This window comes from Leptodactylus fuscus, chromosome 7, assembly GCF_031893055.1.
Source record: "Leptodactylus fuscus isolate aLepFus1 chromosome 7, aLepFus1.hap2, whole genome shotgun sequence".
NCBI lineage: Eukaryota > Metazoa > Chordata > Amphibia > Anura > Leptodactylidae > Leptodactylus > Leptodactylus fuscus.
This window is the reverse complement of record NC_134271.1, coordinates 20,432,114-20,550,954: the sequence shown is the minus strand read 5'-3', so window position 1 is coordinate 20,550,954 and position 118,841 is coordinate 20,432,114. Positions and strand designations below refer to the sequence as shown.

The 118,841-nt window shown below is 44.6% G+C and overlaps 2 protein-coding genes and 1 non-coding gene across 4 annotated transcripts; 1 reads left to right on the top strand and 2 right to left on the bottom strand.

The window, feature by feature from the left end:
- Window positions 1–2,668: 2,668 nt before the first annotated feature.
- Window positions 2,669–19,127, bottom strand: TALDO1 (transaldolase 1). The gene is made up of 8 exons (XM_075281317.1): window positions 18,895–19,127; window positions 12,085–12,208; window positions 10,411–10,518; window positions 8,967–9,098; window positions 8,709–8,884; window positions 5,231–5,428; window positions 3,476–3,621; window positions 2,669–2,857 (listed from the first exon to the last, which is right to left on the bottom strand). The coding sequence occupies exons 1-8, from the start codon at window positions 18,992–18,994 to the stop codon at window positions 2,843–2,845; spliced, it is 999 nt and encodes a 332-aa protein (XP_075137418.1). The 5' UTR covers window positions 18,995–19,127; the 3' UTR covers window positions 2,669–2,842.
- A 15,029-nt stretch (window positions 19,128–34,156) lies between these two features.
- Window positions 34,157–99,813, bottom strand: EPS8L2 (EPS8 signaling adaptor L2). Of its 2 annotated transcripts, XM_075281238.1 has the most exons (22): window positions 99,639–99,813; window positions 61,057–61,111; window positions 60,590–60,627; window positions 57,566–57,630; window positions 47,703–47,864; window positions 46,801–46,947; window positions 44,348–44,427; window positions 43,675–43,790; window positions 42,966–43,045; window positions 42,545–42,671; window positions 41,548–41,636; window positions 41,006–41,080; window positions 39,900–40,048; window positions 39,611–39,761; window positions 38,831–38,872; window positions 38,635–38,738; window positions 38,418–38,526; window positions 38,201–38,323; window positions 37,083–37,212; window positions 36,451–36,628; window positions 35,626–35,758; window positions 34,157–35,041 (listed from the first exon to the last, which is right to left on the bottom strand). In XM_075281238.1, exons 2-22 carry the CDS (start codon window positions 61,098–61,100, stop codon window positions 34,970–34,972), a joined length of 2,214 nt encoding a protein of 737 aa, XP_075137339.1. In that variant the 5' UTR covers window positions 61,101–61,111; window positions 99,639–99,813; the 3' UTR covers window positions 34,157–34,969. The 2 variants fall into 2 exon arrangements, with proteins under 2 accessions (XP_075137339.1, XP_075137340.1); XM_075281239.1 differs by lacking the exons at window positions 60,590–60,627; window positions 61,057–61,111; window positions 99,639–99,813 and adding an exon at window positions 57,718–57,821.
- A 687-nt stretch (window positions 99,814–100,500) lies between these two features.
- Window positions 100,501–100,603, top strand: LOC142214750 (U6 spliceosomal RNA). Its single transcript, XR_012717314.1, has one exon. It is a non-coding gene; the product is annotated as a U6 spliceosomal RNA (small nuclear RNA).
- The last annotated feature ends 18,238 nt before the right edge of the window (window positions 100,604–118,841 follow it).

The following is a 118,841-nucleotide window of genomic DNA, read 5'->3' as shown; positions in this document are numbered from 1 at the left end:
AACCAGACTCCTAGCAAGCATCATAAACAAGTCCTCATCCTTAAGACAAAACGCAGGTGTGTTAATATATAAAGACTTCATATGGCATCAAAGCGGGCGCCGCGTCACGTCATTCATTCTACAGCAAACTTTAAACAGCAGCCTGGTAGAATATATAGCAATGTGTATGAGGAGTCCTGGAGAATACGATCCATCTAATATGCTAGATCTACCGGCAGCAGGCTACGCGTCTCCTCCGATGATACGATATACCGAAGGAGGAGACGCATTGTCATTGTGGTTTTATACATTCTGCAATATTTCTTTGCTTTAATGAACTCCGTTTTGCAGGGACAAGTATTGTATGGACAGAAATGGGTTAAGACACAGGGCTATTTTAGGAGCAGGCCTTTATCCATGTGAGTTTCGATCACCTTTTATGACTCTGTCTGGGGCTCTGTTTATAAATCTGCCATGTTCCCATTCCTTGTTATTGTATCTGTGCATTTCACTATATAATACCTGGGAGAAGGACTGCGCACAATAGTCACCGCACCATTTCTTTACATGTGGGTATCTGACAATAGCGGTGCCCTATAGTCACACGATGGTGAAAAATTGCCCTTTTTAATGGCTGTCAAACCACCAAAAGCCAAGCCGGTTAGATTTTAGTCACAAGTGATTTACCATAGATTTCAATGGAAGTCATGTGACGATTTTTTTTTTTTTTGAGAATCATGCAACCTCTATTCCTCATATTAGTGTGTCCTTATCTTTAAGGCAGGGGTGCTCACACTTTCAGCATGTGAGCTACTTTATAAACTGACCAAGGGATAAGAGCTACTACCCACTTCTTGTGGGCAGGGCAGAGCGTGAGAGCAAGAGACAGCTCTCCAGTGTCTGCTTGTTCACAGCGCAGGCTGAGAATCATCTCTGGACACTGGCAGGCCGGGGCCTTGCACTCGTTCGCAGTCAGGGCTGCGGCGGCCCTGCCTGCAAGTGTCCGGAGATGACTCTCAGCCTGCGCTGTGAACAAGCAGCACCCCGACTCCCTTCATCCCTAAGAGCAGGGAGCGCGTCATCCCCCAGAGCTGCTGCTGCCCGGCCTGCAAGTGTCCGGAGTGCTTGTTCACAGCACAGCCCAGACTGCCAGTGTCCAGAGAGGATTCTCAGCCTGCGCTGTGAACAAGCAGACACCGGGGATCCCTGGCTGCATCTGCAATAGACCCATACGTCCTTCGCAATCGACCGGTAGATCGTGATTGACATATTGGGCACCCCTGCTTTAAGGCATTTTATTTTCATTAATTCTCACATTTAGATGAGCAAAGTGTGCCAAATCTGACACCACTCCAATGAGCACATCACACTGCCAGGATGTTAACTAGTGTGGTTTATTCCTATGTACAAGTGTATATTCAGCACCCTCATACTCTTCAGCACTGTCCCATATAGGGCTTTATCCAAATCCCCCCTCAGGATGTCTGGAGTGTAGGAAGAGACACCCACAGACACCAGGAGAACATACAAACCCCTTGCAAATGTTGTCTTCAACCCTAAGGCTGCATTCACACAGAGTAATGTGCCGCGTGATGTGGCATGTATACGGCATGTGAGATACTGTGCGCTGTAAAAGCTCCAATTGATTTCAATGGGAGCCTGGATTGTATACGCAAAATCACAGCTGCAAAATAACGTGGCATATATGATCCAGGCTCCCATTGAAATCAATGGGAGCTTTTACAGCGCGCAAAGTCTCACACGCCATATACGTGCCACATCACACGGCATGTTACTCTGTGTGAATGCACCCCAAGACTCCCGAGCACCTGAGGCCCTGTCCGGCCCAATAGACAGGGGCATATTGAACATGTAGACTTCAGATTCACTTTCTCGCTCAAAATTGGTGAAGTCAAGTAGTTACCAGTTTAAGAAGAGCCCAGCGTCTTCCAAGGCAGTATAAATATAGCCTTATGGAAGCATGCCCCATTTTGTCTGTTGGACCCTTCAAGATCCTAGTATGATCTCTTATACAGAAAACAAAGTATAAGAAAGTTACCTTGATCACATTGAAGCCAGCACTACAAGTGCTATATGGACTGTCATTTCCCTATAGGGATGCAAATGAGTATACGGTCTAAAATTTAGCAGCAGACAAAAGCTGTAGTGTTGTGTTGGATGTCACAGGAGCGCATCTTACCTCAATCCAGGATGTATTTTTATCCACTAGACGTGTGCTGTAACTTACCAAGCAGATTGTGTAAACAGATACAAAAATTCTTTTTAATGAAGACCGCTCATTAAAGGGGTCATCCAGTTTCTTATATTGATGGCCCTCCTTAGGATAGGCTATCCAATATTAGATCTGGAAAGGTCTGACCCCTGCAGATGTGCTACCCTGACAGCATGGTTCCCTGTGTTTACATGCTGCCAGGCTCTTCGCTCCATACAAGTTGTAGCCGTGTGATTCGGTAATGCAGCACTGCCCCATAGACTTCAGTGCTGCAGTACCAAAACTTACTGCTAAGAGTCATGAGTGAGCTGTGCAGCTGCTGGCATGTCAGTACCAGGAGCGCTGATCTGTGGGGTGCTGGGTGTATGGCCCTTGCAGATCCAATATGGAGGCTGGGTTTCTCCTTAAACCAAATGCAGCGTTTGCAGCGCAATGAAATCCATTATGCAAGTGATGAGACTGAGACAAGTACTGGGTTTAATCAGTGCATTAGAAGAATTTGTACAAAACAATGTAAATGGTACAATGCGGATAAAAACAGGAGATGGAGGATACGAATTGCAGGGGGGCGATTACAGGCGAGGAATGATCTTGACATCACGGCTGGATTTATAAAAGCAACCATTAAAGTTACTTGAGGCGCTCCTGAGGACAAAAGAACACAAGAGTCATACAGCAACATGTGGAATCGCTATATATTCATTCACTTGATCAGTGTAAAGGGTCACAGCAAGGTCCAGTGTCTCCACCCCCAAATGATACTACAAGCCTGACTTCAGAGTCTAAGACCAGCACCCTTGTGTTCATTCACAAGGAAGAGTCTAGATCCATAAGTAGCAGGGTTTATTCACAGAATACTTTGCTACATTAGATGAATGGGCACTCCCATCACATAAGCTATGGCCTGCTTGCTGACAGTTTCCTTGCATAGAAGATTTAAGCTATTAAAACCAGAAGATTTACAATACGTGGCTTACAGGATGAGCAACACCAACACTGAGCTCATACAGAGTCTAAGGCAAGCCAAATCAGATTGACAGCGGTGGGGTTAATAAATTAAGAACCCAGGAAACTATTGGTGCAAATTGTAAATCCTCAGTAAGTCAATCTATGTTGCAAATTTACAATGTCACCTCTAGCAATACATATGGGGAGCAAGCAAGCCTCCATATGCTGCAAATAGCTACCCGTGTGCATGTCCAGCAGGTATGGATAGGCTATAGCATTGTGAGTTTAGAGAACCTCCAGTGCTGACAACTATACCTTTAACATCTTTTCTAGCTTGCCGGCATCAGCAGCAAACTTCCTGATCCCGTCCGATAGCTTTTCCACTGCCATTTGGTCTTCGTTGTGTTCCCAACGAAACGTTTTCTCATCCATGTGAACCTTCTCCAGTTTGCAGGCCTGGGCTGTATGACAAAGGGAATTTGCATTGGTTATGACAGTCTCCTCTTTACTGTAAGGAATTCTCTTGTACTATATGCTATGAGGACGGATTAGAAGCATCTTGTCCAAGTTCCCATAATTCAGCCATAGAAAATGCTATATGCTACAGAACATTAACTTGCCAAGTGCACAAATGTGGAAAAACGGTCACCCAAATCATTTTATAGCTAGTACCGCGGTAAGTGCCACAGCCTTCAAGCCTAGGAAGCATGAAGGATAACCACAAGATGGCGCTGCTGGAACAGATTTGTCTTATGGCCACGCTGCTGGTTGCTGAACTCTGGCATCATATCCTGGACCGCAGCTTTAAGTTATTTGTCTAGAATATTTGTTTGCTATGGCCCTTGTGCAAATCTAAATCAGCAGCTGTGCTTATGGCAATCTGCAATACTTTCAGTAAGCTTCTTTGTCAACATGTGTACTAAAACTGCAACGTAAGGTAGGTACTCCAGCTTCTATGAATCTGCAGCTTCCAACACGCTCCATCCACTTCCAAGAACAGCAAGTATGCATGCTTGGAGTTGTAGTTTTACAACAGCAGGAGTGCCAAAACTTGCCTACCCTTGGACTAAGGTATAAGCTTTGTGTAGTTTGCCATTTAGTGAACAGAGAATCCCTATGCCAAGACTAGGAAAGAAGACTGGACAGGGGGAGTGACAACTTGTGTCCACCAGTGCTCAGTAAGTGGACAGGCAAGTTGCTTTACACATTAGCCAGCAGGTGGTGCAAAACAAGGTGCAGCTAATCAAACTCTTCATTTGATGTATTTTCAATGCACGCAAGTGGCAGACATCTTCAATCAGTACAGCAAATATATTTACTAGTGGGACACCCCTCTAAACCACTGAAGGTGCGGATCGTGACAATGAACACCTTTCTGGCATCAAAGTGCAAACTTTCTGCCAAGAAAATCAGCTTATTCCATGTGCAAGCACCTTGGGCAGGACCATTTTATTTTGTGGATGCTGCAAGACTGTCGATGGGACATTTCTATTTTAGGGTGGAGGCCACAGACATTTTCCCACCCAGAGTGGTCCAAACAGCAAAAATGTATAGAGAAAGTTAAATTTCTCAGCAGTAGAGATGAGCGAACACTGTTCGGATCAGCACGCTCCCATAGAAATGAATGGAAGCACCTGGCACGCACACTTTGCCGGCAGACGGCCGCCGTGCCAGGTCCTTCCATTCATGTCTATGGGAGCGTGCTGATCCAAACAGAGTTCGCTCATGTCTACTCAGCAGTAAGAATGACCAAGGTGTGTTCACCAGCCCTACAACAGTATTAACCTTAAAGTGATTTTGGTCATTGGAGATTCCCTTTAAGATGGCTGAAGTTTTAGGACTGCCAGTCTCTATATATGGAGTCTGGCTTACTATATATAGTCCTATGAATGTTATTCTCTCACCATATCAGTTGCCGACAGTGCGATTCTCTAATACCAGAATATCATGAGAATTTTTAAGTTTTAAGCCAGTAGTGTAGTCCATACGGAGATTGTTGTGGCTACAGGATAGAGTTCATAGTATCTATATAGAGGCTGAACAGGAATGTGCAGAGCGAGACCACTTTACCTTCTTTCACAGACAGCGCAGTACTTAGTTTAGTATAGTCTTTGCTGAGTTCTCCAAGCAGTTTGGGAGAGATAGTCAGATAATCGCAGCCGGTCAGTGCCTTGATCTCCCCCGTGTTACGGAATGACGCCCCCATCACTATGGTTTTGTAGCCAAACTTCTTGTAGTAATTGTAGATCTTTGTGACACTCTTCACACCTATGGAACAGAGATAATGTTCATATGACATTAAAGCGAAATTTCCATTCCTAACTATAATATACTCCAATATCATAGACTTCCAGGATATACCTGTATATTGTACACCTGCTTAGAGACCTAGCCATTAAAGGGAGTGTCACTAGTACCCAGCATAGGAGTCTAGCCTCATAGATCGGTTAGGGACACCAGAAGCAAGTTGCACTTTTCCCTGTGAATCTGTGCAGAGATCGCTCTATGGCAATATCCAAGACCGTTCTTTGGCATAGCAAGGATGTTGTTGCTTATAGAGATGAGCGAGTACTGTTTGGATCAGCTGATCTGAACAGCGCGCTCGCATAGAAATGAATGGACGTAGCCAGCACGCGGGGAGTTAAGCGGCCGGCTGCCGTCAAAGCGGAAGTACCAGGTGCATCCATTCATTTCTATGGAGCGTGCTGTTTGGATCGGCTGATCCGAACAGTACTCACTCATCTCTATTGCTTACCTCTAGATCAAAAGGCAACAACCTAGTTGCTCCAAAATGCTAGTTTGCACCCAATTACTGAACTAATAGGTTGTGCACCCAAGTATCCATCACATGACCATGGACTGAGTTATCCAGAAGCAGAATCACAGCAAGTAGATCTAGAAAGAAGAATTGTAGAACTTCTCCTATAAACCTCTGTTTTAGTATGTCTGGAACAGGACAATCCCTTTAACAATGGTAGTGTGAATGTAGCCTTAGAACAGTCTACATGACCATCTACAATGCTGTATTTATGGATGCTCCGTTTTGAAACCTTTTCAGCATTTGCTTCTGTCCCTCAATTTTTCAGATTAAAGGTTTAGGATCAAAAATATATACTATATATTACTAAAACTATGATCTTTGTTAAACATGCCACATCACTGAGGGCAGGTTCACACCAGCGCCCGGTCGCCGCTTTGCGGGTTTCTGTCTTCTGTCCGAGAAACTGGACAGGAGACGAAAACTGACAGTTTTCAAACCCATTCATTTAAATGGGTTTGAAAAGTGTTTGCCCCGTGATTATCACTAAAATACTATTGAATTCACTGGGAAGGTTTGCAGTCCCCCACTAGTCCTCTGTCTACACGGCTCTGACCCAAATTTTTAAGAGATCAGGGATGAGCACCCTACCATGGCATCCTAATATAGTTGCCAACTGTGGAAAATGGTAGAATACAAGTTCGTTAGAAGTGGATGTTTTTATTGCACATCAACACTTCTGTAGACTGTATGGTCCACAGCACCGGCTTTGACTTCAGATGGCCATGTTTTTAAAGAGGACCTTTCACCACTTTTGGGCACATGCAGTGTTATATACTGCCGGAAAGCTGACAGTGCGCTGAATTCAGCGCAGTCGGCTTTCCTGATCTGTGCCCGGTGTAAAGAGCTTACGGCCCGGTACCGTAGCTCTTCTATGGTCAGAAGGGCGTTTCTGACCATTAGCCAGAGACGTCCTTCTGCCTCGCGGCGCCAATCGCGCTGTGCTGTGGAGCCGGGAGGAACGCCCCCTCCCTCTGCTCACAGCGCTCGTCCATAGACGAGCATTATCAGGAGGGGAGGGGGCGTTCCTCCCGGCTCCACAGCACAGCGTGATTGGCGCCGCGAGGCAGAAGGACGTCTCTGGCTAATGGTCAGAAACGCCCTTCTGACCATAGAAGAGCTACGGTACCAGCACCGTAAGCTCTTTACACCGGGCACAGATCGGGAAAGCCGACAGTGCGCTGAATTCAGCGCACTGTCAGCTTTCCGGCAGTATATAACACTGCATGTGCCCAAAAGTGGTGAAAGGTCCTCTTTAAGTTTACTGGTACTTGCAATAAGCTGAACATCCACCATTTTTTGGAGTTGCTAAGAATCAATGAAACTTCTTGCAAGATGGAAGAAAAGGATCTCCAGATGACTTCTCTAATCTCCATGAGGTGATGTTTATGTCTTAGTAATGGCTCATGTGTGGCAGACTGCTTCAGCGCTACCCACTAATGTACCGGTGTAAAACAGGATGCCATTAGTGCATTAATGGAAGACTTTGCACAAGATGAGGGTTTCTACACTTACAAGCGTTTCACTTACTGTAGGTCTTTGACCTTTTAGAGCTCATGGACATTATACTGAGTGGAGTCTCCGCAAAAGCCTATGGTGCAACAACAAGTCCAAAAGTTCCCTTGAGAATGCAACATATTCAGTAATGGAAGATTTACCGTATTTTTCGGACTATAAGACGCACTTTTTTCCACCAAATTTGGGGGAAAAAGAAGGGTGTGTCTTATAGTCCGAATGTGGCGCCAGGCATCCGCTGTACTAGAGAGACTGATGCCGGCAAGGGATAGATGCAGGTGCCGGGGCCTGACACATTGCTGCGTTCCTCTGCCCTGCTTGAAGCCAGCAGCAGCAGGGGCGATGCTATTCTGCTCCTCCGTCCCCCGCCGCTGGCTTCATGCCGGGCAGAGGAGCGCAGCGATGTCTCAGGCCCCGGCACCTGTGATGGCGTCTATCCCTCGCCGGCATCCGCCTCTCTAGTACAGCGGATGCCGGGTCAGTATCGGCGGCCCCTTCTCCCCCGGGGCCGGTCCCCACCGGCCCCGTACCTGTAAAGTTGCAGGCCGGCTCCTGCGCGGCGATATCGCAGGAGCCGACCTGTTCGGGTGAGAGCCGGGAGCCTAATGAAGGCTCCCAGGCCTGTCACTGCTATATTAGTATTGCGGCCGGGTCTATGACCAGCCGTAATACTAATATACAGAATGTCCCATAGACGGCAATACAGTTGTATTGCCGTCTATGGGACTTGCAACCAAGTGACCGCAGGTTCAAGCCCCCGGGGAAGAATAAAATAGTTTAAAAAAAAAAAAAAGCTTTAAAAATATATAATAAAAATATGAAATAAATAAAAGTTCTAAATCACCTCCTGTCCCTAGAATATATATATATATATATATATATGTAGAAAATCATATATCATAAACCACCGGGCTTTTTTTCAATACAAGGTGATCTAAGCAATAGATATTCCCCAAAATGGTATAACTAAAAAGTAATTCTGGCCCCGCAAAAAAAAAACCAAAAAAAAACTATGCGTCCCCGTACAGCTGCAGGGTCTCCTGTCAATGTGGCCTTACAGCTGTTGCAAAACTACAACTCCCATATATTAAATATTTTACCATTTTTTGCTTCAAAATTTTTTTTCCCTATTTTCCTCCTCTAAAACCTAGGTGCGTCTTATAGTCCGAAAAATACGGTATATGCCTAGTAAGTCCAATATGCCTAAGCTCATACCTGGGTCCTCTGATGGCTCGTAACTCTTCTTGTCAGAGTTTGCAACGTGCCAGTCCAATATTCTTCCAACAAAGGGAGAAATGAGTGTGACACCAGCCTCAGCACAGGCCACAGCTTGGGCAAAGGAGAAGAGTAACGTCATATTGCAGTGAATGCCATATTGTTCCTCCAGGACCCTGTACAATTACAAAGCAAGAACCTTCATTGTTTCTAGTCCATCAGGGCAAAACATTCAAGACGTTATCAGTTCAGCCTTACTTTCCAGCTTGTATTCCTTCCCATGTTGAGGACAGCTTGATCAAGATTCTCTCCTTGTCAATGCCGGCCTCTTTGTAAAGAGCTATAAGACGTCTTGCGCGTTCTATCATTCCATCCTTATCAAAAGACAATCTATGGAAAGAATGGACTCATAAGATACTTGCATTTAAAAACCCATAACCAGTTTTAGTGAGGTTAGAAGTATTTCTGGGACCAAAAATGTTCTTAGGATAGGTCAATGTCAGATTGATAGTGTACAGCATCTCAAGGCTATGTGCCATATAATAAGTCTGCTAGATGTATATATGCTCATATGGTGGCAAGATGACATCTAGGAACAGAGCTGAGCAGGATATTGCCTACGTGGGCCCTAATCTAAGGCAATGGCCATTTAGAACTATATTGAAAGTGACAGGCAGTTGCATCCATCTGTATTGCGGGCCCCTGAATGGATTACACTGGTGGGCCCTAGGTAGCCCAGTTTGACACAGCTGATAGCCATGTCATTCAGAGATAGCAAAGCTTGTAGTTCATCAGAAGAGCTATGACTGAATTCCTATGAGTGTGAATATGTAACAATGTATTAGTGGTACAATATTCATTGCATTATGATTAAAGTCATTGTTTTGATAGCTTTATGACTCCACAGCCTTGACTTATTGTATAGTCACCGCCATGTACTCCATAAAGCTTGATTCACATCTGTGCATGGGTTTCCATTACAGGGGTCCACTGGGTACCCCCTGAATGGAAACCTAATCTGCATTAAAAAAAAAAAAAAAGCGCAGTTACTTAAACCCACAGACCCCATAAACAGGGTTCTGTGGTTTCTGTACAAAAAACAGAGGTGTGGAATCCTCAAATGACAATGTGAAGTTGGGCCTTAGCTGCAGATTCTTTAAAAAGGACCTTTCATTGATTTGGGCGCAGGCAGTTCTATATACTGCTGGAAAGCAGACTGTGCGCTGAATTCAGCACACTGTCAGCTTTCCTGATCTGTGCGCCGGGCAAAGAGCTTTCGGTCCCGGGACCGTAGGGCTTTACAGTCAGAAGGGCGTTTCGGACAGTCAGGTACGTCCTTCTCCACAACAGCACCTATAGCGCTGTACAGTGTGAGCAGGGAGGAACGCTCCCTCCCCTCCTAATACTGCTCTATGGACAAGCACTGTGAGCAGAGGGAGGGGGCGTTCCTCCCCACTCACAATGTACAGTGCTATAGGTGCTGTTGTGGAGAAGGACGTTCCTGACTGTCAGAAACGCCCTTCGGACTGTAAAGAGCTATGGTACCAGGACAGATAGCCCTTTACCCGGGGCACAGATCGGGAAAGCCAACAGTGTGCTGAATCCAGTGCACTGTCAGCTTTCCAGCAGTATATAGAACTGCCTGCGCCCAAATTGGTGAAAGGTCCTCTTTAAGGCCGTGACAATAGTACATATAACACACCTGGCATCCACTTCTGTAGAAACTCGACCTGGAATCTTCTTCAGGATTTCACATCCAAACAAGACGAACAGTTTGTCCATGATATTATTGATCTGTTCCTCTTCAGACCTGAAAATAAGACAGTAAACAATGAATAACAGAACATTGTAGGTAACCAGATTGCAAGTAATGCCATTGTATCCAGTACTAAGACTACACGATTTCCACAGTTTGGATCCATTTCTATCCCCCTGTAATAACATACTTCTAATAGCCAAGTCTGAAATCAGAGGCAATTACATCTGATTCACTTCCAGAGCCGCACAATACACGACAGATATAGCACCAGTCATTTTAGAAAGGAACCAAATTCTCTTAGCAACAGTTTGACGTCTGCCATTTATTTTTATACAGTTTATAGATGCAAACTTAAAGCAGCAGTCTAGTCAGGGGTTTAAAGATACCATGTCAAGCCGTCCCTATAGGGGAAGACCCAGAGGAACAAAGCACAGCGGCACCACCATCTTAATCTCAATTGTCCATGCATGAATATATGAATGACGTCCAAGTATTTCAGCAATGGTTCCACTGGTGCTTCGCCTGAACAGTCCAGGGTAACATCGCATGGGACTCACTAGTAAAAAATTCTCTCACTTCTTCAGGCATAAAGCAGAGCTCGGAGCCGACTTCTAGATACTTTTAGACTGTGCACTCTTGTAATATTGGGATATCGGCTTTTAGGACACCAATAGGCTCCATTAGACCACAGCCGAGACGGTTCATCTACGGTGAGAGCAATCAGATTCTGGCCGCACACAGGCACAGCTGCAATGTAGAGTTAAAGGGGTGCCCAGACTTTAGAACCCCTCAGCAGTGGTATTAAACTAGTCCTCACCTGTACCCAGGCCTCAGTTTACAGCAGCAGGTCAGTCTTGTTCTCCATTTACAATTCCCCAGGCTGTTTGTGTCAGGAGACTGCTGCACCAACCACAGGCATCAGCTGTGACCTCTGCACAGACAAAATGGCAAAGCGGTCACAGGCTAACTGAAGAGGTCACCGCTGAAGACAGGCTGGCTGCAGCAGTCCCCTCATACAAACAGGAGGTGAGACGTCAGCCTGGGGATCTCTATATAGAAGAGTGGACCTGCCGATTCTGGAAACAAGGGCCTGGGAGAGGAGAGTACTGGTGTGTTGCATTTGTGGACCCCTCAGCAGCACCAAAAAATCCAAGGACAGGGATCATTTAAACCTCACAGGTTGACGAAAACTAGCCGAATGCACTACTAGAGGAAGCCTAGGTCTAAAACAGATTCAGTGCTGCATGCAGAGTACAGACTGTACACAGAAGGCATTCAGTAGTAGGTTTAAAAGGGCCGACGACTAAGGAAACGAATTGCTTTCCTCCATAGGCTGCGTCTAGTGCTGCAGCTCAGTCCCATTCACTAGAGTCTAAGGTAATATATCAACCCATGGACAGGCGGTACACCATTTAGAAGTCAGCCCTGACTTGTCAATTCAAGACAAGTCCTTTAAGTGTCAAAGAAAGGATTCATCTAAAACTAAGGCGACCACAGAATGGGGCAGCCAGAAGCGACCACAATTGTTCCAACAATGTCACCAGATCTGTCATCTCCTGCCGTCCAGTCTCTACATCTCATGATAGGATGAAAGATATTTTCCGTGTAACTACTCACCCGCCAAGCTTTTTGCCATACTGAATGGCATCAGTCACGAGCTGTTTGTATTCTGGCATTTGTGCTGCTGCCAGTATCAGCGATGGGTTGGTGGTGGCATCTTGTGGCTTGTATTCCTCAATAGCTGTGGGAAAGCAACAAGTTATGAGAATGGAGTGAAGCGAGATCAAAACGGATTGAGAAAAAGGTCAGGAATCCATGAAATTATATAATCCTTGTCCTTTGTCACATTCTGAGCAGAAACCCTTACATCAGCATTTCGGAGGCAACTTCAGGTACAGCAAATCCTTCTGACCAGTCCTATAATACGGCGTGTCTGAACCTTTCATGCCAAGTATCCACCTTATGAAAGTGCCAACTAAGACCCCCCTGACAGACACTGGTGCCCAGTGCACCAAGCAGGTCCTTGCTTGTGGGGGCATCTGTGGAAGGCCATGCTAAAAGTCTGAGGGTCTTCACTTCAGACCAGATACAACAGAAGCCATTTGACTATTCAGCCCAGACTACCCGCTGTAAAGGAGACCCAACTTCTGAAGACCACTGTACCTCAGTATTTAACGATGGTGGCATTTCCAGAGCAGTGTTTCCCAGCCATGGCATGTCCCCCAAGCCAATGCACCCATGAGGTACATGGCACAGGTGAGGACCACTATAGCGGACAGATCTGATCCAGTAGCTGATAAATGTCTCCTCATGGGGGTCCTCTTGGAACCCTACAGTCACTTGATCCAAGTTCTCTGGTCTGAACAGACTAGTGGTCATGAAGGCATCTTGCCACTCCGATGTCTATGGGGTGACACCACTTGGCAATGCATGAAGTAGATGGCATGCTCATCGAGAGGTCTCCTTACTACACTTATGAGGGTTTGGTACTAGTTCTGAGTTGTCGGATGGATTCGTTGTGGCCCCGGACGGTCTATAGATAGCCCATTGCACAGGCCTAGTGTTGAGGACATTAGGACATAGTACGTGGATGCCAAGCTTCCCCGCCAAACCTAATGTACAGACATTTCCAACAATTTTACTCCTAAGCTTGGGACTATGACAAGAGGTAGCCATCATATGGACAGGGAATCTACTATAAGAGCAATGAGACTATGGAACCCAATGTTGTGATGTTGATTCGCTGAGTATGGGATATTCTTGGAAAGATACATTACACGTTATCTGTACGTGATGGCATATGACAAGGGATTTATTCTCATGTTGAGCCTGGAAGGAAAGTTCCCAACTAATAAGGGACAACTGATATAAACTGATCAGTCAACGCTTAAAGGGATATTCCCACAAAACCATATTTAGGTTTATGGACAATAGTTAAAGCTTAGAAAATATCGTCTGTTGTGCAAGATGCAGAATTTTTTGGAAGTCCTAATGTTGCACTAATAACAGGCGCAGTTTTTACGGCTGGCTGCCTGGGGTAACATAGGTGTGTTCTCTATAATATCTGAGATAATAAGTCAATAAGCGATGTCTTACTCACAGTGACTAGGCAGAATGAGCCGCTCGGCTGCCAGAGGAGGAAGGAACTCTCTTATTTAAGAAATGCAGGAAACCATAAGCGTTTCTTAATGCTCAATTATATGCCGAAATCCCACATTATTATATAACATTGATGGCGCTCAATACTGTCAGCTTATTGCAACACAAGCTTGGTTATAGGAGTCTAGTGTCAGATACAAGGAGTCTATACAGATCATACAGGACATTGGACTGTACAAGTTACACCAAGTGAGATTTGAGAACCACCTAAAGATACACATAAGTGGTCTTAAGAAGTCCATAACAGATATAAGAAACTGAGGATCTGTCATAGGAAATCTGGTACGGATAAGGGGGAAGTTATCAAAGATTGCGGTTTGAAGATGTTTTATTGTATTTGCAGCTGAGAATGAAGAAGAGCAACTTTTATTAACCATGTGTCCCAAAAGCACCCATATACATGAGCCCTCTTTACAACAGGGACCCCGTGAACGGCAACAAGTACTAAGCCCTTATGGGCACCACATACGGAGGTACAGGTTGTTGGTATGAGCAGTGCAAGCCATAAAAATCAGCATAAAAGGTTAAAGTGTATAACTACTTTATAGTAAGTCATCTTTAATAGAGATGAGTGAGTACTGTACGGATCAGCCGATCCAAACTGCACGCTCCATAGAAATGAATGGATGCACCTGGTACTTCCGCTTTGACGGTGGCCAGCCGCTTAACCCCCCGCGTGCCAGCTACGTCCATTCATTTCTATGCGCGCGCGCTGTTCGGATCGGCTGATCCGAACAGTAGTCGCTCATCTCTAATCTTTAACTGAAAGTATAGACCACAGAGGAACCCCCTTTAAGGCCCAGTTCACATTTGTGATCAGAGAGTCCGCTTGGGGACCCCCCCCAAATGGAAACCTATACACAAAAAAAAAGTGGTGACCTAAGGAAACCTGCATACCCCATAGACTATAGGGGGTCAGTGTGGTTTCTGCATGAAACATGTGGAGAGAGTTGCTGCTTGCAGGACTTCTCTGTTTTGTACAGAACAGAGCTGGAGATTGCACAGACCCCATTACAGTCTATGGGGTCCACAGGTTTCCAGGTAACTGCTTTTTATGCACGTTGTTTCCATTCAGGGGTCCCCAAGCAGACTCCCCAAATGGAAACCCGAACGCAGGTGTGATCCAAGCCTAAGGGCCCAAAATGGAAGCTCAGCAATAGTTGCAATTTTGGAAAACTTGAGCCAGTTATATACTCTGTACATTGCAGTCTCCACATAATGTTGTAGTGAGGGGGTGCCAGACTGCCCACACAAAGGGGCAAAGTCAGATGTTTCCCTGGCATGGGGTCTGGTGTGCCCTTCTGAAAGTGCCAGTCTTTGGTGCATGGTCAACAAGAGCTCCGATATACTAAGGCTGATGCACAGTCAGTAGCTTCATGTACAGAGTCAGCTACTAGTGACATCCTCCGTTACAGAATTGCTGATCTTGTGCTGGCACAGAATCCCGCCGCTCATTCCAGTCCATTATACACAGTCTATGCAGTGACCGACCGGTGTCATCTGCCAGGACACCTGGATTGTCAGCTACAAACACCTAAAAACCCAGCCTTGTAGGTCAGCCCATCATATTTACATACAAAGGTTACCAAACTCTCCTTGCAAAACATTGCCCCATAAAGCGGTGCTGCAAACCTGTTTGGCAACTACATATTACACTTCCCATATAATCGGGAACTTGTGCAACGGTGATGAAAAACTGAACAAGAATTTATGTATTTTCCGCCTTTGCAACCCAGAGTTGGAATCAGGTTACAAAAGATGAATATATAGAAAATCTAAGTTCCAAATTTTTTGGGTAGGGAGATCCCAGATACCACTATCCACAGCCAAATTCATGTGTACCACATGACTGGGGTTGCATCTATACACCCATCTGTCTTCCATACCGATACATCGGCGTGTACAGAGCCCAGTAGTGACTACGTAGGGGCATCTTCTGGAATCTCCTCTCGGTCTCACATTTGCCAGGTCACGCTGGCACTGCTTTCATTTGCTTTACATTGAATTCTCAGACAAAGCCCGGGCACCATCTGCACCTTTATTTACTAAGCGTTTGTGCCACTCCTTACCAGGCCACTTAAAGGGATTCTACCACTAAAACACATTTTTTTCTAGTTACCACGTCGGAATAGCCTTTAAAAAGGCTATTCGTCTCTTACCTGTGGAAGTGCTCTCCGCCGCGCCGTTTGTTCCAAATACCGGTTTGTACCGGTATGCTAATTAGTTCTCTCGCAGCGATGGGGGCGTCCCCATTGCAGCTCGAAAACCGACCGCAGCGCCGCCTCTCTGGTCTTCGGTATCCTCCCCTTGCTTCTTCAGCGTACTGTCGGACGCCTGCGCAGTACGCTCTGTTCGGCGAAGATTGGCGAACGTACTGCGCATGCGCGAAATTGCGGTCCCAGCCATAGTGCGGGCACCGCAATTTCGCGCATGCGCAGTACGTTCAGCAATCTTCGCCGAACAGAGCATACTGCGCAGGCGTCCGACAGACGCTGAATAAGCAAGGGGAGGATACAGAAGACCAGAGAGGCGGCGCTGCGGTCGGTTTTCGAGCTGCAATGGGGACGCCCCCATCGCTGCGAGAGAACTACTTAGTATACCGGTACAAACCGGTATTTTGAACGAACGGCGCGGCGGAGATCACTTCCACAGGTAAGAGACGAATAGCCTTTTTAAAGGCTATTCCGACGTGGTAACTAGAAAAAAAATGTGTTTTAGTGGTAGAATCCCTTTAAGGTAATGTGGGTACAAGGCATCTCACCCTCCAATTTACCACAGCCCATAGGGGCATGCGATTTATTGTCACACTCTGCATAAACGGATATAAAATGTAGTAATATGTCTTATGAACCAGTGACTGACTTTCCTGTCCCTTATACCCAACTCTTTCACTGTGGAACCTGTGCAGAATCAGTCTTGGTTTCCCAAGACGATCAGCTCAGAGATCTTAGATGACAGCCCTCACCATAGAAGTCTATGGAGTGTTTGTGTAATATGACTTCAGCTCAAAATTTGGGATGTCAGAAAATTGATAGAAGGTTTGGTATGTGTTACTATTGTAGAAACCATTGTAAAGTTGTATCATACATTTGTTGTGGTCTGGGGGGGGGGGGGGGGGAGCGTTTGGGTACCAATATTTTAGGGGTCTGTCTATCCATTCTGGTCTCCTGACGGACCAGGACAGAGCCAGCACTGAAGTGATTAGAGAAGACTTCCTATGAGTGCTTTGTCATTCATATGTCAGTCCTATAGATGGGGGGAGGAGCAGTAGCCACACCAGGATGTGACAGCTGGAGGGTCAGTCTGTAGGGACCCCCCACTCACTTATACCCATCCTGTGGATTGTGACAGGTTACATATAATATACTGCATACCCGATTCATCTGCTGCCTCCCAAATAACATCACTATGTTTTACTTAGGCCTCATTCACATCTGCGCCCGGTCTCCGTTCCCTTCATCCCTTTTTTCCCCCTTTTGGGTGGAAACTGAACAGAAACCACGCAGTCCATATTTAGTTCATTGGGTCTGCCGGCTTCCATAAGGTAACCAGATTATGTTTTCATTCATGGTTTCCCAAGCGGACTTTACAAACGCAGATGCAAACCAGGCCTTAGGCAGTCACAGAAGACGCGTGTATCTGGTCAGCCATAATAGACCAGCGCAGTAACACATGGCTGACGTCTCATGACAGAAGCAGGCAACACAGGGCAACAGGAAATGGGCACCATCCACAAACAGAGGCAGGAAGCCCAGCAGTGCCTGGTCACAGGGGTAACACAAGCATAGACCTCATAGCAGCAAAGGCAAGCAGCAATGGAGGCACTGGACATATCAGTAGGGCACCTCGTACAAGCAGGGGCAGGCAGCACCGGGCACACCATACAAGCAGGGGCAGGCAGCACCGGGCACACCATACAAGCAGAGACAAGCAACACCGGGCACACCAGACAAGCAGGGGCAGGCAACACCGGGCACACCAGACAAGCAGGGGCAGGCAGCACCGGGCACACCAGACAAGCAGGGGCAGGCAGCACCGGGCACACCAGACAAGCAGGGGCAGGCAGCACCGGGCACACCAGACAAGCAGGGGCAGGCAGCACCGGGCACACCAGACAAGCAGGGGCAGGCAGCACCGGGCACACCATACAGGCAGGGGCAGGCAGCACCGGGCACACCATACAGGCAGGGGCAGGCAGCACCGGGCACACCATACAGGCAGGGGCAGGCAGCACCGGGCACACCATACAGGCAGGGGCAGGCAGCACCGGGCACACCATACAGGCAGGGGCAGGCAGCACCGGGCACACCATACAGGCAGGGGCAGGCAGCACCGGGCACACCATACAGGCAGGGGCAGGCAGCACCGGGCACACCATACAGGCAGGGGCAGGCAGCACCGGGCACACCATACAGGCAGGGGCAGGCAGCACCGGGCACACCATACAGGCAGGGGCAGGCAGCACCGGGCACACCATACAGGCAGGGGCAGGCAGCACCGGGCACACCATACAGGCAGGGGCAGGCAGCACCGGGCACACCATACAGGCAGGGGCAGGCAGCACCGGGCACACCATACAGGCAGGGGCAGGCAGCACCGGGCACACCATACAGGCAGGGGCAGGCAGCACCGGGCACACCATACAGGCAGGGGCAGGCAGCACCGGGCACACCATACAGGCAGGGGCAGGCAGCACCGGGCACACCATACAGGCAGGGGCAGGCAGCACCGGGCACACCATACAGGCAGGGGCAGGCAGCACCGGGCACACCATACAGGCAGGGGCAGGCAGCACCGGGCACACCATACAGGCAGGGGCAGGCAGCACCGGGCACACCATACAAGCAGGGGCAGGCAGCACCGGGCACACCATACAAGCAGGGGCAGGCAGCACCGGGCACACCATACAGGCAGGGGCAGGCAGCACTGGGCACACCATACAGGCAGGGGCAGGCAGCACTGGGCACACCATACAAGCAGGGGCAGGCAGCACTGCAGGCCCTGGGCACCTCATACAAGCAGCACTGGGCAGACAGAGGCAGCACATGTGTAGGGACACCCCATGCCAAGAGCAATGCCAGTCCCCACAGCAGCACATGTGCACTTGAGCAGGTCTCAGCCAAAGTAAACCGATGCAGATAAGCGGCAGTGCAGAGACCAGGCAGCCACATGTCGCTCTATATAAGGGACTGCTGGGACTTGTAGTCCTCCAGCACCAGGCAGACATGGAAGCTCAGCTATATTACAGTAGGCCCTGTCATTTCTCACCAAGGAAGTCCCCGGTGTCGGCCACGACCACTGTGTGGCTCTTGAGCTGCTCCAGCGCGGACTCCTCCATCCTCTGCTTCTTCACTGTGCAGTTGGACATCACAGGGGCTTGAGAGGGGCCGGTGGGGTGTATATATAGTTGAAACCAGCGAAGGGGCGCGAGGGGCTCAGCCAATGAGAGCGGAGGGCTGAAGGCGGCGACAGTGTACACACCACAGCACGGGAGAACGGGAGCGAGCGACAGGGCACCGCCCACCAATCACAGCACGCCAAGGGGAACACGTGCTCCGGGCCCGCCCCTCACCTGCTGAGACGTGAAGGGACAGGGGCGGGAGAGTGACAGCTGCGCGGACCAATGAGAGCACAGAAGCTCTGTGACAAGACGTCTGCGGGTTCTGGTCCAAGCCGAAAATCTAAGAAGTGGCCAAAATGTCATCAGAACTTCTAACACTGTATTAGGCCAAATTCATCGCTGCCATGTGCAAATAAAACCTCCAGAACTTCTGAACCTGAATAGACTATACACACTGTGACACACTGTAGCTAAGCCTTGGGCTGCATTCACACCAGCAGTTTTTGATGCAGTTTATTTTTTCGCCAACTATAGAGGAGGAGGAACATACAAGTAGTTCTTCTTATTCACCCCTGTGTTTAGTTCAGGGAACATAACCTGCATGTGTGAACCTAGTTTCAGATTACTCCAACGTTTAGGCCTCATGCACATGACAGAGTGTGCGGGACGATAATGGAAGGCGTTCGGATGAGACCTAATGCCCAGTTCACATCTACGTTTAGGGAGACTCCCCCGAACGGAAACCTATTTGCATAAAAAAGCGGTTACCTAAGGAAACCCGTGGACTCCATAGTCTATAATGGGGTCCACGTGGTTTCCGCACAAAAAACGCAGAGAGAAAAGTGCTGCTTGCAGATAAGGGAACAGAATGACCCGAAAACAGATGTGAACTGGGCCTAAGTGCCTTCTGTATTCCATTGATTTCAGCATTGGTTCGGTTCCAATTCTTTTTCATGGAGCTGGATAGGACATACTCCATAATCCTCAGAATGGAAGGAACCATCGGAACCCTTTTGGTCGTGTGTATGAGGCCTTAGGCTAAGGGCAAAGAAATACGGCCTACCGTCCTATGAAAAAGTTTGGGCACCCCTATTAATCCTAATAATTTTTAGTTGTAAATATTTTGGTGTTTGCAGCAGCCATTTCAGTTTGATATATCTAATAACTGATGGACACAGTAATATTCCAGGATTGAAATGAGGTTTATTGTACTAACAGAAAATGTGCAATATGCATTAAACCAAAATTTGACCGATGCAAAAGTCTGGGCACCTCAACAGAAAAGTGACATTAAAGGGGTATTCCCACCTCACATACTCAGCAGTCTTCACTCTTGTAAAATCTTCTTTCTTCCTGGTTGCTTGCATCATTTGGTGGGCGGGGTTTCACAGGCAACCTGCCGTTTAGCCCCGCCCCCAAATTCACGTGTAGCTCCGCCCACCCATATTGGACTATGACGTACAGGCAGCAGCAACTCCATTCTGTGTTACATACAGAGACTGCCTGTCTCTGCCATAATGAACACAATTGAATTAGCTAGCCTGATAACTGGGAGAACAGAAGACATGAAAGCAGCTCCTCTCCCCTATCTGAGTGCAGGGACCTAGGTCACATGGTGTAGACACAGGATTAGCTAGATACACAGGCTCGCTCCCTGCACTTAGCCCCTCCTCCCTCCCCCCTGAGAGCAGCAGATACATCATTTGACTCAGGAGCAGCTAGGTCAGGGCTGTGGCCACAAAAAATTGAATAAAGTAATATAGTGGACAAACAAAGCAGCTTTACTGAAGCAATGTATTTAGGAAAAGTCTTACATCCACATTAACAAGCAGTATAGATAGGATCCTTGTGACGGGACAACCCCTTTAATATTTAGTAGCTCCTCCTTTTGCCTCTAGTCGCTTCCTGTAGCTTTTACTCAGTTCCTGGATCCTGGATGAAGGTATTTTGGACCATTCCTCTTCACAAAACAATTCAAGTTCAGTTCAGTTTGATGGTCGCCGAGCATGGACAGCCCGCTTCCAATCATCCCACAGATATTCAATGATATTCAGGTCTGGGGACTGGGATGGCCATTCCAGAACATTGTAATTGTTTCTCTGCATGAATGCCTGAGTCGATTTGGAGCAGTGTTTTGGATCATTGTCTTGCTGAAATATCCATCCCCGGCGTAACTTCAACTTTGTCACTGATTCTTGAACATTATTCTCAAGAATCTGCTATACTGAGTGGAATCCATGCGACCCTCAACTTTAACAAGATTCCCGGTGCCGGCATTGGCCGCACAGCCCAAAGCATGATGGAACCTCCACCAAATTTTACAGTGGGTAGCAAGTGTTTTTCTTGGAATGCTGTTTTTTTGGACGCCATGCATAACGCCTTTTTGTATGACCAAACAAGTCAGTCTTTATTTCATCAGTCCACAGGATCTTCTTCCAAAATGAAGCTGGCTTGTCCAAATGTGCTTTTGCGTACCTCAGGCGACTCTGTTTGTGGCGTGCTTGCAGAAACGGCTAAATTCTATATCTATACTTGCCATTGGAATACTGTCAAGGCGGAAAGCTGAGAACGGACTCCGGGCGCTAGTGTGAACCTAGAGTCAAGAATACACTGTAATCCATACATGTGACCGCAGCCCAGAAGATCTCAGAGTCTATAATTCTGCAGATTCTTCTAATTCTGGGATTCCACATGTTACTGACTGATCACATCCAGATCCTGACACATAACATGTCATTCCATGACACCAGCACCAGAGATCCTCTATAGAGCGGGATCTCCTCACCATTTCTTATAGATCCACTAGATTACTACACATGGTAATAAGATTACATGACACGGAAAACTAACCATTACCTGATCTATTGCAGCCGATCTACGTGAATCCGGACGACGGCCTGAGGATCCCGGAGGACTATGTAAGTGATGTCACCACATAGTCATTAAATCATAGAGATCCATATCTTATCCTTACATTCATCTGAAATAAAAGGATTTATATTCATTTGTGACTTCATCTTATTTATAGGAACCAGAGACATCAGAAGAAGAAGAAACCTCAGAGTCAACGGAATATACAGAGGAAGAAGAGGCCTCAGAGGAGGAGGAGGAGGAGACGACATCTTGCTGCTCCTGGTCCTGCATCCCAATAAGACAGCTCCTCCGCAGAGTCAGGGCCAGGATCTCCTCCTTCATGCACAGAATTTAGGTAAATATAGGTAAGTATAGTCACAATAAAAAAAAAAAAAAAAAGGTCAGATAGAACATAATTATAATATAGGGTGATAGTGGTTATACATGATATAAGCTATACAAGATAGGAATAATTATAAATATAAAGTTATAGTAAAAAAAAAAGTCTGAAAAAAAAACACAATTATAATATAAAATATTATTTCAAAATGTAAGTTAAAGGGGTTGTCTAGGAATTGGGGCAATGTGTATGGAGGCCAGAGGAGGTGTAACATAAAATACTCATCCCCCCTATGCCCAGCGCTCTGTTATCCACCGCCCGTGTCTGTTCAGTCTTGTGCTGGTACCTGGATGCTGTAAGTCCTGCGTCCTACGTGACTGGTGACATCACTCACACCATCAGCGGGACCAGCGACTGCTGCGGCTACTGACTGATCTCAGCGGTCACGTGGGACGCAGGACTTACAGCATCCAGGTACCAGCAAAGACTAAACAGACACGGGCGGCGGGTGACAGTGCGCAAGGGATAGGTGCGGGGGCTTTTATTTTTCATTTCCCCCGGGCCTTTACAACCCCTTTAAGATAACAGTAAAATAATAAAAATAGTAATAAAAACCTAACATAGAAATAGACATAAAATATCATAAGTATGATATAAGTATACAAGCTATAAATTATAGGCTAAGACATAAATAAGATAAAAAAATATTATAGGTAGGCTAATAGTAGAAAATAGTAAAAAATATATATATAAAGAAGAAAATAAATAAATATAAAATATATAGATTAGAATAACAGAGATTATATATTAGATAAGATATATACTATAGGAATAAGATTAGTATAAGTATAATAATACAATATAGTATTAAAAAAATATATATAAAAAAACAAAAAAAAATCTATGTGTATTATAAGATGGTATATAGAATGATAGTTTAATGTAAGTGTAGTATAATAAGATAAGTGTAATAATACAATATAGTATAAAAATAAAAAAAATATATAAAAAAAAGCAAAAAAAACTAAGTGTATAAAATAATCTATAGAATGATAGTTTAGTGTAAGGGTAGTTTGAAAAAATAATTGAAAAAAAAATAAAACTCGAGGTGTATAATATAAAATGTTAGACTTTATATATAGGAATAGTAATAGTAAAAATAGTATAAAAATTGAAAAAAAACAATAGAATGCTAGAGATTATACAGAATAGGATTATATACCTCAGGAATAGGATGAGCATAGGTAGAATAAGGACAAATAGTATTTAAATAAAAATGCAAAAAAATGTGTAAGCTTCGTATAATATAGATTTCTATAGAGGGCATAGGTATAGGTACACAGTATAGTATAAGTCAGGGCCCCATCCAGTGTCATCACTGCAGTGAACCAGGGAGTCAGGGCCGCCATCAGGAATTTTGGGGCCCCATACAGCCTACGTGTCTGCCCCCCCCCTGACAAATTTAGCCCCGCCCACTTTTCTGCTGACTCCGCCCATTCATTTTTCATGTGCTCCCACACAGTATAATCCTCCTACATTCACCTGTAAATTATATACCCCCCTCCATCTCTCCCCCAGTTTCATATACACCCTTCCTCTGCCCCCAGTTTCATGTCCCCCCTCCATCTCTGTCCCCAGTTTCATGCTGTTCTCCCCCTTTCAACTGCCCACAGTTTCATGTCCCCCCGTCTGCCCCATTGTCATGCCGTTCCCCCCTCATCTGCCCGTGTCATGCCATTCTCCCCCCCCTTCATCTGCCCCAGTGTCATGCCATTCTCCCCCCACTTCATCTGCCCCATTGTCATGCCGTTCTCCCCCCCACTTCATCTGCCCCAGTGTCATGCCGTTCTCTACCCACCCCCTTCATCTGCACCAGTGTTATGCCATTCTCTCCCCACCCCCTTCATCTGCCCCAGTGTCATGCCATTCTCTCCCCACCCCCTTCATCTGCCCCAGTGTCATGCCATTCTCTCCCCCTTCATCTGCCCCAGTGTCATGCCATTCTCCCCCCTTTATCTGCCCCAGTGTCATGCCATTCTCCCTCCCTTCATCTGCCCCAGTGTCATGCCATTCCCCCCCCTTCATCTGCCCCAGTGTCATGCCATTCCCCCCCCCTTCATCCCAGTGTCATGCCATTCTCTCCCCACCCCCTTCATCTGCCCCAGTGTCATGCCATTCCCCCCCCTTCATCCCAGTGTCATGCCATTCCCCCCGTCTCTGCCCCAGTGTCATGCCATTCTCTCCCCACCCCCTTCATCTGCCCCAGTGTCATGCCATTCCCCCCCCTTCATCCCAGTGTCATGCCATTCTCTCCCCAACCCCTTCATCTGCCCCAGTATCATGCCATTCCCCCCCCCCTTCATATGCCCCAGTATCATGCCATGCTCTCCCCACCCCCTTCATCTTCCACAGTGCCATGCCGTTCCCCCCCTCCCCTCCATTTGCCCCCCTGTTTCATGGGCCCCTTCACTTACCTCTTCCATCGCTTCGTGTCACCCGCCGCTCCGCTCTCACGCCACTGAAATAATTTAGGCACGATGTGATGACGTCATCACATCGCGCCTATAGACGCCGAAGCCGGACAGCAGCGTTTAAACCAGGAGCTGAACTGTCACAGCTCCTGCTTTAATCGCGTAAGTATTCAGCTCATCGGCATCCGTCGGACGCCGATCAGCTGAAATCGGGACCGGCAAGTGCTGGGGCGGGCAAGTGCCGGGGGCCCCAAGAGGCTCTGTGGGCCCCGGCACTTGCCCGACTATGCCCTGTGCTGACGCCGGCCCTGAATGACTGGTACAGGCGCCAGGGGGCCGGCACATGGTGGCGGGCCAAAGCCGGGCCCCCACCAGTTTTCAATTTGGCCGGGCCCCTGACGCCAGTACCAGTAATACTGGCCTATCGGCGGCCCTGCAGGGAGTAGCCGATCGCCAGGACTTGGGGTCAGGAAGGAATTTTCTCCCCCTTATATGGGGGTTATTTTCGCCTTCCTCTGGTTCACATTATTTTATGCAGTAAATCCTATAAATTATACTGGATGGTTTCTAATTATTTTAGATTTATTATAGTAATAAAACTTAGATTAATTTAATTTATTCATTGTCTCTGTGGCTTCTTTATTGTGTGGTGTCACCTTTTATAAACTCTCTGATGGTTGGGATCCAGAAAAGGGGGGAGGGGGTGGCAAGAAAAAGGGGTCAGGTATCACGCTGTGGTAATAAAAAGGGGTTGTATATTGTGTGGGGGACAGATATAGGAGGTGTTATACTACGTGGGGGCCATATCAGGAGATTTGACGATCTGCCAGTGTGTGTGTGTGTGTGTGTGTGGGGGGGTCCTAGGGGGGCTCCATCACAATACTAAAGATACCCGGGTGGCTATTTCTTTTTCATATTTTGGGGGGATGTCTTTCTATGGTTCGCCTCAGACAGCAGAGAGGATAGGGTCACCCCTCTCTTTGGATCATGCCATTTGGGGCAGGGTCACAATATGACTGTTATACTGGAGAGGTATCGGTGGGTATCGAGGCAGAGGAGGTACAGACAAGTCATCTGTAATAGGCGTCCAGGAGGGAACAACAACGGGATCAAGCCCAAGAATATCCCAAGCACTTTCCAAATCTGCCAGATGGTCAATGGAGATTCTTTGACCATTTTTCATTATTGAGAGGCCAAAGGGGAAGAGCCAGGTGCAGGGTAAGTTGTGGGTGTATAGTCCCTCCAATACAGGGCGCATCATGTGACATTTTGCAAAGAGAATGGTGTTGTGTCCTTGTACAACGAGAATGGCGCATCACTATAGGAGACTGTAGTTCTCCCCAGTTCTGCCATTGTTGAAATTACAACCAGAACAAAGATCCGGGGAGAACTGATGCCATGATCTGGTTCTGGTGGTGCATGGTGTAGTGTGGGTAGAGATGTGGATGTCAAATACTGTGACTGGTGAGGACCTGGACGGTCTGGGGTAGGGGATAGAGCCAAGTCACTGTGAGCTGGCTAAATACTACTTCAGTTCAGGACCTGACCACTAGGAGGCAAAAAGACCCTTACCAGTAATGGGAAATAGACAACTCACACTGAGTCGGCGTAATACTATAAATGATAAGGAGCAGGTCCTTATGGAGTATAGTATTTACTCACAACTGTCTATGGACCCCCTGACATATGGCCATAGACTGCCCTCAGTCCATAGTCTCCCCTGCACTGAGCACTGCAAGCAGCAGCCGGAGCCCTGGTATCCAGCAAGTGTCATCATCTGCGTCCATGAAGCAATAAGACAAAGGTGTCCAAAGGTGAGCAATGAGACGGAGCCTTAGGGTATGTTCACATGGAGTTTTTTTGCAGACGCCTGCAAAAAAGACCCCCATTCACTTCAACGGGAGCCGCTCATGGGAAGCGACATAACCTATCTTGCCGCAGATTCCACGGGTGAGTCAGCCGAGGCGTCCGAGGCTCGAGACACGCTCCTGTTTAGGCTCATTCATTTGGGCCTAATCAGGAGCGGGTTGCTGCATCATACCAACCTGTGGCTCTCCAGCTTGTGGGACTACAACTCCCAGCGCATGTCAGGACATGCTGAGGTTTGTAGTGACACATTAGCTGCTGAGCACTTCTATATACAGATCTGTGGCTGATGTCTTGTTCTTTCTCCTCCAGGGAGAAGATGTGGAGTTGTATCCTTATAGATCTCACGTCATCTAGTGTGGAACTACAAGTCTCAGCATGTCTTAAGCCAGTGTTTATACCTCTAGTGAAAGGAGAGGCGCACAATGCCAGATAGAAAGCGCCTGACCAATAAGTCATCAGACTGGATCTCCGTAGTGGTGAGGTCAGGTAGTCGCCCCCTGTATTGTAGGAGGTCAGAGGACGGTCCTGCCCTGAGAATACTACATGGATCAGAAAGTTACAGAACCTTTCCAGAGAACTAACGGCCCCCTTAACCTCTTCAGTACCGGGCGATTTTCCCTGGTTTAGCAACACACACATTTTTGGGGTGTTTTCGTACATGTGGTTTTGAGGGTCATAAAAATTATGTTTGCTTGGGTTAAACAAATAATTTTGCGTCTCTTTTAGGTGATCAATAGGTTAGAGGTGGACCACCTGGACGTATATAGTCTATGGGAGGTCCAGAACTGGTTAAAGGAGTTTGGCTACAAACACATCTTTTTAGCTATCCACAGGGCAGAGGACAAGTGTCTGATGGCCGAGGGTCCTAGTGATCACATGAACAAGGGTCCCATTTACCTCTGTTTGAATGGACCAGTAGTCATGCATGTCGCCACTTTGATCATCTCTACAGGAATGCTGGAGATAGATAAGATGTATTTGGACAGCTTCTCCCCATCTCAATACCCTTCGGACAGTCGCAATACAGACAATACCCCCATATCAACCACAATGTCAAACATAATAACTACAGTGCTGCCAATAGTGCAACAGTGCAAGCCCCAATACCCCATGACAGCTACAATGCCCCATGATAGGTACCACCTATGTCAGCCACAATGCCCCATAAACCAACCCTCATGTTCCCATTAAAACTATAATGACCCCCAGAAACCCAAGTTTAAAAGCCAATGGACCCCATTATAGTCTGTCAGACTCTGTGTGTTACTGCTGTTTTACAGGTCTGCCGCTCTATTCCCTGACGGATCCAAACAACAGAGAGGCGACATTAGTGTGAACCCATATTTTCCAACTTTTGAAGAACAGAAAGAGGGACAAAATGTGCGGCGCGCAAAGCGCGTTGCAGCAAATTTAGCCCTGCCCACTTTTATGTTGGCTCCGCCCATTCTCATTAATTTTTCATGTGCCTCCACACAGTATAATCCTCCAACAGTTTAAAGGGGGATATGAAACTGGAGCAGCTGGAGGGGACATTAAACTCGGTCAGCTAGAAGCAGACATTAAACCGTAGTGGTAGCTGGAGGGTGACATTAAACTGGGGGCAACTAGAGGCAGACAGGTCCCCCTCCAGCTACCTTCACAGTTTAATGACCCCTCCAGTTGTCCCCAGTTTAATATCACCCTGTTTAAGTGCCCCCTTTCATCTACTGCCAGTTTCATGTCCTCCCTCCATCTTCCCCCAGTTTCATGCTCCCCCTCATCTCTGCCCCCATTTTCATGTCCTCCCTTCATCTCTGCCCCCAGTATAATGTCCCCCCTCCATCTCTGCCCCTAGTTTCATGTCACCTCTCCACCTCTGCCCCCAGTATAACATTTCCCTTCCATCTCTGCCCCTAGGTTACTGTTGCTCCTCAATTGCTCCACACCACACACACATACACACACTCTCCATCCTGCATCTCACATTCCCCCTCCCCTTCAGTACTTTACACCACATATCTCCATCTCTTCCAGGACTGCACAGGCTATAAAGACACGCCCACCTAGTCATGTGACATCTGACGTCACGCAAGTCCTTCAGTAGTACAAGCTTTCCTCCGCTCTTATCGCAGTTACAACATTTTATCTGTTATAAGAACGGGAGAAAGTTTTTTAATAAGTAAAACACCTCAGGGCAGAGAGGGACATGTAGGGAGCTGCGCGGGACCGCGGCATAGGAGTATAAAAACGGGAAAGTCCCGCTAAATGTCTTTTCAGAACCCCGAGTACAATGATCGGAGGCCCGAGAGAGGTAAGCGAACATAAAAAACTATGTTACTTACCTTTCCACGCTCCTGGCAGGCTTCGGGCCTACTACTGTGAGGTCCCTTACGTCACATGACCCGGGGCCTGCGTCCCAGGTCATGTGATGTCCGAATGTCTAGGAAGACGGCTGACACCACCAAGGACTGCAGCGGAGCCGGGGACAAGTAAGTAACTGTTTTTTTGTGTTTGTATTCCCCCCTTGGGTCATCGATTATTATACTCTGGGGTCTGAAAAGACCGCAGAGTATAATAATTGTTCATGGGTGTTCACTATGGGACATAATACTGTGTGCAGGGGCCACTATGGGGCATAATACTGTGTGCAGGGGCCACTATGGGGCATAATACTGTGTGCAGGGGCCACTATGGGGGATAATACTGTGTGCAGGGGCCACTATGGGGGATAATACTGTGTGCAGGGGCCACTATAGGGTATAATGCTGTGTGCAGGGGTCACTATGGGGCATAATACTGTGTGCAGGGGCCACTATGGGACATAATACTGTGTGCAGGGGCCACTATAGGGTATAATGCTGTGTGCAGGGGCCACTATTGGGGATAATACTATGTGCAGGGGCCACTATGGGACATAATACTGTGTGCAAGGGCCACTATAGGGTATAATACTGTGTGCAGGGGCCACTATGGGGCATAATACTGTGTGCAGGGGTCACTATGGGGCATAATACTGTGTGCAGGGGCCACTATGGGGGATAATACTGTGTGCAGGGGCCACTATGGGGTATAATGCTGTGTGCAGGGGCCACTATGGGGCATAATACTGTGTGCAAGGGCCACTATAGGGTATAATACTGTGTGCAGGGGCCACTATAGGGCATAATACTGTGTGCAGGGGCCACTATGGGGGATAATACTGTGTGCAGGGGCCACTATGGGGCATAATACTGTGTGCAGGGGCCACTATGAGGCATAATAGTGCGCGGAGGAATGCGGGGGGTGGGGTGGTTTGTCGGGGTCTTTGGCGTCGGTAGGGGGTGGGGGGGGCCACGTCAAAGGTTCACCACGGGGCCTCACCATTCCTAGTTACGCCACTGATGGGACCCCTACCTAACTTTTCCCATTTAGGTTTTTGGTATATTTTATGTGAAAGAGGTTCTTTTGGAACCAGGGTCTCAGGGTCTAGTGCCTAGTAGCGAATGCTAGTGTCACTTCCCCTGTGCAGTACTACATGCAACTTAAGGGACCAATGTACTTGGGTATTTCCGTCAGTCCCATACTCTTGGAGACTGTCACTCTATTCAAGCTCTTCCTCAATGTGTTGGTGCAGTGAGAAGGAAAAGTAGCCCCGAAATCATTATTAACTGGGCTCCCACCAGTGTGGCCCTCAGTGGTCAAAAAGTTGCCACCTATCCTATGTATATAGGTAATAATATTGACTGCGCTTAAACCCTTGGTGTTTGGCCGCTTACACACATTCCTATGGGAGCGAGGTATTGCATCGAATACTACTGTACTCGCTCTTCTCTATTCAGCACCTATATAAATCCATTCTCACTGAAATGTCCAAACACGGTACATACACCACACATATGTGTCATTTACATGTTTATTAATTTTTGCATTTTACATTGTACAGGTGGTATATAATGGAATAATTACAGTATATATTGTTATAACAAATGACACATCTAGAGACAGACTGGAGAAGGCCTCTGTGACCCCGCAGAGTTTATCATAGATGTCTGACAGCTTTCTGACTGCCAGGCAGGAGTGTAGAGAAGATGGCCGCCAGTCTCAGAGCTTGCCAACACCGCCACCGATTCCTGTGATAACTCGTTTCTGCACGCTTTGTATAAACGTATATTTGCTCTACCAGGGTGTGACCAGCGGGACAAAACTTAGTGCTGCACCTTAAAAGTTCTGTGTAATATATTGCCGCAGGGAAAATGTAATATCCGTAATACTGCACCCAATATATCCATAGCTTTCAAGGGGGTTGTACCATGAACACAATCCATCTGAAGGTTGGGCTATAAGTGTCAGATTGGTGGGGGTCTGAATGGAGGTCATACATGTGTGCTGCCACCCCAGGGACCACAGTAGAGAAGCCATGTATAACACTAGGCCATCTCCGGCACTCCCATAGAATAGGATTGCAACATTCATACTGGTGGACTCCTAGTTAGTGGGGATCCTAGTGGTCGGATCCCTACCAATCCCCTATCCTGTGGATAGTAGAGAGGTTGTGTCCATAGTACAATTCCTTTAATGGGTCCAATGAAAGGAGGGTCTTTATGGCATATGTTCGAGCAGTATCCACATATCTTTTGATCACAAGTGGCAGATATGTTGCCGAAATTCCTGTGATTGAAAATTGGATCCCTACATCGTAATGGGGATGACTCTGCTGCATGTGCATGGATTTCCGAAGGCCCCATTAAGATGAACCCTGCAACATGCGAATATAAGCCTAGCCTATCCTCATAGTCATCCATCGTAGAGGTCACTATGACCCAATTGGTCCACTAACGTCCATACACTGCTCTGTACTGCTTCCTTCATTTGTCTCTGTCTATGTCTGTCAATCGTGTAGAAGTGCTTTGTATAGTCACACCTTTGTGCTTAGAAGGTAGAGTTATACTGATAGAAATATCCATACGCATAGAGATAACTAACAAACTGTCCTCTAAAGCTGGCTGTACAGACTAGATTTTGGACAACTGTAATGTGGGCATCTATTTGTATGAATGATCCCACCATTAATTTGTCAAGACCAGCCGATCATGTCAAATGGTGATATTTTTGGCCATCCACTAGTCCCAGATATCCAGTATGTCCGATCTTCTCTTGACCGACATCGGACGGTATTTTCATGGCTGAAGATCCATTGTCTATAGCCAGCTTTAGTTAACATATATTGCAATGCAAGTCACAAATTGGAGAAAAAAATCTGAGGCCAAGGTCAAACTTCTCGAAAATTTGCATTTTTTTGTTGCAGATTTTTTGAATCAAAGCCAAAAGTGGATGCAAAAGGAATAGGAAATATAAAGGAAGCTATTATAGTAGGTTCACACTAATCGTTCTGATTTATGTTCTTCGGATCCACTTGGGGGCCCAAAAAAACGGAAACCCAATGTGCTTATTAAGACTATAATGGGGCTGCCCAAAATTGGAGAAAAGAGAAATGTCCTCCTCGAACAGTCACCCAATGCAGATGTAACCGAAGCCTAAGGGTTAGTCCACATGGCGGAAAATGAAGAGGAAATTCCTCTTCATCTTCCACTGCCAGGTTTTTTGCGCTGCTAGCTGTGACAGGATGCCAATTCAAGGCATCATCATTCCGACATGGCATGCCGATCCTGATTAGGCCCAGAGGAGGGAGTCTCCAGCCGCGGGCCCCGTGGGCGGAATCCGCAGCAAGATCGAGCAGGAAGCTTCTTTTTTTCCACATCCTGCTGTGATCTCTGCCTCCCATTGGAAACAATTGGATGCGGATTTGGGATTCCGCCCCCAAATCCGCGGCAACTTCCTCCTTCCACTCCTGGCTTTGGCTCAAAAAACTCAGCAAAATTTGCAACAAAAAATTCTGTTTTCGGCAATGTGGGGCCTCAGCCGTGACCCTTGTCTTGAGTGCTAAAACAATAGCTGGAAATGCCTTCAGTTTGTGAACTTGTTTCTTTAATATTTCCAGATTTGTTATATTTATCACATAAAACGTCATCAATATATCGTTTCCCATACTTTTTTCTTGAAAGGAATATCCATCTGGAAATTGGAATGACAGGAGGCGAGTAGATACTTAAATACGACGAAAACATCAAACAGACAAAGGGAATTATTGCTATCAATCCTGATCCCGTTCCAATAGGTAATATACAACTTATCGATACCATATACATTATATACCTGGGGCACACACTCACACGCACACACATAAACTATTCAAGTTACAGGCAAGTAGTGTTTATGATCAGTCAGAGGCTATTCATTGATCGTACAGCTCTAAGTCACTTAGAATGGAATATTTTTGGAAATTGTGTTTTTAGTCTTCAGCCACTATGTACATCATTTCGCATTTATTTTTTTTACAATTTTTTTTCTTGTATTATTATTATTTTTTTTTTATTTTGAATTTTAATTAAACTAGATATATCCCCTCCGCTGGAGAAAAAGAAGAGCCATGTGATCGTGTACAGCAGGGGTGCTCACACTTTTTCAGCATGTGAGCTACTTCCTAAACTGACCAAGGCAAAAGATCTACTACCCGCTTCTTGTGGGCGGGGCTGTGGGCGGGGCCTGGCTTGTGGGTGGGGTTGTCGCGGAGTGTGAGAGCAGGAGACAGCGGCGTTCTATGGCCGCCCAGGGATCCCCGGTATCTGCTTTTTCACAGCGCAGGCTGAGAGTTATCTCTGGACACTGGCAGGCTGGGGCTGCCAGTGTCTGGAGATGACTCTCAGCCTGCGCTGTGAACAAGCAGCACCCCGGCTCCCTCCATCCCTAAGAACGGGGAGCGCATCATCCCCCGGAGCTGCTGCTGCCCGGCCTGCAAGTGTCCGGAGTGCTTGTTCACAGCGCAGGCTGAGAGTCGACTCTCAGCCTGCACTGTGAACAAGCAGACACCGGGGATCCCTGGCTGCGTCCTGCGATCGACCCATACGTCCTTTGCGATCGACCGGTAGATCGCAATTGATGTATTGGGCACCCCTGGTGTACATTAAAAGGAAAATAGAGGAAACAAAAATGTAAGACTTTTATCAAAGGTTTTACATGAGAAAAGTGGTATACAAACGTGGCGACTCTGGGTTGTTTTTCCACTACTCTTGGAAATCAAATCTGATGGCCTATGTAGTGGAGGATTCGACATAGTTGTGAACAGAGCCCTAATCGTAATACATCGCTATTCTAATTTTTTTTTAAAAAAATTTTCTTTCCTTCTTTAATATAGGACCACCTGGTTTTTCATATGGGGCAATGCATCACCTAATAGTAATCTTTTTTTTGGTGTATAAAGCAAAAAAATTCCCATGACCAAAATCCTAATGTTTGGTTCAATTATTTCAATTTTAATAGGATTGTCTTATCCTTTATTAGAGGATAAGGTTTTTATGGTCCATTATTACCGGCCATACATATAGGTTCCCAAAGTGTAACAGAATTAGAATGTTTATGTCATATTGGGTAGGTTTATGATGTCTAATAGAGTACTTTTATGTCGCTTCTTTTCTCTTTAGACAACCCCTTTAAAGAAGATTCTGACTACCTGCAGCCACCACTAGAGGGAGCTCTAGAGCTTACAGCATACAATATATGCAAACTAAATGAAATATAGAATAAAACCAGAAGGAATTCATTATTTGGGGGGGGGGGGATCACCATCGGATTTCATGGGTTGGTTAGGTCAGCAGGAGGTATCGTTAAAATAATTTTATGAAAAATAGACACAATTTTTATACTTCTCGTTGCATTATCTTAGCATCAGATATTCCATTTTTATCTCATTCAGTAGATTTCATTGGTTCCGCTTAGTCCAAGCAGAACCGTCATCTTTAGCAGCATTGTATACATTTATGTGCATGGTATACTACAAGATGGGCACGATAGGGGATATTTAATATGTATACTAAATGAATTGACCGACTGTATGGATATTTTATTGCATGCCTTGCAAAGACTTTTGCCTGACTCGAACGCCTCTGCAAAAAAAAGGTTTATAAAATAAAAGTACATACATATAAAAATAATACTTTCATGCAATACTTATAGCTTTCCTCCCCGTTTCACCCTTTAACTACTAGCAGGACAGCTGGCCTCATAGGCAGCGAAGAACAGAAGGTAAAGTGTATAGGGTTGAGCTATATCCATGAGATATACGAACATAAATATATGAATATTATATATATATATCTATACATATATGCAGATAGCCTCTAGTAGGTTCTGCTATGGACAAGCGCTCGGGGGCAATGGTGTTGGTAAAAACTCTACAACGTACCACTTTTTCCACTAGAGGGCATGATAAAACTTGCTGCAATTCTATGTATACATTTATATATAGTTCCTGCTGAGGTCCATGTCTTATGTCCCTTGCTTTAACAAGTTATGGGTCTCGAGCCATAAAACGTATGCAGCCAAAGGCATAAATATCCCCAGCGAGTAATTTTACAAGGCCACGTGGGTAGAGGAATGGAAAGCGGTGACGTTCTGTTAGTTGGTACTATCGATCCTCTCTTGACGTCGTTTCATGATTTCCTCAAGTTCGGATTCACCCTGACTTCTCTGCAACAGAAAAGGGTATACGTCAGGTGGCTGTATAGGTTATATCCCTATGATGTGACATCATTATTAGTCTCTGTCTTTTATGACAAGGCTTTGTGCGTGGTCCCTGTAACCATTTCTCTAGTGAAAGCATATGCAAATCTATTCTCCAGGATGTAATTAGGAGAACAGTGCCTCTGTATGCCGCCCTCTAGAGGGCAGCCTCCTTAACATCATGCATGACTCAGTTAATAAGCCTACTATCATGATGCAGATTTAATTGCCAAATTAGTATTTCTATTCCAAAAGGAACAGATTCCCAGCTATGGACAGCGCTGTTTCGGTCTTTTGGACCTCCTCAGCATAGCGCAGGGATACTGATTTGGCAGAGTGAGAGACTATAGACCAGGGTCAGGGGATAATCATACACATTAGGGAGAGTGTGTCTACATAGGCAGTACGGAGACTTACAAGGAATGACTTGTAAGTCTCCGTACTGCCTATGTAAGCACACACTCTCTCTACTGAAAGCGTAAGATATACAAGGTATGGCCACAAATGGTTGCGTGACCATCACTGCAATAGACGCAGAAAACAGTACTTACCTCTAACTGAGACTTCTGTACAGTCAGCTGGCTGTATACCCTTGCGCCCTCTTCTCCACACACTTTCTTTAGCTCCTCCTTATTGAGCGAGAAAAGTTGTGCCCCATTTAATATGCCCAGCTGTCCAGCGGTTCTGCAAGCAAGGGACAATAACCATTAAAGTATAAAATGACCATGACTGCCGCTGAGACAGGTATCAAGCAATGGCACACATACCATTATGAGAGTTCCTTCCCATAATGATCAGACAGAAAGCCCCTGAATAGCTCATCACTGCAAGGAGGAGATGGAGAGTACTGTGCAGCTGTGACTGTATATTGTATGGCTGCACAGTTCTCTCTTATCTCTGTGATCTACTAGGTTTGTTATTTTACACAATTGCAAGATTATGTTTATATCCGCATTGAATTCTGTCTGGCTGAAATCACAGAGGAAAAAGTCCTGCAAGGTACAATGGACAGCCGAGGGGCCTCATTATAATCAACTGGGTCCCTTGGGTTTCATTGTTGTCTGCCAGAAAAATGGATTACACAGTGCAGAAGTGTATGTACCCTAGGCACTATTTAAAGGAGCTGGATATCCCTTTAAAGCTAGACCCCAGACCTTACATATACTATAACAATCCACTTACCACCTGCAGAGAAAGTATCGAGGCAGAGTGCCTTGGCAGATAGATGCCTATCCCTGGTCCACCCACTGTCCTGACCCTAACCACCAGTTTTCTAGGGTGAGGGCCATGCCAAGGGAAGAAGAGATGTCCCTATTTACAGTTATACAACACTGGCATGTACATTGAGCACCATAAGTATACTTTTTGTCACTTACGATTTACTAAAGCCCTTGGCCTCGAGCCAAGCTTTGACTTCCTCTGGCTCGGATTGGAAAGTTAATGGTACATGCACTTGCTGAGTTTTTGGTGCAGCAAAGTTTCTTTTAGGTCCCTGCTGTGTTGTCAACTTCTTGAGGAGTTCATCATTCAGTTCGTCCATATTGTGAATGATCTCTGCAAGAATAATAACCTGTTATCCACTAACTCTACCATGATGGAACATTAGTAAATGATAAAGTAATGGCATATACCACATGTGGGACATTCACTCATACTAAGAATGAAGGAGCTGGAGCACTGTTTCAGGGTTTTACTTGCATAGGGGTGTCCTGGCCATACCACTGTGCAAGGTAACTTCTATACAACTCATTTCAGTTGACTAGGACGAGGCCAGCTGAAGTTTACAGCACAACTGGGCGGCTTGGGACCAGAAACCATGAAAAAACAGTGACGGCACTACAACCTTTAATTCTCAGGAAGGGTGTGGTCCCGGAAGTTGGACCTGAACTAACCATTAAGTGGTATTTTAGGAATATGTCATCACTTTATAAGATGGGGATACCCCTTTTAAAGACTATATCGACCATAATAATTAGATATATAAAAAATGAATCTGAGAGTAACTTACGCTCCTTCTTGTTGTTTGACCATCCCGTCGTTTCACTCCCCCACTTATCTCCAGCATAACTACCAGGAATCTTATAAGCCGGGCTAATGGGACCTCTGGGGCTCACATCTCCTTTGTATTTCGATCCCGTCTGGAACATTAAATGGATACATATAAAATGGTGCACTTAAAGGGGCATTCTGCTCACAAGAAGTTACCACCACTGATCCCAAGAACTGGGTTTTTTTTGTGCTCCCAAGTTTAAAAAGAGTGGTAGATTTTCATAGAATGGGAACCTCCGGAGGTAGCTGAAGTACAGGCTCCGCTGAAACGAATGGAGTGGCAATGGACATTGGTTCCGCGTCAAAATCCTGACCGAAAAAAGGTCTCCCATTGAAATCAATGGGTGCTGGTTCAACTGCGGACATCCACCTGAAGACACTCCCTCCCAACTAGGCCCATTCATTTGGGCCTAATCTGGAGCGGAGTGCAGTGACTGGATGTCGGTGCACTGGGCTACCATTTTCTTGTTCCGGAATCTGAGGCGGCCTCCGCGTGAAATTCCTGTCCAAAAACCCCGTCTGAACTCAGCCTAAGAGCATTCCACGATGTGTATCTCCTATGTATACCGCCGTATAGCCATACAAATAACAAACACCGGCCATTGGACACAAAACAAAAAATGCTGTAAAACTGAGCACTGTGCGGTTTTTTACGGTGCCCTGTATAGGAAAGAGCAGTCCAATGAATTTAAGATTTGTGCTCGCTCCTTGATATATATAGTCTCTTGCTCACGATGATAAGGATCTCTGTACCGAATATCAATTTCTGATGAGTATTCTAAAGATATTACCAAAATTCATGGTGGGGCTGGAGGAATCAAAGGTTTAATTTGAGCAAACTACATGGCTTTTGAGTAGCTCGTGGCAGTACTGCTTGGCTATCATGCTGTGGGGGGTTAACATCTGATAGGCTTCAACAGCGGCCTAGTGGTGGATCTTCATTATAACGGCATTCAGGTAAGACTGTTCACATTTGATGTGAAGATTAGTGCAGTAAGCCATCTGAGCCTCTAATGTAGATTTGAACAAAGCCCTAAACATTTCGTAAATGTTCCAAATCATGGTGGGTACACTTACCACGTGACCATCTAACTGGTCCATTTCCTCACTGGATATGACATCAAGGATATTATATGGGACATATCCCTCCTGCCCAATCCTGTTTCTTAATTTCCACCATTGCTTATTGTCCTCCAGAATCTGTAAAATAAGAGTTGTTCTTACAGATCGAGATTCCTCAGATAGGTAACATGGATCTATTTTCTTTGTTATATAGAAATTTGGGCAAGCTTACCTCCAGGACTTCATCCTTCAGCACCGACAGCTCGGTGGCATTTCGGGCGGTGAAGTCATAACGAATTTTGGCGCATTTCTGTGGCTGTGCCGGCACTGGGGCATCATAACTGTTTACAAAGAGGTTTGTAGGTAGATTTATTTTGTCCATTTGGGACCATTTTTGACCATTTTTTATATTGATGTACTTGACCTATTAGATTTAGGTCACTACCCACCTGATATTTTTGGGACTTGACTTATACTCTGGCTTCATCTCTGGGGAGAGGGTCTGTTGTTTGAATGACGGTGTCCTGTAAGGGTTTCCGTTAGGTGGAGAAAGCTGCAACACATGAGAATGGCTTTTAGAGATCACCAACTCTGGGTAGACATTTTTGAGGACAAGACGATAAAGTAGAAAAAAATCTATCTTACATTCTGGGTTCGGGGTCCATGACTGTCCTTTGACTTTGGTGGCTACAAAAAAAGAGAAGGATTCATTAATTAGGACTGCAAAACTATGGTGAGATAAAGGGAACCGGACTCATTGTAGATGTTCTCCAGATGTCATTAGACCAGTCGGGTCCTTTCACCACCAACACCAATTCCTTCCATCCTTCCATAAGTGTCACTCCACTTATTCCAGTGTGGTTGCAATTTTTCTGTAGTCCCCACCATTCCTGAATGGATTTTAAAACTGACTGCAGTTTCTCTGGGGCTTTGGATGGAAACCCCATGGGCGGACATGAGCGCAAGTGTGAACTTCCCTAAGGAACCATGTATTATCTAACCCAACCAGTGGTGTAACTAAAGTCTTGTGGGCCCCAGTGCAATCTTTGGTCCTCATCCCTACAGTGAATTTTTGATAGTGATGGTTACGAGTGCTAAGGAGTTTCATCCCCCTTAGTGTGGTTAGGGGAATCTGTGGGTCTCCTTGGCTTATGGGCCAGATGGAAGCTTCAATCTCAATACTGATGCCAGTGCTTATGGGCCCCAGTGCGACTGCACCCTCTTCACCCCTCAAGGTACGCCCCTGAACCCAAGTGAACTGAACTTGTTTACCGAGCTGAAAATGGACGTGTGAATTCATCCTTATATTAAGGTTTGAGTGCCAGCAGTATTGGTAGCTGAAATGCTGATGTCAGTGGACTGAGTGGACTTTGGGATGGAGTAACCTGAAGGAAAAGAATTTACACCAGTAAATGATTAACATACCTCATCTAGGACGAGGGGTTTAATAACCTCCGGTGGGTGACCCATATCTAGCTCCCAGGGTGCTCCTTGGAAGATTTCTATCGGAGGTATCCATCCGCTATTAAACTTTGGAATGTATTGTGGAATGATAGGCTCTCTTGGCCATTCCGCCCTGAAATATTAATAAGACAAATTTTGACTTGGATTCCTAAAATTGTCAAAAAATCATTGAAGACTGTATGTATAGAGCTGGTATAACAAATGTCATCTTGTGTACTTAATATATTATTATAATGTTCTTTCCATTTACCTAGATTTCGTCCATCTGTCTCCCAATGTCTCCCAGAGTTGCATTTCCTTTGGAGTTAGATGACCCTTCAGGAAGTCCGTGGCGTCCTTGGACAAGAGCGGGCAGGTGATTGATCTTCCTAAATCTGGTCCTCCTGAGCTCTTTACTATCTACAAGGAAGCAGGTGCAGGATACACATGTTAAGGAGGATTTCTTAGCTCTCCTGACTTGAGCATAGAGGAAAAACATAACATAGCGTTATAACAAAAGATCCATCAGATTCAAGCTTGGGACCCCAGTGCAAGAAATTTGGGTGACTTCTGAATGAAAGGGATCCTATCATTAAAACTCAATTTTTGTCCCTACCACGTAGGAATAGCCTTAAGAAAGGCTATTCTTCTCTGACCTTTAGATGTCTTCTGTGCGCCGCCGTTCGGTATAAATCCCGGTTTTCGTCGGGATGCATTGAAACTTCTAGGCCTAGGGCAAAGCCAAATGCGCATGCCCGCCGGCCACAAGAAAATGGCCGCTTACACAGTATTGTAAGTGGCCATTTTCTTGTGGCTGGCAGGCTTGTGCAGTCGGCTGCCTGAGGCCTAGAAATTTGAAGCCAGCGCTGGAAGAAGACGCCCATTCTTGAAGAAGATAGAGGCGGCGATGGAGAGTTCTCTCGCAGCATTGGGTCCGCCCCCAGTGCTGCGAGAGAAGTCATTCTCATAAAACTGGGATTTATACCGAACGGCGGCCCAGAGAAGACATCTAAAGGAAGGAGAAGAATAGCCTTTCTTAAGACTATTCCTACGTGTTAGGGACAAAAAATTGAGTTTTAATGATAGCATCCCTTTAAAGGGATTTTGTTGGAGTTAAATATTGGTGACCTATCATTAGGATAATATTCTATTAACACAATAATGATTCTGATTGCAAGATGCAATGTTCTGATATTTAATTCAATAACTCACAAGATGCAATATCCTGAGTCCATTCCATAACTACCAAGAAAGTATCTAATATGGTTGTTCCCTATGATAACGATATGCACAATGCCCATAGAAATCATCGCTATATGGCTAAAAAATGTGCCGCCATAGCGTTAACTATTATATATCAGTAGTAATAGTGCTTACCAAATCCAGTGGTCCGAATAGAAAGTGGATCAATTCAGCTGAACTGGGATTCTGAATGTGTTTTCTCAACTTGGCCTGAGAAGTAACAGTGCAGTTAACATATGGATTACACCAAGGACCCATCGCCTATGACCGTAAAAAGGAGAAGCTCGGGCAAGATGGCAACCCCCATAATCATACATACATTCCCTTTAAGCCATTAATCTGTGCATTCACTCTTCTTACATCCCAGGACTCGCTCCCTTGATCACCTTCCATATAGCTCCTCTATAAGAACCAGAACACATTGCTTCTGCATCTAAAGAATATCTTTATCCTTCCAGATCATGGAAGTGAAATAAACTGAAGATTTAGCCAATCACCCTGACAACTTTGACTCCCACTATTGTTAGCAATGCGTTTGTGGTCAGAAGAGTTGCGTTGCTCTCTCTAGGCCTTCATGTAATACAACTTTGAGGCACTGAGGTGTCTGGACCAAAGACGTAGATTTCAAATGAAGAAATGACAATGGATCCCCTACATTGTGCAAAGTGGTTTCTTACCAGCAGGTTGATGGCCAGCTTGATCTTCTGATAGCAGTCTATGAACTCTAACTCATTGGGTGGTCTGGATCGTAATGTCAGCACTCCCTCTGTGATGTGGAAAATCAGAATGAAACAAGAAGTTTGTTCATAAGTAGTTCAGTATATTATTATACCTAAATGAGCCCTCTGATAGTTGGAATACAATGTAGAAAGTTTTGACATTGACCATCAAGTATTTGCTATTCTGAGTCCAGAGGGACAGTCCTGGATTTCAGGCAATGTCCCACTTCTCTGGAAAGTCTGTTCTGATTTCAACTGTATATGTGTCCCCGGATGCAGATACAGTGTATACATAGGTGGATCAGGGAGCCTACTGTAAGTGGTTTGGTGTAAGTACACATGGCATAGTGACATGATGATGTCTCATTCACTACAAGTATGTATAGCAAATATCATGTACAATGTGCCCAGATCTGACGGGCACATTACTGTGATATTATCATGTCTGCTGCACCCCAATCTGCAGTAATCCTATAACAATAACCCATAGCACGGAGTAATTTGCTCCATTCATTGTGGGAACTGGGCTAGGCCAGAATTCATTTTGATAAGATAAGATAATTCCCCACTGTGGGATTATTTTATCTTATCAGGAGGCATCTGTGTGGGTAAGGATACTATTTCCATGCGAAGGGCTTTAAGAAGATATAAAGGGCAACACTACTGTAAGGAGGCACATAGGAGGCATCACTATGTGAAGGGGCATTGAGGGGTCTTGACTTGAGAAGAGGGTCCTAAGAGGAGATTCTTACTGTGTGGGGCACTAATGAGACAGCCTTACTGTTTTGGGAGGCATTAGGAGGCCATCTTTACTGTAAGAGGGATACTATGAGGGTATTTTGGGCATAAAATGGACAGATATGGGGGTGTTATAGGCTTGAATGAATGTTAAAAATTTGCCCTCCTTCTATTTTGTGTAAGATGAAGGAAGGTCTGCAGAACCCATTAGGATTACCCGCTGGTCCTTTCTTTTTGCTCTTTTTCCCCTTCTTTCTCTGGTTCAGTTGTTTGAAAGCTTCTGCTGCTTTTTGTAGCTTGGCCACAAATAGTTCTATGTCATCCAGCGTGCAGTTTAGGCATTGCTAAAATGATGATAGACAGAAAAAATATCATTACTATCATGCATACATCTTAAGAACACATCATTGCTTGTATAGCCTGGCCGAAAATTACGTTTTGGCACAAAATGTGACCCAACCAACACCCCCTTGCAGCCTGGGTGCTCATACACATCAAAGAAGACTCTCTGAACCTGACAATTTTGGTGTGATGGCCACCCATTTAAGGGACCATTGCTGGAATCATGTGGTCCCTGTAGATATAGCAGTGGTCCAGTATGAGCCGAATTTTGCCCAATATAATCCACATTAACTTACTGTTTCCCTCTCGATCTTCTTTGCCAATGCCTCCCGTGATTCTTCGGGTTCCTGGGACATGTTACTTCTCCGATCAAACTCTGAAAAATATTATTGGGTAGAGGTTTTAGAAGGAAAGAAGCAACTAAGAGCGAGACACATACATAAAGCAATGGGGTAGATATATCCATTGTGACGTAAATTGCACCAATTTAGGGCTAGTTCACGTTTTTCTGTGTGTGCATATTCCGTTGCGGCTGCTATGACAGGATGCTGGTGCAGTGCATGGCATCCCATTGTGGCTTTCCGCTCCGGATTAGGCTCAAATGAATGGGCCTATTCCAGAGGGTGCTGTCGCGAGGCGGATGCCGTGGCTGATTTAGCCGCGCAGCCCGCCTAAAGAAAGGGCAGCTCGCTAGTGGTCTACATAGAACACCATTGTGAGGGGACGGATTATGACGTGGATTCCGCGCCAAAATCCGCCCCCTCTTGCCCCGTGTGAATGGGGCCTTAGTAAAATTGGCAATAAATTTGGTGTAATTTGCTATGATTACCAGATACTTTCCATTATGCCACATCATGACTGGCATACTATAGATCAACAATATATGGTGCAAATCCTTAGAAGACTTGAGAACAAGTTTGGACGTTCACAATACTTAGGAATAATACAAGATTTGGCGCAGTGTGATGTCCATAGAAAATATACACCCTGAGCATGGGACCTTACCAATCTCATTTGCTGAAGATGGGGAGATGACGCGGTTCTTGTTATCTTTGGCTGGTTTGGGGGCAGTAGCGGGAGGGAGGATGGACTCTCTTTGTTTGATCCTCTCCTGGTTAACCCTATAGAATAAGTCAACGAAGACGGTTTTATCAGTACAGCGCATATAGTAAACCCACGAAAACAAGTCTATTGGACATTGGCTTGCTCTTATTTAATAGTTAGGCTACTTACAGTATCCCTGTACCTATGCAACACACATACAGTTGACCAGAACCCAAACAAAAATCTAGAAATCCATCCGTTTTTTTGTGATTTTTCTATTACTGTGTTATTCCTATGACTGTGTGTAATAAACCTTGAGCTTGTACAATATGTCACATATTTGCCGGAACGTTACAGCTTTCTTCTGTGCTAAAGTCCTTATGTGCAGGTTATACAGAACCAGGGGTAGGTATGATCTGTATTTCTGAGCTCGTCCGTTTTTGGATTTTGCATATTTATTTCCACTTTTTAATTTTATATTTTATTATAGAGTGAGCAATCCTGAAAACAAAATGTAAAATCTTGACATGTAATATAAGATAAGATAAGATAAGATAATGCTTTAATAGTCCCACCAATATGAGGAACAGGTGGGAGACTCACGGGATTTGGTAACATTTGATCCAATGCTTACTTGAGGGTCTGCAGCCGCATTTTTTTCCCATGTTTAATGTCTGCAAGCGCACTTTCTATATCTGCGTGCACCAATTCAGCCTGTGAAAATAAAGGTAGATATTATTTAGACCCTTTTCCCACCATTTCGACAAAAAAGGGAATTCTAGTGCACATGACTGTAATGGTTTTTATTATCTGCAAACAATGATCCACAAAAAACCACTTCCATATGTCATCCGAAATCACCGATCCGCACAAAGACTTATATGCTTGTATGATCCCCTGAACTAGAAGGTGCCACAAATGCAGACAAAGATAGGACAGGATTCATAATTTGCAGTACATGGCTACAGTCAGTGACATAACTAAAGTCTTGTGGGCCCGGGTGCAATCTTTTGTCCGGGGTCCCCTACCTTGATAGTGATGGGTATGGGGGCTAAGGAGTTTAATCCACCTTCGTGTGGTTAGGGGAATCTGTGAGTCTCCTTGGTTTATGGACCAGATGGAAGTTGCAAACTCAATACTGATACCAGTGCTTATGGGCCCCCTAAGGCTCCTGGGCCTGCACCTTCTGCAACTCCTAAAGTTACACCCTGGCAATGGTATGGACACAGCCACAAAAACTGCAGTTGTACGTCTGGGCCCATAGAAATGCATTTGTCCATACTTTGTTCTGTTGATCCACATACATTACAGTGTATAAAGGGATCTGTTAAAACGAATGAAAATAAAACATGACCTATATGAATGGATATTGTGGATCGAACTGCGCTACCACTGGTGAACAGTAGATGGCATTATACAGATAGGATTTTGCAGGTTTCAGGGACCTGCTATCTGAACACCAATAAATAGGAGTTTAAAGGGGAGTCAGAACAACAGAGCTTTAAAGTTTTTGCCTGGCCTAAAGGATAAAGTCACAATAATACAGGTCACGGATAGGGACCTTTGGCTCAGGAAGACCAGTGCCTAAAAAGTAACATGTATGACAAGTGTTCGCAAACTATTGTGTTCGCCGTAATATAATAATTCTGAAGAATCTTTAGATGTCTGTGTTAGGCACGGTTCACATCACATTTGACATATGGCGCCACATAAATGCTGCATTTAGGCTGTGGCAGAAACACGACGGGCAAAAACCGCGGCGCTTTATAGTCCCTACAAAGTGGATGGGTTTGCAGAAAAATACATGCAATGGAAAAGTTGTGATTTCCAAAACCATTGCATTTTTGGAAATCACAGCATGTCCATTATACCTACAGAATCGCCGGCGGTTTCCCTATAGATATAGTTGAAAAACCGCCATGCATTGCCGGTGTCCACTTCTCATATCCGTACTCATATAATGTTTGCAGCGGATTCCACCACTAGAGTACAGACTATTTTGGGATTTGTTGCCCATAGGGTTCTCTATGACTATATGACCTATGCCTTTATTGCTTGCTGAATCTGAAATGGCGCCATATAACTGCTAGAAGTAAATACCGTACCATGTGAACAGTCAGGGCACACTTCTCTTTTTGTAGATATTTTTATACCTCTGGGCATTCATTTACATACTGACTGCTCGTGAGAAAGAACAAAGGACTACCTGTTGTATCTGTCGCCAGAGAATAGGCTCCATATTGAAACGAAGGTGTGAACAGAGCCCTAAGGAGAACGCTATCGATTTCCTATTTTTTGGATAAATTAATAGAATAATAATAAGAACGCCTGACTGCTCTTTATTGCCTGCTGCTATCATGTGGATGTATATTGTATGTGATTTCTCCACATACCCAGGAAGGCCTGTATCTCTTATCTGGCAAACATGTACCTTGTACCTATTACACCTGTTCTTATACCTAATATTTAGCTGCGTACACTGTGAAGTACACTAAAGAGTTAAAGTCAAAGCCATATTGTTTAGGTGACCAAGTACTAAAATCACTGGGGTGATCCTAATCTTCACCGATCCCCCGGCGACTCCTGTTCTGACAATTACAAGGCCCTAGGTCTAGAAGTTTGAACTCAGCGCTGGAAGAAGACGCGTGAAGAAGCCATTCCTGAAGAAGATGGAGACGGCGCTGGTTCTCTCGCAGCATTGGGGACGCCCCCAGTGCTGTTTGAGTGCTGGGGCCCACCCCCAGTGCTGCGAGAGAACGGTGAAAACTGGGATTTCTACTGAACAGCGGCGTGGAGAAGACATCTAAAGGTAGGCCTAAGCCTAAGGCTATTTCTACGACAAAAAAAATTGATTTTAATGGTTGAATCCCTTTAAAGGTGATAACTTTATTAAAAAAAGTGGTCTCTACTTTATTGTTTCTCGCAGCACAAGGGAAATGACTGCTCCGTCAATCATTGGTCGCAGTGATCGACCTGAACAGAATTTCCTATGTGCCCAGAACCAAAATGAGACCTGGGAAACGGTAAGTATTGTGTATTATGGAGCATATATTTTGTGGAAACCATTATTCTCATTTGTCCACTTACCTCCATCTCACAGTTGAAGAAATGTATATCAGGTTTGCTTTGGTCAGGCTCCTGACATACTAGAAGAAGGAGATGAGGATATCGATGAGGACCTGGAAGGCTGCGGCATTGGAGGACGATGGAGAGGGGAAAATGTTCCAGTTCTTCCTGTGATACAAACAACACAATAGTGTTTGTCATTGTATATCTTGTTATACGGTCAACATCTTCTTCTGAACAGGGACTATCCTCATGCTCCTGGACTCCTGTCTATATGTATACTGGTAGTGTCAGTGGTTACATTTGGCTGAACGCACCATAAACTAAGAAATTGTCTGACCCAGAATGTGGGACAAAAAAACCCACTGTTACTCACCTCTTCTGGCTTCGGAAGGCTTCAGGCCTACTTGGTGACTCCTCAGACGTCACATGGGCCGGAGCTTGCATCCATATGCGTCGCGATGCAAGTTCCTGCTCATGTGACGTCCCGTACATCATTAAAGATGGCCGACATCTGCAGGGAGTGCACTGGAGCCAGGGAGAGGTAAGTAACTGTGTTTTTTTATGTTTGTATCCTCCCCTGGGTCTCCGATTATTATATTCTGGGGTCTGAAAAGTATAATAATTGTTCATGGGTTGTCCATAATGGGGCATAATAGTATGTGTGTGCAGGGGCCACTATGGGGCATAATACTGTGTGCAGGGGCCACTATGGGGCATAATACTGTGTGCAGGGGTCACTATGCGGCATAATACTGTGTGCAGGGGCCACTATGGGGCATAATACTGTGTGCAGGGGACACTATGGGGGATAATACTGTGTGCAGGGGCCACTATGGGGCATAAATTATTAGAGCATTCCCCCTAAAAAATGTTTCCCATTGTAAGCCCTGGGTCGTGTACAGTATCTAGAAGCATTATACCTGAGTGACACAGTCTAGAAGACTGATTGTTGTGTTCATTACTTGAAGAACCATCTCCTGGGCCCAGATCTTGTCCTTTGATTCCAATTGAAATAACTGCTTTATGGCGTCTTCCACCGTGCCGAGGGAATCATTCTTATCCATCAAAAATGTTGCCAGATGCTAAGAAGACGAGGAGAAATAAATATGAAGTTTTGCACAATTTGTGAAGAACATTGCAGGGAAATCAATAGAAATAGACACTATTGTGGTACATTACAATGACTGAAATCCAAATGGTGAAAGATTACATTAAAACACAACTTTTAGTCAAAGTCTAAAAAATGCAGGTGTCAGAAAGCTAAACAAGGGGTCATTCATGAGCATCGGCAAGTTAGTTGGTGGTCAAGACATTTACGTTGAAAACAAGGACCAACAAAACCGTAGTCAAGTAACTCCAATACTGCATCCAACAATTCTCCTTCAAGATGTAATGGCGGATTCATTGTACAAGTTCAAGAGGGGCCTGGACACCTTCTTGGAAGTGAAAATATTACAGGTCATGAGTATAAGTTGATCCAGGATTTTATACTGATTTTCATATTTGGAGTTGGGAAGGATTTTTTTTCCCTTGACATGGGACAATGGGCATCATCTCATGGGATTTTTTGCCTTCCCCTGGATCAACACATAGGGTTATAGGCAGGGGTGAACCTTTCCTAACTTCTGCCTGAGGCGAACTATAGAAAAGTGCTCCCCCCCAAAAAAAAACCATACCCAACATGGCTATCTTTGATTGCGAAATGGGGCCCCCTTAATATTGTAGAATATGCTCCCCCATTTGTAGATCAAAAATCCTCTTTTTTGGCCCCCACACAGTGCACGCATCCGAACATTGTTTAGCGTTGCGATATAAGAGCAGCGCCTCCTATAGGTGGCAGCAGAGGCCGGCCTGGACAGGAATGTGGATGGGTGAGTAAATTATCGGCTGCAACCTATTGCAATAATACAATAAGTAGCACCCAATTAGAAAAATAATACCACCCGCCAGTTTTTGCCATGAGATGCCGCCTGAGGTCGCCTTATGGAAGGTGAGTCCTGGTTATAGATTGGATTTGATAGACCTGTGTCCTCTTCCAACCTCATCTACTATGTTAGGGGGCCTTCAAACTTGACCTGCTGGGTCTCCGTCCTATTCCCTAGGTCAGTGATGGCGAACCTTTTTGAGACCGAGTGCCTAAACTGCAACCCAAAACCAAATAAATTATCACGGAGTGCCAACACGGCAATTTAACCTTAAAACTCTGTGGGTCCACAATTGCGGACCCACAAATTACAGTCATGTGACTGGGGCTTTACAGATCTTGTACTGAAAGGTAAAGGTCTCTGCATTCTGTACTTTTAAACAATTAATTTTCACTATTTACATCGCACAGGATCTGTTTTATAGTTACCGTGCAATGTTATTACATCCTGTACTAATTTCACGTCTGCTATAAAACAAATACTGTGTGATATACATAGTGAGGGGACCCCACACAGTACAATCTGCCCCTCAGTGGCCCCCCCACACAGTACAATCTGCCCCTCAGTGGCCCCCCACACAGTACAATCTGCCCCTCAGTGGCCCCCCACACAGTACAATCTGGCCCACAGTGGCCCCCACACAGGATTATACCTGTATACTCCACAGTAGCCCCCTCCCACACAGCATGAACTGGTCCACAGTAGCCCCCTCCCACACAGTATGAACTGGTCCACAGTAGCTCCCTCCCACACAGCATGAACTGGTCCACAGTAGCCCCCTCCCACACAACATGAACTGGTCCACAGTAGCCCCCTCCCACACAGCATGAACTGGTCCACAGTAGCCCCCTCCCACACAGCATGAACTGGTCCACAGTAGCCCCCTCCCACACAACATGAAATGGTCCACAGTAGCCCCCTCCCACACAACATGAAATGGTCCACAGTAGCCCCCTCCCACACAACATGAAATGGTCCACAGTAGCCCCCTCCCACACAACATGAAATGGTCCACAGTAGCCCCCTCCCACACAGCATGAAATGGTCCAGAGTAGCCCCCTCCCACACAACATGAACTGGTCCACAGTAGCCCCCTCCCACAGAGCATGAAAGATCCACAGTAGCAGCATAAAATGGTCCACAGTAGCCCCCTACCCGCACAGCATGAAAGTCTACAGTAGCCCCCTCCCATACAGCATAAAATGGTCCACAGTAGCCCCCTACCCGCACAGCATGAAAGTCTACAGTAGCCCCCTCCCACACAACATGAAAGATCCACAGTAGCCCCCTCCCATACAGCATAAAATGGTCCACAGTAGCCCCCTACCCACACAGCATGAAAGTCTACAGTAGCCCCCTCCTACACAACATGAAATGTCTACCGTTGCCCCCCTCCCCTGACAGTGCAAACAAACACAATATAGTTACCTGAAGAGCTGCCGGGTGTTCTCTCTTCTGTTCACTGCGCGTGCTGATGACTTACGTCATCACGCCCGCGCTTGTTCAGAGGTCACACTCTGTAGTCAGTGTAGGCCGCGTAGTACGCGTGGCCTACACTGAGCTACACTGACAGCTTTCAGCTGGATGCGCATTTGCACAACCAGCTGAAGGCAGCGATCGCTCACTAACGGGGAATCCTGCATCGGATTCGCCGTTAGTGAGCGATCAGGGCGACAGCACGCGTGCCAGCAGAGGGGGCTCTGCGTGCCCTCTCTGGCACGCGTGCCATAGGTTCGCCATCACTGCCCTAGGGAAACTGGATAGGGGATGGCTTCCTGGAGGTCAGTTTTAAAAAATATTCACTTGAATGAGAAACCGTCTGTGTCCATATCCGGCCTCTCCACGGGGAAACCATTTTTTTGGTGTCTCTCCTATAGGGGACCAAAATCTGAAGTAAAAGACTGAAAACTGTTTTTTTTTTAGTGCCAAGGATTTCTTTTAACTCAGAGGGTTGCTATTTCCGTAGCCTTACATGACAAGGATTGTGTCACTACGTATTTGGCTTCCGGACCATCGCGGATGGATTAGGCCATCTGTTATTGGACAACTTTATGACCCTTAGACCGCAGTCCTTATAATCTTATCTAAGGTTGATGATTTATATGAACTTGGTAAGCCTCAAAACGTATTATTATTACATTGCAATTAAAATTTTTATGATGTTCACAAAGTGTACCCTTGTGTATTTCTGATCCAGATCATAAGGTAAGAACAAACCCATTGACATGAGACAAGTCTTGGTGTTCAAAAAACTCTGTCAACAGGGTCTAAGACCCTAAATTTCTTGCTGACCTGCTCAATTTTTGGTTTAAGACTGACTTAGAGGTGGTACTTAGCCAAGGGGGTGGGGCTTACTATGTTTTCCTTCTAATCATGGAGGCTTTGGCTCCAGCCACTTATCTGACAGAGAGGTTGAGGGCCATCTACTTCCAAAGACTCTCTGCCCACATCCCAGACTTCATATCTGCAGACGAGAAGAGGAAACTCTACATCCTACTGGGAGAAGAAGAGGCCACTGTGGAGATCGCTGTCCAATACGTGTCCAGCTGTCACCAAACAAGAGGAAGATGAGACCCCACGGACTGTTATACCCCAAACCACCCGCCCAATACCCCACCCCACCTCACCTCCCCATATAGCGGCCACCAACTAAGAGGAAGATGAGACTCCACGGACTGTTATACCCCAAATCAACCCCCTAAGGCTACTAGGCCCAGATGCGACTGCCCCTTAAGTTATACAACTATATATCAGCCCATCTGCAATACATATGATATAAGTACCTTGGTGGCCTTGTTTTAGGATGTGCCGCAGCTGGTGCCTAGCTGATGGTGACAGCTCAGGAAGACCGAAGGAATAACAAAATTGAAATAAGGTATCTAGGAGGGCATAGATGGGAGCATTAACACATTTGGAAGCCCTTTTTTTCTCAAAAAGGGCTTTTGTGCAAGGAAAAAACTTTAAGAGAAGAAGTCCTGGAGGTTTTAAAAACTTTGGGGAGATTTTCTAGGTTTGGAACAAATCACAGTGCACAATTGTGTCCCATGTGCCAGTTATACCCTGTCTACCTGTAAGTATTTGGATACCGGTGGTCGAATAGAAAAACCACATTTATTCCTATTGAATAGTTGGTAGACCCCAGCAGACACTTCCTTACGGATGGTATTGATGGACACAATACTCCCGGATGCCTGGTGACACTCCTGGTGTATGTGAGCCATCGGTTGGGTGCGGTTTCTCTGGCCAGCACTCGTCGGTCTCTATCTCCCAGTTTCGGGGGTCTGCCGACTCGGGGGACATTCCGACAATCACCGTTCACCTTCCACTTCGTCATCACATAGGCCACTGTCGATTTTGGGTAATTCAGTTCGCTTGCTATGTCCCTTAAGGAGCGACCATTTCTGTGGTACCCCACAATTCTCAAAATCGGACAACTCAGCACTTCGTGCCATCTTGTATACGACTAATGCCAATGCTGTTTCCTATTTAACGGCGGAAGGTGTGACGTACATCACAACCGCAGATATCTTCATTTGCATGGGTGTCCATATACATATTGGTAGACAGTGTAATACTGATAGTCTTATGTGGCGGAGGAACTTTTTGGCTCATTTTAGGCTTGTTTTTTTTCTCTCTTAACTATATGTTACACATCTCACATGCTCAAATAACACACAAAATCCTACCAGACCTGTTTAGAAACATGAATCTTATGTTTTTACATCTTTATGTTTGCATTTATATAGTTGGAACTGAACTATGTCCTGTCCGTGTTCACGAGGAGCCAAACTAGGATAACTAGATCTGCCCACAAAACCTTCTCTGGTTCCCAGGCCCTAGGCTGTGCAAGCTGAAATTGAAGGCTTGGGAATGTATAGAACATACGTGTGGGAGACTGCAAGATAGATAGTGCAAAAGGATAAAAAGTGCCTGTTCACACCACGTGTTTGGCTTCCATTGAACATATACCCTGGGCCTGGGATGTTAATTGTTAAAAGGGTCAAATACTACACCCATAGTGTAGTATTGGTAAAACATTTATTTACTGGATACCATCCTATGGAATGCTTTTCTAGGCAAAGACTGGGCCCCCAGCTAACTTTTGACTTGGGCCCCCCCTCCACCAAAGCATAGCACACCCTTTCCTGGGTCCCATACAGTACAACACCCCATTTACACACACTATAATGTCCCATAGTGGCCTCCAGACAGTATAATGTCCCATAGTGGACTCTCCAGACAGTATAATGTCTCATAGGGGCCCCTCCAGACAATATAATGCCCCACAGAGGCCCCTCCAGACAGTATAATGTCCCATAGTGGCCTCCAGACAGTATAATGTCCCATAGAGGCCCCTCCAGACAGTATAATGTCCCATAGTGGACCCTCCAGACAGTATAATGTCCCATAGTGGCCCCTGCAGACAGTATAATGTCCCATAGTGGCCCCTGCAGACAGTATAATGTCCCATAGTGGACCCTCCAGACAGTATAATGTCCCATAGTGGACCCTCCAGACAGTATAATGTCTCATAGGGGCTCCTCCAGACAATATAATGCCCCACAGAGGCCCCTCCAGACAGTATAATGTCCCATAGTGGCCCCTCCAGACAGTATAATGTCCCATAGTGGCCCCTCCAGACAGTATAATGTCCCATAGTGGCCCCTCCAGACAGTATAATGTCCCATAGTGGCCTCTCCAGACAATGAAATGTCCCATAGTGGCCCCTCCAGACAGTATAATGTCCCATAATGGCCCCTCCACACAGTATAATGTCCCATAGTGGACACTCCAGACAGTATAATGACCCTGCACCCCGTCAGGCCCCTAATATCCTAGTCCTCATGGCAGTCCCTACCGCTGCCACGTGTTATTTCATAAACTGATCTGCCATTGTGGTATCAACCTTTACAAATGCCTTTAGCTTTAAGGACGTGTCTTATTATAAAATGTACAGTGCCCATTGTAAGTCCCACTGAAAGAGTCCTTGTCCTGTGACTAGAGATAGACGAACCTCTCAGGGTTCGTTTTGGGTTCATATGGCTCGGGTCCAAAATTTGTTTTGGTTTGACCAAGTTTGGAACAAACCACACCTTAAAATGGCTGAAACCTAGTGTAGGACACTGACAAGGTTCCTAGGAACCTATCTATTCAATTTCTAGCTCCCATCCAACGTTATGTCAAAGTGAAGGTGACATTATTAGACTCCGGGGTCTCTTCAGATACCAGAATATAATAAGTGGAGGCCCATGAGATCTGAGCTCTGAAGAGTGGGGTCTGAGATGAATCTCGATTTGTTCAATCTTGTAAAAAAAAAATTAAAAAAAATTGGAATATTGTGGTCGAATCCAGCTCAGTACGAATCGGTTCACCCATCTCTACCCGTTATCCCTTGACTTGCACATACCCATAGACTGGTTTCGCGCCGTTCAGTCCATTGCTATTACTTTCCTGTAGTGTACTGTCAAGTGGGAGGCCCTCCAATACCCAGAGATAATGCTGTCCAACTGAGAGTCGCCCACTAGACCGTATACTTGTATTGGGAGCTGAAAGTGACAGCCCTGATATCTTTTGTTAGGGTGCTAGAGAAAAATAATACAGCATGGGGTTCAATTAATATATAGGTATACACTGAAGCGGAAAGAGGTCCTTTTTAAAGGTTCCCAAAAATTGGACCCAAGGCATGCTGAAGATTGCCAGAGCGCAGGAGAGGTGAGTAACACTAGTTTTTATGTCCCCTCACCTCCCCTGGCCCTCTGATCATTATATTCCGGGGTCTGAAAAGACCCCTGAGTATTATGATAGCAGTGCTTGTTGGGGTTCGCGGGTCCGCGGCCTCACTTACCGATTCCCGCTTCCCAGGCTGCCATGTAACATGCAGTGTGACATGGGAAATGTAACATGTCATCCATAGCCTGCTATGTGCCCATACTGGACCTCCACGCACCACTGATTTTAAACAGATGCAATTCTAAATTTTCTTTCTCTGCCATGTTCATTTGGCATTTGGAGTAATCTCTCAATGACGGATTCTTTTTTGGGAAAATCTGACATCTCGTATCAGCCACAGACAAAAACAGTCCAACCAAAACCTATAGCTATGAATGCTCTCTAAGGATACGGGAAGGGCCATTGCTATGTCATTCAATAGACTTTGGGAATTTCTGAACAACTAAAATTTCATTTAAAGGTATTAGAGAATACAACGCACGAATCCCTGTAAGGCTGCGAGCAGTATCTCCCCGTGTATAGAGAAATATTGCTTGCAACATAATTCAGGCATAGTATAGACGGCGTACATTAAATGAGACGCCAATTATTATAAAGATTAATATTAATTATTATCTTAATTTCCCCCATTGTGTCTTCTTTGGCCGTGCAGGTAAGTAGCCACAAGACTCCAGACTATGTGTGATAGTTGCGCAAACACGTCATGACTCTTGTTCCATATACACATGGTTTGGTCCAGGGTGGAGGAGCAGGCACCTCCGTGGTTTATTGATTAAGACTAATGAACTGGTGAGGCAATAAGCCACGTGTGATTTATGGCGGCGGAGGTGGATGGCCGGGTTGTTAGGAAATGCTCTTGTGCTGGTTCTGATAAGCGTTGCTGTGTATGAAGGGCCCTCTGCCAACCTCCTGTCATTCTACCTGTGAACTCTCCCTCCTACTCGCTCCTCCTAACAAAGGTCACGTCTGCTCATCACCTTTGGACAATCCGATGCCATTCGAAGGAGTGGCTTTGGATTGCAGGAATCAACCTTTGAGCTGAATGTGCTTTCCCCTGTCACTAGGATATGGAAAGCAAACCCTGCACTGCAGAGCTGCTTAAATGTCACCTGCATGCTATCCGCTGTCACTCCGGAGATACCTGCAGCTCACCCTTCACTCCCTATTAATAGAACTGTCCTTTGTGATGGGGGATTTATATTGTCTGTGGCCATTACTGAGACTTCCACGTGGTTACACGCATACTTGTCTACCTTTATAAGCAACAGATTATATAATGTCCAACTAACAAGTCACCTATAGTCTACTGTGTAATTTATCTATGGAAGAATATTCATGGGCACAACACCATAGCTAAAGATTATCCATGTGTAGTAGTGTACATTCATATGAGTATACTGGGATCTATCTATCTATCTATCTATCTATCTATCTATCTATCTATCTCTATTTATTTAATACAAAGTAAATTGCTATAAGAGGGACTTCGTGCCTGGTTCCTGGGCTGGCACCAAACCCTGTCTATTGTATCTATCTCCTATCTATCTATCTATCTATCTATCTATCTATCTATCTATCTATCTATCTATCTCATATCTATCTATCTATCTATCTATCTATCTATTATCTATCTATCTATCTATCTATCTATCTATCTATCTATCTCCTATCTATCTATCTATCTATCTATCTATCTATATCCTATCTATCTATCTATCTATCTATCTATTATCTATCTATCTATCTATCTATCTATCTATCTATCTCATATCTATCTATCTATCTATCTATCTATCTATCTATCTATCTATCTCCTATCTATCTATCTATCTATCTATCTATCTATCTATCTATCTATCTATCTATTATCTATCTATCTATCTATCTATCTATCTATCTATCTATCTATCTCATCATCTATTTATCGGCTGCGGCGTTTTTGCAATGGGCAAATTGCAACGTTTACGTGCAGCCTTAGCCCCAAGCAGAAATTGTTCATGTCTCTGGGTTCATACCATGCCCATATACAAAATACAAAATCAGGTAGCACTCCGAGGGATAGAAAAGAAAAAGTGGGGTCCTTTATTTTCCCATTTGTGCAGTATTTCAGTGCTTGCAATGCCATCTGATTTAATCTATCTTTCTATCTATCTATCTATCTATCTATCTATCTATCTATCTATCTATCTATCTGTGTCCTTTGTCATTACTTCATCACTATGTCTCCATCAATTCAACAGACCTGGTTTCAATCTATCTGGCTTACCATAGATATTATCGATCATATTATTACCATATCTCTCTATCTATCTATCCCACTATGTTAACTATGCATTAGTCCATATACACCGCCAAATCTATATAAATCCAGACATCTATAAAGCATGCACAGTCTGATAATGCTGGTACTCCATGTAATAGGAATAGAATGCAGCACATACAGAAGAAAATCTACATAGACTATTCCACAAACCCATTCTGAAATCTTAGAATCCACAGAATCCTGAATCGTATGCATTATATAAGACAAGCAATAAACATATTGACACAATATCAGCTATAGGGCTCGTTCACATCTGCGTCGTCGGTCCTTATTGCAGGTTTCCGTTTCCTGCATAAAACAGATGCAGGAGACGGAAGCCTGCAGGAGACTTTCTCACCCATTCATTTGAATGGGTGAGAAAGCTGTCCGGCCGTGCGCGGCAGTGAGCGTTTTGCGCTCTCCGCCGTGAAACCGGGTTTTATAATCCGGACACAGAGTCGGACTTGCAGTACTCTGTGTCCGGATAAAAAAATCCGGTTTCGCGGCGGAGAGCGCAAAACGCTCACCGCCGCGCACAGCCGGACCCGGTCTGTGGTTTCCGTCTTCTGGCATGCAGAAGACGGAAACCACAGAACGGAGACCCCAGACGCAGGTGTGAACCCAGCGATAGAAGTATACATATATACAACAACGCTTAACAACCACTAAAGCATATATCACACTAACTCCTGGTATATAACAAGGCGATTCTACCACCTCACCCCTTATCCTTAACCCTGTCACCGAATTTGCAAAAAACATGTAGAACTCTTATTCCAAGATGCCCATTCCTTATTTCTTATCAGACAAGGATCCATCCACTTACCTCCACATTGTACTGCGATGTTTCGTGCATGATGACATTGGAGTTGGAATATTTTTTCCTCTGTTCTGTAAGATAGAACATATCATGCAATAAGAGTACAATCCGATGACATGCATGGTCAGACGCATGGGACAAGGGTCACACAGACATACCATAGAATGAGGGGTCTCCCCATGGTACATTATGGAAGTGATTCATTGATCACGCAGATCGTAATTTTGTATCTGGAATTGAAAGACGCAGCTCCAGACGGACAGTAGGATACTCAACTAGGTTCTTTACAGGAAGCAGTATCCCGATCACTTCTGAACACACCTTCTCCTACTATCAGCCCTCCTTGGTGTAGTTTAACCCCGGATTACTGGATACACCCTCTTGAACTTCTGACAGGTGTCATCTAACCACTTTGCTGCAATACCTTCCACTTTATGATGTTTTTATGGTTGTTTGACAAGCCTTTATGACTGCTCGCTCTTACGTGATCCGACCATTAGGGGCATTTTATGTTGTCTATATTATGAAACGTTTCAGATCTTCCATTACATAATATATTATGGGAATATTATATGGGGCCATTTATTAGGGACCTAACCCAATAACTTTAGAGAGTCAACCTATGTTCAGTCATCTGCCGAAATCTATGTGACGTGTTGTAAGTCCACCAAAGACTGAAAGTCCTTGCTTGAGGAACCATATGGGTAGGGTTGAGCGATCGGGATCGGATTCCAATCTTTTCCTGCGGGATCGAGGTTGGAGGTTATTTCCCACAATGATTGGCCAATAGCCAAGCATTGTGGGAAATAACCTCCGACCTCTATCCCACGGGAAAAGATCGGAATACAATCTTTTCCAACCCCGATTGCTCAACCCTACATGTGGGATTAGAAAAAGGACAGCTGATAAAAACAGTGCCATAGCTGCAATACCAGTCCCAACCTATAGACTAGTGAGGCGCTGTTTCTGTAACAAAGCAGTCATGTTTTCATGATACACAGCACCTTTAAAACCCTTTCTTGACATTCGTCACATTCCTTTATCAAGGGCAGGTTACCCTTATGGAGCCTTCTGTAAAGATTTCACATAGAATGTATCTGGTTCCCTCTAGATTGAGTGGTTTTTACGCTATGGTTTCACCCCTTTGTTGCCGGGGCTATAACCAGGGGTGAACCTGCCCTTTTCGCCGCCCGAGGCGGCCGACAGAAAGCCGCCTCCCCCCCCTGAGGAAGGGGGAGGGGCAGAGAGAAGGGGGCGGGGTGAACCAAAGGGGGTGGGGCTTGTCCTGGACTGGCTTAGGTAAGCAAAAATGCCGCCCTCCCTGGGGCCCTGACATAGCACCGCCTGAAGCGGTCGCTTCAGGTCGCCTCATGGGAGGTGCGGCGCTGGCTATAACAGTCTGTGCGTTAATCTTCATATATAGTGGACATGCCCACTAGTCCGTCACTTTGGACATCCGACCATAGGATGGTACAAAGACTTCTAGGACAATCCGTTCCAATGATGGCACCCTTGTTTCTGCTTGGCCTTAAGCCAAATACTCTCTAATATGCACATTACAAACCGTTCCAGTATATATTCATGGCAGTGTGAATCCATGTCGCTTCCTATTGGGAGGAATCACATCTTTTCCTGATGGAAGTAATTGGCCATGTTGACACAATCTTACTTCATGAAAAAATCAATGCCATTATTTCTGATACTCGTCCATACTTTGATAAGGTCTGGTCTCCTTAGGTTAATAGGTCCAATATCCCAGGTGTGTCATACGGTCTCCAGCTTTGATAACGCCTACAGTGGAAGTAATATATTTTGTGTCTACCAATACCCCTTCCCATCCTGTGCCCCTTGGCGCTACTCAGCCCTTCCTTTATTACTGGCTACATACCTTTTTACCCCTTCCATTGATATGTATTGATAAATACTTCCGAAACTAAAAATGGCGCCCGCCCAGAAGCAGAACAGATGCCACAACTGTCAGGTTAAACCATCCAAATGGCCCCTCAAACCAAGGTCACATTAAAAGGTACCACTACGAAGTCAAATCTGTCCTGCAAAAAATAAACCCTCGTATAGCTCTGTAAATCCTACTAATATTATAAATGTGAAAGTTTGTGTGTTTGGATGTTTGTTCCTCAATCATGCAAAAATGGGCGAAAAGGATTTGAGTGAAATTCGTCACATAGATAGTTTGTAACCTTGATTAAAGCATAGGCTACTTTTTATCCCTGTAAATGACATGTCTTCACGACTGTTATGAATTTATGTTCACATACTGTATTACACTGCTCTTGCAGCAGCCTTATCTCAGCGTCTGATAAAGCCAGGTCTGTTATCTCTCTATGTAAACACACACATAACCCTCAGTGGATTGTGTACATGCATTTGAATATTATCTGATCTGCTCCAGACAGTGCTGACAAACTGACATGGGCAAACACCTTTAATCTAACGCCAAAAACATGCTCATTATATGATGTCCCAGCGAGCTGCTGAGATGCCAGAACAATCACAGGCTACAGGTTACGAGTAACAAATTCAGCAGCAGACCAGCTTGAGAGCTGCCGAAACGCTGGAGCATACGGATCATCAACGCCAACAACATGCTCATTATATGGCTTCCCAGCGAGCTGCTGAGATACCGGAACAATCACGGGCACAGCGCGAGGAACAAGTTCAGCGGCAGATCAGCTTGACAGCTGCCAAAATGCCGGAGCAGGCGGATCATCAATGCCAACAACACGCTCATTATATGACGTCCCAGTGAGCTGCCGAGATGCCGGAACAATCCCGGGCACAGAGCGAGGAACAAGTTCAGTGGTAGATCAGCTTGACAGCTGCCAAAATGCCGGAACAGGTGGATCATCAACGCCAACAACACACTCATTATATGACGTCCCAGCAAGCTGCTGAGATGCCAGAACAATCACAGGCACGGTGCAAGGAACAAGTTCAGCATTAGGACAGCTAGAGGCAGTAAAAACTAAAATTGAGGAATCGCTGGATAAGCAGAATTAATAACAAACTTACCAAATATTTCTTTTGCGCTCATTTTGCTTGGTCCTCCACTGAAAAGCAAAAATGATAAAGATTTTTATCAGTCATAAATTGGCGTCATATACAGAATTTTAGACTTTCTAGTTATTTGAGAGATCTATCTTGTGGATACAAAATACAGTATACTATAATATAGCTCAACACAATAGATCAATAGAAGGCCGCGGACATACAGGCAGTACTCGGAGTGGCACCATAGTCTCACCGGGAGCTCACAGTGCCATGGGGTTTTAGGCTACCCAGCGGCATGGGTTGCACAACCTAAAGTCCCACATAAGTTACATCACTAAAAGAGTTGTGCAACTAGATGATTGTATAGGCTTGTGAGGGAATATATTGCACAATTTCCACAACAAATTCTACAAAGTGTCTACGCCATGCAACCCCGGCCTAAGAATGGACGCTCAACAATGAAATCAGAATAATCCAAAGAGTCTTACTTGGAGGATCCATGCTTGCTCCCAGTAGATCCTGACTGACTCATCGCTGCATCAGCTGCAAGAAAACAGAAGAAGCCGTGTGAGTGAGTGAGTCTTGTATGTAGAACGTCTTCAAGGAGTCATCATTTATTCACAAAGCTGCCCAGGATTTATGTAAGAACGCATAGTCAAAACTCTCTCCTAACAACCCCCTTAAAGGAGTTATCCCACCAAACAATGTATCCCCAATGCACAGAATACATTGCAAGCTGGTGGGATCACCGGGCACGGGAGCATGGGTGGTGTACGTTACATCACGCACGCAGTTGTGTACATGTTATGTCGCCTTATCCACCAAATTGCCACATGGGATGTTACCACCTTAGGACTGGACTAGAGTTACTACAGTTCCTCAAGATGTACAGATATACGCCAAATGACTTTATGCGGTCGATAGCACATCCACAAAGTTAGACGAAATGGAAAAGTGACGTTCCCGGTGGAACAAGCTGACAAAATGGGGCAAATCCAAGATAGATGTGGTTGTACGGAATGAATGACTTGAAAACTGGCTCATGTGAAACAGCTGCTATGTCCGCCGTTGTTCTCATCTACTATAGAAAATGAAGGACACTGTTCACATTCTTTGCATGCCATCAGGAAAACTGGAGGTGGTTATGATAAGACAATAGCACTTGATAAGAAGGAAGGCAATAGTCTACAGCAAGAAAATGAATGGGGGAAGGGCAGACAGGGTCATTCCATAAAGCGTTTGATTCTTATCAGGTTCCCATAGGAATAAGCTTTGTACAAAGGGGGGTGGGGGGTGGGGGTATTTATTACAGTTATCACGCATTAGTTTGCCCCCCAAAATGTACCACTTTGGAAAAAAGTTGGTGGAGTGCTCAGAGATCAAGGTGAGTTGGGGACACCTGAAGCCGGGTTCACATGGGGAATCCGCGTCGAAATCTGGCTAAAAAAAACTTCAATGGGTTCCTTTTTCTGCGGAAAAAAGAAGCAACGTGTCCTTTCTTCAGGCGCGACACTCCCTCCCAACTAGGGCCATTCATTTGGGCTTAGTCTGGAGTGGAATGCGTCAGTCCCAATTTTGGCAATTTTGAGAATTTTTAAGTGGCCGGGCTCATGGGAAACATAGATGGAAATTCTTTCATGGGTCTAAAACACAACAGGTTCAAAGTTCTGACCCAAACTACATAGTAAATAAATCATTGTGTGTTCCAGTGTGTTCCCTTCTTGTTATCAGTTGTGATAAGTTCTGTTTTTACGGGCACATGGTCACATTTCTGATTTATATGGTTCCATTTGTAATGTCGCACTTGCCCTTACCTACTCGTGTTGTGCAGTGGACGACGCTTTGTGCTTTTATGCGAAGTATTTTAAGACCGCGCAACTACATTTTGTAGTGTCAATGATGGAACAAATCATGAGATGCCATAGAGTTTACCCTAGGCGAAAGGACTCTCCGAGGATGCCCCTAACTTGAGTATTCAGTAAAGCATAGGTCATCAATATCAGATTGGTGGGGTTCATAATCCACCATCCCCATGGGCACCACTGCTGTGGCCGCATAGTGTAAGAAGCCAAAAGCGGACAACACAGAACACCATGTCAAGCAAGTTCCAATGACATTGGAGACCACTACACAGTGTACAGAGCTATCAATCCCTCCATACACCAAATTGATGTTATAGATAGGGGAATGAACCCCTTCTTAGTGATCCAGAATAGATCGCTGCCCTTTATGGCTGGCATGTAATACCACAGGCGCCATTTCCGACTGGCTACAACTACCATTGGCCGCTGTAGTAGGATAACCCTTGTACCTTTGGAAGCCACCGATGAATTCTGTGGATAAATATTGTTATAGTCTGATCTTTTTTTATGAATTATAATATTAAAGCATACCATTTAGATGATAAAATGCAAGTCACTTAGAGTAAGCTATCCTGAGATTAAATATTTGCTTTTGTGTCTGGTGTGTATTTGCTTTTGCTATTGCGCTTTTTATTTCGTTGTGTTTGTCAAGTGCTTACTTTTTAGGAGCTCCGGAGCCTATAGACAATACGCACTTCAACATCCGTGACTGGATCATCGTCCTCAGTACCGGTCAGGTCTCATCTCTCACATGCAACCCCGACCAGAGCTGGACATACTAGTGATGAAGAGTTTTTTTTGTTTTTTTTTTGGTGTCGGAGAGAACTAGTTGATAGACTTGGATGTACTAATGTAGGAGAGCATGGTGATGTGTTGTTTTGTTGTTCTGTGAGCCCTGCTGTAACACCCAGTTATCCCAAACCAACTCCCTCCCTCTCCCAACTGCACAGCCAAGGCTGATATTACTATAAATCATTAACCACAACTGCCTCCACCGAAATAACATGTGGACTGTTATCTAACCAGATCTAGCCTCCACTGATATAACACGTGGACTGTATACCAAGATCATGTTATCTAACCAGAACTACCCATCACTGATATAACACGTGGATTGTACACCAAGATCATGTTATCTAACCAGAACTACCCTCCACTGATATAACACGTGCGTGGACTGTACACCAAGATCATGTTATCTAACCAGAACTACCCATCACTGATATAACACGTGGACTGTACACCAAGAGCATGTTATCTAACCAGAACTACCCATCACTGATATAACACGTGGACTGTACACCAAGAGCATGTTATCTAACCAATACTACCCATCACTTATATAACACGTGGACTGTACACCAAGAGCATGTTATCTAACCAGAACTACCCATCACTGATATAACACGTGGACTGTACACCAAGAGCATGTTATCTAACCAATACTACCCATCACTTATATAACATGTGGACTGTACACCAAGATCATGTTATCTAACCAGAACTATCTTCCACTGATATAACACGTGGACTGTACACCAAGAGCATGCTATCTAACCAGAACTACCCTCCACTGATATAACATGTGGACTGTACACCAAGAGCATGTTATCTAACCAGAACTATCTTCCACTGATATAACACGTGGACTGTACGCCAAGAGGGTGTTATGTAACCATAACTATCCTTCATTGATATAACACGTGGACTGTACACCAAGAGGATGTTCTCTAACTGGATGTTGTTATAGACTGGATCTGGGGAAAACAAAGATTCAGCATGTTGAATTTCATGATGCCGAAAACTAGGGTTGAACAATCGGGATCTGAAAAGATCGGATTCTGATCGGCGATCAAGTAAATTTCACGATCGCCATCTGAATTCCGATCCCGATCTTTTTAGGCGGGATCGAGGTCGGAGGATATTTCCCACATTGCTTTGCTACTGGCCAAGCATTGTGGGAAAAACTAACAATGTTAGTTAGGTCCCATAGGAATGAGTCAATCCATTCATTCTAATGGGAGACCAGCTAACATCACTAGTAGATAACACTTACCTGCACAGATCACAGGTCCGGTCCCCACTGTTCTCGTTCCTCTTCTCGCCTCACTGCCCCCGCCTCCCAGGTTAGTGTTACAGACCTAGGAAGAAGGCGGGGCATGTGGCTTAGGAGAGTGTGGGCGGGTACTGGGAGGGGAGCACTCACGTCGGGGGACCGAGCCAGCGATCTGTGTAGGTAAGTGGACACCAGGGGGGACTAAGTAACCAGACAATTTTTTTTTCAGTGTAATCAAATTTTATTGAATTAAAAAAAACAAAAAAAAAACAAAACATAAACAGAACAATTGTGAGGAACAAATGCAAAACACATAGTTAGAGGGCTACTGGCCCTAGGTTCCAATGAAAAAGGCCTGGTAGGACAACACAAGCCGGGGGGACTCCCAGCTCAAAGCAGAGGATTTTTTTTTAATCGCTACACAGCATGGAGTCTACCAATTAAAGCGTTCAATTTTTTTACTCCATGCTGTGTAGTGAATAGGATCGGTTTTAAAATCCGATCTTCGATGATTAAAAAAATCCCATTGACTTGCACTGGGATTGGAATTGGGATCGGGATCTAATGGAAAATGATCGGAAATCAGATTTTAAAAGCAATCCTGAAATCTCAAGATCGGCTCAACCCTAGCGAATATTAGGGAATAAACAATGGGAGGTTATGTGGAGGTGATTGTGGAGGCCACAGCTATGTGTATGGCTGACTCTAGTCGTCATCTTATGTCAGGATGCTCAAAAGTCTCCTTTGCCATTCCTTCCTTAGAACTGTTTTTTTTTTTTTTTTTGTATGTTTTTGTTTTGGCCTTTTCTAGATAATATGTCAATTATGTTAACTCTTAACTCCTGGGATCTCTGGACACGGATTGTGTTAACTTTGATGAGTCCTGACAATCATTGCAGTCTTTCATTACCCAACCTTTTGTACTTAGGTTGTAGATAAAGTGTATATATATATTTCTCTGACGTATATGCAGCAATACTAAAGATTTAAAGATAAAAGACTCATTACAAGTACAAAGTGATAAAATTCCTTTAAGGACAAGAACACATAACATATTCCATAATACCAGACGATAAATGATAGGGACGGGTCTTGCAAATGTCTTGTAGGACTTTGTGTCCGTGCAAAAAAAAACGGATTCCAGGTGGAGAAGCCACGTACGGACACTGGTGGCCACCTTTAAAGACCCATTCAAATGAATGGGTTTTGAGATGACCGCCGGCAAGTTGCTCCCTATCCAGTTTTCCCCCAGGGTGGACAGCGGTGGTAGCATGAGCGCCCCCTAAGAGCCCCCCCCTGAGAATAACACAGCCACAACAACCACCAATCTGATATGGATGTCCTTTCCTAAGAATAGACCATCAATATCTAGATCTGGCCAATCCCTTTAACCTTAAATAACACTATACTATGCAAACAGAACGATTGAAAAGTGCAATGTAAACAGCATGAAATAGTAAGTACTAGAAGACGGGAAATATAAATCTGAAGGACTCTGTTTGGCTTTGAACTTTTATTAGAAGGTTGTGTCCACACATCAAGTTTGACCAGGAGACCCATTGTAACGCTGCTTTCCTTCAGACGTAACGCCTCTCCACCCAAATAATAAAACTTATAGCGTTTTATAAGGCTTCTGATCTCTGTGGGATCATGTGCACATCAAAGCTATACGAGAGTCTATTACAGACCACTAGGTACTCTGTAGATCAGGGGTGCCCAATACGTCGATCGCGATCTACCGGTCGATCGCAAAGGACGTATGGGTCGATCGCGGGATGCAGCCAGGGATCCCCAGTGTCTGCTTGTTCACAGTGCAGGCTGAGAGTCGACTCTCAGCCTGCGCTGTGAACAAGCACTCTGGAAACTTGCAGGCCGGGCAGCAGCAGCTCCGGGGGATGACGTGCTCCCCGCTCTTAGGGATGGAGGGAGCCGGGGTGCTGCTTGTTCACAGCGCAGGCTGAGAGTCATCTCCGGACACTGGCAGGCAGGGATGCCGCAGCCCCAGCCTGCCAGTGTCCAGAGATAACTCTCAGCCTGCGCTGTGAACAAGCAGACACCGGGGATCCCTGGGCGGCCACTGAACGCCGCTGTCTTCTGCTCTCACGCTCCGCCTGACCCCGCCCATATGCCCAGCTCCACCCCGCCCACAGGTCCGCCTCGGCCCCACCCACAAGAAGTGGGTAGTAGATCTTTGGCCTTGGTCAGTTTATACAGCAGCTCACATGCTGAAAAAGTGTGAGCACCCCTGCTGTAGGGGATAGCTATCAATGGCTTTGGGAAAGTTTTTTGGTGGAACGATGGGGTTTTTTTTTACGTCACTCTTGCTACTTTTGGAAAAAGTGGGAAATAATTCTTCCTTTATATTTGTTCTTCCTTTTAATTCCACTCCTGACCTTGGTACAAAAAACTCCGGCAAACAACAAACAATCTAGGCATGACACCAACCTTAGGTTGAGGTTGAAGCCCCACGACTTTGACTTAGCAAAATTTACAACAAAAAAGCAGCTTTTCCGCAACATGGTGCCTTAACCTTGATAAGGTCATAGTTGCGTTTATGACTAATTGACCAATAATCCCGGGTAACCGTCGTCGTCCTAATTAATTCGGCTGAGTGCCAGGCGCTAAGGAACTCACAGCACTCTATGTGTTTAGTATTCGTTCTTTTCTCAAACAAAGAACGTGCGCTGACGCCCCTTTATTCAAGACCGCGGGGGTTAAATAATAGCAGAGAACGGAAGTGATATAACAACAATGTAAGTTTTCATATTCATTCCTGATTGGTATGATACATCTCAACAGAATAAGTTTAAGCAGTTCCATATAGTGCCAGCTACTCCCGGTCCTGCGAGGTAACCTTGGGGAGCTGCCAAACATTTGGTTTTCTTGAACCCATCTTGGATACAGGCGCCATCTTATCATATAACATTATACCAGTTTCAAGCATAAGCAATTATATCTAGCATTCAACTTTTAAGGATAACAATGTTTTTCCATACATTACAGGATTATAAACTTCACAACCTCAAGAGGCTTGATTTTTTATCATGGGTGACCTGGGATTCCATCATTCCTAAGTATGAATATGTGAATACACCCATTTCATTGTTCTGAAAACATCCATGTGATCTATAGACTATAAAAAAAATACTTCACCATTGGGTCTTATTTTACATGGCAAATCTGTCACACTATGAGGCGTTCACGGAAAGTTAACTTCATCAACATGCCATTGGTATAAATAGGAGTTCTGTCTGGGCAACCACTTTCTATTTATAGGTTTTATAGTCGCCATATAAAGAAAGCTTCCAGAATTTTATTGGGTTGGCACGATTACAAACATTGTCACCGATGATGAAACCTATACTTATGATCCATGTCATGTTCTCTGTTATTTAGTAATTAGTATTCGGAGGTATTAGTGGTATACATCATATGGCTGAGATGTCCCGTGGGGAGGAGAGCTCTGACATATATAGGTTCATATGGGTTGGAGAAGAATTTCTGTGCAAAAATCAGAATAAAATCGGATAGGACTCCTAGGAGAGACAGTAAGAGGCCTGATTGCTCCGCCCACATGCAGTGATTGACAGCTCTTCCTGTATCAGTGTGTACATAGAAGGCGGACACTCAGTGTGCATGGGCGGGGTAATCCGGACTCTCACTGTCTCTCCGAGGAGTCCTGTTAGGATTTTCTCAGCTTTTTACTCACAAATCATGTTCCATATCATTTGCACATACGTATATATCAAAGTGCTCAGCTTCTCTCCCTCTTTATATCACCTATCTCAGCTTCTCTCTCTCTTTATATTACAGACCTCAGCTTCTCTCTCTCTTTATATTACAGACCTCAGCTTCTCTCTCTCTTTATATTACAGATCTCAGCTTCTCTCTCTTTTTATATTACAGACCTCAGCTTCTCTCCGTCTTTATATTACAGACCTCAGCTTCTCTCCCTCTTTATATTACAGACCTCAGCTTCTCTCTCTCTTTATATTACAGATCTCAGCTTCTCTCCCTCTTTATATTACAGATCTCAGCTTCTCTCTCTCTGTCTTTATATTACAGACCTCAGCTTCTCTCTCTCTTTATATTAGAGACCTCAGCTTCTCTCCCTCTTTATATTACAGACCTCAGCTTCTCTCCCTCTTTATATTACAGACCTCAGCTTCTCTCTCTCTTTATATTTCAGACCTCTGCTTCTCTCTCTCTTTATATTTCAGACCTCAGCTTCGCTCTCTCTTTATATTACAGACCTCAGCTTCTCTCCCTCTTTATATTACAGACCTCAGCTTCTCTCTCTCCGTCTTTATATTTCAGACCTCAGCTTCGCTCTCTCTTTATATTACAGACCTCAGCTTCTCTCCCTCTTTATATTACAGACCTCAGCTTCTCTCCCTCTTTATATTTCAGACCTCTGCTTCTCTCTCTCTTTATATTTCAGACCTCAGCTTCGCTCTCTCTTTATATTACAGACCTCAGCTTCTCTCCCTCTTTATATTACAGACCTCAGCTTCTCTCTCTCTGTCTTTATATTTCAGACTTCAGCTTCTCTCTCTTTATATTACAGACCTCAGCTTCTCTCTCTTTATATTACAGACCTCAGCTTCTCTCTCTCTTTATATTACAGACCTCAGCTTTTCTCCCTCTTTATATTATATACCTCAGCTTCTCTCTCTCTTTATATCCCAGATTTCAGCTTCTCTCCCTCTTTATATTATAGACCTCAGCTTCTCTCTCTCTTTATATTACAGACCTCAACTTCTCTCCCTCTTTATATCACAGACCTCAGCTTCTCTCCGTCTTTATATTACAGACCTCAGCTTCTCTCTCTCTTTATATATCACAGACCTCAGCTTATCTCTCTTTATATTACAGACCTTAGCTTCTCTCCCTCTTTATATTACAGACCTCAGCTTCTCTCTCTCTTTATATCACAGACCTCAGCTTCTCTCTCTCTTTATATCACAGACCTCAGCTTCTCTCCGTCTTTATATTACAGACCTCAGCTTCTCTCTCTCTTTATATATCACAGACCTCAGCTTATCTCTCTTTATATTACAGACCTTAGCTTCTCTCCCTCTTTATATTACAGACCTCAGCTTCTCTCTCTCTTTATATCACAGACCTCAGCTTATCTCTCTTTATATTACAGGCCTCAGCTTCTCTCCCTCTTTATATTACAGACCTCAGCTTCTCTCTCTCTCTTCCCCCATACCCATAACCAAAATTTGGGGCATGAGAACCATAACAATGGAGATAATAGAAGTAGAATTTTGTAAGTTATATTTCATTGTTATACTTTCTAAGCACTTGGTGCAGTTACCCTCTGTTAGCAGTACGGGACACAATATCTTCATTTTAGTTACATTTTTGTATCAGTTCTCCGATACAACAAATTAGATTCAATACGACGTGTGCAAGATAAGTTTAATATGAGGCTGCACTTTACACCTAATCCTGGCACTCCCTCCATCTGGCGTCACTATCTGGAATTCAGTCTGTCATATAGTGTTGTCCTTTCTGGATATTGCACAATCTCACTTCACATCATTGCTGAGACAAGAAAAACTGGTCCCATATCCCGACCACCAGGGCAAGACTAATGTAAACAGGTGATCCATGCGTCTTTACGCAATTTCTGTAGCCATTAATTCCTATGTGGCTTACAGAAGCGGCATAGAGAAATATCACTTACTTGTTTCCTTAAAGGGGTTGTCCAGGAGAAACTGAGAACCCCTAAACTAAACTCCCTCCCCCTATCTAACTTCTAATTTACTTTTATTAAAAAAAAATCTCTAATTACCCATATCCCTGTGTGACCACCTCAGGGACATTTTCTGATAATTCGGTGACGCTCCATTTCACCGCTTCCGAAACAGAACGTCACCATTACTATTCCCCCTCAGCGGAACTCAGGAAGAGACCCAGGAGAAGCTGCCGACGAAGAACTGAGACACGCCAGGAGGACACTGGAGCATCGGGGACAGGTGAGGTGTTTTTTTTACTTTTTTCACTGCCTCCGGCAGTGTCCAATTTTGCCTGGACAACCCCTTTAAATGGTACCATTATCAAGTACAATTTCTCCCACAAAAAATAAGCCCCCTGTGAATGGAAAAATGAAAAAGTTCTGACTTTTGGAAGGTCGGCAGTAAAAAAAAACTAACCTGAACTCTCTGTGGATAACGTAAATGGGGAGACCTTTGGCCTAAACCTGACAATTGAGGAGTTGCCCAGTGGGCCGCCATTATTTATTCGGAGGTCTTCCTTAAGAGAAGCCACATGGACAATGGAAACAGCGTCCTATATATTTGAGAACAAGTCGTCATTGCCCTACAAGCAACATTTAGAAGTCTTGTAGAGTGCATTGACCTTCACCCTATTTTATGGATTTGCAGAATTCAGAGAATGTCTTTATTATTATTTGCGGCTTTGCACCGCGACACTCCTATGTTTTGTAATGGTGAACTTTGCTGCAGTTTTCCCATAGACTTCGATAGTTTGGTTGAAATCTTTAAATATACATTCTTATGTACAAAGCGTTGTGATGTCACCCCCGGGAATTGCTCTCCTATCATGATTCCCTGTGGGAAGGGAAAGGTATGAAATGGAGATGTAATGGACCTTGCGGGAAAAGTGCTGCCTAAACTCTATGTTTTTGAACGCTTTGTGCTTTCCCCATAGACCTATATGGGGTGGGGAAGCCATAAGTGAGGTCGGAGGTCCTCAAGTAATGAGCATACACAACCACCGCTCCATACACTTCTATGGAACTGACGGAGATATCCAAGTACAGTACTCGAGTAGTCCCATAACAGTCAATGGATCAGTACCGCCATATGTTCACTACCACACCATAGGGACTCCATTTTAGATCCCCAGCTATTAGAAAGCTATGGATAGGGTATAGATTGTTGAAGCACCAATGTTATGAAACAGGCATGTATAATACGCTCATGAAGGTCACGCCAGTGAGCCAAGTATACATGAAACTGTAACGTACGTTAGGGACACGCATGTTTGTTTGTCAACTGGTTTTATTGCCTTGCCTTACGTTCTCCCTTCTCTATCATGTGGTTGAATATTAGTCATCTACTGTTATGATGGAATGCATACACTATATGTATCACCACTAGGGGGCAGTACTGTGAAGATGAAGTTCTACAACCAGATCAATGATCATATACAGCAACCAGTCATAGTATCAGCCAAGGAGATTCCTGCTATAGTCTATTGCGGTGCAGTACAGAGAAATATTACAGTGTTATCCATAGTAAAGGGAACATTGATGTGACCTGTATCACCTGAATGTCTGACCGCTAGTGATCTCTATAGACCAAAAGAAGCGAACTGCTCTTTCTTCAGGCGGATTCCGCAGCTCATTCAGCCGTGGCGTCCACCTCGTGGCAGCACCCTCCGGACTAGGCCCATTCATTTTGGGCCTATTCCGGAGCAGGCATATTTTTGCATCAAAATCAGGACAAAAATACGCTATTCCGTGCCCGTGTGAACTAGGCCTAACAATAGACTAGTAACCATTAGCCAGAAGTGCATTAGGTTACACATTTATCCTCAGGCTAATAGATAGTACATAGCTGTTTTTAAGGTGATAGGCCCCCCTTATCTATTGGGCCCTGTGCAGGTGATAGGGCCCCCCTGATCTATTGGGCTCTGTGCAGGTGATAGGGCCCCCCTGTTCTATTGGGCCCTGTGCAGGTGATAGGGCCCCCCTGATCTATTGGGCCCCTGTGCAGGTGAAAGGCCCCCCTGATCTATTGGGCCCCTGTGCCGGTGATAGGTGGCCCTGATCTATTGGGCCCTGTGCAGGTGACAGGTCACCCTGATCTATTGGGCCCCTGTGCAGGTGATAGGCCTCCCTGATCTATTGGGCCCTGTGCAGGTGACAAGTCGCCCTGATCTATTGGGCCCATGTGCAGGTGATAGGTTGCCCTGATCTATTGGGCCCCTGTGCAGGTGATAGGCCCCCTGATCTATTGGGCCCCTGTGCAGGTGATAGGCCTCCCTGATCTATTGGGCCCCTGTGCAGGTGAAAGGCCCCCCTGATCTATTGGGCCCTGTGCAGGTGATAGGTCGCCCTGATCTATTGGGCCCCTGTGCAGGTGATAGGCCTCCCTGATCTATTGGGCCCTTGTGCAGGTGATAGGCCTCCCTGATTTATTGGGCACCCTGTCCATCCTTGGTGCAACCTGATGCAAAATGGAAAAATGGATAATAGTGATAAATCACTCAACATGAATGGCCACACTTCCAGGGTCTGTATCAGAGGAGCCCTCTTGCTTGAGTTATCTGTATTCTGGGAAGTGTCCCCTTTACACCTGTAGCCAAATAATATTCTGACATATGAAACATCATCTCATTGGGTTGGTAAGGGGCGTAACTTGAGCGCAGTTGCACTTAGACCAAGGAGCCTAAGTGAATCCATATGTTGTTTCTTCCCAATGATACATTATAGTTGGGGTCCCTGGAAGAGATATTGCTCAGGAACTTCATGTTATCCCTCTGGTTCTGTTTGATAACAAACTTGTCCGTTTCCTATGACAAACAGCAGAATTATGAATGCAGCTCTGGACTATATTATAGGTTGTAACTCTGGTCAAGTACATCTCTATTCACCTAGTGGGGCTAAGCTGCAATTGCAAATATAGCCCATGCATAAGAGTGGCGCTATATCTGGAAAATAAACCTTTTTGTCTAATTCTGGACAACCCCTTTAAGAGGATGTATTCACCCAGGATTACACAATAAAATCAAACAAACCCTGGATCCTTTTCCATGACACATTGGCCTGTAGGGCTGACTTTCTGCTTGTTTATACTTGGCTCATCCTAGCTGAAAATAGACAGATACAGAATATGTTCTTCTTTGTATAGGATCACATATGTTCTTTATGGAGAGTTATAATTAGGGTTTATTATCCTTTCAATAATTAAGCTTTGGAAACTCGAGCATGGATTAATTATTAATATGCTTTTATGTATTTTGGAGTCTTATTTAACCTAACTGGAAGTCTTTACCTGGAGCCGAATACATATTACATCGTGTTATAGTGAAAGATACCCCAAACCTTTGGAGGAGACTAGAGATGAGCGAACACTGTTCGGTTCAGCCGTTCCGAACAGCACGCTCCCATAGAAATGAATGGAAGCACCTGGCACGTACACTTTGCCGGCGGCCGGTCGCCGTGCCAGGTGCTTCCATTCATTTCTATGGGAGCGTGCTGTTCGGAACGGCTGAACCGAACAGTGTTCGCTCATCTCTAGAGGAGACTCATTCGGTAAATAAACTGAGGAACCCGAAGAAATTGGCAATACGGTCGCAACAGTAAAAGTGAGAGTTCCGCTTCAGCAAATGAGTTCAGTTCAGCAAATGAGGATTGGGTAAACTGTCTCATGGCTGGGACCCCTAATATGGTTTCGGAGTCCCCTGTGTGAGTAGACTTCATGTACACTCTTCCCACCACTGGGATCTCCTATAATCACAAGAACGATGGACCCCGAGTCCCCAGAGTGAATTGAGCAGTAGTATGTATCCACAACCATTGCTCAAATATGACGGACGGTGAACTATACTCATGCATGTGCACTATGGCTCAATTCAGACAAGAGAATATGGGATTCCCTTTCATGGTGTAGGATGGTGGCCACACCTGGCTGTCTTATTGAACTTCAAGAAGAAATAGTATAAAACTTAAAACTAACATAAGAAATAACTTGTACTATGAAGATCCCCTGTCTTCAACGACACACCTGTGGGGAGGGAAGTCTCCCTCTCCTCCCACACAGAGTCTCAAGGAGATTGTCTTGACATCTGTTGCTGGCCTAGGCTGCACAAAGGCTAATGCCTTTGACAGGGGTGAACCATGGCTTTCTGCCGCCTGAAGCGGACGTCAGAAAGCCGCCCGCCCCCCGGAGGAGGGGGCGGGGCCGAGCGGAGCGAGCGTCTTTAGCAGGCAGAGAGCAGGCAGGGAGAGGACCTGCTCTTTGCCTGAGCGTGAGGAGCGGCCGCTGGAGCAGCGCTGTTCCAGCGGCCGCCCCAATCCACTGCTCAGTGACGGTGACCCTAAGCCAGTCCAGGACAGCAAAAATGCCGCCCCGTGGCCCTGGCATAGCGCCACCTGAATCGGTCGCTTCAGGTCGCCTCATGGGAGGTGCGGCACTGGCCTTTGATCAGTGCGAGGCCCAGTGGTCATCAGATACTGTTCACTGTATACCAGGTACAACTCTGTACATTGTTTAGTGGCTGTGCTCAGTAATACAGCTCAATCCCATTTACTCGAATGGGACTGAGCTGCAGAAAGGCCATGGGACCAATGAACGTAACGTTGGCTGGGAGTCAGACCCCTGCCAATGTTATAGTCATGACCTATCCTACCAATATATAAACCACATTAACTGCATTTCTGCTCGTCTTCCTTGAAGATCTACAAAGTTTTACAACTTCTTTGTAGTTTTTCTTCCAGGATGTTCAAAAATAGAACAATTCCCATTTGTTTGTCTAGTAGATGTTGCACATATTTACCTTGCACTTAGGTTTGTCTTTCTATACATGTCTCACGATATAAAAGAGGTTTTCCCAGCTTATAAATTGGTGGCCTTTCCTTGGGATAGGTCATCGATTGTAAATCGGCAGGGCCCAACACTGGCTATAAGCTTGAATGGGACTGTGAACGAGCAGCGTGACTGATGAAGGGGACATCACAAGGCTTGTGAGGATGAAGGATCGGTTTTCAAGTGAAAAAGCCCGGAAAACCCATTTAATATCATAAGTGTTGTAGAGCATCAGCCAGAATACTTTAAAAAAGCACCTTCATTCCACCTTTCCATCCAGTCTACACGTTACACTTATCGTTTCCTTCTTCCCTTAAAGTAGCTAGTGAAGAAAAATAAATATTCACACCTCTACTGAGATATCAGAGCAAGAGTCAATAAAACCAGGATAACGCAAAGCTAAAGGTTCATAGCAATAAAAAGGAGCATCTTACATCCTTTCAGAAGAGGTTGCGCCTTCAGACAACTTGGTCATCTTGTTTTGCCTATACCATCATATAATATTCACTAACACAGTGTCCTACGGTCCAGTTTTTAGAAAGTCGCTTTACTCAGTGTGGTGCTACCCTGCTAGTCTTCACACTCAGACTGTTATTAGGGCCTGATTATTCAGCTGAACCCCCTGGTGTGACCCTTTACCATACACCCTTCAGGTGCCTGGCTGGAGTGTACTTGTCTTCCCAGACCACACCCTTCACTCTCTCACTATATATATATATATATATATATATATATATATATATATATATGTAGTAGAACATGTCTGTGCACTTGTCATTGCATTGTAACCTGGCTATTGTTGTATACACAGGACATAGCAACAAGGTAATAGACTATTTGCTAATCAACCCATAAGAGATATACAATAGTGATTGACTCCATATGGTATTGTCTTCTGCTGGGCATTGGATCCATACCATTATTGCATGACAGCCTGGGCCCCGCAGAGGACAATAGTTGAGTAGTTGAGTGGGTCAGTCCTACCCTGCTGTGGGTACAATAGCTCATTGTACTAGATGCACAATTTAAGACCCTTTTATATGGGCCAATGACTGGGCAAATGAACGTTGGCATGATTGTTAAAGGGAGTCTGCAAAGGTTTTCCTTTTCCATTCTCTTTATGTCTGTTGTCCCAGTAGTCAGACCCCCAGTGATCGGATACGTACCCCCTATTCTGTGGGTAAGGGATAAGTGTATGGCAATGACAAAAGTTCTTTAAGTGAAACATTTAACACTTAGTACTTATTGTCTTGGCAGGGTTGCCTACACACCATCATGGATGTTCACCTGTGACCAAGTAGTATATGCTAATTTTAGGTTACCCCGCAATTACGGCCAAAGTGCTACTGGGCCAGAATTGGTAACAATAAACACCGCCATATTATCTCAATATCTCAACTTGTACCCATTACTTATAATGATTTGTGATGACAAGATGGAGCCAAGTAAGCGCTTGGGAATTGGTTCAACAAGCTCATTGTCTTGACTGTAGCGATAATTACTATTTGGGGCAATAAATATATTGTAAGTCATTGATACAATTATTACAAGAGGAAAGTAATTGACATAAATACCAATTAGCTCTATTACTGTAATTACCAGCAATGTTATAGACACATACCTAGAGAATGGATGTCTCACCGCTGCAAACCTGCATTGGATTATTGTTCCAAGTAATACATTCAATCCTTAAGACTAGAACGTTTTATTACATCCTTGAGTATCCTTGACCTTGTCGCTAGTTCTCCTGATGTCTTACATTGGATCACTTGGAGAACTATAGACCAGGTACACACCACAATTATTTAGAAGATGCTCCGATCCAGTTGTCTATTTGTCACAACCTGACCATTCCTTGTCAAAGTCGTTGAGATTCTTACACTTGCCCATGCTACCTGCTTTTAACATAGCAAATTTAAAGAGAACCTTTCATGTCCTCGGGCACTTGTGGTTTTATAAGCAACTAGAAAGCCGACAATGCACTGAATTCAGCGCATCGACGGCTTTCCCATTATGTGCCCCGGGGGAAGAGATATCGGTACCGTTATGATAGCGTTCCACTGTCAAATGGGCGTTCCTGACAGTCTAGCTGGGAAAGCCCCTTCTGACAGCCTGTTCATGGTGCTATACTGTCAGAGGGGGCGTTCCTTACCACCTAGCCATGACGCTGAGCAGTGAGGAACGCCCCTCCTAACTGTACTCATCCATACACTAGTACTGGGGGCGTTCTTCATGGCTTAACCTCATGGCTAGGCCCTAAGCAATGCCTCCTCTGACAGTGTAGCGCTATAGATAGACTGTTCAGAGGGGCGTTCCCAGCTTGACTGTCAGGAACGCCCTTCTGACAGTGGAGAGCTATTGGTAATGATACTGATATCTCCAGCCCCAGGGCACATGACGGGAAAGCCATGTCGGCTTTCTAGCGGTATATAGGTGCTCTTTAAGAACTCTTTGTGTAATGAGATAACATATATAAAACGCATGCTGTGAGTGTGACATTATAGGCATTTACGGTACTATCCTGCCATATAGTGCAATACTTGTAGAAAGATTGTTCACTAATACAAGAATACTAGACAGAATTTCTTGAAAATTGGCATACGAAGGTAAAGTCCCCATTCAATTATTATGGCTCCATACAATTTAGAGATTATATGGCGCTATATCAAGGCTATGGGCTTGACGCCTTTAGCAGTATATAGATACTTGTACAAGTTTCTAGTCATTTGCACACCTGAAAGATTAGGATCCAGGTCTGAAGACCTCAAACCTTTTCTGATACACATAGTCTGTCATACTGGGACTTATTAACACAGTGGGTCTAGGGAAATCTTCCATACAAATGCAAAAAGTGATTTTATAATCAAATTCCATGACCATGATAGGAAAATAGTGCAGGGTGGAAGTCACAGATAATATCATAGAATATAATAGAGATGATAAAGAATAAGTTACGGGAAGAACGCATAATATCAATCATAAATGATCTCCGTCACCGTCCGTACAGTCATGGCTGGAGCTCAATAGGAAATGGTTAACGGCAGACGCAAACCTCAAGTCAATCCTGTGGATTACAAAGGCACAGTAACATTACACCTGAGCGCTTGCTCTGTGCCGTGCGCCCCACGCCCCTGCTCTGTTAATATTTCATAGCATGCAGGTGTCCTTCTGTTCCTCTGCCAAAGATCCTCTGCTGGAGACATTAGGCGGAGGGGTATAAAGTTTCTTTAGCGTATACCGGCTGGGGGGTTTCTGCAGGCTATGAGCAAACCCTCAATATATACACTACTCGTTCTGTATGTATACTGTGCACTACTATAAATCAATAGATAGAGAGAGATAAAAATCCATAAGGAAGCACCCTAAAGCAATACTATACTAAATATAGCACAGTATGGGATGCGGTGTATGTCCCTACTACCGCGGGGCGAAACGTCTGTCTGGCTGTGACATTAAAACCCATGGCATGTTGGCTTGTATGTTGGCAGTAAAACTGCATGGCCACTAACAATCAATGAGCAATGAACGATCAGATTTTAGTATCAGTTTTAAAAAATATGGCAAAGTTGCATGTTGGCGCGGTTTGTGGATACATTAGATCGGCAGGTATGGTAATAAGGTTGTGCCTGCCAATATATTGACTGCTTCCAAAAATAATAGGAGAACTTTTTTAACGCAGCTCTGGGGTGTGTTATGTGTAACATGTGAATGCAAAAAATACACTAGGTTAGTATATTGAAGGGTATATATTGAAGCAGAACCAGGGGTGTAACTACAGTGGTAGCTGCGGAAGTGGCTGCCACAGGGCCCAGGACATTAGAGGGCCCAGCGGCAGCAACTACCGCTGCAGTTTTTGGTTTTTAATAGGCTGTTACCTGCAGTTCATGAGTGTCCACAATGGGGTATAATACTGTGTACAGGGGCCGCTATGGGGCATAATACTGTGTTCAAGGGCCACTATGGGGAATAATACTGTGTGCAGGGGCCACTATGGGGTATAATACTGTGTGCAGGGGCCACTATGGGGTATAATACTGTGTGCAGGGGCCACTATGGGGTATAATACTGTGTGTAGGGGTCACTATGGGGCATAATACTTTGTGCAGGGGCCACTATGGCGCATAATAGTGTGTGCAGGGGCCACTATGGGGCATAATACTGTGTGCAGGGGCCACTATGGGGCATAATACTGTGTGCAGGGGCCACTATGGGGTATAATACTGTGTGCAGGGGCCACTATGGGGTATAATACTGTGTGCAGGGGCCACTATGGGGCATAATGGTGTGTTCAGGGGCCACTTTGGGGCATAATACTGTGTGCAGGGGTCACTATGGGACATAATACTGTGTGCAGAGGCCACTATGGGGCATAATACTGTGTGCAGAGGCCACTATGGGGCATAATACTGTGTGCAGGGGCCACTATGGGGCATATTAGTTTGTGCAGGGGCCACTATGGGGCATAATACTGTGTGCAGGGGCCACTATGGGGCATAATAGTTTGTGCAGGGGCCACTATGGGGCATATTAGTTTGTGCAGGGGCCACTATGGGGCATAATACTGTGTGCAGGGGCCACTATGGGGCATATTAGTTTGTGCAGGGGCCACTATGGGGTATAATACTGTGTGCAGGGGCCACTATGGGGCATAATGGTGTGTGCAGGGGCCACTTTGGGGCATAATACTGTGTGCAGAGGCCACTATGGGGCATAATACTGTGTGCAGAGGCCACTATGGGGCATAATACTGTGTGCAGGGGCCACTATGGGGCATATTAGTTTGTGCAGGGGCCACTATGGGGCATAATACTGTGTGCAGGGGCCACTATGGGGCATAATAGTTTGTGCAGGGGCCACTATGGGGCATATTAGTTTGTGCAGGGGCCACTATGGGGCATAATACTGTGTGCAGGGGCCACTATGGGGCATAATAGTTTGTGCAGGGGCCACTATGGGGCATATTAGTTTGTGCAGGGGCCACTATGGGGCATAATACTGTGTGCAGGGGCCAAGTCTTTGTACAAACAAGTCTTTGTACTACATGGGAGCAGCCTGGTGTATAGCTGTAGGAACTTCCTTTGACTGCCCAATATTCAAACAGGAAGTCAATACTTAAACAGGAAGTCAAGCCAACAGGCAACCAGAAGTAGGAAAGTCTTAAAAACACCATTGTAAATGAATAGTAAATGTATGAATAGAAATAACATGTTACATATAATAGCCATGTATAGACTGCCGAGACCTTTAGTGTTCATGTAAATTGACATAATACGGCTCCAAAAAATGTAGATTTTTATTAATTAAATAATAAATTATTGTGCCATAATTCATCCCATTTCATTTTTACCCTTCTTGTTTCCTAATAAACCCTAAGAGACACAATCCGCACCTCTGATAATGGAGATAAACGGGCCGCGTCTAATTCTCACTGGGGCAGGAACTTTCATAAGAAATCTTAATAATGGAAAGAGTTAACCAGATGGATAAACTTTCGCTATCTATTAAGAATGTCGGCCATCGGATGTCCAATGCTAATACTCTGACAATACTGACTACTACGCCTGGTTCAGGGATTACAATAAGCAATTCGGAGCCTTCTTTCATGTGCTATTGTAGTCCGTGATGCACCGAGTGCGGCCCTTGATGTTTGGGTGGATGTCACTTTTTAGTTTATGTGACTATATAATAGTTTGGAATGTGACATTGTGTGTTGGGTGACTATCACATCTGTTGCAGCCTATGGGTGTGGGACATTTTTACAGGTCACTCATGTCTGTTTTGCATTGCTATGGAGAACAGTCCGTGGTTAGTCCATCAATAACAGTCAGTCTTGGACTTAGGAAGCCTTAGGTCACCATTGTGTCAAGGCACGGACAGAAAGGAACACGGACGGGGTTACACGTCTATCACTATACCAAGCTCCATAGGCGATGGTCACCTCTAGGTTTGGTTATTTGAGACATCTTATGACGCAGGTTAGGTAGAGGCATACTTCTAGAAACACCTACGGGGGAACTGATTCTGATTCCATAAATAGCAATAGCGTAACGTAATTCTATTATTGGAACAATCTATTTTGGCAGGCCAAGCCTTTAAAGGGGTTTTTCAGGGGTAAAACTTTGATAGCAGAAGGCACACAGTGGGTTAAAAAGAAGGAACAGAGTCTTCCCCAATCCAACTGCTTATTGGGTCCCACTCCCTCCACTTCCAGGTCCGATCTCGAATCACAGGAAGTGCCCGGAAATGCAGACCCGGCCGATCACTGGTCACTGCCATTTGCCACCAGTCTAAAGAATATAGCTGGATCCAGCATGAATGTGGACACCAAGATTAGGGTATTATAACCTTTTTGCACTTGTCTATATACTAGTCTGTATACTAGTCTGTATACTAGTCACTACGCTGGTTTGGTTGTTCTTTATTACGTAAATGAGTGTAAGAGAAGAGTTAATTTTATTCTTCTAGAGCTGAAAATCTGGTTTTTAGTCTGCACAACTTGTCTGATGGATCCGGTTTATCTTCTCTGCAAATGGCAAGTCAGGAAAAAGTGACTTACTGTACAACACCTAATGCGGAGAGCCTGAGCTACACCCAGAAACTTTGTAGCTTCTATTAATACGTCCTATTGCATGTAGTTGTATTAAGATCTCAGGCTGGATCTGCATTCTCTGCTGCGGCTGCTGCGGCCGGTCTTCTCCCAGTTTCAGACAGCGCCATTTCTTGGCAGTGCAGAAGAAAGAAATGTATTATCTGCATAATGACACACACCCAGACTCCGCACCTCCACCCTGGCAAGGAAAATAGAAAAGAATCTAGGCCGGGCATAAGAGCAGAAATAATTGTGATCCAACAAGGAATATCAGATTGTAATGATAAAAAATAAATTCATAAATGGTCACAATATCTGGACACAGAAGATCTGATCATTATCGGACGGACGCCATTCCCTGAGATAAGACTTACGCCTGGTTCACATCTGCGTTTGGTAATCGGTTCGAGGAGTCCGCATGGGGAATTCTCAGCGCTGTTGACATTATGCAATGTGTATGTGCCCAAGTGATCCTATACCCAAATATCTGTCCCTATATAGTTTGCATTAGACTGGGTACAAGCCCTTTAAATGTTTGCCATTGAACTTGTTACATCATCGATTGGTATAAATAATCCTATGTAAAAGAACCCTAAGACATTTCATCGGTGACCAAGATGGCGTCACTCCACATTGACTTTCCTGTACATTGTGTGGTTAGTGCGGGAGGTTTAGACGCAGAGTAAATAACACACTCCCAGGGTAATGTGCCAGGCTCGTGCCCAGGACAAGCATTTGGCTCCTATTGAAAGTAACAATGTTAACAGCAAACATTAAAAGACCCTATGACATTAATCTCGTCATTCATGGAAGGACGGACTCCAGGATCCGACTCTTTATAGTATTCTTCACAAAATATCTTAGTGTTATTACACATACCCATCATTGGTTCATTAAAGAAGACTTGTCAAATCTTCTGATTTTCTTGAGTCTTAGTTTTGTGTCGCTCGCCCAATTCCAAAGCCAATACAGCTACCTGTAGAAATGTAGTGTCAAGTGGCCCATGGGTCATCCATGGTCTAGGGCAGTGATGGCGAACCTTTTAGAGGCCGAGTGCCCAAACTGCAACCCAAAATCCACTAACTTATCCCAAAGTGCCAACACGGCAATTTAACCTTAATAATGTACGGATACACAATTGCACACAATTTCAGACCTGCAAAATATGGTCATACAAATGGGGCTTAATAGAGCTTTCTGCTACACTGTGACACTCACAGTTCAATCTGCTTCACAGTGGCCCCCAAACAGTATAATCAGCTCCACAGTGGTCCCCACACAGTATAATCTGCTCCACAGTGGCCCCCACACAGTATAATTTGCTCCACAGTGACCCCCACACAGTACAATTTGTTCCATGGTGGCCCCCACACAGTATAATCTGTTCCACGGATGGTTGCCCAAAGAGAGGGCTCTGAGTGCCACCTCTGGCACCCGTGCCATAGGTTTGCCATCATGGGACTAGGGTTATGGGGCAGTAGAGGACCATGCACTTGACAGTACACTTTTCTTGGTAGCAGATAGTAACTGTACCCATATTTGTGGAACTTAGTAAATCCAAAATGCAAAATAATGACAGGGGAAGATACATTGCACCTATTGGTGTAACTAGGAATGGTGGGGCCCGTGGCGAACTTAAAGTTGGCAAAAAATAAGGTTCCATGTGCGACCTCTGCTTGTATGGCCGTATGTGGCTAAGTTGTGACTAAAAAAGCGGTTACCTGTGGCCCAGGCCATCACAAGACCACAGACGGCATTGCATGGAAGTAAACAGTGATCCATGGAACAACAGAACTTGCTATTTCTTGGTCCAACTTCACAGATCCACCAATAGACTTGTGTATATGAGGGATCCATGAAATTGTACTTTTGGATTGTCCTTAGCCATAAAAAAGGACCCAGCTAAGGAATACAGACAATAGATTTTAGGGGGACCTTCTCTGGTTGCAGGTGCATGTGGGCTCTTGGTGACAGCCATAGGCGGCGCCATGTTTCATTGTCCTTGTAGCAGAAAGATACTTATAGGAAACTGATTTTCTCCGCAGATCCCGAACTCATTGAGCAGTTCTCTGTTTAAAGGATCAAAGGTCAAGGTTTTCTGATAACATTAGTAAAGCAAAGAGCAGGGAGCATGCCCAATGTCCTTCCAGCCTCACCGCGCCCTGACCAGGTTAGTATGACTTAACCCATTATTTACACTGGTAAAATAAATAAAAGTATTAAAGTCGGACATGTCAATCACTTAAAGCTCCTGCAGACCTCATGGGAGAAGCCATCTATCTTACGGCAGCGATTCTTTCATCATGTACAACATACTTGTGAGCCTCCATTGTTGCGACATTGATGATAAGAAACTGGTAACCTGCATCGCCTATGTTTGTTTGGTCAGAAAGGACAACACTGTAACTTGTACGGTCAACCTGAGGTTATTATTACGATGTCATGTCTTAGACTAAGGACATGTGTACAGATCTCTCTGCCAGAAATTTTGACACACATACTGTAGGCAGAGGCGTACCACAAAGCTCCAGGGCCCCGATGCAAAATCTGTACCAGCCCCCCCCCCCCCCCCCCAACTATAATGTATTCATAGAACTTGGTTCTTTATATTGGAAGAGACACCTGATGGGGCCCCTTAAGGTTCTTGAGCCCAAGTGTGACCCCCTCAAGATACGACCCTGCACATATGGACTCACCCGGAACAAGTCCTGACTTCGCCATAATGAAGAGCAGTGGACCCAGAACAGGTTATGATTATTTTGGCCTCCACTCTCTGCCATTTGTAGTTCCCTAATGCATTTAGTGATGTCACGACAATACACAGACAATACACAATGTGATGTCACAGCATAGAGATAATACACAAGGTGGTCACAGTATAGAACAATACACAAGGTGATATCACAGCATAGAGACAATAGAGAAGGTGATGTCACAGCAAAGAGTCAATACACAAGGTGATGTCACAGCAAAGAGTCAATACACAAGGTGATGTCACAGCATAGAACAATACACAAGGTGATGTCACAGTATAGAACAATACACAAGGTGATGTCACAGTATAGAACAATACACAAGGTGATGTCACAGTACAGAGACAATACATAAGGTGATGTCACAGCAAAGAGACAATACACAAGGTGATGTCACAGCATAGATACAATAGAGAAGGTGATGTTACAGCAAAGAGACAATACACAAGGTGATGTTACAGCACAGAGACAATACACAAGGTGATGTCACAGCAAAGAGTCAATACACAAGGTGATGTCACAGCATAGAACAATACACAAGGTGATGTCACAATATAGAACAATACACAAGGTGATGTCACAGTACAGAGACAATACATAAGGTGATGTCACAGCAAAGAGACAATACACAAGGTGATGTCACAGCATAGATACAATAGAGAAGGTGATGTTACAGCAAAGAGACAATATTCATTATAGAATAAAATATAAAGTTATCCCCCTCATACACAAGGCTCTCCATAATGCCGCACCTCCCTACATTTCTTCCCTCATCTCTGTCTACCGCCCAACCCGTGCTCTCCGCTCACTCAATGACCTAACACTTACATCCTCTATTATCAGAACCTCCCACGCTCGTATACAAGACTTCTCCCGAGCTGCACCACTTCTCTGGAATGCTCTACCCCGGACAATAAGATTAACTCCCAACTTCTACAGTTTCAAACGCAAACTAAAGACACATCTTTTCAGACAGGCCTATCACAATTCCTAATGCACAAAATTGTCTGAACACTGTATAAGCAATGCCGCCCCTGCTACCTCTTGTGTCACCCCCTCTACCTCATAGATTGTAAGCTCTTTTGAGCAGGGCCCTCAGTCCCATTGTGTGAAATGACGTTCTTTGTTATGCATGTCTGTATCTGAACCCTATAAATTGTACAGCGCTGCGGAATATGTTGGCGCTATATAAATAAAATGTATTATTATTATTAATACACAAGGTGATGTCACAGCATAGAGACAATACACAAGGTGATGTTACAGCAAAGAGTCAATACACAAGGTGATGTCACAACAGAGACAATACACAAGGTGATGTTACAGCATAGAGTCAATACACAAGGTGATGTCACAGCATAGATACAATAGAGAAGGTGATGTTACAGCAAAGAGACAATACACAAGGTGATGTCACAGCATAGATACAATAGAGAAGGTGATGTTACAGCATAGAGACAATAGACAAGGTGATGTCACAGCATAGATACAATAGAGAAGGTGATGTTACAGCAAAGAGACAATACACAAGGTGATGTCACAGCATAGATACAATAGAGAAGGTGATGTTACAGCAAAGAGACAATACACAAGGTGATGTCACAGCATAGATACAATAGAGAAGGTGATGTTACAGCAAAGAGACAATACACAAGGTGATGTCACAGCATAGATACAATAGAGAAGGTGATGTTACAGCAAAGAGACAATACACAAGGTGATGTCACAGCATAGATACAATAGAGAAGGTGATGTTACAGCATAGAGTCAATAGAGAAGGTGATGTCACAGCATAGATACAATAGAGAAGGTGATGTTACAGCATAGAGTCAATAGAGAAGGTGATGTTACAGCAAAGAGACAATACACAAGGTGATGTCACAACAGAGACAATACACAAGGTGATGTTACAGCATAGAGTCAATACACAAGGTGATGTCACAGCATAGATACAATAGAGAAGGTGATGTTACAGCAAAGAGACAATACACAAGGTGATGTCACAACATAGATACAATAGACAAAGTGATGTTATAGCATAGAGTCAGTACACAAGGTGATGACGCTGTAATAGCTCTTATATCATACAGCCATACTATAGCCATCTAAATAAGCCATGATGCACATAGTAAAGCCTTGGATAAAAGGGTTGGTTCGGCCCAAATTTATTTTTCATAGTGATGATCTATCCACATGATAGGCCATCAATATGTGATATATGGGAGTCCAACACCCAGACAACACAGCCTGCAGGTCCTGGAAGCAGTAGTGGATATAAAGGGGAGGGAATAGCAGCGGCGCTCCAGTTCCCTGGAACCCCGGCTATGCAGTGGATGGGGCTACTGCACAAGCTTCCCATACACTAGTAGCTTCCAGCACCTGACAGCTGCCAGAACAGCTGATCTGTGCAGGGTCCGGGTGTTGGACACCTACAGATCACATACTGATAACCCATGCTGTGGATAGGTCATCAGTACGGAAAATAAATTTATTGCTGGAGAACCCTTTGAAGGGATAATTAACTCAATAGTTACTCTGGACTTATAGTTTAGGAAGCATGCACACAGCGATGGGAGAGGCCTGAGACATTATATGTTATATGAACTATAACATGGTTACATATTACATTCTATGTATGATATTTGTTATGTATACAGTTACATTGTTGTCATATTTTCTAAACATAACAGCTATCTCTAGGTTTTGATAACTGTTGGCTAAAAGCTTGTTTGGTCGAGAACTATCTTACCCCAATAACCTTACACACTCCCCACGTACACTTAGGTGAAGACAGAGGGAAGAAAGCCGCTGACAGACTCCTCTGGTAATGGCTTATCTTCACGAGAACAAACAAAAGTTTAAACCCAAGTAGCTAGTCCTTATCTACCCTGAGGCCCAGATCACATCTGCGTTTGGGTTTCCATTCGGGGACTCTAAACGGAAACCTAGATGCAATAAATAGCAGTTACCCTAAGGAAGCCTGCCATAGACTATACTAAGCGCAAGCAGCACTTTTCTCTTTGCATGTTTCGTGCGGAAACCACATGGACCCCATTATGGTCCATGGGGTCTGCAGATTTCCCAGATAACTGCTTTTTAACGCATATAGGTTTCCATTCGGTGAGTCCGCTTGGGAAACCCAAATGCAGATGTGAACTGGGCCTGACATCTCCAGTTCAGAGAGAGTCAGGAGACCCCTTAAATAGTCCACAATAGTCTAATGTGTATGTTCAGCTTAAATGTACTTGTATGTGTTGAATAACCCAATAGTCCCCGCACATAGTCATCGCTGACTTACTGTATAGTAGGATGGTGGAAGAGATTCTGACCACAGCTTCAGTTTCATTTACTAAAAGCCGCATGTAACTGAAGTCGAGGTGTTTGTCGTGCGGTGTGTTAGCCTTTGGAACGTGTTGCTATGTGCTCTGTTTAAATATATAGAAGTCAGTTCTTTACATGTGAGCAATAGCAAGGCCGACCAATGCTGAAAGGATCCAAGAAGATATAGAAGGTTCCTTATATTCCAAATATGCAAAGCTGTCCCCAATGGTAGCAATGTGTTACCTTCTATCTGAGCAAACAGACTATCTATCTCCTATCTATCCATCTATCTATTATCTATCTATCTATCTATCTATCTATCTATCCATCTATCTATCTCCTATCTATCTATCTATCTATCTATCTCCTATCTATCTATCTATCTATCTCCTATCTATCTATCTATCTATCTATCTATCTATCTATCTATCTATCTCTCCTATCTATCTATCTATCTATCTATCTATCTATCTATCTGTCTATCTATCTATCTATCTATCTATCTATCTATCTATCTATCATCTATCTATCTGATATCTATCTATCTATCTATCTATCTATCTGATATCTATCTATCTATCTATCTATCTATCTATCTCCTATCTATCTATCTATCTATCTATCTATCTATCTATCTATCTATCTATCTCCTATCTGTCTATCTATCTATCATCTATCTATCTATCTATCTCCTATCTGTCTATCTATCTATCTATCTATCTATCTATCTATCTATCTATCTATCATCTATCTATCTATCTATCTATCTATCTATCTGATTTATCTCCTATAAGACTATAGCATTATTGCCTATTGCATGACAATACTTTCTCTCTCCTATCCTCTGGTTTTTCACAGATTATTATATCACCAGGTTATGTACACATTATGATCGATGTAGGCGCGAGCTTTCAATAATTCTACTCAATAACTTCTGCAATACTTTGCTTTCAAGTTAGTGCAACGAAATCTCACAAACTGATCTTGACCTTCAGTCAAGGAATATAAACATGAATCTTGGCTGAAAACCTGAAATACCATATGACGGAGGAAGCGTGCCATCTCCAGACCAGCTGCAGTATAGTATGTACTAGTATTGGCGCCTGTTCACATTGGTATTTTTAATGACCGCTAAATTCCACTTCACACCGAACCGCAGATATCAATGTTTATCATCACAACACCTGAATGTCTCTTTTATCTCGACCTTTACTAATGTCACACTTAGTTTTTGCCAGAGTTTCTTGCAACCGTACTCTACAAATGCTGAAGCCGACTTCAAATATGACAGAGGTTTTCGTAACGGAGGATAAAGGATATGCACCATTCTCCGACCCGGGGTCCCCTAACCCCAGTATGCTCAATCCATCCTTGACTATACTCTAACCAGTTGCTCCATTTGACATAAAAAGGTTTCTCTCTTTTGACAGTGGAAGGCTGTGTCATAAATTTTCTCACTTTAGTTCACCAGAGGACGGGAGTAATAAATTTACAATGAGCAAAATGCCAATGATCAGCGGGATTCAGAAAGGGTAGGACTTATGGACCCAGTGGTAGATGAGACCTCTGTGAACCATTTAAATTATGCCAGGGTTTATGGGCCCCCCTAAGGCTCCCGGGCCTGGATGTGATTGCACCCTCTGCACCCAAGCAAGTGACACCCCTGAGGTGAGCCCCAAACCTTAAGGGAAAGAGGGTTTATAGGGCTGTAACATTGGTACCTAATAGGTTCCGCATAGGTTCCGCTTTTTTCTGCTTATATCTTTCTCATATAGCATTGTAGTGCCATGTAACCCCTGTGGCCATACAAAATCCTGTAGAACGATGTTACAGTTTGGACAGTAAAATATTGCTTTCGAACATTGAGTTGAATTTGCATTTTCAATTGCGAGCAGGAAGTCCAATAGATTTTGCACGAGGTCGTGTCCTTTTATTCTCTAAATATATTATATAACCTCTCAGCCTTCTAAGTAAATCTAGGTGTGATAGCCTCTCTGCAAAAGGCAAAACAAAACTCCTGCTCGTCGGAGCTCTAACTAATACAGAGTAAGGTTAGCTGTATCACGATGAAACAAACACATGTCCCAGTTTGGTCTCCCCAAAACTCAGCTTTCCAGGACAGACCCAGGCACCTCCACTCACTCCCAGGATCTGCCCTGACGTGCAGGCTCTGCAACCTTTTATAGGCTAGTCATAAGCCTACGACCCACACCTGGGGCTGAGGCCTACTCAAGACTCTGCCCTGGACCACACATAGGGGGGATATATATCATGACTCCAGGACTCTGCCTGTCACCTTCTCACAATATATATTAATAATATTACACATATATATAGCTATATATATATATATATATATATATATATATATATATATATATATATGAAATATCACGAAAATTGGTCTTTGTAAATCCTTTCGGTGTCCTGGAATAAAAGGTTCTTTAAAAATAAATAAGGATGACTCAAATTGGATTTCTACGTAGAAAAGGTTTACCTCCTCAGACCTTCCTTTCAACCTTGTAACTATGAAAAGCTGTGTACAAAGTAAACAGTAAGATGACACTTTGCAGCCTGATTCTCCAGTGTATGAACTCTGTCCAAGCTCATGAAACATGCATAGTGATATGAAGACATATATGGCCTGTACGAGAGCTGTGTGTTAACGCGGTACTCATTGGATGGACACTGGTGAAACCTAGCAATTTTGGCCCAAGTGTATGGTGGTGTCCTGCCTCTCCTCCTCCAGTGACTTACACTTATCTGCACCAGGGGCGTATCTTGAGTGGGTGCAGAGGGTGCAGTTACACCGGGGCCCAGGATCCTTAGGGATCCATAAGCACTGGCATCAGTATTGAGATTGCATCTTCCATCTGTCCCATAAACCAAGGAGACCTACAGATTCCCCGAACCACACTAAGGGGGATTCAACTCCTTAGCACACTATCAAAAATTCACTGTAGGGATGAGATAGAGGGCCCTGAACAAAAGATTGCACCCGGGCCTACAAGACTGATATGCGCGCTTGACCAAGCAGAGAGTTGGGTTGACTTGTCTGATGGATATTGAAATTGTATGGCCACCGTTATAAGGTAACGTACTATGACATTGCAATCTTTTTTATCCATTACTGTCAGAGTCCAGATCACCCTGTTTATTTTACTATTAAGTCCATAGTCTATGGTGACTGCTTGCTATCATTTAGCAATTACCGTTATTATTTACTGATATAAGAAACATTAGGCTTGGCAATGATTGTGTTGTACCGTTGGACTTGTGCAATTGCATGGCTATTCAGCGATACATATTGGCCATTGACCTCTAATAAAAGAAGAAGTATACTGTGCTATATATACTTAGTTAACTGTACTTTCCAATACAGTCCTTTCATGTCCTCGGGCACGTGCGGTATTATACACCTCTAGAAAGCCAACTGTATGCTGAATTCTGAACACTGTTGGCTTTCCTGTTATGTGCCCCGGGGCAAGAGCTATCAGTGCCATCACCGATATCTCTCCACTGTCAGAAGGGGGTTTCTGACAGTCTAGCTGGGAATGCCTCTCCTGACAGTACTGTCCATAGCGCTATAGTATCAGGGGGGTGTTCTTTACCGCCCAGCCATGACGCTGAGTTGTAAGGAACACCCCTGCTCTCCTGACAGTACTTGTCCATAGATTAGTACTTGGGGAACATTGACTGCTGAAGCCAGTCATCAGCCTAGTTAAAGGGACACCGGACATCACAGCTGGCGAGGACTTCCTTGCCGCAAGGAAACAGTAGAGCAGCAGTACCACTCCGCGATGGTCGCCCCCGAAACCGCGAGGAAACGATCCTAGACAATCTTTTTGAGGCTGCAGCACTTTACAAGATGCACATAACAAAAAAGAATCGGACTCCACTTGTCATTGGGATTAACCCTTGAATCAGTATGGTCAAATGGTCAGAGCGTCTGGTGTCGGGGAGACCGATATCACCTGCTTACTCTTCTGCTTGTGAAATTTAGGAAACCACTAGGCCCTGCTGTTGCAAATAAACGTGAGCCTTGTTGTTTTAGGCTTGAATCTGGAATTACATGGTGGATAAACTGGCTATTTATATATAGATATACTTTTGCATATCCAGCAGCTGCCGTGAAAAGGATGGGCACGCCACTGGGCACACAGCCATACACTGGCTACAATAGGACAGCATGTTGTGTAGAATCACACAAACATCTATGTCATTCAGCCATACAATTAACCATATATAATTCACATTAATGTCCAATATTCATTAACAGGACAAGCCAGACATATAGGAGTCAGAGGAAGGTATAGTCAATATACAGTAAGAGCATCCATGTAAAAGAAGGAATCTACCGACACATGGTGAAGACCGCCATTATCAGGTAACATGACAACAAGGTAGTAAAGACATCATATAGTAGGATATGACATTATAAGTAAAGATATCAGGTATAAGGATATGTTAATGTTATGTTTTTGTGACTCGGACACATGCAGTTTTATATACCACGCTTGAATTCAGCGCACTGTTGGCTTTTCCATTATGTGCCCCCAGGGCAAGAGATGTCAGTGCCATTACCGATCTCTGTCCACTGTCAGAAGGGCATTCCTAACAGTCTAGCTGGGCTGTGAGGAACGCCTCTCCTGACAGTAATGTCCATCGCGCTGTACTGTCAGGAGAGGGCATGCCTTACCATACAGCCATGATGCTAAGCTGTGAAGAATGCCCCCCAGTACTAATCTATGGACGAGTACAGTTGGGGGGAGGGGGTCGTTCCTCACAGGTTAGCGTCATGGCTGGGTGGTAAGGAACGCGCTGACAGTACAGGGCTATGGACAAGTACAGTCAGGAGGGGCGTTCCTCATAGCCCAGCTAGACTGTCAGGAACACCCTTCTGACAGTGAAGAGATATCGGTAATGGCACCAGTATCTCTTGCCCCGAGGCACATAACGGGAAAGCCAACAGGGTGCTGAATTCAGCGCACTTTCGGCTTTCTAGCGGTATATAAAACTGCATGTGCCTGAGGACATGAAAGATCCTCTTTAAGGAACCCATACTCAGACTAAAGCTTATGGGAACAGACAATTGTAGCCAAAAGCGAGAAATATTGTGTGAAAATGAAAGCGCTGTGCACACACAATACACAGGGAGCGCTGTCAATCACTGTGTGTGGGGGAGGAATCAGGAATCTCACCATCTCTCCTAGGAGTCCGGTCAGGATTTACTGGGCTTTTATTCAGAAATCCTGCTCAAATCATATCAACCTATATATCATAGCGCTCAGCTTCTCTCCCTCTATCATAGGCTGCTCTCAGAAATCACCTGACAGGTTCAATTTAACAGAAAACTATTGTTTTGGCCTATCAATGACACCCAGTCATCATCTAGAAAGATGTCAGCCATGTTAGAAACTTTCTGCTGGTAGTCAGATGAACGATCATTAGTCAAAGAGTAATCATTCCACGAAAGAACATTCTCAGAAAGATTTTGTCCTTTGCTCGGTCTCACTGAACATGTATAGCTTGTTTCAGACTAAGGCCCCAAAGCCAAAGAGCTGCAGGAAAAAAACAGTTTTGACTATCGAAGTGCATCCGCTACACATACTGTGCAGGGACTGTAAAACGCATGGGTGGAGTTTTCCACAAACATAACCATATTGAAATTTGTAGGCAGTAAAAAGTTGCAAAAATATTTAACTTTTAATTGTCATCAAATGTAAATCTGTATCCTAATGCCGTGCTTGCCATCATTTCAATGGAGCAGTCTAGAGGAAAAAAATTTGACGAAGGCAAGTCCTTATGGGCATCATCATACCATCTTTTGTGTATTGCCCACACCTCCTTTGAGCACTAAATGTGTTCTTCAGGAGTCCCAGAGATCAACCTTTTCCTCTGGAGCTTCCCAGACACTTGGTCTACGGCTGGACATACACATTACGCTAGGACAGTGATGGCGAAACTTTTAGAGACTGAGTGCCCAAACTGCAACCCAAAACCCACTAATTTATCACAAAGTGCCAACATGGCAATTTAACCTTAATAATGTGCGGATCCACAATTGCACACAATTACAGACCTGCAAAATATGGTCATACAAATGGGGCTTTATAGAGCTTTCTGCTCCACTCTGACCCTCACACAGTCCAATGAGCTCCACAGTGGTCCCCACATAGTATAATCTGCTGCACAGTGCCCCCCACACAGTATAATCTGCTTCACAGTGGTCCCCACACAGTATAATCTGCTGCACAGTGGCTCCCACACAGTATAATCTGCTTCACAGTGGTCCCCACACAGTATAATCTGCTGCACAGTGGCTCCCACACAGTATAATCTGCTGCACAGTGGCCCCCACACAGTATAATCTGTTCCACGGATGAGAGGGCTCTGAGTGCCACCTCTGGCACCTGTGCCATAGGTTAGCCATCATGGCGCTAGGATCACACCTATGCTCGGGTTTCCATCCTTGAAGGAAATATGGAAACCCAATCTGTTTAAAAAGTGGTTACCCACAGAAACCAGGGGCATAACTACTGGGGTAGTAGCAGTAGTGGCTGCCACAGGGCCCAGGACATTAAGGGGCCTGGCGGCAGCCGCTATCACTACAGCTGGTGCTTCCCCTTCTGTGAGCAGGAGCCGTTATTGGCAAGTGAGACTGTGGGCCCGCAACCCTACAAACACTATCATTATACTCGGGGGGTCTTTTCAGAGTTCGCCATGGGGCTCTGACAGAAACCCATAGACTATAATGGAGTCTTCCAGGTTTCCGCCCAGTTTTCTCCCGAAAAAAGCAGAGAGAACTTTTCTCTCTGAATTTTTCAAGCAGAATGGAGGACGGAATCCCTGAATGGAAACTGAGCTCTAGTGTGAACCTAGCCTTAGATAGCTGTTGGCGAAAAACCCATTCCGCTGACAACTATCTCTCCCTATTGACCCATGCACAAGCCTGCACGTGGTATTCATAAACAGCAAGATGACTGGATCGTGTAGAAATAATGGATAGCGTAGTGGAAATTTGGAGATAGGGGAGAATAGGGAGCCCCATGCACATTAGATGGTCACCAGATGTCTTATATACACCTATGCCACTGCCTTTAGATGAATGTATTTGTCAGAGTTCCTTCCCAGATTGTTTCGCTAGAAGAAAACAAATTCTAAATTGGTTAAAAAACTGATCCTGCACAGAAAAGGGTGAAAGGGTTAAACGAATGGCTGCCTGAAGGTTACGTAAGAATGAATGCAGTGACATTCACATTGCCACACTCACATTCCTCAGCCTCAGTACTGTCGGCACGTTCAGGGGCTCTCAATAATGGATCTGGAATTTGAAGCTATTCACGTGTGAGGCCTTGTGTGACCAAACCTCTCATTAGTTTTGACTTCTTGGTGTTTTTGTTCCGTGCATTTTTCTTGAATGTCATGATGAATGCCCATTGTATGGCGTCTACCAGCAAGATACCTAATATGCTGATGAGTAGCAAACACTTCCTTATACCGTAAATTACACAGTGTGTTTGGCTATGAGGCAACTGCGGTAACTCAATCCCGACAACTCGTGAAATCAAAAATTCTAAGTAAAATTCTATATCGAAAGAGTTCATTGCAAGGACATACACAACATAGAGGGAGTACATGCACTTGTAATGTGGCCCTTGGAGACCAGTTTGCCCACAACCCTTTTTACGACCGTGCAGGACTCTTCTCTCCAGGAGAACTGTTGTTAACAATCAAGGGGATGGAAAATTGGCCCGAAGGTCTCATAAAGGGAGGTGAGTGGGAAACAAACACTAACTGGAATAGAAGAGTCTTAAGTAGACTTATAAAACATGTAGAAGATTGGTGGAGATCTCTACGCTTGGAAGCCCACCAGTAATGAGAATGTGACTGTCATGGATTCTGGGAACGGAATATGCAAATAAATTCTCCTCAATGGAAAAAGTAAAAGTTTCTCTATCACACAGAAAACTGGCATAGATGCATCGATGAATTCTTCCCATTGACTGGGATTGAAGCCAAAGCAGAGCATGCAAAGCAGGGTACTGGTTTGGCTTATCATGGAGTGGTGGTTGCCACTCTCCAATAAAATATATGAGTTAGGTCTCTTGCAGATGATCGTGGCCATGATCAGTGTGCTATCTATCTAATAGCACACAGACCCATTCATTTCTCTGAATTACACAGTAGTGTGTGTGGGCCAACAGTCCGGGCCACAAACTATGGAACAGGTCCTATTCCTGTCCGATTTCCATGACTCCTACTCATTTTATGAAAGGGGATGCGGAAGCATGGCCGGTTCATGGACGGCACGCAGGTGAGAACCACGTGTCCCTTGTGTGCCGCACGCACCATTGATTCATGGCCATGGTCATATGCAACCGGCCTTGGAGAAATAACTCCAGGCTCTTATCTGGTTGACACGTCATGATGGATTTGTAACTTTGTTCCCCTGTGGTTTAATTTTTGGTGGACAGACTGCTTTGTAATAACCCCGTTGCCCCAGTATCCCACTCCTCTAAAAACCATACCCAAAAAAGTTATGAAACCTGAAGACTATGGGACTGTGAAGAGCTGTTTAGAACAAGTCTGTCACGTCCTTCACCGCTCTCCAACAGCACTAGACTGGTGTTAGAGTTAAGTCCTCCATCTTTGTATTTTGGCAGCCATCTTGTGCTCTTTCACATATAAACTGATTTTTCTGCTTAAGTCAAGGAGGCCCTTTGTTAGACTTTAAGGAATGTGATAATGAACGTTAATGCAGAGGTTGCTAATCATTATCTCTCAAGGGCCTCATTTTGAGAAGATACAGCTGACTTTGTATATCTCTTACCTCCTTTACATGATGTATGGACACATAACCAACAAAAGTATTAATCTTATGGTATCTGGGCACTCTGTCATATTTTATGGTATATGAAGGTCACTTAGAGTGTATAGACACAGGGTCTATGGAACATGTCATCTTATCTCTTTTGCCATGATATATACATATAGATAGTCTGGGATGTTAGCTCACACATAAGTATTTGAATCCTTCTTTGTTTCATGGGAAAGTCCATCCCAGTTCTGAAAATTATAATAAGATGCAGATTATACCAGGCCTCAGCCAATAGTTATGTGCCAGGCTTGTCTTATATCTCTATAACCAATCGTGTTGTACCTGATTAGAATAGCCAAGCCAGCTCTTTGTCTGTAATGTATTTAAACTACCTTTTTCTTATAATAAATCAGAACTCTTTTGATACACCATCATCTTGTGTCTTTAATAAGTTCTCCAGGCTTAAAAGAAGATGGCTGCAGTCCATCTAGGCCTGTTAATTAAGTATCTAATTTGGAACTCTGCAACATACTCTTATGAGAACACTTTAATGTCCCTATCACTGGTGAGGAATAAAGCAGTTATAACATACATAGGTGAAGTGTCAAACCAGTATGACCGATAGAAGGAGGTTGTGGACTGCCCGACTATGCAATAGCCACTGTCCTATGGGAATTACCATGCCCTATGTACACTAAATACTCCCAGCCGAGGCCTTCTTCTCTGTGTTTGACAGCATTAGCCTCCATCCAAGAAACCACAAGGGCCATCACTCAAAAACAATAGGGAATGGGCTAGGGAACACTGGGGAGCAGAGAGCCCAAGACAATTCACCTTCATGTAATACCCAGAAGACACTTGCCATTCATGTGCCTATTTCACCAGCAAGCAGTCATATCCAGTCATATCAGTTCCAAGGGACTTGAGGAAGGAAGTCAAATGCTAAGACATCTAATAAGTTTATCTATAATTATTCTTGCTCTAACTTTCCAAGTATCCAGAACATACAAAGTCACCAGACTTGTACTTGGAGGAGGAAACATGGCTGCATTCTATGCAAAATTTAGTAAATTTATGACCCAGTTATAACCAAAAACCTTATAAGACTTTAGAAAGAAGATTGACAGCGAAACCATTTGTGGTGATGAATAAGACTCCAAGTATTCTCCTGCAAGTCAAGGAACAAAACGAAAGGAACAATTTGACTGCTTACCATGAATAACAATGGGGTGAGATTAAGTTTGGTGGAGGGCCCTGGACAAAAACAATGGGGTGAGATTAAGTTTGGTGGAGGGCCCTCGACAAAAATGTTGGTGGAATTTCCCATTCTACATCTCTTTTGTACGACTTCCTCCTGAGGTCACAAATGAGGTGGCCATGAATGTGCATCATCTTCTCCGTTGAAGTGTAAGGGACCCCCAAAACATAGCCAATTTTATACTATCATACCGCTGTTCCTAAGTCAACATCTATTTGAGAAGGATATAGACCTTTTTTTTAAGCCTGGGACTACTGTCTAGAGTGTTGGAGTTGGTGGACGTCCACATTAAAGAGTACCTCTTGTTCACAATGAAAAAAAAAGTCACAATAAAATTATACATTTCTTCTATTTCTAGTCCCCCAGTTACACCAGAAAGACATAAAAGGCTTAAAGGGAAAGACTGTCCAAAAAATTTCAGCCTTAGAGCATGCATGTTCTAAAGCTACTAAAAAAAGCTGTTTTCGGCAGGAATGGCGGGGCCACGTGGCGAACTTTTGACATGCCCCCCCACCAGGCTGACACCCCTTGAAGACCCCGACCGACTCCCTTCCCCTGCATTCCTTCTTTTCAGACCCCAAAGTACAGTAATCGGAGACCCAGGGGATGATACAAACATAAAAACACTTACCTCTCCTGGGCTCCGGCACACTCCCCGCTGATGTTGACCATATTCAATGATGGACCAGACATCACTTGAGCCAGGGCTTGCATTGCAACGCATAAGGATGCAAGCCCGGCCCACATGACATCTGGGATGTCGCCCAAGTAGGCTTGAAGCCTGCCGGAGCCAGGAGAGGTAAGTAACCGTGTTTTTTATGTTCCCTCACCTCCCCTGGGCCTCGGATCACTATAGACCCCCCAAGTATAATGATAGTGTTTGTGGGCCCGCAACCTCACTTATCGATCCCGGTTCCTGATCACAGCACCCTCTGCAGATGGGGCAGCGCAGGCGGTCGTGAACAGGAGCCAGAATCGGTAAGCAGGTAACAGTCTATTAAAAAAAAAATCCACAGCGGTAGTGGCTGTTGCTGGGCCCCCTAATGTCCCGGGCCCTGTATTCGCCCCTAGTATTCGATAATGCAGCGTGTCAATGGTCATTTAACGCACACCCGGATACTGCAGTGTAACGCAACAGAGGCAGAAACCCCATCATTCCCGGATGACCGGACTTACTACAGCAGTCATATATAGTAGTAACATATTCATTTTCTAAGAATGTTAATACATGTAATCTTATTATAAGACAAGCCTTTAGATACAGCACACATTACACGTAACCAAACTCCCTCTGTAACTATGCGCCTCTGCATTTCATCCCCATAGATCATTAGTAATCCATATATCTATATGTTTTTGCTTTGCGCTTATACGTGCGGCGTCATACCGAGCTGACTTTTATACACAGATCATACCTGCTCGCTGCGGTTCCTTACCTCGCAGTGATGCCAAGCTTTACTATCACCTTACGAAACGCTCTGCCAAAGCTTTCAATGATGAACACAACAGAAACAGCACGGGCCACAGGTAATGCCAGGCCCCCTCTCATGTTACCTACAGTCCTGCCAAGGGGCCCATTAAGGAGCAGATAAAGGAAGTGACAACCTCTCCCCCCACCAAGACTATATCACCGCATTTAAAGGTACAGGTGCATTACATCAGCCCTGTCATTCTCTATCCCATCAGACATAGGATATCGCTATGTACTAATAAGCCTATAGACAGTTTTGCGTGCGACTTGTAGATCTGGTCTCGGTCACTTTTCGGTCCCCGTCTTTGTATTATTGCATTATGTCGCTGTTTTATACGTCACATCTACATCTGTAATATTAGGCAGGTACTCACCGTCACAACTTTCCTATCTCCTTGATCCTTGATATGCACTCCTTTACGTTCCAAAAAATAAGTTGTTCCTTGCTGCGTTGCGTCTCCCCTTTGCTGTCACTTGGTTGAGATACCACTAAACTGCCTTTGGTCGTGGTCTGCTGGCAGGTGAATGTTTGACTGTGCACAAACAGAGGTGGAGCTAAACCAGAAGGACAGGTCTAGTGATCCCGGGCAGGGGACGCCTACATGACAGCCCGTACACTATGCCTGTGACTAGACAAGAGAATATGTGTGTGACACCGGGATGAATGCATGTGTTTGTTTCCACTTCGCCGTCCATTGAGAAACATTGTTTGCATAATTAAGTTTCCAGCCAGACATCCCGAGCCGAGCACCTCACCTATACACAGGGAGAAGAGTCGTCATGAAAATGTGCCCCATTGTATAACAATCCTAAATACCGCACACTGTCTGCGCCTGATCCTGGGGTGACGTGAACGGTTCATGTCAAGCATTCCTCTGGTTAACATGTCGTATTGCATACGTCATGGCGATAATCCCAAAGAGGACGTGATGCTTTATTTACTTATGGCCGGCATATCTGTGTGTCACCCATACTAAAGAGTTAAAAAAAGGGAAGTGGCCGGAACATAGCGAACGGGCGTTACAATTAGGCGTACAAGATGATGAAAAACATTGTTATTTGGCAACAATCGCTGCAGGTAACTTACCTGACGTGCTGTCAATGTGACTCAAATTAACCCCTTAAAGACCCTTATGTGGTTGATCTTAATACGGTAAGGGTAGGTGAAAAAATTGTGTGTTACGAGGTCGCAGGCCTCTGGTGGTCTCTTCCAGTTGACCTTTCTGGTGTATATAGGTATGACCAGAAGCACATATACTAAAATTAGAACACTATGAGAAGATTACCATGGACTCTGCGCAAGGACGACATGGAAATTCGTGAAGCGGTCTATAATTTGGCACAATCCTTTCACGCATTCAGCAGTCGGGAGGAAGAGTAGTAGTCGCAGTCACCTAAAAGTGTCTTTGTTTGACTCAATATATTGACCCAAATCACATCCCCCTAAATAAATATGGACCCTGGTCGTGACCCCCTAAAGTACTACACAATCCAAACCACCTATGGAAATGGAGACCCCAGATCACATCCCCTAAACTTATACATATGGCAAACCCTACACCCCCTAGACTAAAAAACCAAACCAAACAAAAAGTATAACAGGAGTGGCCTTTGTAGCCAATGGGAATACGTGATAGTTGGTTATGTCATTATGGCAGTGCTGAAATTTCAGTACATGAGACCAATGAGGTCAGTGGTTGGCCAGTGATTGGTCAGTGATTGGCCAGTGATTGGTCAGTGATTGGCTGCAGATGCCAATAGAGGGGGACTGATGCCGTTAGAGGGGCCATTATCGCTGGAGCACCAAAAAAGGAGATTGGAGGAGACCCCCGGAGTCCTGCTGCTGAAATGAGCTTTTTATTGAAGGTACTGGGGAATATCACTTCTGTTTTGTTAGCCTCCTATATATTAATTTGTCCGTTTGGCAACGGATACAGTCTTTGTTTATTCCATTACAGAATCTGGCGCTGATTTTGAAGTGGATTACACCTTGTTTCTGCCTATTGTTATTTTCAATGGAACGCAGAGAATGAAGCAAGATGCTGAAAAAAGATGAAAGTCCTGCTCAGTCTTGCCCCTATTACATGGCTGACTCAGAGGATTCACATAAAGATCTTTGGTGGTTTACAGCAGTGTAGGGTTTAATGTCAGTATACCTTAGAGTCTTAGATAGTGAGGGGATTGTAATAAGGATCTCTGGTGTACGAGGATAGCTATTGATAGAAATACAGATATGTGAATCTCTCCAAATTTGTTTTATTACGGGTTTGGGTGGTTAAGGACAAAGATTTCTATTGGGTTAAGTTTGGTATAAATGACACCTTAATTTGGCTTAAAACATAGTGTATAACACTGTCAGGGCTCCTAGGAACCTATCTATAAAACATAGTGTATAACACTGTCAGGGCTCCTAGGAACCTATCTATAAAACATAGTGTATAACACTGTCAGGGCTCCTAGGAACCTATCTATAAACATAGTGTATAACACTGTCAGGGTTACTAGGAACCTATCTATAAAACATAGTGTATAACACTGTCAGGGCTCCTAGGAACTTATATATAAAACATAGTGTATAACACTGTCAGGGCTCCTAGGAACCTATCTATAAAACATAGTTTATGACACTGTCAGGACTCCTAGGAACCTATCTATAAAACATAGTGTATGACACTGTCAGGGCTCCTAGGAACCTATTTATAAAACATAGTGTAGAACACTGTCAGGACTCCTAGGAACCTATCTATAAAACATAGTGTATGACACTGTCAGGGCTCCTAGGAATCTATCTATAAAACATAGTGTAGAACACTGTCAGGGCTCCTAGGAACCTATCTATAATACATAGTGTATGACACTGTTAGGGCTCCTAGGAACCTATCTATAAAACATAGTGTAGAACACTGTCAGGGCTCCTAGGAACCTATCTATAAAACATAGTGTAGAACACTGTCAGGGCTCCTAGGAACCTATCTAAAAAACACAGTGTATAACACTGTCAGGACTCCTAGGAACCTATCTATAAAACATAGTGTATAACACTGCCAGGGCTCCTAGGAACCTATCTATAAAACATAGTATATAACACTGTCAGAGCTCCTAGGAACCTATCTATAAAACACAGTGTAGAACACTGTCAGGACTCCTAGGATCCTATCTATAAAACATAGTGTAGAACACTGTCAGGACTCCTAGGAACCTATCTATAAAACATAGTGTATGACACTGTCAGGGCTCCTAGGAACCTATCTATAAAACATAGTGTATAACACTGTCAGGGCTCCTAGGAACCTATCTATAATACATAGTGTATGACACTGTCAGGACTCCTAGGGACCTATCTATAAAACAGTGTATAACACTGTCAGGGCTCCTAGGAACCTATCTATAAAACATAGTGTATAACACTGTCAGGGCTCCTAGGAACCTATCTATAAAACATAGTATATAACACTGTCAGGGCTCCTAGGAACCTATCTATAAAACATAGTATATAACACTGTCAGGGCTCCTAGGAACTTATCCATCCAATATCTATGCAGCCAAATTTATGTCAAAGTGAAAGTGACACGTGTGTTTACGGAAAAAACTAATGGTATACAGAGGATACAAGCTCCGAGTATAGCCATACACTGCACCGACACTCGCTTTTATGCACTTTAACATTTAAAACTCTCCAAATATTACTCTTTTTTTCAGGAAAGGTGTTTACCTGTCATTTTTTTTAGACAAACATGGCAGTTATGGTGAAAAGATCCCATGTGTGTATGTATCATTACTGAATTATATTGTTCATGCTTATTTCATCAGTGAATATAGTGTTTATGAATGTGTCATCATTATATTACATTGGATTACAGGTAATGTCAGAGGTGAGACTATTAACTTCCTGCAGCATAAGACCAGATGTCCGACTAGGCCAGGTTATTGTAATATGACTAAACTTTGTTCTAACTCTGCTACTCCTAAGATTCTCTAGCTATATTGTATAGTCAGAATATTTGGTGGTTGAAAGCAATGAAGGAGTTTAGAGAAGTCAGGGTGATCCCGGACAGTGATGGGACTAATGTAAGGTTCCTTGGTGATCTTAGTCATTGATGGGGTTAGTGTAAGGATTCCTGGTGGTTTAGGGAAGTAACAGTAGTAGTAGTTGATACTACGTTCTTTATGTTCAGTGTTACTCACCTCTCTAGACTCCAGTTTTGCCTTGGCTGTTTCCTTTCTGTATTGGTCATAGATATGAGTACAGAGAGTGGACAAACAGGACAGTGCACATGTGACTGTAGGGCATGTTACGCAACGTTTTGAAATCATGTTGCAGATAAACATGTTTTGTAAATGAATATGTGAATATCAAAAACTCTGGAATACATCTTATTAAAGTTATATGTTTTTTATTAAGTTATATGTCATTTATTACAGAAGTCTATGGAGACGGGAAGGGGGAGGAGGAGGCTGTGGTTGGCTGGTAAATTGATTTATGGCTCCAATCTTTACAGTGTGTGGGAAAGGTAGCTCAGTAGAAGCAGCGGTGTGGACCCAAACAGTCAAGACAAGGACACATATACATATATAGCAGCGTTAATGTAATGTGTATCAGCGCCTAGGAAAAACTATTAATATTATAAAGGAGAAAGTTTGTGTGTTTAGATGTTTGTGGGTTTGTGTGTTTGGATGTTTGTTCCTCAATCACAGCCAAACGACGGAATGGATTTAGTTGAAATTTCACACACACACACTCACACACATACACACACACACACACACACACACACACATTGCCCAGGAAAAGGTAATAGGCTACTTTAAATGTGGGTCACTCACCCCAAATCGCCACCGTTACCCTCCACTGGCATTCCGCCAGCGCTGGTCTGTCCACGCACCTCCTATTGGTGCATGGCTGGGTGTGGGCGGGCTAAGGAGCCAGGGCTGCGGCACCATACGTTGGGGGCTGCATGTGGGTGTGCCAATTGAGCAGGGACACAGTGAGGAAGATGGCGGCAGCCCACATGGCCCCGGCGCCGCTGCTATCCCACACCGCCTACACACTTCGCGGACGGCTAACGAGGAGGCTGCTGCACCCGACACATCCCCTTAAAAGGTCATTGCAGCGGGTTAGGGGGGGTGTCCCGGGGGGGGGGTCCCCAACCCCCTGAACAAATGTCATCTGTCGGCGCAGCCATTTCCTCTCTCCACGCCGGCACCCAGACGAGTCAGGCCGGCGTCAGGTTGATATGACAGCCGGAAGCCTTGCGCTGGCTCCTCGGCCTGCCAGTCTTTCACTTCTATTGCAGACTTGGCTGCGTAGGCTGCAATAGAGGCGCCGGTATTATGCAGTGCATTGCATGAAACCAGCGCTTCAATTGCAGTCTACCCGCCATAGTCTGCAATCAAAGCGAAACACTGACAGGCCGGGGAGCCAATGCAAGGCTTCTGGCTGTCATAGCAACCTGACGCCGGCCCCGGAGACTCCTCCTGGTGCCGGCATCAGTGCAGTGAGCGAGTGGAGAGAGCGGCGAGGGAGCGTGGGAAGGTGAGTACAACTATTTATTTGTGTTACACAACCAAGGGGGACATCATCTAAGGGGCCTATGAAACTGAGGGCAGATAAAGAGCAGGAAAGAGAACAGCATGACACTGGGCCACAAAACTGGAGGCAGAGATGGCGGGACATAAAACTGGAAAAAGACATGGGGGACATGAAACTGGGAGCAGACATAGGGGGACATGAAACTAGAAGCAGAGATGGGGGGACATGAAACTAGAAGCAGAGATGGGGGGACATGAAACTAGAAGCAGAGATGGGGGGACATGAAACTAGAAGCAGAGATGGGGGGACATGAAACTGGAGCAGCGATTGCGTGCATATAAGCAGTTTGGCGCTACCGCCAATCCACAGACGAAGTCGCGGGTACCTGCTAGTAGCTAATAAAAATCTCTTTAACTTTAAACTTGGAAGCCATAGTTGACTTTACGAGACATTCATGAGCTCCGGCACCTCTCCTCCAGCGTTCCTACCGCCTTATAGTCACACAAGAAGAGACACATACAGGTTAATTACAGAGGAGTATTCTACTATATGAGGCCTGCACAAAACCCCACCCAGAGATGCCCATGATAAATCTGGCTCATGAGCTAGGATTCCATTTATAGTTCATTATTCTCTTATATGAAGCCATTTATAATAACCCTACCGCCCAACTGAAAGAGGGGCAAAAGAAGAGGCAAATTTTTGTATAGTAACCCCACTCTCGGACTCAATCCATGTCCCTTTGTGCCCTCATACAGTATAATACCTCTATAGTGGCCCTGACATGGTATAATGTATCTCTTGAATCTCTGTAGTATAATGTCGTCATCATTGTGGCCCCCACATTATAATACCCCATTATATTATCCCCCTGATTATACCTCCACCTTATAATGTCCCCGTGAATATTCCTGCTCATGGTGCCCCCCACAGTATAATGTCCTCCTACTGGTGCCCTGACAGTATATACATTGTCCACCACTGGGTGCCCACACAGCAAGGCATCAAACAAACAAAAAAATCTCATTCTCACCTTGCCCCATTTGCCTGCAGTCATCCCCTGACTCTGCTACAGGTAACAGAGGCGTGACGTAGATGGCAATATGCTCCTGTTTGTCTTAAGACCAGTACATGCAATGTAGTGATGTCTGGAATGGTTGAAAGGCATGAATAAATAAAAAAAAAACACAGTGCGGGCACTGATCGTGGGCATTGAGGCCCCCAGCATCTTGGTCCAGGCTGCCATTTTGGAGAGGCGGCATCTGAAACAACATCCGGCATGGCGATCTGTTGCCACAACATCCGGAAGCCTATTGAAGGCTTCCAGGCTTTTCGGCCATTTATTTGTATATCAGGCTGCTCTATGCAGCCTGCCATACCAATGCCGGTATTTTGCAATACATTGCAATGCATTAATGATGAAACGAATTAAAATTTTTTTAAAAGAATTAAAACTTAAAATCACTTTCTACTAGAACCCAACCAGTAGGGTAACTAGGAATGGCGGGGCCCCGTGGCGAAATTTTGACCCCAGAGTCCAGTCCAAAAAATGACTTGCTGCGACTGCATAAAGTGCACCGGAATCCAGTCATGGCACTCCGCTCCGGATTAGGCCCAAATAAATGGGTCTAGTCGGGAGGGAGCGTCGCGAGGCGGACATCCGCAGCTGAGTCAGCCCCTGAATCCGCCTGAAGAAAGGGCATGTCCCATTGAAGTGAATGGGAGGCGTTTTTTTGAGCAGGATTTTGACGCGGAATCCTGATCAAAATACTCTTGTGTGAGCTTACCCATAGACAGCTAATTGTCAGGTCATCATGTTATCCCTAATTTGTATACACAAACTGCTCTCTATGGCACATCCAGGACCACGTATGATTGATGTGAGACCATCAGCCTACATGATGTCTGACCTAGTGGTACAGCTATAGATGGCATGTCTATTATACCGTATAGTACGTACTTCATATTTATATTTTACATGATGGGGACCCCATTACAGATTTTGAGCTGTAAGTTAAGCCTCTGCCCATAAAAGTCTCTGCCGCGGCCAAGTTCGTCTACAAGAATGGCTCCCACTTTGCCGGACTCCCCCATTGCATTCTTGTATTTTTGTTGCCCCCTTGATGTTTTGTCGTCTTGACTATAGTATAGCAGTAGATACAAGGCTATGGCGGCGGTGTGCACCAGTTCATGTTATGGCCACTCTATAAAGTAGCCGCGATAGCTCAGAACAATTACTCCCCTATTATTAAGTGAATGTGTTATAGTAAATACTGGTTAACTCTTCCCTTGCTGGTAATATAAGCTGTGGAATATTTTGTGTGCTTTGTAATAATTGTATCTTTGTATCACAACCAGGAAACATCAGCAATGACTGAGATGCAGAAACATAGCCGCTACAGGAGCAACACTTGGCCGGGCTAACAAAGCGGCTTTTGTATGCAACGTGAGAGAAGAAATCTGGGCCATTGCTTTCATGCTTGGAATGTTCTACTTAACTTCATCTGTTTGATAAATGGGAATATACATTTTATTCACTTGGACAACGGTAAAGTTCCATCACCTGTGCACCCTGTTATGAGTTTATTAAGGGGGACCCTACTAACAAAATATAGATTAAAGCAGACAACTCCTTTAAATTGTTCTTAAGGGGGTATTTCAGTAATAGGTTATTATCTGTCCTAGATTGGTTTGTTCTGACTGCTGCGATCCCCACTATTGTCGTAAGGGGGGTCTCTTATTCTCTATAAGACCATAGCTAGGAAGAGATGGTTGGAAATCTGGTCAAGCTAAGCCCTGCCGCTCCATTCAAAGTCTATGAGACTGATGAAGATAGCTGAGAAATATACTTGACTATCTCCATTGGCCTCATAGAGACTGAAAGCAGCAGCAACAACATGCCTGACCATCACTCCATTCAATTCCTCCTGGTCTTTGTTTTGAAGGTGGAAGGAGCAGGAAACATGAGACTCCCATTCTGCTGATCTTTGCCGTTGGACAATTTTTTTGTAAATCCTGAACAACCCCTTTAAATCTATAGTTTTTCTGATTATAGTATCCACAAATCCACTGGACAAATACAAATGAAGGCTGTTTTTGCTGTGGGGTGGCCCAGAGCTTGGGGCCTTAGCATAGAAGCAGAGGTACGGTTGGGTTTCTGGGGCACTGTGCTACAGTGGTGGCATTTGCTATTTGATTCCACATTAAAGGGGTTGTCCCATCTCAAGGATCCTACGTATACTGCTAGCTTATGTAAATTGAAGACTTTTTCTAAATATATTGCTTTAGAAATGCTGCTTTGTTTGCCTGCTATGTGTACTTATTCCTCCCATTGTTTACACAGCATTTCCATAGCATCGGACCTGCGTGATAGGACAAGTGACGTCACTCAGTGCTCTGTCGGCAGGACAATCCGCTCAGATAATTGCAGTTTGCTGATAGGGCCCTGTCTATTATCTCTGGTCTGGCACGTGTCAGAAACCCAGCCATGATTTCCTTATTGTGGCCAGGTTATCAGGCAGGGACACTACATGTATGAGAAGATAACCTGGCCACAATAAGGAAATCCTAGTTGGGTTTCTGACACGTGTCCTGCTTTCATCGCTGTATCCATTGACAAACTATCTGGACAACAGACGTCACCACTGTCAGGGTTAGTGAGAACCTTCAAAACGCTGTAAAATCTTTAGTTATTTATATTTGCAAAAATATTTCACTTTTAATGGTCTATAAATATAAATGTGGTTATGTTCATGGGGGAAACGTAAGTGAAGCCGAGAGCAGCAGCCGCCGCATCAATTTTTTTTATGGATTAAGTTAGTCTGTAGTAAAACCTGCGCTCTGCAAAAGTTAATGGTAAACCTGTTGAAGGACCCATGCTTTATTCTCCCATCCCCCACTCCAGTTGCAGTGGGAATGGGCACATTAAGGTTTAGTAACTGGTGGCATTCCTATTAGTTATGCATGGCAGACAGCCCATATAAAGCTACTTGGGAGTATTTCCATATGTAGTAGTATGGCCATGCATGGAAATTTAGACATTTACAATAGCGGCATTGGCATCTCTGGCTGCGTTCGGTATTCCATTTAGGGAGTCCGCTTGGGGACCCCCTGAATGGAAACCTATAAGCATTAAAAAGTGGTTAGCTAAAAAACCACACGGACTCCATAGACTATATTGGGGTCCGTGTGGTTTCCACTCGGTTTCCGCATGACACATGACGCGCTTGCAGTACTTTTCTCTCCGCATGATTCATGCAGACACTGAACAGAAACCACACGGACCCCATTATAGTCTATGGGGTCCGTGTTGGTTTCTTAGCTAAATGCTTTTTAATGCGTTCAGTATTCCGTTCGGGGGTCCCCAAGTGGACTCCCCGAATAAAATACCAAATGCAGATGTAAACTGAACCTAAACACTTGTTACTGGTTGTTTTTTTAGGGTACAAGTCCTTTCCCTGTGTTTTTAGCAATTTTTTTTTCTACATACAGTGTTATCAAATAATTGTTTGGGCCAATGTTAGAAACCAGATAACCCCTTTAATAATTTTTTTAAAAAATGGCAACACATTGCCTTTAAGTTCCCTCTTACTTAGCCATATCCACAAAGGTAAAGGGAGGCATTCAGGGTTTTTTGGGTTACCAATAGTCTACCTAGCATGAGTGCAGAGGTAGAAGTTACACCCTGGCCCTGGTCATGAGGGGGCCCAGTAATCTGAATGCCACATGGTGGTGGGAGCCTTGTTACTGGCTTTGGATTGGGTCCCAGGAGTTGCAAGTTGCACCTTTTACATGTTTCTGGATCCCCATACTGATGGCTTAAACACAAGCAACACATCCTTGCTAAAGACCTCCCTGATACCAGTCCCCACCTTTGCATGACTTAAGGTATAACTTCACAGTAGGGTTGAGCGATCGGGATCGGAAAAGATCAGATTCCAATCGGTAATCGAGTAAATTTCACGATCGTGATGGGAATTCTGATCCTGATCTTTTTCGGCGAGATCTCACGTTAGTTCCCACAATGCTTGGCTACTGGCCGATCATTGTGGGAAAAGCTAACACTAGGATTGATTGATGGGGAAAGATTGTATCCCAATCAGTGATCGAGCAAATTTCACGATCAGGATCGGCTAGAAAATGATCGAATATCGGATTGTAAAAATGATCCTGAAATCTCAAGATCGTCTCAACCCGACTTCACTGTCCTCCATTTGTAGACCCAGATTGGGGGTCTGCTCTTGTATTGTCTACTGAAACCTGCACGGAGGACTTTTCTCTCCGCCGATTTTCGGTGGAATCTGCGAAGGAGTCTCTTAAGGAGACAGCGACACAAATGTGAATGTAGCCTTAGCTAAGTAAACTTGAAGATTGCACAATGTGTAACAATGTGGCCTGTGCATGAAACTTTGGCAACACCTCCAAGAATCCTAAGCTTTGATGTGTAATATGTTCTGTACATACTATAAAAGAAATGGAAGTTACTAATATTATTCCAGCCATTGAGCTCCTGAGTCATGACCGCTGCTCCACACGTGTATAAAGAGAGAGATATATTTTATCAGGATGACGGCTCTATGGGGTGTGGAGCGTGGAATCAGTAATAATTACAGAGCTGCGTATAGATTGTCACCGTATAATTACTGCCTAGGAAAAACAATGGAATCTATAGGAAGACGACAGGGGTCACTTATATCATTCATATCGATCAACTGCAGTCACATGAGCACTATGATCAGAACTATGCATAATACAGTGTGGCCATATTACTATATAACATAATACAGAGTGGCCATATTATTATATAAGTAGGCAGTGGCGTAATTAGGAATGGCGGGGCCCCGTGGCAAACTTTTGACAAGCCCTCCCCCCCCAATCGATGCCGAAGATGCTGACTGACCAACCCCCCCCCCATTCCTGTGCGCTCTATGCTCTGTAGTGACCCCAGTACACAGTATTATATCCAATAGTGGCCCCTGCACACAGTATTATATCCAATAGTGGCCCCTGCACACAGTATTATGTCCAATAGTGGCCCCTTCACACAGTATTATGTCCAATAGTGGCCCCTGCACACAGTATTATGCCCCATTGTGGCCCCTGCACACAGTATTATACCCCATAGTGGCCCCTGCACACAGTATTATGTCCAATAGTGGCCCCTGCACACAGTATTATGTCCAATAGTGGCCCCTTTACACAGTGTATGCCCCATAGTGGCCCCTGTACACAGTATTATGTCCTATAGTGGCCCCTGCACACAGTATTATGTACAATAGTGGCCCCTGCACACAGTATTATGTCCAATAGTGGCCCCTGTACACAGTATATGCCCCATAGTGGCCCCTGTACACAGTATTATGCCCCATAGTGGCCCCTGCACACAGTATTAAGCACCATAGTGGCCCAAGTAGACATTATTATGTCCCATAGTGGCCCCAGTACACAGTATTATGCCCCATAGTGGCCCCTGCACACAGTATTATGCCCCATAGTGGCCCCAGTACACAGTATTATGCCCCATAGTGGCCCCTGCACACAGTATTATGCCCCATAGTGGCCCCTGCACACAGTATTAAGCACCATAGTGGCCCCAGTAGACATTATTATGTCCAATAGTGGCCCCTGCACACAGTATTATGTCCAATAGTGGCCCCTGCAATAGTGTCCCCTGACGCCAGGGACGTCACACAACTAGGCCCGAAGCCTGCTAGGAGCGTGGAAATGTAAGTAACACGGTGTTTTATGTTTGCTTACCTCTCTCGGGCCTCCGATCATTATACTCGGCGGTCTGAAAAGTAGCTACCCCTGCAACTATACCACTGTAAATAGGGTATATATTATGCCCCATATTGGACTCACAATTTACATTTTTCCCTATCAGTATGTCTTTGGGAGGAATGAGTATGAGTATGGGAGGAAACCCACACAAACACGGGGAGAACATACAAACTCCTTGCAGATGTTGTCCTTAGCAGGATTCGAACCCAGGACTCCAGCGCTGCTGTGCTAACCACTGAGCCACCGTGATGCCACATTGAGGGAGTCTTATCGTGATTTATCAGATCAGTGTTTTTGAAGTCTTTGTTGTTATAATTTGCACCATAATGTGCATGAAACTAAAAAATTTTTACTACTTTTTGATGTCAATTTTCTAGTGGGTTGTTGGACACAAAAAAATCCCCCCATGCAAGCCTGTTCATGGACTACAAAATGTATTCAGCAAAAAACGATAGCGAGGGATAGAGACAGGAGGTGTTGAGGATCACGGCAGGTTTAAGGGGTTAACCAGAAACAAGAAGGCAACCTTAGATAGAGCGTTACATGGCTGACTGCCCATGTTGTGTTTTTTCCTCCTTTGCAGGGTGAAGTATCAGCTTTTGTAATCAGCTTGTGATGACAGACTCAGAGAGGACACCTTCAGAGAGAAAGCCGATTAACTCCAATAGGTAACACCTGAGCCTTGACATAAGCCTCTTCAAATATGTCCCTCTTAAATATTTCACACCAATGCTGCCCAGTCCGGCTTCTTGAATTACAGAACATACGTTCATCTCTGCTCCACCCTCTTATCATGGCCTCTTAGGCCCCACGCAAGTGCTGTGTGAGAAACTGCGGCGGCAACGCGTTTCATTTTTTCTCGCACCCCTTTTTCCTCTGCCTCCACTACACTTATAGAGAAAGCACCAGCTTTCTGTAGGTATAATTGACAATTGCAATTTCTACCAGTTTTCCCCTCTACTGATAACATCTTCCCATATGGTGACATGCTACCATATGTTGTGACGGTCAAGACAGTCACAACAGAGACTACAGAGATGTCCACTCGTGAAGAGTCTTTTACAGGACAATTTCAAAATGGCAGATCACAAAGTGGGAGTGGCCTTTTACATCAACAAATATTCAGACCTCATGTAATATCAGACACCAGATTGTTACTGGATAAATAAAATAAACACTCGCGCCATTTTTACTTGTACCATTTAGTGTTAATTTTATTGTATGGTTCGTAATGGTTATGGGGATACCAAATATGTCTATACTAGCTATAACCCGCTACTTCGTCGGCGGCCCCCTGATGCCTGCGCAAACCATCTGCAGCGCGGGCCGTGGGCCCCAACGCCCCTCTACTTGTGGCCAGAGCGGGACTGCTCCCAGTATCTTGTCCCCCCATCTCTGCCCCCAGCTTCATGTATTTCTTTATATAGTGTCATTAATTAGTAACATTAATTAATATAGTACAATTACAAAATGTATTACTATAATCAGTTTATCATTTATCTTCCTACAATAAATTTGTAATATTTTCTAAAATATATACAGTATCTATCTTATATTTGGTGTATCTATCTATCTATCTATCTATCTTCTATCTATCTATCTATCTATCTATCTATCTATCTATCTCCTATCTATCTATCTATCTATCTCCTATCTATCTATCCATCTATCTATCTATCTATCTATCTATCTATCTATCTATCTATCATCTATCTCCTATCTATCTATCTATCTATCTATCTATCTATCTATCTATCTATCTCCTATCTATCTATCTATCTATCTATCTATCTATCTATCTATCTCCTATCTATCTATCTATCTATCTATCTATCTATCTATCTCCTATCTATCTATTCTATCTATCTATCTATCTATCTATCTATCTATCTATCTATCTATCTATCTATCTATCTATCTATCATCTATCTCCTATCTATCTATCTATCTATCTATCTATCTATCTATCTATCTCCTATCTATCTCCTATCTATCTATTCTATCTATCTATCTATCTATCTATCTATCTATCTATCTATCTATCTATCTATCTATCTATCTATCTATCTATCTATCTTTCTATCTATTGTATCTATCTATCTATCTATCTATTTATCTATCTATCATTTATCTTTCTTTCTTTCTTTCTATCTATCTATCTATCTATCTATCATCTATCTATCTGTAATAAAAAGTTCTGTGACAGCATTCAAGATAATACGGATAAAAACACTCTCTTAGTTGCATGGTGGGTTACTTAAAAGAAGAAAAACACTCCAGTCCGTCAGCAACCATATAAAGCATGATGGAAATCTGTGTTTTAGGGTGGATTACTCACACTCAGTCCACATGTTCTAACATCCCAATCCTAGCATTACTAGTATTAGAACTGCGCATGTGCAATGTAAAAGGCCTACTGCACATGCGTAAATCAGAGTTAGGCAAAGTCTGATCATGTCCACATCGACGCATCATCCATCTCTTGGTAACATTTGGCGCTCCACTGGCCATTTTTCTTTCGTTTTCTACATGAGTGTATAGTACAAGCACACCAGGAGATGTAAAAAAAAAGAAAAATGGCCAACGGAGTAAGCGCTGTCGGCTTTGCACGGACCCGAACACAGCGTTGACTGCTCACACAGCGAGGAGGAGGAGTAGAAGATGTGGAGGGCATGAATAAGAAGCACTGGAGGTGGTGAAGAGGGGATGACGATGCTGTGCTCAGAGCACAAGGTGAATGTCGCCTGTGCTCCCTGAGCATGATTTGCTTATGGGCATAAAGGCTATTCCAACATGGCTTTAGGTCAAAAGGTGTTTGTGCAGCGATAGAGTACATTAAGTGGGATTACAGTCTCAAAATGTAGGCATCAGTTTACCCCTATATAGTTATCCTACCGCAAAAAAATAGATCTACAATATTATATAGTATATATGTATATACACACAATACTATAGTACTATATACAATATATACAGTCTATATATTTCATCTCAAATCACAATGATTGTAAAACACATTCCTGGTCTGACTGAACAATGAAATAAATCCCATTTATTAATCGAGGGCTTATCATATACCTTAGAGAGGTAAATACTACTCCAATAATGTTATTTACATATCTCTTTAATATTTGAATGAATTATTTCACTAGTATCAATGCTTAACACATTCTGAATGTCCACAACACTTATGAAATCAGGCATAGACTGTGCCAACGTTTAATAATACATTTAATAAGGATATGATTAGACACATCAATGAAAAAAATCTTATAAATGTTTTAAACTATAAAAAATAGCTCTCGATCTTATCACCATATATATATGGGACTAACATTAGTCGCGACTTCGTCCGCAGCCCCCTCACCTCCTGCGCGACATACCTGCAGCGCTGCCCCTCGTCTTTGCCTTGTGGCCGCAGCGGGCCTGTCCAACACCAGTGCGCCCATGAACCCCGAGCCCCCAACTTACACCCTGCTGGCCCCCTTCCCCTCCTCTCCCCCTGGCCCCTCCACCTTATTCTGTATTCTGTCATCTATTCCCTCGCTCCTTCCCCCCTCCCCAACCCCCGACCCTCCCCACCTCGTGCCCCCTTTCCCCCTCCCTATAGGCCCCCCCAACCTATGCCCCCTTTCCCTCTCCCTACCCACCCACCTACCCGAACCTGTGACCCCAGCCTCACTCCACCCCACCCCGGACCCCCAGTGTGCCGAGGTTACAGGGGTGCATAGGGTTGGCAGACCGTGCAGCGCAGCTGCTGCGGCCATGCATGACACGCGGCACAGGTACACGACGGTTCGCGGGACTTCGGCACAGTTCCCTCTACCCCTTCCGACCCCGGCAGACTCACTGTTCCACGCCGCGCGCCGGGCTCCAGCAATGCCGGCATGTGCAGCTCTCAGTTGCCGGCATGCACGCCGCCATTTTCTTCATGTCAGTGTGTGGCCGGCTTCTAGTCCAATTGGAGCCCCGCGCCTGACGTCGTGACGTCATCTCAGGTCCTGCAGCCTACACCTACTGTGAATCCGGTGCCCACGGTCGGCAAACCCAGCAATATACGGGGATGGTGAGGCGCCTATGTTCTTTTCCGGGTGCTAAGTATGTGCAAAATTTGAGTGAAATCCGTTCGCCCGTTGTGGCGTGATTGCGGAACAAACATCCAAACACACTTTCACATATTATATGTAGTATGTATGTATATGTATGTATTTATGTATAATATCATGTATATATATGTATGTATATATATATATATATATATATATATATATGGGATTGGACACCTGACAGTCATTGAATTATGGCGAAAAGATCGAGAACCTTCGTAAGGTGACAGTAACCTGTAAGATCTTGTACAGCTGTTTTTGCCATTGTGTTAAAGAGGACATTTCATGTCCTCGGGCTCATGTGGTTTTATATATTGCTAGAAAGCCGACAATATGCTGAATTCAGCGCATTGTTGGCTTTCCTGTTCTGTTCCCCAGGGCTGGAGATATCGGTGCTGTTACCGATCTCTGACCACTGTCAGAAGGGCGTTCCTGACAGTCTAACTGGGCTGTGAGGAATGCCTCCTACTGAATGTACTCGTCCATAGCACTGTACTGTCAGAGGGGGCATTCCTTACTGCCCAGCAATGATGTTAAGCTGTGAAGAACGCCCCCCAGTATTAGTCTATGGACCAATACAGTCAGGAGGGGTGTTCCTCACAGCCCAGCTAGACTGTCATGAATGTCCTTCTGACACTGGACCATGGGAAGAATATGCAAATCTGTCTTCCATGATGTAATTAGGAAGTCAGCTGCTGCTGCCTCAGTGTTGCAAACCAATAGAGGGCGCTCACTGGAATGTGCAAGCCTGTCTTCCCTGATGTAGTTAGGAAGACAGAACTCCAGTGAAATAACCCAATAAAGGCTGCTCACTTTCGCATCATGCTCGACCTTCCAAGAGGCCTTTGTTTTGCAATGACGCTGGGATTATTACCAGGTATAGTCTCTCAATCGAGGAAGGCGGTTTCAATGTACTTGCATCTCATCAGCTCGATGTAGAGAGGACTATAACCTGGTAGAGGTGAGAGGCTTAGACAGGGTTAAGGGGATATTGTCACTCCTTAGGGAGAGACCATCATATAGGTGTGTGGAGACTTATTAAGCCTTTAGCACTGGCATCCTAATTACATCATGGAAGACAGATTTGCATATTCTTCCCATGGTCCTTTGCGAAGTGGAGCGCTAAAGGCTTAATAAGTCTCCACACACCTATATGGTGGTCTCTCCCTAAGGAGTGACAATATCCCCTTACTTCTGACACTGGGCAGAGATCGGTAACAGCCCCGGGAAACAGAACAGGAAAGCCGACTGAATTCAGTGCAGTCGGCTTTCTAGCGCTAAATTAAACCGCATGTACCTGAGGTCATGACAGGTCCTCTTTAAGTTAACGTGTTTGCACATAATCTGGATCATGACTGTCTTCTAGAAAGGGAAACATCTGGACCAACACCACCCAACAGACATATATACTGTATAGTTATGGTAGACTGTGATGCTACTGTGGTCCTCTGCTGCAATGAGGGTCACACTTCAGGTTGGTCTCATCTCAAGTTTAGAAAGGCTGAGAAGGATCTGCATAAGGAAGTGGTCCTTATATACATTGCAATGTTTGCAAACAAAGACATGCCAAAGGTACTAGAGTCTAGTCAATGGGATGGAGGCAGCAGGATCTCCATTCATGGAGTCACAACAAGCAGCTACTGAAAATGACTTCATCTTTATCTTTGCTATGGGGCATCCAAGTATGCCTGCGCCAGCATGAACTATGTTTGTATATTATTAAAGGTATTATCTAGGAAGAATACCCATTATTAGCCAGCTGCTCTAGTCCCGTCTACAAAAAGCTCCCCATATTTCCCTTCACGAGATTGGCGTTTTCGGACAACTCCCTCTCCTACGTCTTATTACGGTATGCGACCTTGGCTCTGGAGGACCGCAGGCCCCTACTGAACACAACAGGGACACTTTATAATGAGGGTTCACTGCCAAAATCATCTCAGATGACTAAGGATCCATCTAAATCACATATTTCAAAGCTGAATACGTGTTGGGTTTACATAACATTACGATGTCAGGTTGTCCTTAGTACGGTGTGTGGGAAGACATTGAGTCCGGATACATGCTACACAAACAGCATTCTTGTTTAGACACAGTTTTGGCTGACAATGCTCATATTTCTACTTATTATAGTTACCTCCCTTTTTGGGCGGAAGGCATACCATGTACAATTCATTAGCCTGTATCATCAGGGTTATTAAACACGCTCAATATTTAACTACCGTAGTCTGCACAGTAAAGCAAGGTGAAACCGTGATCTGAAGGGCCACTGCCATAAGACACAAACACCTTATACAAGGGCCATCTGTAGGATCTCCAAAAATGAGTTCTGGCATAGTGGAGAGTCGGCTGACAAGCAGCGGGTATCTTCCAAATGGAGGCCTTGTGTGAAGTTCTCCCAAACCTGAGTCCTGGTATGGATTGTTAGAGTTACTTACTAGCCAGTGTCAGGCTCGGGTTCCTTGGGCCCACCAGATTATTCATTTGGTCCCCTACCTCAGGCATGTCAAACTCAGGGTACCCCGAGGGCCACATGAGTAACAAGAGGTTGTTGCGAGGGCCGCACACAGCAGCTGATGGCTAGGGCCTAGGGGACTGATCACTAATACCATGCATCACAAAAATCCGGCATTTCTATTGCAGGCTACATAGAGTAGCCTACAATAGAAAGTATAGAATGACAGGCTGGAGCCTCACAAGGCTCCCGGCTGCCATAGAAATACACGCAGGCTACGAATCTTGCTCCGGGTGTCTGCGATTGCCGGTAAAATGGCACTTCAGTTAAAGCTGGCAGACAACAATTTTTGTGTTGGAGTGCTGGGAGGGGGGGTGCTGGGGGAGGGGGGCTTCTGGATGTCTGGCCCTTCCTTGGGCCTGAGGACTGTTTTTTTCCCACCCACTTGCAATTCTTGAACTTAGGGGTTAATAGGAGCACTACAGACTGTAATGCTCCAATTAACCCCCAAGTGAAAGAATTACAAGGTGGATGGGAAAAAAAACAGTCCTCAAGCCCAAGGAAGGGCCAGACAGACATCAAAAAGCCCCCCTCCCCCAGCACCCCAACCCTTCCCCAGCACTCCAAACCCCCCACCCCCATCATCATAAATCTAGTATTTATCCCCTATTCGTAGGATAGGGGTTAAATACTTGAAAAATCACAATGT

Bases quoted from the DNA above. Each gene is read 5' to 3' on its own strand.
- EPS8L2 (XM_075281238.1), bottom strand. From the start codon at position 61,100: ATGAGTCAGTCAGGATCTACTGGGAGCAAGCATGGATCCTCCAA. The intron at 46,948-47,702 runs GTATAATGCTTC...TTTGTATCACAG, and splicing joins TTCTAGACTGTGTCACTCAG to GAAGAACTGGAACATTTTCC. The intron at 40,049-41,005 runs GTAAGCACTATT...GCTTCCTTGTAG, and splicing joins TATTCGGACCACTGGATTTG to ATAGTAAAGAGCTCAGGAGG.
- TALDO1 (XM_075281317.1), bottom strand. From the start codon at position 18,994: ATGTCCAACTGCACAGTGAAGAAGCAGAGGATGGAGGAGTCCGCGCTG. The intron at 12,209-18,894 runs GTGAGAAATGAC...GCTTTCCCACAG, and splicing joins CGACACCGGGGACTTCCTTG to CTATTGAGGAATACAAGCCA. The intron at 8,885-8,966 runs GTAAGGCTGAAC...GTAATTGTACAG, and splicing joins GAAGGAATACAAGCTGGAAA to GGTCCTGGAGGAACAATATG.